General features: G+C 39.7%; 3 protein-coding genes across 12 annotated transcripts in view; 2 read left to right on the top strand and 1 right to left on the bottom strand.

Annotated features, from left to right (window-relative positions):
* Positions 1–3,275: 3,275 nt before the first annotated feature.
* On the bottom strand, positions 3,276–46,689 carry pdgfc (platelet derived growth factor c). Its single transcript, XM_056383479.1, has 6 exons — positions 45,852–46,689; positions 19,059–19,251; positions 14,344–14,524; positions 5,796–6,003; positions 5,427–5,647; positions 3,276–4,455 (listed from the first exon to the last, which is right to left on the bottom strand). Exons 1-6 carry the CDS (start codon positions 46,027–46,029, stop codon positions 4,342–4,344), a joined length of 1,095 nt encoding a protein of 364 aa, XP_056239454.1. The 5' UTR covers positions 46,030–46,689; the 3' UTR covers positions 3,276–4,341.
* Positions 46,690–55,120: 8,431 nt separating this feature from the next.
* glrbb (glycine receptor, beta b) lies at positions 55,121–82,326 on the top strand. Of its 2 annotated transcripts, XM_056383481.1 has the most exons (11): positions 55,121–55,239; positions 55,398–55,540; positions 57,849–57,986; positions 60,212–60,318; positions 61,771–61,838; positions 68,075–68,301; positions 69,216–69,298; positions 69,847–69,987; positions 72,641–72,793; positions 76,665–76,957; positions 81,261–82,326. In XM_056383481.1, exons 3-11 carry the CDS (start codon positions 57,865–57,867, stop codon positions 81,555–81,557), a joined length of 1,491 nt encoding a protein of 496 aa, XP_056239456.1. In that variant the 5' UTR covers positions 55,121–55,239; positions 55,398–55,540; positions 57,849–57,864; the 3' UTR covers positions 81,558–82,326. The 2 variants fall into 2 exon arrangements, with proteins under 2 accessions (XP_056239456.1, XP_056239455.1); XM_056383480.1 differs by lacking the exon at positions 55,121–55,239 and having other exon boundaries at positions 55,246–55,539; positions 57,854–57,986.
* Positions 82,327–90,034: 7,708 nt separating this feature from the next.
* Positions 90,035–122,955, top strand: part of gria2b (glutamate receptor, ionotropic, AMPA 2b) — a 49,738-nt gene continuing 16,817 nt past the window's right edge. For 4 of the 9 annotated variants that reach the window (XR_008828425.1, XR_008828424.1, XM_056382797.1 and 1 more), the window contains exons 1-4: positions 90,036–90,421; positions 90,569–90,709; positions 113,334–113,573; positions 122,744–122,940. Coding sequence is in view for 7 of the 9 variants with exons in the window: in XM_056382797.1 (XP_056238772.1) it covers positions 90,337–90,421; positions 90,569–90,709; positions 113,334–113,573; positions 122,744–122,940 (663 nt within the window). In the remaining 2 variants the exon portion in view is untranslated. Of the gene's footprint in view, positions 90,422–90,568; positions 90,710–113,333; positions 113,574–116,996; positions 117,112–122,743; positions 122,941–122,955 lie in introns of those variants that run through there. The other 5 variants (XM_056382800.1, XM_056382798.1, XM_056382796.1 and 2 more) reach the window with 4 other exon arrangements.

Here is a 122,955-nt window from a genome sequence, read left to right as displayed (position 1 = left end):
GATGCAACAATAATAAGACTTGATGGAAAAAGGAGCAGGACTGTAACACTTCCTTTTCTGGATCACTTTTTTTTTCTGCAGCAGAGGTGATGAAGTTTCAGAGTTTTGTTTGCAGGGCTACTCTGACATTTTCAAACGTAGGTGTTCATATCTTGCCCAGAAATCTGTCCCACTGGGGGAAAGAAAAGCTTCTGTGTCTTATTGTTGTTGAAGGTGGATTGTTGATCATTTGCATTCTACAGGCACAGCTAACAACGTGCTTGCAGCAAGGTATGACCCATGCTTTTATTGGGGGCATGCTAACAGCAGTTGTGAGCTACTTCAGGGAAACCACAGAGAGCAGATCCAAAAATGTAAAAATGTCACAGTATCCCCTGATTGTTTGGTGAGTTAGAATCAAAATGTCAGTTTTCCTTTGGGAGGTAAGTTGAGATTCATATATTTGAAAGTACTGCTTATACACTTAGCAACAGTGCAGAGTAGTAACAGTCATGAGTGATCGGAAACGACAGAGATAAGTGAGACGTCAAGACCACTGTTGTTGCTGCTATCGGCTAAAGTGCTGGTGGTTGAATACACATATACACTAGCACATACACTAAATGTGTAGCCATAGCCAGCAGCCTGTTAGCTTAAACATAAGGTAGCATAAAGAATGAGAGAGAGAAGGAGAGAGAGAGAGGGGGAAACAGCTAGATTGGGTCTGTCAGAAAGAAACAAAAGTCCAGCTATAAAATGAGATAATTTAAAAAAACAACAACAAAAAGCAAAAGCAAATATAGAGCATAGATCTCTGCCAAGGCGAGTGTCAAACAACATACACCGGACTTCAGAGAGAAAAATTCAAATTCATAGTAAATGATCCAGATTTACCCCAGAATTTAGTGGGTTCTTCCCTGGCTCATGCCCCATCGCTCCGACAACTTCGGTGCAAATCGGTTCAGTATTTTTTGCGTAGTTCAGCTGTCAAACAGACACAGGTGAAAACATAACCTCCTTGATGCAAGAAAACCAAAATCAAAGGAAAAGGAAAAAAAAAACAGCATACAGCCCCCACACTTTCCACTGACGAAAAAATGTCAGGGACAAATGTGAATCTCTGCACTGAGTTTTGATTTATTATTTTTTATGATTAGGTGTATGGAGGTGTCTGATACTTCATCTTTTCAGCTATTCAGATATACAGAGGTAAGGTCAAACTTGCAATTTATTAGAGGTTAGCCCGGTTATTTCATTAGACGAGGAGGAGATGTTGGGGCTGAGTGAGCTGTGACTATTATAAAGATGATTCATGTGTAGAGGAGGCAGACAGAGATTGTCATTGTGCCTCAGCCTTTGGCCTGAGCAAGAATCAAACTCCAAAAGTATTAAAACACTTCAGCCCACAGCGGCTCTCAGTATTTATGCTAATTACTCTGTTGGGCTTTTTGTAAGTACGTCATAACTGGTTATAACTCTAAAACGTCTTCGTTGGATGATGTTTAGGAGTTTTTCCTCAGACAAAATGAATTAAATTTTGGTTTCTTGCATTAAATAGACACTTAAATTGCAGTATGGCGCTGCGGTGTAGCCCAACTGAGGCTTCTTTGGTTTCACAGCGAAGGAGGCAATGAGCAGAGGGGCATGTGGCTGAAGGGTGGAGGCGTCAAGTGCTGTGGACTGTAGTCACTCACATCTTCATACACACTCACGTATACACAAACACACCAAGGACCAGACCAACTGCCCATGCTGTGTCACATCTTGTGCCAGTGCAGTGAGGTTTCCTCTGCAGAGTAACACTGCACCGACTGAGGAGGGCAGTCTGTTTAATATCATAAAAACCACGCTGGGAGCCGGTGTGTATATGCAGTAGCATCTGGCGTCACCGCAGATGCCTGCCAGGGCGCACATTAGATCAGAATAATTGGCCAGGACAGCAGCGTGAGATGGACAAATGAGAACCTCCTCCTGGGTGACCTGATGGCTGAGGGGGAGAATGAACAACGCTGCTCAGTGTCTGATAAGGAGCTTGTGGAATAAAAAAAAAAAGATAAGGCTTAAGGGAGAAGTGCTTTCTATTTAGCTTTTAAGGTAATGCTTCTAATATTAGGTTAAAAAGAGATTATAAAGAAAAATTTGAGTAACTCTCACATACAAAATCCTGAGGACACAGTTACAAATATAGAAAGGGATGTTCTCTAAATCATTTCCACTCATACGCCATCTCCCTCCCTCACACACATACTTTAACTTACTGGCTCAGTCATTCATGCACAAAGCCAAAAGACTCTGTGAGCCATGTTCCAGCATCTTCACCAATACACCAAGGATGAAAAAACACTTGGGCAAACTAAAGTTCCCCTGATTCTTTAATTAGCACTTCCTGATGGTTACCATCACCGAGTGTGATTGATGAGCTGAAGTTTCAACTGTGTACATATGTGCAAAATCAGAAGCAAGTTTTTCAAAGTTCGCATTTGGGATAATAATATATAAGGTCACACAAGAAAGGCACTTGGACAACTCACTTGCCCCTCTGATATGATATTAGTGTAGGGACAAAGCTGGAATAATACAAGGTTCAAGTGAGATGCAACAACCTGGTAACATCATCCAATTTCTTCACATTTCTATGCAAATAACATGTTGAAAATCTGGTGGTCCAAACTCCATATTGTCAATACTAATACTTGGATGGCTCAGACCTTACAACAAATTTGAAAATAAATAATTTAACAAATGATATTCATAATAATAATGGTGTTAGGCCCTTCTAGCTCATTTGGTTTTTACAGCGAGCTAACACATCGAACATTATTTCACATATGAGAAGTTTACTCACTTTGTTTGTCCTTCAGTTTTTCTTTTTTTGGAAAGTTTTCTGTGAGGGACTTGTAAACTGCATTTACGGAAATCACTGCTATAAAAAGAGAAATGAAGAAAGAGAAAATCTAACCGTTTGATTTTGTTGCACTGAAAAGATTTTTTGTTGCACAGAGGAATGTATTGTGCTCAAAGGTTAGGGCATTTCTGCACTGCTTTTCACCTTATTTGAATAGAGGAGTAATGTACATTGTGCTTCTATACGTCATGAAGAACCTCACAGTCTACTTTATTTACCAATGGTCCAGGTTTCTCGCTCTGATTTGTATTGATATCATATAGAAAATATCTTTTCCAAGTATGACCATAATTTCTGCCTTTTCTTTGGTAAATGCAACCATTTGGAAATACACTTACACTATCTTATTTTTTGAGTTTGTTCATTATTCCCAATACTGTACCTCCGCCAGTTAGACAAAGAAGAATTTATTTTTGATGTTCAGTACAATGAAATACACAAACAATTGTTGCAAAAGTAGAGATAAATAACTGACTTACAGAAAATGGAAAACATCCATGACACAATGAAAATGTAAAAATGACTAACAATGAAAATGCAGGCTAATACTACTGCACACTGACAAATGTTGCAAACAAGACATTTTGGACCAGAATTTCCCTTTCATTAAACAAATAAATATCTAATATGAACAAATTCAAATGTGGCCAGAATTGCTTGACACTAGGCGTTCCTGAAGCAACCAGGTTCGACACTGGTATTGCCAAGATGGGTCGAATGAAGAGTTGCCATGAAGAACACCAAGCTGTTTCAACATGTGCAACTTTTATCTTCTCCTTGAGAATCTTTGGTAGAAAAGGCACAACAGTACAGGAAAGAAAATGCAAATGAAATATTTACACATAATACAGTCTCATTAGAGAGGCATTTCAGCGATATTGTTGCGGTGTTTTACTGCTGAATAAATCTGTGGTAAAACAAGAGGAGAGCAAGGGAAAACTGCTCATAAAAAAGCACCTTCCTTTTTCTTGATGGTAATAATAGAGGAGCAGAGGGAACAAGGCAGCTGGAACCAGCTCACTTATAGAAAAGAAAAAAGTACTTAAACAAAGAAGCTCCCATTTTCCATGAAAATATCAGCCAACGCTGGCTGAGCTTTAAAAAAGAAGAAGAGGCAAAAAATGCCTCAATGCTCTTATCTCCGAGGAGCTGAGGAAGCTGGTCTTCAGAGCACATAGGTAATAGTCCAGATCTGCTCCAGTGAATTTTTGTCTCTCTAAAATGCACTCAGAGCACACCATTGGTATTCCACAGCAGTCAAATCCATTCAGAAGTTTTATTAGATTCCAGTCTGTTCTGCTCCATCCAATTAGCGGAAGGACAAAGGGATGAAGGGAGAATCTTGTTAGCTCCTGGCGGAAGAGGATGAGATACAGAACGTTGGTTGCAACAGTGGCAGAGGTTCGTTTTTAACATCCCGTGTGATTCCAGTGGCAGCGATTACACATGTTTTGAGGTCAGTCCCAGTCATCTTTACACACACAGGCACACTCCTCATGGTGCTCCAAGGGCACATCAGTCATTGACTTCTGCAGGCCTCTCCCACCGCTCCGATGCTTCAACAGCAGAACCTGCCCAAAACAAAGATGCTTGAATGCACATCTGGACATCAGATACTTGATGTAAAGTATGCTCAGTGACGAGGTTATTCGGAAGTGAAACCTGATAGTGGCACTACAGAATAATTGAACCCCCAAACTGAAGTACACTGCATGGCAAATGTCATGGCAGTCTAATAACTTTGTGTGCGATTGAAAATATTGACTTAAGAGAAGGAAATGCCACATGACCAAAGGTTATGCAATATAAACTTAATGTTTTTTCAAAAATAGCTAACGTGTATATAAAATTGATATTTTGGCCTGAAGGTGGTGCAAGAGAAAATTCATCAGAGGGTCATCAAAAGTCATTAGAGGGGTCTATGAACACTGCCATTAATTCTTTGCTGCTAGTGAGAAAAAAGTTTTAGATTCACTCTAAAACGTGTTCCTATCACCCTGGTCTAAGCATCCTCACACTGGCTGCCTGTTTATTTTAGGACTGATTTTTAAATTCTTTATAATTACTTTTAAAGCCAGGTTTGAGCTGCCCACTCCCTGTGTTTCTGAGCTTTTATCCCCCTATGAGCCGGGATGCAGTTTGTCACTTGTATTATAGAGTCTTATAAAGATTTCTTTGAACAGTGGATGCTGAAATATCCTCATGTTTCCTTATTTTGGTGATATCCACAAACTGCCCTGTGATTTTGTTGCACCAAATTTTATAAGATATGTTTGTAATCAAACACTATTATAATTGGATATTTTGTTATTGTTTTTCTGACTGGGTTTCTCTAAGCATCACTTTTCCCAGTGTTGTCACAGAAAGACACAGTTATTACCACATTCTTTACAAATTTGTCTCAGAACTATAAGTTAATTTGAAATATAATGTAGTAAAATTGCAGTAATTCATAAGCAGAGTCTTTCATGGCACTTTGTGGTCAAATATGAAATTATGTAGAAGGTGAATATCACTTTTTTGATGATTTTTTGATAATTACCTCGTGGTATTTCTTTGTGACTCTGGCGGGAACACACTGACAGTCGTAGCAGCGGTGAGAGCAGCAGGCACAGTTTCCACCACAGCGCTTCACCAGGAGGCAGCTGGGCCAGAAAATGGCATCTGTCCTCTTCAGCTCTTCACGCAAGGACACAGAGAAGTTGCGTGGAGTGCAGCTGTACAGGCGAACTTCCTCCCTCAACAGATTGAGATCGGCCCCTCCTCCAAGACAAAGAGAAGACATGGTCACTTCACTTCCTACCTGCCATACCTGACTATTTTCTTAAATTGTAAATAGTTATAGAACTTTCTTGACTGTTGGTATAAGCTTAAGTAAACTGGTTGTTGAACAAGGTAAAAAACGTCCTACCTTTGGCTTTCTTGTTCTGGATGAAGGATTTCCCCAGCACATGCCATGTAGGTTTGTACAACTCTTCCATATCCACCTGCCATCGCTCCGGCTCCAGGTACTTCATGACCTCCTCCACAGTGGTCAGCCCTGCCACAGCCTCTGACAGCTCCTCAATACCATGCAGGGCTGGAGGGAGAACCACAGGAACTTCGGGTTCTGACACACTCTGCAGGAAAACCAACAAATGATGAAGAAAGTTGTAACAAAAAGGTCATTTGTACAATGAATGCAGTGAACAATGTATTGGATGTAGGGTTCTGCCTTTATAGGCTTCTCCATTTGATGGACTTGATGATGGGCTTTTCTCTGCCAGAAGATGTGCTTATGTGTCATGTCAATCTCCTATTTTATATCCCTCCACATCATGAAGTTTGACATAGAGACAATAGACATGCAGTTTCCATACCCAGAAACCGCCTCATTGCACCAACTGCCTCAAGATACTCACATCCTCACCTCTGTCAGTGACATTTAAGAGCTTGTAAGCTTGCTCTAGGTTACGAATACTAAAACAGGAAAATTACACAGGAGGAACAACTTTGTCAACAGTGACAAGATGTGTTTTTATTTCTACAATGTGAAAAACCATTAAGGTATAAAAAGAAGGGAAGTTTGACTCTGCAATGGTACATTTTATGTCATGACAGTAAAACAGGTTTAAATTGGGTTCAGGCTCATTAAATGCTACAGTGGTTTGGATCTGAGTTGAGTTAAACAGAAACCATGACGGCCCAGCCCAGCTGGGGCCCATTTAAGCTCTATGTGTTAGACCTGGTAATGTGTGGCAGCACTGTGACTAAAGACAGACTTCCCATGTTGGTCAATATGTTGGATAAACAGTTTGCCACTTTATTCTGAGAGCTGAAGAAGACGTTGAGAACACACTCCTTCACATACAAATTCATATTTTGATAAAATATTACATCTGGCAGCTCAGTCTTGCCGATCAATAAGCATGTTGGAGTCTGCATGTAGTAATGGGACATCATTTATAAGCTCTGGCTGTGAAGATATAGCAGTCATTGTGAAGTGGGGCTCCAACAAGGTTCATATTGTACTGACTATTTATGAACTGGTTCCATGCGAGTGAGGCCATGTGAACTAATGGCGTCATTTTTAAGTTGTCAAATGTGATCACATCTCTGTCAGCTCCTCTGCCCACTCTGCATAATGACATTTGTCCCTGAAACTCTCGTAGGCAGCAGCTTTATTTGTTTCAAGCTCCCAACTCTCCAGGCTAGAGCGTGCAGTCACAGAAAAGATTGATACCTGGGGTGTTGGTCTTCCCATGAGAGAAGAGGCTAATCTGTTAAACCTTTCAGTCCTGTGACGCTGCGTTTGTCCAACATGTCAGCTCGCTGGTCTCTCTAATCTTTTGTGACTGACAGGTAGAAGGCAACATTGTGACACTTACAAAAAATGCAGCTTGTGAAGCATTGAAAACATTGGCTGCTGGCAGCTGGGGCTTAAAGCTTTTGGGGAGGCAGACATGTTTGAAAAGAAAAAAAAGAAAAAATCATTCCAGGAATCTGTATCTTCCCTTTGATGACTTATAGGGGAGAATTAGAAAGGAATCCGGTGAGAAATGGGGGTTAGAAGAGGAAAGGTTTTCCTTTCACCAGAGGCCATGGCACTGACATAGCAAGGATTTGTGGTTGGATTCCTATTTACTACTTATGCTAAAAATGTTCGTATTCGTGGCACTGTTAAACCTCAAACGTTATCAATCAAGAGGCTTACATGATTTTATTTCAAAGTACTTTTTTTTTATAACAAGAACACAGATATGACAGTATATACTATTTCCATATAGACACCATTAACAAACTCAAGAGTAAATATAGTGTACTTCAGCTGGGCACCAGCAGAGACAGCAGAGATATGCGGGATAGATGTAGTCCTTTTTCAAACTGGGCAGACATAAGTGAACAGATCAGCATGTGTATTGGCATTTTCACAATGAATGATAGGGGTAACACAGGAAACACCCCAAAGTCTTATTGACAGCATGAGTCCATATAAAATACTCAGAACCCAAGCCATTTTGGCACAGACTTTGAAATAAGATGCCGGTGGTTTGACATGGCTGCACCACAGGCTACAAAAATACAGCTGATGTGCAGCTGTGCTCATGCCACAGATTTGACTCATTCTAATGCCTTTACAACCACTGAGCATATCTTTGGTTTATTTGGCACCTACTGAGATAAACAGACACAAATGTGAAAGAAATATTAAATCCAGAAAGGACTCATCATATAGGACCATAAGAGCGTATGCAAGAGTGAAATGAACAGCCCTTCCTCCGAGCAGCAGTCATTAACAGCTTGTGAATGTCGACGGTGCAGCATTCCCCCAATTAGTGGCGCTCTGCAGGCTCAGCTTCAGAGAGGAAAGCCAAGCAATCCTTCAGTGACACATCAATATGGTGTGAATAAAGCTGTAAGGAACAGATGAGAGCTCCAATATAAGAAATTCAGGAACAAGGTTCTTTAATGGACCAGCAATTTTAACTGGCATGAAATTAGAGGAGTGTCTATGTGTGAAGTTTGACATATAAAGACTTGATATATGAACACACATAATGGAATGAGTTAAGAAAAACATTGCTAGGTTCAGAAAGAGTACAAAAGGTTTTCAAACTAGGCTTGGCTCCATAAATGACTTCTAGATGATTGATGATCTATGAGTTTAAATAGTGAATATTTGGAAATCTGTTTCTAATTCCCATAACTGTCGCAACCTCTTCATTTGTTGTCATTTCTGTGTTAATATGGCAATGTCAGAAACACAGAAACATAATAGATTGAAATATAATGAGTGGAATGACCTTCAATAAAGGCTGGGTATAGATCCAAAAACAGGACGCAGCACAGAATGCAGAGATGACAGATGCACCTTGGCCCACCGAGCCCCCAGGTCAGTCCAGGTCCTTGTGCAGTCTGCTGTGTCTATAGGTGTCTCACAGTATGAAAACAACGGCTGAAGCATACATTGCACTGCTTATTTCCTTTAACCAAAAGCTCACACTGGCAAGTATACAGCTTTCACAGGGAGATGAATGTCCTGAATCCAAGAGTCCCCTGCATAAATACAAGCCACTGTGTGGTGGCAGTGAAGCAAGGACTTGGGTCAAATTTAGCTTTTCGTATGCAAGAGGTTCGTAATAGCACAACATGATATTTAAAATGTATTTTTACATATGATTACAACCTTTTTCAGGCAGTTATTTTGACATGCTCAAGAAAATACAGCATTCTGATGATTAATATTGAAATGTCTATGACTTGTAGCTCAGGTGGCAGAGTGGGCCGAGTTAGAAATTGAAGGGTTTAATTTTTGACTGAAGTGCCCTCAAGAAAAACACGGCAAACCCTAAATTGCCCTGACTTGGGTGGATATGTGGGGCAATAACGGAAGTCATTTGAGCCAAAAGAGTTGTCAAATGACTGCAATGTAATGACTAAACTATAATCTTTATTTGCATAGCAATCCTCCAAAATTACACGAAGGATTTACTCTTTGAAGTGGTGCTTAGTCTTTAACCTTATAGGGACACCTTCATCTTCCTGTTTTCCTTAATAAAAAGGAGTTTCCTGTTGGATGCTGCTTATGTCAATCTTTTATGAAAAAATAGCTGAGCCAGCAGCCCGAGGCAAGCAGAGAGATTCAGAGTAGAGACACACTGGAGCGTTCTGTCCGCAAACCAATTTTCTCAAATATGTTCAATTGTGAGATTACTACAGTAGGAGATGCTGCACATTGTATATACAGGCAGCTTCATAGAATGAAGCTGGGTCAATGAATGTATGTTTTGAAAAGGTGCTTGCTTTTTAAATGGTGAAAGGCTGAGTGTGTATCTCTTTTTTTTTCTATTTCTAAGTGTGAAATCTTGTAATGTACCTCTTCTCACTACCAAACTCTCTGATCCCCCTGACCCTCAAGAAATAACCTTGTTTTCAAACTGTGATTACCTCGTTTCCAGCTCTCTTTGCTCTTATAAAGCACAACCACATGATTTTATTTCTGGTAACTAAAATGACAGGTTCAGCTAACTATGTTGAGATGACAATTCTGAAATAGCATCTTGGGAGAGCTCTGGAAAACAATATCTTCTCTTTCACATGAAGCTGCAAACCACTTCCTTGCTCAAGAGAGCTTTGAGTAAGCAACAAAGTCTGTTGTGCGTGAAAAAAGTGTTTTTGTCTCTCACTATACGCCACATGCTGCAATTGAGGTTGGCGTAAAAACAGACCTCAGTTTCATCATGCCAGCGGTGAGACTCCTGCATGGCTTTGCCAGTCATTACCATCTGCTTTAACTAAGATTTCAGTCTCTACTTCCTTTGTCCTATCTCCCTCTTCGCAAGTCTTTCTATTTAAATAGCAGAGTGTAGCGTGTGCTGTTATCCAGGCAAACATAACATGAATTATTTACATCCGGAGAAACTAAAACTCTCTTCAATCCATTAAAAACAAACAAAGCTGGTAGAGCCATCTTCATGCCAACTGGTGCAGGTTAATTCTGGGCCGAGACCTCACAGAGACAATGATGTATGTTTTGTTTGCTTCTTTAACCCACAACGCCGGCCACTCAACGCCCCTCACACTCTATTCAACAGACTCTTTCTCTTCTGTGTTTTAACAACCTCTTTGCCTCGGCCCTTTCACTTTCCCTAAAATCGCTTCCTCTGAGTTACAGACCGGGTCTTATCCCCCTCCCCCCCTTCCATTCCATGGAAGTGGTGGGGAGGAATTATTGCTTGTTTAAATATAAACTAAAGTGCTGGCCCCTGCGTGGCATGAGGTTTCAGTAGCTGCTGGTTGACCACAGAGGAAACAGAGTGCTGCTGTTCTAGCGTGCTCCTCCTCTGTCAGAGGAAGGTTCAAAGAGAAGCCAGACTGAACGTGCAGAGGCCAAAGCTTCCTTTTTTCCCCCTCATGGTTTCCGCACCTTCCAGAGTTGGGATATGAAACACAAACTCGGCTTCTTGTTCCAACAGTTAGAGGCCGACATTTGAGCACCACAACAAAATACTTTCATCCTAATACTCTGACATCATCTATCTTTGTTGTAAAACATTTTAGAACATATTGTCAAATTATAAGATGTTGTTTTCCTTCAGTTTTCCTGAGGTATAAAATCAGCCTCATCATTAGAGACATTTAGCTAATCGTCATTTTTTTTTTAAATTATTTAAGCAGTGGTCAAGTTTTCTCAACCCGGAAGGGAACAATCCTGTTTAACATCAACACTGCTTTTCATCTGACCTTGCAACCAATCCCAACACTAACTCTCACATTATTACTCAAGTAATAATCCACTATATTCTCATATACTTTTTTTGTTACCAACTGAAATGTGTCAAAAGTGTCAGTAACTTTATCAAGAGCTATTATTCAGTTTTCTTTACTTTTATGTTACATTTATGATCATATTATTCCTAAATTAGTTGAACAAATAAATGCAAATTTTAGACTTAACTTAGATTTAATTTTACTTAGGCCTCTTTTGTTGAATAAAAATGGTTACAGAACCCATCTTGCACTTCTTGATGTTTTTCACATTTAAAAGGTTTATTTGGGAGTTTCCCTTCATCCAAACTGATGGTAAAAACCAAAGTATAGTATAGATGATTCATGCAAACGAGGACTGTACATGGTACCATTTGAAGACTTGATCATTATATGACAATTCTCTCCTCTTCTGGGATTTTGGAATTGAGTAACTCCTTATTGGATTAATGTCTAATTGATAAAGCAAGGCCTCACTTATGCTACAAGTCACTACAGTAAACATGTGGTACAGTTTGATACAACTGATTACCAAATAGAAATTGTCAGTACTTGAGACTGACTGAGAAACCTTCTTTACAGAAACTTAGCATCTGCAAGCTGCTATTTACGTTAATTCAACAATATTTATTGACTCTATCACATGTACTAGTTGTATTTTCACTTTTAAGACATCTGTATTTATTGTGAAATACATCTTTGATGCTCAGCGTGACATGTTTTCAGTGTGTCAGCAAATCCTCTGTCAGTTAGTTCTGCTATCAACAATGTTGTTTGGGATTTTAAGGATGAAGAAAGAATGCAATAATAATGTGTATGAGGAATAAAAGAGCAAAAAAGCCTTTGAAGTGGAGAAAGAAATGTTACAGAGGGAATTCAAATCACCATCAGTGACCTAAGTTGCCTATTTGTGCTTGTCAGATTTCACAGTGCTGCAGGCCATTAGGGATTAATGAGGAGTAGAGCTGTTTACTTAAAGCAAGTGAACAGAACTAAAACATGACAGGTTAAAACATGGCAGTCGTCTCTTCAGTTTATCTCCGGGCTTTTGTCAGTGAGGTTCGTAGGGACGAAGGGATTCTGTGTGTGTGTGGTCTGAAGATCAGGACAGAAAAAAAAGTGAAGGAGTGAAAGGGAATGAAGAATGGGAAGAAGATGGATCCAGACAAAGATAGTTAGATGTGCACAGGCAAAGTCTTTTATCCATATATCTGAATTTTACAGTAGTTATGCAAGCACATGTTTAGAAGCTGAACAACTATGGAGGTAAAATATGACCTCACTGGTTCTGTTAAAATTCAGTGAGTGGAGCCAAAGACATGTGGCATTTCTGGTAAGGTGATGTCAAGCTAGCCCAGTTCTTAGTTTTTGACCGCTGAATCATCGACCACATTACACATTTCACATAATTCTGGTGTTGTACTTATTGATGGCTGTTGGCTGGAGAAGCAATTAACTAATCACAGCTTTGTAGACAGGATGTTAGAATGGAAACAGAGATAGCTGACCACAAACACAGCAATTAGCATGGATGTAAATTATTTAGCTGTACAATTTATCGTAAGGTGACTTAAAGACAACAAATTTTCTCAGATGCTGAACTTTAATACACACAAGAGTAGACTAACTCCAAAATGCTTTTGTCTGTTATTTCTAAGATTGTCATGAAAAATGTAAACTGCTCTCATGTCAGTGGGAAATTACATCAGAGAGATATCATGAGGTTACATGAAAAGAAACAGCAATTTATTATCAAGCCAATGTCCGACTAAAATCAAGTACAGGGTAAAGGAGCATGAAAGCAGGACACCGACAAGAGCTTCTTTCTTTTTCATTCACTCTTTGTAACCAACTTACAGAATGCTTTGACAAATATTTTGGCTCCACCCACTGATATTTAGCTCATAACTTTTTTTCTTTTTTTTTACCATACATGATCACACTTGTGACACAACCCTCATGACTACAGCTGTTGCTTGTGTCTTGTGCTATGCGATGGTCTTTAGCGTAACTGCTGATTTTAGACTGTACCAAAAGTCTAAAAGGTGAACGGAAACAAAGTTAAATGAGGGATGGAACTAGTGATCATAGTCTCTATTATATGCAAAGACAAGTGAAAGGGAGACATAACAGGAAAGAGCAGAAAGACAGACCAGTTACATTATGTTGTCTGAAGTATAGAGTCAAATAACAGCGGTATCTTTGTGAAGTGGGCTATTGTAGAAACACATAACAAAGGGTATTACTTTTGAGCTGCTGTATGTGATGATAAAATGTGAACAGAAAATGAAACAGACAGACAGCGGCCTGACAATTTCCCACACAAAAAGCACTTCTATCTCTTAATTCCTTCTTTCATTTCAGGGGCATGAATGAATCCCCCCGGAGGTCAGAGTACCTCTTTGTGAATGTGAAACCGCTTATTTTCTCCATTTCGGTCTCAGGCAACACCAACAGTGACACTGAGACACCTCATCTGTCAGACTCCTCTGACTGTATCTATAGATACAGTACAAGTTCAGAGGGTATATGGCTTTATATAGAGCTATAATGGAGAATGTAACAGGAATTTAAAAGTGGAAACCATAGTACCTCTGGAAAATGAGAAAATTACAGTTTGAAACCATTTGAAGGGAATATTGACTCACTCAGAATCTGTAACTCAAGGAGGCAGTATATGAGTAAATGTACTTTAGATCTTTGTTGCTTTCTAAGGTATCAGAACTATTCTAGTGTCCATTACAGAAAAATCCTATTTTAACTCTTGAGGGAATACTCTATTAATAATATATAATATTGCTCTAATTTTGGCTGCTATAACCACATGTTGGCAACTTCGAATGAATAATCACACTCACCACTGTCATTGCACAGACTATGGACATTTTGTCCTGGCTTTTGCATATCTTCATAATAAATAAAATAAATGATAATACAGTTTCCAGATTGTCCAAAGACCTTAAACATAATTTCTCCCCAACGATGCTTAAAACCTCGGGAGCACTAAGGCAGAAATGGATGATTGCAAATTAAGAGAGCATGTTATGCAATAAGCAAATTATTTTAATTGTGTTTACATGAAGAGGCTTTGCTTACTCCTATGTGAACTTTCTGCAGTTGGAGATAGAAGCAGAGAAATGCTATGACAGCTATGTGCCCAACTTCTCTAAATGCAGACTTTTCAATATCTTGAGCGCTGATACTGTACTTACCTCAGCCAGGAGGGAGTAGTGGATACAGAATCCTGGCTCAGAGGGAAAGTACTCATCAGAGACAAAGCGGATCCTGATCTGACTGCCCTTGGATGTGTGACTAGTTGGTGCCGACTGTGACCCGCACCAACGACCCAGGACGGTCTTCTCAGTCAGATCCTCTACCTCCACAAAGTCGTACCTGTTAAGAGTTTGACAGAGAAAGTTCAGGAGGAGATTACACTGGTCTCTGAGACATCACTCTTTACTGGACCCATTATTATGAAACTTCCTGCTTCTAGAGTCCTTGTTTGAGCTTTCACATGCATGCTAGTTTTTGCAGTTTTAATTGTATCTTTATTTCTTAGGTCTGTCAGCACCTTTAAAGTTTGCCATGTAGCTGTCTCCTCAGATCTGCCTTGCCCTTCTGAAGGTGAGACTGTTAATATCAATAGAGACGCCGTGGGAAATAAAGGTTTAACCTCATTTAAAAAAAGAAAATGAAAATAAATATCTTCAACAGCAGGTTATAGTTTCTCAGCGGTGAGATGAAATTTGTCTCTGTTATTTACTGCCTGAATTAAATGAGTAAAAATGAACTGAAGATTGCCAGTGTATTGAGGACAAATCTCTGTTTGGTTGACAATGGAGCATGAACAGCTGTTCTTATTGTTTAGTGGTTAATGTCTGCTGATGCAGCCTTCTGCCAGGAGTATTACACTGATGCTACATGCTCTCATTGAAATAGAAAAAAAACAAAAAAATAACAAAACAGTATGAGTAGATCTCTTTTTCAAAACAATTTTGTTTTATTTCTCAACTTTGACAGTATTATATAGAATATTCAGAATTGTATTTCCATTTTCACTGACAGCAACTGCTCTTCAGCAACCACAGAAATAATCCATGTAATTGGACTGCAACACAGTTTAAATTATACAGTAGTTTTCTGGCTATAAACATAATCACTGAAAGTTGCAGAAGCTGTTGGTGGCTAAAAACCAAACACTGTATCTTAAAAAATCTCATGCATTTTTTAAATGATACTCAGCTTTAACATAATGAATTTTACAGTTTTTAATTATTTAGTGTTGTAAATTTCTGATAATTTAAATTTCATTTGAGCAAAATATAAATAAAAGCACCATTTTGCTTGTTGTGGAGATCAAACTTTACGACCCTGTAATTACGTGACAGTCTCTCTCTCCACTGACCACCCTGCCAACCCATAATACCAGTAAACATTATGAAGTGCAGCGGCATATGGCCGCGCTCCAGAGTCCTCTGGTGTGCCAAGGCTAACATCGACCAACCTCAGCACTTAAGACACACAGTTCAGGAGTTCAGCCTTTATTATTTATACCTGTGTGTGTAACCAGTGGCTGCACTGCATTCAATACAGCCTTGTTTCTCTGACTCTTCACAGTCTGGGATTAATCACTTTGCCATTTGCGTCAACAGGCACACTAACCTCTCATTCAGTGCTGCCAATTCGGATATTTGGATTTCAAGGACATTGTTTACATTTTGCACAAGCTTGACAGATTCAGTTCAAGCTGGTTTCAATAAAACAACATGGAGGGACATGAACAAGACTAAAAATGGATTTTCTCTGATGTTAAATAAACTGAAGGGGGGGTGGTGGTGGGGTCGATAGATTTACTGACTCTGCTGCCTTTGATTTGGAAAATTTATACAGGAAGTTTGTAATCTGCACAAACAGACTTATTGGGAAAGGTAAAACGGAAAGTGTTCCTTTACAAAACCATACATTCACATTTTACATATACACATGATGGAAAACTGCATGACCTGTAAAACATTCATTTATATTAATCGATAGCAGACTGGTTTTGGAAAAGGATAAAATATCACTTTAGCTTCTCTCTGCTTTCTAAATGGAGGTCAGTGAAGAGAGAAGCTTTCCTCTCTAAAAATCAGCCCTCAGACAGCTCCAGAGCTTTGACAGATGGCTCATCAATAATGCAGGACGCCCTGATCATTACACATCGCCATGTGTTCAGAATCACCATGTCGAACAGCGGTTTTGCAGATTTACAAATGCACTGACATACATACCAAACTGTATGTACAGTCACAGTGAACAGGATCAGAACAGCAAAGGAATGTTATATACGCTTCCACCAGAAAGGATCCCCTTCCTGCACTCTGCAAGCAAACTGTATTTAATATTCACAAAGCTTTCTTTTACATAGTTTTCTCCTTGTACATTATTAATAGATACAATATCTACCACGGAGATGACGCAGATTAGCAACACAAATACTGTTTTCCAGTCCTCTCCTTTCAGACTGAAGACGGAGAGCACAAATGCCTCTCTGAGAACAGTCCTATCTGTGAGCCGTCAAGCACGACTCTGCTGCCATGCCAACAGCAGCAAGACCAATCCCTCTCCAATATGCCTCTCCTCCAGTGGATTTGGTAAGAATGCTTTTCATCGTGCCACAGACAAACAGAATAGCAGATGAGCATCTCAACTACACAGCCTCCCTCTCATCTTAGCAAAGACTTCTCGCTCCAGGCTTGCTACCAGAGCCAAACACATCTCCCACTGTTGTTTGTTTTATCCCTGGCCATTGCTATGAATCACTGGACAGGAGATTACAGTCTTGTTTATTTGCATCGTATTGTGCAGTGACACAAGGGTAAGAGGAGCATTTTAATAACATTGTGTGTGAATGTCTTTTGCTGTAACACCACAGCAATGAAGGTCTAAGGGGAAATTTTGGGAATACATTTTTAAACACATGAAAGATAAAGTAGATATGCAGACTAAGCCAAAGGCTTATGGATGTGAGTGTGTATGTGGGACGGAGAAAGTGAGTGTGTGTTTAAATGAGAAAAGAAAAAGACAAGTAGTTAGACTTATGAATGTGTGTCTGTTTCTGCTTGTGATTGCATGCTGCGCTCGTTTGTCTGCCAACCCTGCCAGAGTGTGTATCTTGAGTTCTGATCAAAACCTGTTGGGCCTCGGTGGTGGGGGTAGCGAGGAGAATGAAAAATGCGAGAGCTGGAGCGGTAGACACGGCGGTGACTTTCATGACCCTGGAAAAGGATGTTGTTATTGTCTCTCGCCCTTCTCCCTGAGGACGCTGACTAGTGCAGTCTTGTGAAGGCAGGACGGCACAAAAGTTGTCAATCTGCACCCTGCCCCACTGTGGAACTTTCCCCTCACAGGGTTTTGACAGCAACAATAACCTCATTCGTCAACGGGAACCCAGCCCACCTCAGACGTGTGCTGGAGGGCTCGAATTACATGCATTCACATACGGATTTTTAGTTTCACTGACAACGACCAGACATGATATGGAAAGAATAATGTGGAAGAGGCATGAATCCTGGATGGCAGCACATTACAGCACTTTAGACAATTGAATCAGCTGCAACCCATCTCTAACAGACCAGAATCAGAGTCAGAATTGCAAACACTTCACTGATCAGTGTAATTGAATGCACAACAACTGACACTGGAACAGAGGCATACTGACTCATGGCCACATATTCCTTTAATTTCCTATTTTCAGTTCACTTCTCATCCTGTGCTGCCACGTCCCTCATCTAAACCTGGTCAGCTCTGTAGAAAACTGCTGCTGTTATTCACCTTGCCATCCATTAGGGGGCTCTCCAGGAATGAATAGTGAGGTCACCCTCCCCCAGCTCTTCTCCACCTTCCCCTGATTGGGCTCCTCCATGCTAACCAGTCAGTTGTGATATAGTGATGGCAGGGCACTGAGCGTAATGCACAGAGGGTAAATCGATTGTTGAGGCTTGGAATCCCCATTTAGATTGAATGGAAACAGAGGCAAACTCAAGCAGTAATTGAAAGGGAGCTCCTCAGTAAAGTAAAGGATGTAGTATGTAGTGTGTATGTATATGTGTTTATGTATTGCCGGGCACACAGTGACGCATGTGTCTTTCGAACAATCACGTGAGCAGCTAAAAATATTGACTGCATCAAATAAAATACGCCGGCCTGAACTACGTCATCGCGGTGTCTTGGGCGAAACAAATCACTCTGCTGCTGGGTTTTCAATATTCACGAGCTGCCACCGTAGACCAAAGGTAATTTCACAAATGGCCACACTCTGACTCTAAATCTTTAAAGATGGGCTCCAACACAGGCAGGACACATCTTTTTTCTCAGACCAACACGTATCTGGCATGCCAACTGGGGAACACCACATCTGATGAGAGCTGGCCTAGCAAGCACACTGCACATTACTATGTCTGACTGCTGGAGGAGGTTATCCTTCATTCATTCAAGACAACATTTTCATTTAGACAGAAAAAAGTTTTCTTATCCTTCCAAATGAATTGTATAGACCATTTAAAGACTACACTCAGTTTTCTGGAGGTTGGCACATAAGTCAAGAGGAAAAATTATGTGTCCTGATATCGTTTGTGTATGCTAATCCTTTAGCACAAATTATATTGAACCAGAAAGCCAGCCAGGAGGACAGGATCATACAAAATAATGGAATATGTTATATTATAATACTCTATACCATATTTTGTTTTGTCCAATTACCAAGTATCACCAGTCTACTGCTATCAGCCTGTATCTTCGTGTAGTCTGTCAGAACAACTGATTACCAACTGACCATTGTCCCCAAATCAAGTTTAATCTTCCTTCATGAGGAAAAATGAATGTATTTTGAGCTGCTTGTATTTATTTGACTGAGATACTAGTGTCAAAGTACTATCTATGGTCTTACTTGCATAAGCCATCTTCAGGGTCCTCCAGACCAAACCTCTCATCAAAGGTGAGCTGGATCTTCATGTTGCTGGGTGCCACTAGTCTCCAGGCCAACGCAGTATTCCTGGGATAAGTGTGTGGGAAGTCTGGGCTGTGGACCATGCCCTCTCCGGACACTGTTATGATCTTCTCCTGATGGGAATCTTGCACTCCTAAAATAAAGGCCAAAAAGAACAAATAAATCAAGTAATTAAATTGACTGGATCAAATATATTCAGATAGCAGAGGATTAATCAATAAGCATAATTTGAGTAAAGATGGCTTGGTTGAGACACACTACACACTAAGCTTGTAATTTAGATCATAACCAACCTGGGACATGGTGCTCAGTTAAAAAAAGAAGGAAATCATGATTACTTCTGGCTTTTATCTTTGAACGCCTTTTGGTTATAAATTTATGCAACATACTGTACAAACTTACACATAACTAATGCAAGTTGTATGCTGTCTTTTTATCTACAGTCTTGTGTTTAACTGTGCGTTGTTATCATGACTCCATGAATCAAAAACATAAGGGAACACAGCCTGATGAGTTTTACAAGGCTCCTCTCATAAAGCCATTAATGCCCGTTGGGAGCAGCGACTGCAGGGTTTTAATCACTATGATGAAGCTTGTCATTCAGTCCCTCAGGGCTCCATCAGGCCCTGTCACCTTCAGGAGAAAAATTGCCAGGCTACTTCCACCTGAGCCTCACGATTATTGCAATGACAACACCCTGAAGTCTTTCTGATTACAGCACCATTTTCAGTACAATAATGGATCAAATGTAAGTACATGAGAAGACAGATTTATACCATTTTCAATTTTTAAGCAATCAAAATCAATTTACAGTAGCTTTCAGAGGCTACATGTAGCATCAATATATCATTTTCAAAATAACTAATAATACCTCAGTAGAACTGTCATGAACAGTCACCTTATTCATCACCACGGCCACACAGTCTAAAATGATTGATTGTTACAGAATAAGGCTATACTACTATAATATATACTATATGTGCTATAATACTCATTTTGTCAAGCCTAGCTTAGCACAAATACTGGATGTATAAGGAAACAGACTGAGTGATAGATAAAAAAAGTTATGCCTTCCATAAACACATTTAGATTTACATTTTGTATCTTGTTAGCTTGCATGCTAGTACCAGCTCGTTTTTTGTTTCGTGTGCAGAAACAATCAAATTTCTGTGATTTGTGAAGAAATAGTTTTAAGATGTGAGATAACTACACACTACAAATCTTTTTTTTGTTTTCCATGTGCAATGCACATACATTAGAAATCTCTCAAGTTGTTGGAATGGACTTGTTCATGAAGCTAGGCTAGCTACCAAGGAGCTATGTACTGAGGCTGAAACTGATATAGATCTTTTCATGTGACTCTTGATATGACAAAATAAGGACATTTCATAAAATGTTGTACTGCTGAAGCTACATTTTAAGCAAGAAAAATGTCTTTCTGGTTTGTCTCTAGGACCATTAAGAAATGTAGAGTGAGCTTATTTGAAAACCCTGCAATTGCACCACAGCATTTTTATATGATTAGATATTAAAATTCAACATTTAGCAGTTGTAAACACACAGTTTGTTTGACATAACAAAAATTGTCAGTTCAACGATATGCTAACACTGGCTCAGCATGCTGTTATTAGTATCAACAGGCTGTGTTGAAATTTGGATGACTTTCTCAGAGATTACACATATAAATTTACTCTGTCCCCTGCCTGCCCTCAATTTGTTTGTACGGTATTTATTTTTGTACCAATGATGATTATTCAATATTCATAAACCAATCCAATATGTCTCGCCGTCAGAGGAACCAGCAGCAGGGGCTTAATGTGCTCAGAGAAGGAGTGTGCTGCTGCAAGTTTGTTGCTGCATTAAACGGATGAGTAACCGTTTCCCTAATGCAACTTGTATAGTCAAATTTATATTTGAAACACATTCTGAGCTTGATTACTCTTTATTTTGCCATAAATTTGATTTAAGGATGTGATTCATACCCAGCGGTGTGATTCATTCTGAGGTTATTTGCTTGCAATAGAAACAAAAACACTGGGAGGTTAAGTTTGTGCCATGTGCTCACCCTGTATAATGTCAAATAACAGTTCCACAGGAACTCTGAGTTTCTCAGGATGGTTCCAAGGACAACACATCTGTCTACAGGAGTGGTCACAGAAAATAAGAAACCAATTTCAGCTGGGCACTGTCTGTTTTTCTCTAGCAGTACTAATTCTGATCATTTAAAGTCAGAAACAAGAAAATTGACAGTTCACCTTTCTGTTTCTTAGCCTGTCATGCTTTCTGTTCTCACATGGCACATATGGTGGTTTACAATGATGAACAGTGACAGATCTAGCTTTTTAAACTATGTGTCCTTGATTTCAGATGGTGGTAGACAAAAGCAAGCTGAAATTCCAACTGTCGCTGGCAGATTTGATCCACTAGCTAGCTAATTTACTTAATGTTATTATCATCAGTCAGCTGATATCTCCAGCTGATTAGTTTTAAAACACGAAACTTGTAAAATGGGTCTTCTATAATACACACTTGGCAACATTAATGATAGGCAGATGTTATTTGCACCCAGGTGTCTGTAGCCAACAAAACTATTTGCACCAAGGATGGATATCTAGTGTGGCTATTTATTTACACATTTATTTTGGCTGCTTAGATTACATATTGTACTTGGACAAGCAACAGAGAGTTTAGATTTATGCTTTATTGTTCATGTTTTCAAATGATTATATGTTTTTATTGTTAACATTACAGGAGAAAAGGACTAACTTGTGTGTTTGGTGAATGTAAGAAACAGGACAGCCACTAGAGCCATAGTTTCAGGTTTTGAAAAGGTGAGTAAAAAAAGAAATGGCCCTCCAAACTCTTTACATGTAGAATATAATTCTTTCTACAGCCCCATACACACCAGTTGCTGTAGATATATTTGTTCACATTTACTTCTCAGAGCACAATAATCATTTTCTAACATCCGGTAATATCTACCTATATCAAAAATTGATATGGCATCACTGCGTTTTCTTTTTTAGTTTTCCTTTTGATTTAGTTTTTTGTTGTGAACAGGGAGGCATCCAACTCTTCACTGATTCAATTATAACCAGTATTTTTGTCAAGATGTACCTTGATGTCATCCGCACTTTCTCTCCTGGCATCCTGACTGATGCTGTCTATCAGCAGATAAAACATCACTGACACTTTTTGAAAGAACAATTACTTGAGATTGCAGATTCACTTTGATGTTTTCATTTGGATTTGGTGGCGAGCCAGGTGGGAACAGACTGAATGACATTGTGCCAGATGCAAAGAAAAACAAAGCCCAGGCATGACTTCTCAATGAACAGGCTCTTTCATAACTGTGCGAAGAGTTTGGCCTCAAGTACAAACTGTCTTACCAAATAAGGGCCATTTTCTCCTGGCAAATCACACTTTTTGCAAAATCATACATGCACTCCTTGCAGACAGAAAATACACTATAAAGCAGTGGATTAAAGAAAAGCCGTATTTTGTGGTTCAGGACTACACCTTTCTCAAGGGTTACTATTCAAAGAAAATGAACCAAACTTTTTCTACCTGCAGACAATATTTCTTTGATGTCTTTACAGAAATTACTGAAAAAAAGCGGCTGATCGCTCTTTTAATCTGTGGTGCAAGTAGCTGCAACAGACCAGATTTGATTGACTGTTTTTATATCCATTTGCTCAGCTCAGGAGGAAACAAGCCGATAGCTTTCATGCTATTAAAGCTTGGCCCTCCATCACAATGACATGTTTTTAATTACATCCCCATTAGTGTGGGCTCTAACATACAGGCTCATAAAGTACATAATGAATAATGTGAACAAAATATGTGATTCTTCAATATATGACTCAAAATGTACTGTATTGAATGTGCGACAGTGCATGTACATATGGTATTAATAAAAGTGGCCAAACAAAAAAAATCGACAAAAATCTACTTGCACAATTATAAATAGATGCCTGCTTTTCTCTGGCACACTCCGTACATAATTGCATGGGAAAATCTGTTAAATATCAACTGAAATGCATCTTTATTATGACTGTAATTAAAGGGAGAATCTGAAAGGAAAATGTGAGCTGGATGTTGTAGAGAAAGATGAAAAGGAAGACAAAAAGGCCTGAATAAGAGCATTAGGTCCTGATGAAAAGGTAGTCCAGAGTACTGCATGGATGAAATCATACTTAATCCAAAAAGTCTGCAAATATCCTGCTTAAACCTTACACACTCTTCACAAGTAATTTCAGTAGGTGGGGGAACAATGTGTTTGCATTCCTCATTTGTTCAGGTCTTTGCGCAAGAAACTCAAGAATGAACTATCCAAGTGATTCTTCGCTGTGGATCTTTTGTTCACTTGCATCAAAGCAGAAACTCCTTCAGAGTGAGCTCCTTCAGAGCACATCATCTGAAAACCAATATTTGATTAAAGCAGAATCCACAAGGTCAAAAAAACAGAAAAACAGAAAAAAAAAAAACAGCTTCCGTCCTTTTTTCCTGAAGCTTTCCTTTATCTTTTTTTTAATAAACAATACTGTCTTTTCATGCTTCTCTCTTTTCAACCTTCCCACTGATATCCTCCCTCTCAGATTTACCCTCTGTGTACTGTAAAATGCACAGACACGCTACCACTCAAGCCGGATTCTGGGCGTAACTTTGACTTGAAAATGACCTCACTCTTGGGGTTAACCAATGTCATCTAATGATCAGAGAAGCGGTCCCCTAGAGTGAATTACCTCAAACATGACTTTTCCTTGACCTACTTTTTTCCTCTGTGAGGAAAGTAGAGCTGACTATTAAGGGAGGAAGTGACTCTGAATAAATAGGAGCCTATACAGTGCAGCCATTGTGCTTTGTTCACACGTTAGTTGGTGAAACATTCACGCTGTTAAACATTAACCTTTCCAGTGCCAAAACAATTATGGAGCATGCATGCAGAGAGCCATGGACATAGCACTGAATAGCTATATCAATTCTACTGCTACTACTAGTGATGATAATAACAAATATTATAACAGTATTAAAAGAGTAATATGTATAGTAACATACACAGAAGACTACACAATGATCATACAGTAGAGTGGATTCGGTACCCCCCCACCCCCATACACAGACTTATGTGCATATACATACCCAGATGCATTAATAAATGTTAGATGCCTTCAAGCAAAGATTAACTAATAAGAGCAGCCCCTTTGTCCAGACGGCTGCATGTTTCTCATATTAAAGCAATGGGAGGAATGAAAACCATCCGCTCTGGCTTCTGTTAGGCTCACTAAATTCATCTTTCTTCACATGATATCATTACAGTGCCTCACTGATCTTACTACATGTGTCTTAGCTGTGGAGTTTATCATCAGGTGGACATAGCTCTGGCTTTCTTCTGGAGAATGAGGAACATTTAGGCCACATTACTCATAACCAGTATATTCTCTTTCAATTGGTTCTGACTAAAACTTGAAACAAACAAAAAAAATGAATTCCCAAATGAAATCAAATGGGTATAGATTACACTGCCACAGGGTTGTATTTGCTCAGTAAGTTGGTGAAATGATTATTTTCACACATTATGGGCTAAAGATCGGTCCAGTACTACACTGTGTTCTCCCAGCAGCCTTATGCATCACAGGTAACCATTCACGACAGCTATTTCCTGTCTGGTAATCGACAGCCGAGTCACTGTGACACTTAATCCAAATTGTTTTTAATTTCAGCCGTGTTACCTGCTGATCAAAATGAATGTGAGCCCCTTAGCAACAGAGTTGAAGCAGCCTTGGCCAGGTGATGAAACTGTGCCTAACAAAGAATTCCCTTTTTTCAGTGCATGCGTTTCAGGTTCGATGCAATCACTCCAACATCTGTTGCTTATTAAGACGGTGTAGTGGTTACTACAGGTGCAGTAAATTCCCGACCCTGCTTAGGATATTTATTGCTTTTGGGTTTACAGTCAGTCGGGCAAAAAGAGGGCTGAAACACGCCATGGGAATCTTCCATACCATTAAAAAATAATTTGGCTGCGTGGGAGCCTTCTGCAGCGATTTAATCTGCCAGGCATATGCTCCTGTGTGTTGGGCTGAAGAGGAAGCAGAACAGGTTTGACACCCAAATTCTCTGCAGAGGTGGCTTACATAAGGGAGGAAAGGAAGCAAGATTTGATTCATATATGTGACTGATGAATGAATGTATGCATGTTTAAATACATAAAGTAGATCAAAATATATCAATATATCCATTTCCACTCTATGTTCAGTCTCTGTAAAGGATCATTTATTCATTGTAGGTATTTAGCGTGATCCAATGTGAGCTGTGCATACCAATATCTTTATCATATGCATGTAGTGTCTTTGGCAGTTTATGCATTTGAAAACAAAATGTGTGCACAACGTGTGTATATTGATTGTAAGTGTTAATGATATTCTCTCTATACATTTGAAGATTTTTCTTTAAATCCAGTACAGTTGATTGACAGCATGGACAAAGCTGCAAAGCCTTTGCTTATCTCCACATAAGACTGGCCCAGAGATTAGACACTATCTTATGGCAGAATGTCACAGATAATATTGATCAATGTGTCCATCCAATGCTGCCAATGCTGTATGACCAGCTGAAGAGCCCTTGAGCAAAACAACAGAGCTGTACTCACAAATAAAATACATGATGATGGTAATGACGTGTAATTAAGAGTCATGATTGGCCAGCTTGGAGAGAAACCCAAGTCACTGTCCTGCATCTATGGCTGGAAAGAAAATATCCATGATCTATACTCAGCGTTCTTTTCTTGAGGCATTTTTAGTCAAGACATCTGTTTTAAATCATATTCTGGTGTTTTATATTATGCCAATGGTGTCAAGAAATCTACACTAACACAGCTAGACATAGGGAGTGAAAATACACTTGGTCCCCGATCCTCTAGGGGGCTCACCAGTACTTACTGTACTGTGACGGACAACTGCAAGCAGAGCTCTCAGACAAACTGTTTTGTCTCTGACAGAAAGAAGGAAAATACTAATGTGAATTATTCAACAGAGTACAGTACTTCTGTCGACATTCCTTCTCTTACATTTTAAGCGCTGTCATCAACAGGTGGACAATTATGACCCGTGAAAGCTTTTTAAGTCGAGGGGTCAAAGGACACAGGAAGTCTCAAGAAATTTAATCAGTCACCAGCACTAAAAGGACTGAACACCTTGGATTGCTGTGTTGCAACATAATAATGTGATAGTTTATTGATCCATGTAATTAAATGCTCCATTTTCATGCTGCTCCATCTACAGGGAGGCCACACCAGTGACCCCCTGAGGGGGCAGGGTGGGAATGACCTGCTCAGGGACACTTCAGCTGAGCAGATCATTTCCACGCGGATTGCTGTTGCACCCAGAGGTCGCCCGACTGAGGGGCAGTCTCTCTACATGAGGTCAATCTGGCCAAGTACGAAGGAGGGACATCTGTTGACACCTGCTGCAGTGGCAAAACAAAACATCTGCGGATCATATCAGATGGCCCAACCTGATACCACAAGTTTGAGTTTGAGTGTGTATGTGTGTGTGTGAGAGAGAGTGTGTGAGTGTGTGTACTCACTTTTTTAAAAATGCGGTGGATGTCCAACATAGGTTTTTGGGAAAATACACAGACTACACCTGTATATGAACTGCTAAATCAGTATACAATGATGCAGCAAGAACCACATCAACATCTGGAGATGTAGGATCTTAAAATCTTGTATTTATGTATGTAATATGTGAAAATACATTAAAGACCAAATATAATGAGCCTTAAACTTAGCTCACAGTTGCCAGAAAATAATTAAAATACAAACCAACATCCAGTTAATTCTTCCATAAAAATAACCTGTGTTGACTAACATAAGAAGCCCTCGAGTCCATGAAGGATTTAACTCCCATAACTGCTATGAAATGTATCCTTAATGCAATGTACAAAGGGTTATCAGAGAAATTATTACAAATTGTGATAAGGTTTTGTAGCCACAGCTGCAGGTTGTTAATGATAGTAAAAGCATGGTGACGTGGAAAGACATGTGAAGTTGTGTGAAAAAGCCGACACACCAAAGCTAAACTGAAATCTTTCAACCCCTCAGGCTTTGGCTGCATCCAGCACAGCGAATGAAACTCGTCACCACACAACAGCTTCTCCTCAGGTTACGATGGTTCCCCGCCCCTCAATGATTTCTTAGAGCCTCTAATTAGTGCCCACACTTGTGTTTGGCATCCAGAAGAAGGAAGATTGAGTGTCAGTCTTTTCACTACAGCCGTCCATCTGTATTGACCCTCTGGAATTCTGTGTCTGAGCCCCTGAGCCTGGATTTAGACATGATATCAGCACCAAAATCAGTCATAAAGTGAGAAATAAACCATCCAGGCTCACTTTCACTCTCTTTCACTTATGAATTTAACTGCACCAACAATTACAATCAATTCTAGTTCAAGTCTCTCTTATTTAAGGTGATAATCTATTGAGATGATCACCGACTCTAGTAAATTAAAAAATTGTTACTCATTATTAGCAAAACATCTGGTGGCATTGGCATTGATTTGTTGGGATTCAAAACAAACAAAAAAAAACAGCTTGACAGATGGCAATAGAGTGATGGCCATCGTAATGTAAAGACAAGAGAGGTGCCAATTGACAATCTTAAGTACAAAGACATCACAGCACTACTGACCTTAATTGAAAAATGACCTGTGGGACAGCAATAACCAAGAAAAGTGCTTGGTAATAACCAAGAACCAGAACAGTTGCCAAGGGCTTCAATAAAGAGAACCTCAAATGCACAAATATATTTCATTTTTGTTTGCCTGCAGGGCCGTACAACAAATTACAACTGTGTATAGGCCTTTGAGTCTCTCTGTTCCTCTCTTCAAATCACAATCAAGCCCTGTTCCTTCATTAATGCAGAGTTCCCATATCAACCTCAATTTCCTTGTCAGCTGTCAAACTCAGAATCAGTATCAAAGTTAATTACTGTTAAATGGATGGACTGATAGTTTAGCAGAAAAAAGAAAGTAAAATGGCTGTGAAATGTTTCTCACAAACATTAGGAGACGGGCCTAACCTCCCCTTCTGGCTAGAAACCAGGCGTTGACAGATGAACCACGTCTTTTTTAAACCTCTCTCCACAGCTGTGGACGACAGCTCCAGGCTGCTTTGTAGTCACATCTGTGAGCCGGACAGCTGGATGTTTGGAGAAAATTACAGTTTGATCTGTGGCGAGCCAGATTGGAGGACAGTTTTGCCGTACCAGACCTAGACACTACTATTAAGACTGATCAAAGATTCAGGTTTTGCAATGAATGTAGCTGAGAGGATTGATAGCTGATCAAAATCCACTTTGTAGCTCCCTGGCTCCAAGACAGAAACTCTCAAGCCTGCAATGAACAGCTTGGAAGAGGTCAATAATGTTTTCAACTAATGATTTCTAAATTGATCTGGGAGTGCACATATCTGTGCTAGAATCTCAGTAAAGCTTAGGTTGCAACTTGGATAAATGCCAAATTCACACACTGGGAGAAGTTTGTCTTAACACATCTTCCTCCACTTGTCCTATTACTTTAATCTTATCTTAAATCATGGAAATCCAAGTAACATAGACCTCCCAGTGCTCAAAGTTAAACCATTGTAGCCACTGAGTAATATTCATCTAAACACAACAGCTGTCTACAGTTCCAAAAAATTATACAATTTACACAGCAAACATAACCTTCCAACAACCCTTTAAGGAGCTTGGAGCAATGCAAGCAAATCTGAGTAAAGCCTTTAGAGGTCTGATTAGATTTTCAGCTGTGGCAAATTGAATGATAAATCCAAATCTGCAGACAAGGAGGCAAGTAAAAGAAAATTTTAATTGTGGCAGTTTAAGAATGAAATTCTCTAGTCTCTGGCTGTGCTTCCAGATACAGATCGATTTCTTTAAGCGGGTTGCCCTGGATCTCTAATTACTGCCACCCCACCAAGCCTTCCTAACCTTTTGGCCCAGCTGTCTAGAGAAGAGGAGCTGCAGTGCAGAACCCCGGGTAATGAAAGTGTGTTCCTTTCAACCTCTACGTATTTACCAAGGGAGGGTTTGCTGAGCACAACTGCTCTTTTCTTGTAACATCGTACACTCATGCAGATACAAGCCTGTTACTATCCACTACAGCCATGGTTTCTTGCTTTGGTCAAAAGCACTGTGACGGCAGAAAGTTGTTGAAAGAGGTCAAGAGTGTGTCTAATTCACTGTCCGGAAATTCTCACAGGACTCAAACTGACAGCCCCCTGGTCACAAGTTTGCTTCCAAAACAATTCGGCTACCAACAACCACCCACCCAGGCCACTGTTTACCACCATCAATGCCAAAGCCAAATGCATGTCCTCCAAACCCCAGGGAACAATATCTGAGCATACATGCCAGCATCACGACTTGCCAAATGGCTGTCTTTGCTAAACCAAGCAAGTTTGTATGTGGATCTTCATAGTTGACATGAGTAGCAATTTGAGGATTAGAAAATGGGAAAATTGATGTTTCTGAGGGGAAACGTCTGTAGACGGGGGCAGTGTCTTAGTGTCTGCAGGTTAATTCCCATAAGAGGGGAATTCAGTTATTGTATAATTGCAATGTTCCTCACAGAGCAGCTCTCTATGGATCCATTCATTCAAGGGTTTCCACAGGATTTGTATTTCAATCATTATGGCAGCACTGTTAAAAGAAATACAAAGGGGTGTAGTGTACACCGTCTTTGAAAGCAAAACTCTGAAACTCTAAATCTTTTGATGAATTGCCTCATTTCATTCTCTCCCTCTACCTTTCTTACTGCTCTTAGTTGTGTTATCAAATGTGAACGTATGAGCCTAGCTAAAATGATGCAAAATATCCACAGTAAAATGACAAGGCTGAGTAAGATCACCACAGCTGTGCGAGTTGTTATACGTTCACACACAGACATTTTTTTTGATTAATGGGATAAACATTAGCTGCTCATGATAACCTTTCATGGCAGCTTTTGTGACTAGTGATTGGTAAGGACAAAAAAGTAAAAAAAAATTGAGTGAATGAATGAAGCGAATGGTTCACTCATTGAACACCAGATGAGGCTGTGGATTTCATTTCACCTTAGCTGGACCTCTGACACAAACATTGTTTTTGCAGGCTAATTGCATGTGAATTATCAATGCAAGCTATAGCAATTCTCGTATGAAAACAAATCAGCTTCATATAAACAAATCCAGCAAATAAATGAAAATCCTGCTGCTGTAGTTGAAGAGAAGGAAGAAGAATGTGATTATGATTTACTCACATCTAGTAAACTCACTGCTGTTTTATTTAATCAGTTGCTCTCTAGATGTAATCGCAGTTTATCAAATGGTCAGTCCCTCATTGCACAGGGTGAGTTTTATTAATTGTCTTCAGGCACTTAAACTACGAGCAATCCTTGTTTGACCTTCAATCGCCTTTGCATCGTACCACATGCACGCTTCACCATGACTAACATCTTCTAGCTGTGATGTCACCAGACTCAGTGGGTCTCATTTTTATGTGCTTGTTTGCGGCATGTTTTCAGCAATGACAAATAAATGGAGATGCTAAGCACTTAGCACCCAGTTTTCCTTTTTAATTGTTGACACAGGTCATTAAGCCTCTGACTGTCCGCCGTTTGACGAAAGGCCTCCCAGCGCTCCTCTCTGAATGCTCATAAAAAGGCCTTTCAATCATCCGAGTCCATTTGCCTCTAAACATAACCCCGCTGCTGGATGCAATCCTTATCACAGACATATAAACAAGAAATGGAAGTACACCGCCCGCCACTAAAAGCTTTATTTTATCTTTGGAAACAATGAATATTCATGAAGCTGCATTTAAGGAACAATAGCCGTGTAATTACCTCCTGAGATAAATGGTTACAAAACAGATGCCTTTCTCTCTCCAGTGCTTGTAGAAAGTATAGATCTGGGTAAATACTTCTCACTAAAACTTCACAATTCAATCCCTGAGCCAAGCAATCACTAGATGTTGCCTAAACAGCAACCTGTAATTAGCATGGCTATGAGGAACTGCAGTTAGTTTCTGAGAAATCACTAATGCTCTGCTGATTAGCCAACTGTTGGGTGAAATATAAAGTAAAACTTATGAACAGTGATAAACCAGGGTAATGACTAATAATGTGTCTTTTATTCATGCATTTTTTTTGGCTACAATACCTATTTGTTAGGTTGTTGTTGTTATAACAATCCATGATGTATTATATGTAGCCATATTTGTCAGTTATAATTAATATTAGTATTATGTCTTGTTATTACAGCCACAGCTGTGAAAGAATAACAGTCATAGTTTCATTAACTCACACCCAACTAACAATAAGCCAGATTTGGCAGTAAATGAGGACAATCCCCTTTTTCATGTTCCCAAAAATCTCTCATAAATTATGTTTATATGGTGGGCTTCATCATTTGTTCGATTCTTTCCACTATCAATTATTTTTGAGGGCATGTTAAAATGGTAGGTACAATTTGAAAGATGATGTTTTAATGATGTAAGACCATGTTATTGTGAATTCAAGTTGGACAATAGTGTCATTATTCTAATCTGTCTTTTTGGAAAAAACATTTAGCTGCACAATGCTTGTGTTTTGGAATTTCCTAATATGTTCCAATGCACTCTTTGAAATGTAATGGCATATAAAACAAAATGTAGGATACGTGGAACAAATGTGGATTTTAAATGCACTGTTTTCATCTGTATCTGTAAAGAAAAATGCTTTACAAGAGCAGAGTGCTGAACTATCTCTGTTCAACATAATAGATATCCTGGCAGCGACAGAGTGGTGAAAAATGTTTCATGTCCACAGCATGCATGGAAACGTGTCAACAATGTGCCTGAGAAAATCCATCAACATGAGCATCCGATGCTGCAAACGACGCCAAAAACATCCAACTCACAGACCCACTTTAAAATCTCAGCTAACGCCTGTCAACAGGTGTGAAGGGAGACAAAGTGTTGAACAAACTTGGCTGTCAAAGCAGAAAATGAAAGATAGATTTTGACAAACGTTGTTGTGCATGAAAGATCTGCCTTGTCAATGGCATCTCATTAGCTGGCGTGGTTCCAGGATATTTTAATGCTGTTGTCTGTAAAAGCCCTAATTAGAGGCTGTTGAACAGATGTAAAATGTGGGGGGAGAAGGACGAGAAGGAGGATGTGGGGAGTTTAACACCTTCTCTACTAACTGGTTGGTAACCTGTCATACTTTTCTTACAGAGTCTCTCAGGATTACTCATTCAGAAGGCATCCTTTAAGCTATTATCACACAATTTCGCTGTGAAGAAGAAAGGGGAGTGAAAAAAGAGAGCTATGAAGACTGGCAGTAAAAGATGTTTAAGTGTTAAAGTTAAGGTGTTAAAGTGGTATTATGTGGGAGAACCTACATGTCTCGGATCAGTTATTACATGTTTGTAAACACACTGTGAATGGGACATTTGTCTGATCTGCTTTTGTGTTTCAGTATCTGTAGATGGCACTCAAAAAGTCAGCAGCTGTTGTTTACTGTGTACACTGATGCATTAATACAGACAGAAATGTTATGTGTGTGATTTAGGCTTTATACACTACAATGCTAGACCATCAATTTTAGACTGATCCACTCTGGATATCATTTTTACAAAGCACCCCTGTCAAATGTGAAAAATTGTTTTATTTATTTTGATTGTGAGCCCAAAACAAAGTGGAGTACATATGTTTTTCTATTTCGACAGCTTTGAGTGGGCCTGGCGTAAATTATATTACAAAACCAGAATTTAGGAATACTACAACACAACTGAGCAGCACGTCAGAAAAAGCGAAACTGTACGACAGGACCAGTGTGTTCAATGTACACATTAACATACAGAAAATGTGCCAAGGTGGGAAAGACTGTGAAAACACCAATAATTAATGCTTTCCTTTTCCTAATGCCCATTACTGACTTGTGTGGCGGGCTGCCCAGTTTATGTCAAGTTAATTATCTCCTGGACGGAAATACAAATTCACTCCACCCTCATTCCAGACTAAAAACACTATCTTTAACTATATTCAAGACCAAAGGTCTTTAATTTACACGTGATTTTAGACACTTTAAGACTTTTCTAGGGTTTACAGACACTTGTCTTTACCTGTGCATTTTCACTTGTCAATCACAGGTCTAACTAATGACAAAAATAGAGGCTGCACTGCATTTAGTTGTGCCAATTCAAGGGCCTTTGTGTTGCGCATTCTGGCCTGTTGGCACAGCTTACTGACACACCTAAATGGAGTAGAGCCATAATTAAGGTTATTAGTTACACCTGTGATTTCCTGCTACGACAAGTCAAAATGTCTGCTGCAAGAAATGCCAAGCAACTAACCAAACCCTCCAGGATTAAGATTCTCCATTTACTATTATTTATTTGTGAGCAGTATGGTCAAAAAGGAACCTAACTTGTGGTAAATTACAGTATACCCAATACTTCCTACTAGAATACAACATACTACCCTGGGCTTCCATGGTGCTTTGGCACAACCATGGAAAAAAACAACGCAACCAATTGGAATACATCACATTACTTCCACTTCTAAGCTTGTTTGACATCCTTTGATTACACCATCTAGTCCTTGTGTGTAATTCCAGATCCTCTATAAACTTGCCTATGTTTTCACCACATGACTGAATTTGTCATATGCTGTATGCCTCAAGTGGTACTGAACCACGTAACATCTGGGCATTAAGCCCTTTCCTCTCCACACCTCTGCACCAACTGCCTAACCACAACCAGAATCAGATTCCCTTTTAATCATCAAGTATGCATTGCAGCGTGTGCAGAGACAAATCAGCTACTCACACTGGCACAGTGTTGCTGCTTCAGCAGTCAACTAGATGTCCAAGTAACAAGAGAACCAAATGTGAAAAGTAACTGGGCATCTCTAACTGACTTACTGGAAGAGTCTGTGTTTCAGCTCAGGGCTGTTGATCGAATGAAGTGCACTTTTCCAGTAAGTCGGTCAGTATTGGTGCCAAGTTATTTTTTTACATCGTACAGGACAAGGACAGATCCTCCTGCAACAAAGTTAAAGATTGCACAATGTATCACATTCACATTCTTTACTACAGTTTCCTCAGTCAACAACACTGAATGGAACAAAAAAGGCCATGTCCAGTGTCACAATATTATGTACACCCCAGCTAATCTAAGAAAATAATTGAATGGGTTTTGACATGTCCTCTGTAACCTTGGTATCAGCCATCCTTTTTTAGTGAGTGTTACAGCACAGAAAAATGGCAGATCACCAAACGTAGAAACTATTAGAGTGACAGGGTTTGAACCTGTATCTCCAAGACACGGCATTTTCTAATACTGCAGAACTATAATGTATTACCAAGGAGCTGGTCTGACAAAGGGGTACTTTCACTCTTATTTTATTAAATGGAGATTGCTGCAAGATGGTGTTTGGTGTGCAGACAGCTACACACAAACATGCACACACACAGTTGGTGAAATCATTCCAGCCAGTCATAAGACCTAATAGCTAATGTGCATTTTCATTCCATTTGGGCCGTAGAAATGGATACCCTCCCATGGGGATCCAAGTGTAAGCACGCCGTGGCAGAGCGTATCCAGTCTGCGCCGAAAACCTATTTGTGGTTTGGGAAAAGCCATACATTCTCAAAATAGTATGTGTGATTGGGTTACAGTCTCTGTATGCCACTGGCATAGCGTCGTATATCACATCTCACCATGTGCTAGGTGACATAATCCAGCCAGCATGGCACGCCGCTGCACCGATGATTACTGAGACAGGTGTGTTTTTTACACCCCCCCCCCCAAAAAAATGCATTAGAGCTGGGATATTTCACATCTCTATTTAATAGCTTCTGGTTCTTTTCTCACATAAAGAAGACATAGTGGTAGTTTGATTTCCAGGGGCATGTATGACGAATTAAATAGTATTGTAGATAGTAAGTATTTCAGGTGATGGGAACTGAAAGCAAGAAAAATCTGTCCATATAAACTTTGGAGGGATGAATATTTGAGCATCTTTAGGATCCACATGCACATGAGCAATACATGGAGAGGAAAAAGCAATTTTGTTAAGATGTACATCAGTTCAGCTAGGCATAATGCGCTCTAGCAAGGAAAGCCAGCCAGCCTGATGTCCCAATGGTGTCTATGACATGAAGCACATGAGATCACACTGAATAAAAAGTATAAAAGAGCAAAACAATGCAATCAGCTGTGGCCAATGTAAAGATCTCATTTTAAACACATAGATTAACGGTGGATAGTCAAGACCTTATGGTATAATGTACAATAACTAAAAGTTAATAAACCTGAGTGCACTAGTTACTTTTTCTGACATTTACTTGCATTTTTTTTCTATTGCAACCTTTCATTTATTAAGTGTCAAATCACACATAAGGTGTGCAATTTCAACAAGGACTAAAACTGCAATTCCAAAACAATGTTTGACAATATACGTAGTGAGACATAATCCAACATGTCACCTGACAAACAAGTCGCCATCTTTACCGCCTTGTAAATCCTTGGCATAAGATCTGATGGAGAAAAAAAACCTTAGCAGTGACACACTGTAAGTCCATTCAGTAACATAAAAAACACAAGTAGCTTTCATATGTTTTGGCTTTCTTTGTGTTATTGATAAAGCTAATTATCTGGGCTTAAAATATTTAATCTTCCCATAAATTCTGTAAGTACAGCACACACTTTTTATTTGCGCAATAATGTTTAGCAATCATTAAAAAGCTGTAACTATATATTTAATTCTCCTTTCAACCCCTAAAACTAGGGATTCACATAATTTCTGTGCTGAGGTGTCCAATGTGTCTTCAAAACTGTATGAGGCTGTTCACACATCAGTAACCTCCATTGCTGCTTTCTAAAATTAGCATGCTTAATGATGGTGCTTGATAACCATGAAATGTCTCTGCTGTATCAGATGAATCTAGTAGCTCGGTTTCACACGCGCGAGACAGACTTCATATCATAATGAAGAGGAAGGGAGACAAAGTGAAACCAGTTGGGATTGTTTCTGCCACAGTGCTGTGTCTGCACATAGTGACCTCTGAGGCAGGGCGGTTGTTGCTATCAAGCAACGTGGCTACATTGTCTACAGAGTGGAATTCTGGGACAAAAATATTGGAGGAATGCAGCATAAACACATTATTCTATTAGGACAACAGACAACAGACTTAAATAAGTTTGGGTAATTTCTTGGTTACAATAATCGATATATCAAATAAATGTTTTGTGTGTTGCTATGATGTAGATTCATGATTAATGAATAAATTATTTATTTAGTTACTGCCATTCATGCACTAATGTTGTCGTACCATTTAAAACTTCACAAATAGGGAACACAAATAGTGAGAAATATGCACAGAATGAGGAGGTAATGATTGGCTATTGATTATGTTACATTTAACACCTGATTTAGAGCAAACTGGGGATTATTCATTAAGAACATGGCCAGAGACATGGGTTCATTAGTGCAGCAGTCTGTTCTCAGTTAACTTGTATAGTGGAGTCACTCAGAAACTTTTTGCTAATCAATTAGAATTTAGTTCCTGATTTGTTTCTTACATCTTACTTGGTAACTACTCAGTGTTTCATATCGACAGAAAACTGTGTTACCAACTGTTTAAGTGTTACCAAGAAAACTCTTATTCTATCATAAAAGACACAGCTGTGGGATTCTTCAGCACTTGTTCTGGGTCAGGCTCCCTGTCAATCAACTGCAAGGTGATGCCCATGACACCCAGTGAATTGAAGAGTAGAGTCATTAGAGGACACTTTGAAATACCTCTCTGATGGGAGGTGATGACATCTGCCAAGCTATGCAGACATGCCCTCCAGAGACGGTTACCAAGGTCAACTCATCTCACTGCCAAGATTTTAAGTCCGACTGGAATTCCAGTTGCCATAAGACAACCAATACTCACAGGACATCTGAGGTCTGTATGAAAACAGTGTTGTACTGGCAATGTTCCAAAACCTTGCAGCCTCAAGCTGATCCAAATGTTTTATCAATGGAGGCTTCTGCATTAGAGGGAATTGGTTTTGCAACAAAAAGAATGAATTACTTTTGCCAGCATTTACAGTAGATCAAACAACCTTTCACAGCTTCATACTATTATGCTACATAGCTGAGGAGATACATCGGCTACATTTGCTTGCCTTGACATGCTCAGTTTTCAATGCAAAATGTAGATAAATTACCACTGTGCTACTCAACCTCTGATGAACCCCTAACATTTATTTTTCATGCACCAGTCAATTTTGAAATTTCGGGCTATTTTGCTTCATATCATTTCCTCTTTCAGACTAGGAAAGGTCCAGAATACACATTTAGGTGTTTATTTTACTACACTGTCTATTTGCATCTGTAGATTTCTCCTAAACTTACCAGCATTGAACATGCAGTAGCATGATCGCTGTCTGCAGCCTGTCATCATAGGTATCGTTGTGAACCTCGCTCTATCCTCCACTATATCGGATCCAAACATGGTCATTTCACTATTGTGTCTGTACATAGTGGTTTCAAATAGAAATGTATGGAATTTTACAAAACATTAAGTGTCTTTAAAGGCTGTTTTCTTAAAATGAGTTTTTTCTTACACTCCGAGCCGGAGGGGATTTTACTATTCATAGCCTGATTTATATAACATTTTATCCACAAAAACATGGTGAAAATGGATTTTTACTGTATTTTCTTATTTATGGAGCGATAAAAAGGGATATCCAAAATTCCCCTTGTAAAAATCTTTGACTCTAATATGTCAACAAAATCAAACAAAATTTTTGAACCTAGCTTTATCCAATGTTTAGATTTCTTCTAAACATTAATTTATACAAATTAGCACAGATTTAATTAGATAAAAATAAAATATTGTCTTAATGTAAGTAGTCAACTGTGGAAGTTTTGTGGTGTTATCTATTTTTTTCAACTTATTCACCTGTAGTGTTTTAATTTACTTCTATACAAAACCATGGAAAAGTAATATGTTATGCAGAATCTGCATTTAAGGAATTGGTTGGGTCAGGGTGACTACTTTATAAATTTTCTGTTTTTGAATGGAAATGGCATGTCTTTTATGTTTTTGAAAAAGACCCTCAAGTTCTTCAGAGCTGCAATAAATGTGAGCCCACCTGTCTTTGTGGATGTGTTTTGACCCAGAGCATCAATATGTAGTAGGTCAGGACAACAATCAGCCAAGTAAAAAACAAAGGGAGCTAAGGAAACGAAGCTGCCTCAGTGAATGACAGGTATTTGCTCGGACAAGTAATCTTGACTTAAGGCAGACATACTCCAACCTTCATGTTTAGACTGCACCAGGCAGACTCTTTCCTCTGCCTGCCAGAATCAATGTTAGCATTGGGACTATTTACAGCGCCTTGTTTTAGAAGTCTAAATTTATAAACTGTACATTTTTCTGCTCTGGGACTCTCAGAGGTATGCGCTTCACTCACAATTGCTCCATCTTTTTTGCTTTGTTTTATTCAGACAGCTTCATGTGGAGCTACTTTGCTCTGTGCCAGCTGGTCAGACTGTAGCTACTTGAGTCATTGTGCAGAGGCAGCTGATAACATTCTCCAAGTCTATCCGCTAAGGAAGCCTAATTGCTTTTCGATTTGAGTAATTCCTTTACGCAGATAAGGAAAAAAAACAAGATAGAAATGTTATCTGTATTTATTTTGCTTGTGAGGAAGAGTGGTAATCTTTACAACTGCCAATGAAATGTTGGCTTTCACAAAAAGCATTTGCAACGAAACGTTGACAAAGCCAAACATTTGATGGTGATATTGCCTAGCTGATGGTGTAACCGGCTGACAGTCCTTATCTGCAAACTGGTAATATTACTGATAGGGTGCTTCTTATTGGAGGGCAGCAGATGGAGGCCAGACAATGAGACCACTACAGATGCTGAACTGATAAGAAACTGAAAGACGAAAAACACACTGCCACATCAAGGACATTATTCAAGATATTATTTATTCAGAAATGTTTGCTGAGCATGAATGTGTTTTCTCACCAACACCCTGATTTCTACCGAGACAGTTTCAGACACACCTGGTAGCTGCAAGTACACTCAATGAACTTCTGATACTGGCCACTCAGAAGCTTAAGGTTAAGTATCTTGTTTTATGGAACTTCAGTGGAAGCTAGAATAAGGATGTGACTTATTCCCAGGGGCATGTATGACGTCTCAGTTTCTTGCAAGCTTACTTGCTTCATAATTGAACCCTGTGACCTTTCTGTTGCTACTACATCAGCAGTTTAACATTTTGTCAAATATGTGACCAAGAAAATATTGACAGACATCTTTACTAACTATACAGTATGTCCTTACATGGGGGACGATGTAACTACTCTTGACAGCCAGTCTATATACTTTTGTGGACCTAGTTTTCTTGTCACTGTACCAATTCGTTTTTACTTGTTTATAGTTTTCCACCGTTTTATGATTTTGCAATCAGTGAATTTTTGTCCAATACTTTTCACCATTTCACAATTGCTTCCAGTAAAAACCTCAAAGATCAAATGATGCCATCAGCCTTTACTGTAGGCCTAACTGTGTTTCATCTTGCAGCATAGCTGTGCATGTATGTTACAAAGGGCAGAGGAGTTTATATATTCTAATTAAATTTCTATGAGCACAGGCACATAGAAATAGATTTAATAGGGTTGTATGGATTTAGCCTTAAATTGTTGGAGATCCACACTCAGTATTTGCATGATTACTTGACAGAGTAGGAAAAAACAAGAATATCTCATGGTTGCGCCCCCTGATGTGATACCATGAAACTGCACATCTAATTCAGAGCCTGTGGATCATATGGATGTGTTTCTTGGACATGTGATATTTTTTTTCCATCATAACATATTGTCACCATTGAAATCCATTTAAACTAATGTGAGTCCAAGCTGACAACAGACATCAAAAAATAGAAATGGTTGATCTGGGTGGAATGTCTATAACTATATTATAGTTATAATGGATCCTGACTATGTGTATGAAAGTGGTTGTTTGGAGGTGGTTGTTTCAGTGAAAAAGCCCTGATAAATTCACCGTATTTATCAGGGCTTCGCACCAGACAGTGGAAAGACCCTGTTCGCGACTAGCTGGGTAACATAGTGGAGCATTTAGCAGCCAAATACCAAAATGTTTCCCGAAGATTGCGGAGCCCAAAATAGAGTTTAAAGGAAACTTAAAACTATCAAGTGAGCAACGACTCTAAATAAATGCAAATGTTGCTGCCGGATGTGTAACTACTCTTTGCTAACATGTTCACCATATCAAATTTATAGGGTTATAATTATGTCCCTATGAATGCACACCTTGTTGTGCTGCCCCCAAGTGGCCAAACAAATCTATTATTGCAGGTTTTAGTGCATCATGCTCATCCACTTTTTGGAGACCAAGGCATTACTACTTTTTTGACCTCATTAGAACCATCACCTGCAAAGGCGTTATCTGCAAGTAAACTTCACTCACATTGATTGAGACGACTGGGTTTTTAGAGAGCATTTTCTCTTCAGCAAAACGTAAACCTGTGACCCAGATCCCTTGAAAAGTCCCTTGGCCGTTTGAGGTGGTGTGGGAGACGGTGCTCTTGCTGCCCGAAATGACAAACAGCAGGCAGGCGGTGGCATGCTTTGCTTGCCAAATACAGCACTCCATGTTCAAATAGTGCTGACAGGGAAAACATAGACACTGTTATCCAGGGTCCCCCCACTCTGGAGTGAGATGTTGAGGGGAAAAACTCCTCCTGCCAGGAGACATAGACATGCCTGTATTCAGTGGATGAGGGGTTGTACTGCTGCTATCGTGGAAAAAAATCACTTAACTGCAGATTTTCATTTTTCTTACTTACACTGAATGTTCACATGGTAGCCGTTAGAAATCTATTGTTCAAATGAAAAACTATATTGACTCCATTGAGATAATAAGAAATCATCTTAACCATCCTGACAAACCTCTCTTTATACATGTGGTTTTCATCTGACAATAGTGATATACTCAGTGTAACTGTTGCCCTCTTTGAGTTCATTGAACATTCGAGTCATCCATTTTCTTTGATGGTTTTAATTCAGCCAAGCATACCGGCTGCTATTGCACTGCCCACTACAATGATTAACTGCATAGTGCTACATTCATTCATTCAAGCATATCCATCAAAGCACAGCTTCTCCTAAGTGGAAACAAGCTTTCCCAGGGAGGCAGGCTCAGGAAACATCTGACCTGTATTAAAGAATGAATGGAGATTCCAAGACCAGCTAGTTTTGTTTCACCGGTTTAAGAGCCGTATCGTAATTTCAAATTAAAACACAGAGTTAAGCACTATGGAAACCACTTAAAATAACATAGTGGAAACTTGAATGCCAGCTGGCCACACTTGTAGCTGCCAGTACAAGAGGCTTGAACCAATATAAACCAATACGTTTGGTCTAGTCAGGACAGATTTGGTAACAATTGGCAGAGAAGGAGAAAAGGGATTGTGATGCTTCTTAAATGGTATATAATTTGAGGCAACATAATGTTACTTAACCTTGTATGTGAGGCCATTTTTTTTCAGACTCAAAGTTTTCTTTTAATTACAACAGAGACAAAGTAATTCAATAATACAATAGGTTTATGTTATGGCTCTAAATACTAAAATACCTATCAGCTTCAGCTGAGAACTGGTGGATGTATCATCAGGCGTCTGTGAACTAGAATATTTAGCTTCAACTCGCCATCAGTGAATTACTCAACAGAAATTTAAACTGTGATTGTAGATTGTTCTCACCAGAACGCTTCTTGAGAGTTGTAGTCGATTCCTACCTTCAAGCTTTTATCTATACAGGCTTTTACCTTTGGCTTTTTATCAAGGAACCAGATAATTTCTAATCCAGTTGCTAATGTTCAATCATTCAAACAGGAAGACCTCAAGCCAAAACAAGCCTTAGAAATGCTTCACCTGTCAGTCACCTAAAATTGACTGAAAATGAATAGGACTTTTACTTGCGGAGCCCTCAATGACCAAAATAACCCCTCCTACTTCACTACCCTATAAGTGTGCTATTAACAACTGTTCTCAGTCATCTGTGAATGAATGGGTGATGTACACTTCACATTACACCTGGAACAGGCATGATTCCTAACGAGGCCACCCAGTCTCTTTCCTGTTTTTAAATCCCCGCTCTAAACTGCTTATTTGTCTACATCATAATCTAATGAATGCACAATGCAACCCTGTATCTTCAGTCCTCCATGTATGTATGCTATACGTAGAAAAACTGCACATGTTCCCCCCTTGGGCCTATGACCCTTATAACCCCAGTTCTCCCCCTAATCTCGTAATCTTTAGCGGAACAGCAGCCTCTGTGATCATTGGCAGGTCTAGCCCAGTGCATACCTTCCTCTAGTGGCGCTCGGGGGGTAGGGGGGTGTGTGGGAATATCTGCAGGTAATCCACGTCTCCTTCAAATATCTGCAGCCGGATTTTTCTAATAAGACCTGGGCCTGTGCACATGGGTGGGCTAGGTGGGGGTGAAAACATGGCCTTCTACGGGAAAGTGAAGCCAGACCACTTAACTCAGAGAAGTGATATGAAGAGGCGTCCCCTGAGATGACCTGTGTGATTGGGAGGCTGAGCTACATCTTCAGTTGGATATGCAGTGTTATACAACTGGCAGCTCTGCCAGCAAATTACAGCCTAATGGAAAAAGGCATTGTAAACGCTGTAGCATGAACAAAGGCCATCTCAGTGTAATGAAACAAGCTCATTTAGGCTGTTATTTAATAGGCTCGAAGACAAGGCCGTGTAGTTTTATTGTCATATGCCCGAGTCTGTTTGCCTAGACTTGCAACAACATGCATTCAACTTTCTCTAAAAAATACCTCTATCAAATGCACAGACTACAAATCCTGTGGTTTTATGACAAATCATGGTCCTATTGCTTTCTGGATTATATTTACTGGCCAGAATGGATAGGCTAGAAAGCTCAGGACCTTCACACTGTCTGTCTGTGATCCATGCCCTGCACCACACATGTTGTCAGGTTTAGGCAACGAAAATCTTAGAGAGAGAGAGAGAGACGGGAGTTTTAGTTAAATATCGAAAGAGTCAATGCTATTGAGTCAGCACTGACTTTTTAACTCGGACCAAACCAAAATGCTTTGAGTTCTCAAAACATAAAAGGATACTTTCAATATAAAAGTTTACTTATGTTAATAAACAAAAAGTAATCTAGGCAGCATTACGTCTCTTGTAAAACATATTTGCTAGTGCTAATTTGTTGTGTACAAATGTGGTTTTTAGGTAGCAGTGATATAAATTATGACCTTTTGGACTTTAAAGGGCTTATTGTTTTCTATGTTGTCTCTGCAGCTGAACATAGTTGTAGTTGTAGATGTCATTTGACGACAACTTTGCCCATCGTTGCGGTTACAAGACAAGAGGTTATAACATGCGCTCTGGCAGATTGGGGTCTACAGCAAGTCACTATTGGAAAGTGAAAGTAGAAGATGTGATAGAGACAGTTGGACACAGTTTTTGTTGAGTAAAGGAATGAAGTTTGATGCTGAGCTCACAAAGTTTCTTTTAGACTGGTAAGTAAACAGCTGTTAATGCTAATGCTGGCTATTTAGCAATAACAAAACTTACTAACAGATACTTTAACCAATCATCAAGAGAAAATGAGCTAAATTACATCATCTATGAAACAACAGTGAGAGGCAGATTTTTCTAACAGATGAATAACTTGAGGACACAACCGGAGGTTGTGGTGGTGGTCATGGTGGATGGGTACATGCATTTTCCTTCAATCCTATTTCAATTCTGAAACTGTATAAAGCATTTTTGTTGGTGCAACTGCAGATGTCATTTTTAGCATTGGTTTTTATTAATAACCACGAAACCTTATAGCCATGTGGTGAACACATGAAAATGACATGTGCAATTCATGTTATTGTAACAAAATCTTCAGTGGCGGAGGAAGGAAATGTTCACATTATTTATGACCGCAGCACGCAAAATTTATTTTTGGGAGTTCATGCCCACTCTGTTAGCGTTCTGGAGACGTTTCAGACAAAGTCAGTTATTGTGACAGATAGTTGCTCTGCATAGCACTGGCCCTCAATGGGAGACAGCCCCTTCTGATATGTTATGGAGTCATCATCGGCCGATTGCTAAGTTTAATATCACTGGGGACTGTAACTCTCCAGGCAACTACTATTAAACATGCCAGACGGGTCTGGCTCTCTCTCATCCCCCGGATCGATATCAAATTGTCTCACAGAGCATCAGCAATCAAGCGTGCCAGAACGGTGAGCACTCAGACACTCCAGTCAAAGGTCACAGACAGCTTGGCCAGCTTCGCCCTCAGCCAACGTGTGACCGCTGTTTTAAAGAGTTCTTTGACAGTTTAACATCTCTCCCCCTACACCCCCCCTCCCCCTCCTCCTTCTCCTCCTCCTCACCCACCTACTTCATCCCTCTCCCTCCACTCTCCTCCTCCCTGTTGTTTTCCTTTCTCAGCCGTCCTGATTAAACTTGGAGATCCCGGCGGGAGGCTCTGATTTCCCAGCCCTGACTGTTACTGTAGTGAAGTCAGCGCTGCATGTCCTCACACAAGGCCAGTCAAACCCAGCGGCTACAGAAGACTGAGTAATGAATGAAGTTTGACCACTGCAGCATCTGAAGGGTACTGGCATGTTGGTACTTTGAACTGCTCCCTGTGAGGTCTGTTTTCTCTTCATGTTGGTCTTTAAAAATCTTACAATATGTCAGTCCAAACATACAAAACACATTTTGCTACTCCAATTCTTTGGTTTTCTTTAACTGCAGAGTTAGCTGCAGCTGGAGCTTGAATATGCATCTATATTCAAACCTCATATCTCACTTGCCTCAGAAGCCCATGGTCAAAGGCCAATTAAGGATGGACTCATTTTGGCAAAACAGTCTTTGTGGTCTTCCTTTTGTAGTAATATGTCCTGGCTTGGTAGTGTTGTACTTCCCTGCCTTCTTGATTTATATGCAGGCTACATAAAAAGCTAATTGGGAAGATAGTAATGTTATGAGGGTTAAAAAATAAACGAGCAATGCATAAACAAAATTTCAGCAGGATGGGAGAAAATAATCGACACAAATCAGTGGGAAAGAGTAAATTGATTCTGGGTTTGAAAGATGGCCTCCAACTACACACTCCCTGCCACCACTTGATTGCCAAAAATTCATGATGGAAAGAAATCACTGGAGGGTCATTACTGACTGAAATAGACACAGACCATCAACTTCAGCCTTACCTGGACGTGTCATTAAACATTGACAAAACGGCATTTCTGAATTTGATAGTGCAGCTCAGTGCAGTTCAGAGGGTAACCAAATTACACTGCCCGGAGTGACTGCCGCATGAATGGAGCCTTTTTTTTATGATCACAGGGAAAACTTCTCCCCGGGGACCTGAAATTTCAGAGGGTTTTCCCCGTTAAACATACACAGCTACACTTTAAAGGTAAAAGGTAATTTTGCACTTCCTATCCTGGATAATGCTGTTTGAACTGAATGAAACGCTCTCATTCATTGCAGTTTAAACTCAAGCAAGATGTTCCTTCTTTTTTTCTTTTTTTTTTAAGAATGGCTTTAAGCACAGTCAGAATGAGCATTTTGTGATGTGTGTCACAAACTCCAGAGTTCATGAAACAAAACGCACTGAAAACTCACCGTTTTGCTCCTTTACACTTGGAAGGTGAAATTTGCTGACAGGACTTGATTCAGCTTCCGATCCATATTGTTGGAGAAGCGATGCAAGAAGGAATAATAATGGAAGGATCATTTGGATGAGTGGTGGTTGGCGATCACAAAACGCTGGAGACGGGATGGTTTGTATCACCACACACATGCGTCGTTTACAGGGCACCAGTGCTGCTTTGGACACATTTGGAGAGGGTAAAAGCAGAGTAGAATCCACATAATCTTAATCATCAGTCCCGGAGAAAGTGAAATTTTTTTACTTTCTAAATCAAGACTAATCCTCTTCCAAAGCTTCCTGACCTGCCGCTGCTGCGTAATGCAAGAGCGCACCTGTTGGTTCTGTGGAAAGTTGGATACTGAGTTGGACAAAGTTTGACTTTTAAGTATTTATAATCCTGGAGTTAGTTGTAAAAACGTCCTTACGCACGCACATCATCTATGGTACGAGATCATTTGAAATGCGCAGATGCATTTTTGCTGAAGCGCGCGTCCACGGTGCTGTCTTGACTCCGTCTGAATAAATCCTCGCAGATCTTTACGCATTACAGCAAAAGCTCACACACAGAGAACGACAGCGAGAGAGCAACCTGATACAGTCTGTACCCAGAAATCATTCGCAGAACCGAGACGAGCTCTGTTGTCTGGCGAGGTCTTGAGTCATAACTTGGTGGAGACTGAGATAAAATATCGCTGCGCGACTGGGGTTGGGTTTTTGGAGACTGCCAACTGACGGCACAACAGGTGCTATACATAAAGTACAACTTCCCAGCCGAGGAAACTCCCCGGGATGTTAACTATTCAGTTGCTGCCTGGTCCAAGGAGGTGTTTCACCCAAGTTGCCTCACAAATTGGCAAATACAGCTCCACTTGTTGCAAACAGTTTCACATGTTTCCTGTAGTTTCCAAGAAAAGTCTCCAGATAACAGAGAGTGAAGCAGCTCAGTACAGCCTGTTATCAAGGAGATAGAATTAATAATGATAATAATAATAAGAATTTAAAGACTGTTTCCTGCACAATAGAAAATGATATTTAACACCAAATGAATGACTAATGAAAGTCGAGTTATCTGTCTCAGTTTGCATTTATGGAACAACTTTGCAACAGTGGCTGAGACTTGCTGCTGAATTCGTCCCTCCCAATAAAAGTCGAGTTTTAAAACTAAATCTAAGAAGAGATGGTTTTTTTGTTTTTTTTAATTCATATTAATTAAAACAGTGTTTCTATAACTTTTTCACATCACAGTTTAGACCACGGTCCTGCATCTGATAAGATTTTTGCTTTAAGATGTTTTATTACAGAAAGTGTTTGAAAGCTATGACCAAAATATTCTGTCATTGTGTTACGTAAGGATGGAATTATAGTAAAAATAAATGATTCCCCTTTTTGCTGGGAAACCACAGGAACCCTCTCAAGGACCCCTTGGGGTCCCTGGACCTCACTTTGAGAACCACTGATTTAAATCACTTATGTCCTTTTTTGTTCATCACTGTGAATTTTACAGAACTGAAAACTTTTTCCAGGTAGTTTTGGCTGATGTGACAATTGGGCCTGAAGACAATTATATACGACACAGTTCTCTTGCTACAGTTTGTACACCAATTATTCCCACTGTGTTTTTCTGACTCATAATATTGGGCTACAACGTTGTGGCCTTTGTGGCTTGCTTACATGTTTTTCTTTGCCCAGTGCATCATGGTCCATCAAATTTATAACATATACTTGAAGTCCACAATGCATGTTCACATCAGGACCTTTATGATTCAAAAGGAAAGTTTCCATAAGAAAATATGCCTAAGTAAGCTTGTTTTAACCATGGAGTGATTGTTTAAACCCTGGATTCATTCTCCAAATACAGAAATGAAAGATTAATGTGAACCCACACTAGACTTTTTAACACGCTGTTGTGCATTCTGCCTAAATGTTTTTGTGGAAGGAAATGTTTAAGGGCTTCTCAATTTGTCATATCAAAGCAGAGACACCGCTTGGAACAATATTCCCTCCTGTTCCCAATTTCCTTTCTTGCCCGGCACACTGTTGTAGCTCATCAACTGCGTTTCATGTGGTTCCTCCCACCCTATTGTTGGCAAAATCCACCAGTGTATCCCCCTGCTATATGGTAAGTCTGGTGCAGCACAGACACAACAATCAAAGGAGCGCTGGAGACATATTGAACCCATTGAGCTAGACACATGATGCAATGCTGTAGCAATTTACCCCCAGTTTCACATAGCTCAGAAACTACCACCTCAAAGAAAGTGCAGAGCAGCCATCTCTCCAGCATCAAGGTATGAAGGGAGGTTTTTTTGTGGTTTTAATCAAAGTAAATGGCTGAGAAAAGAAGTCATGGGGCACTGATACAGTCATTTCATACGTGTGTTGCCCCAGTGGAGAGGGGCATATAGAGGTCTTCTTATGCCTGCTGCAAGGGCCAAGGTCCTTTGTGTAAAGGAGTGTATCACATTCCATCCCTGCAAGGGCCTGCAGCAGATGTCAGCACTTCACACTGTGGAATCCCTCTCTCTTTCACACACACACACACACACACACACACACACACACACACACACACACACACACACACACACACACATGCACATGCGCACACATTCACACACTCATTCACCCCTTGAGGTTTTGTCTGTAAAAGCTGGGTATTTTGTCTCGTTGTCCACATTTGATTGCCGCTACCACGGTGGTCTTGTGAAACGTGGAGGCTTTGATACAAAGGAATATAATAAACAGAGGAAATTAGAAACAAGGCAGACCTTTTGGGTCACAGCTAACATACAGAGACGTGCCAGCCTGGAGGACTCTGTGTCCACTGGAGATGGAAATGTATACAATAGAGAATTCACAAATGGCAAAATCCCATTAGACTTGCTTGCCTTTTAGGACAGATACTGTCAAACAAACAAATGCCCTCTCCCAGTCAGTCTGTATTACACGACACATCGCTCACAGTGTCTGCGAAACACCCAGTTTTGTTCCAGGTGAAATGAAATGAAACACAGGGGAGCAGACATCTTTTCTAAATCCAGATTGCACTTCATTATTGCACCTTGAGGAAAAAGGCCTTTGAGATGACTTCATTTATATGGTAAAACCTCCTGTAGGAGCAGCAGCAGTGTTTCCCTGTGTGGTCCTGTGAAGAGTTGTCTGTGGTTTTCATTGTAGGTGGGAAATGTTCCAACACAGGAATTCAGAAAGAAATGACTCACACTTTCTCAGAATTTATAACAAATTGAAGTCTTTTATTTTGGTTGTTACATCTGATGAGTTCTTATTATTGATTGCAGATTTAAGGTCATGCTATAGGCTGTTTGCTCTAAGGGTGTTGGGTCCTTCAGTATGTGCAGTGAGATCCTGATGTTTTGTTGATGTTGAGGTCTTATGCTGAAGTTTGAGATTTGGAAAGTGTGGCATCAGTGATTCAGTTGCCCCTGGCTGCATTTGGCTTTGAAACCAGAGCCCCCTGGTGGTGCCCCTCAGGGCTACAGCCAGGTTTGTGCCCCCTGAAGATTTTTTGATGCCACTCAAAGTACTATGGAAAATGTCCTCTGTAACAAACCACACGTTTTGATTCTAGTCTGTTGTGAAAGGAAACATATTTCATCATGTGATTCAAATTAATCCCAGATTAAAACAATAACATGTTGTGTTCTAATGGAAACATCCATCCATCCAGCCATTATCTAATCTGCTTATCCTGTTCAGGGTCGCAGGGGGTCCGTCTTCACGCACATTCGATCTCAATCTCTAAAACCACCCATCATTACCACAGTGTAGAGAGGTGTACTGTTGTTTTTCAATGCCTGAATTGTTCTCACCGTTCAGATTGTATGGCTCACAGCTATAACTGACAATCCTGCTACTCCTCAGATTGGGCTTTACACCAAAGGGCTTTACATTCATTCATTAAATAACCTGGCAGTGATTTTATTGGATTCTGTAAATCTGGAAAGTGAGATTTTGTTCTGCTATGGCACTGTTGTACTCACCTGTAAATCAGGAAACCTGTCACCTTACTTGATTGTTATAGGGTGGAATAATAGTCACATGAACAGCTATATGATATAATGTAATGAAATACATCAAAACGCTAACAACAATCTCAAAATTTTTCATAGAGTTGAATCAAAGTAGCAGTACTCCTGCATTCATTGATTTACTCAGGCGGAGCAGGTTGAGCTGGAGCCAACTGTAATTACTTTACATACTCTTGGGCTATTTAATCAGGAACTTTTCATCATGTTTTATCGTTTATCATATATTTTGCATCTAAAAATCACAATCTGCACAATAAGTAGCTGTCAAATAGATCTAGTAGAGTAAAAAGTACAATATATCTTTCTGAAATGGTGTACTACAAGTATAAAGTGGCTTAAAATAGAGATACTCAAGTAAAATATATTTCAGTACAGGACTGAGGAAATTTACACTGCTCGCCTGACACGCTCTCAACAGACACAGAACATTATAAAGCTCACAAAATAGTTTTTACAGGACCAAAGAACATACTGCACAAACACTAATGTGCTAACATCTTGTACAATTCAGGTAAGTGAGAGGGTTAAAGCTAACTCCCACTTCACATCTTGAATCCTTTACTACTGATTTTAACCCACGAGGTTGATCTCACAAATCAAATCATTCATAGAAAAGCACGTTTTATTTGAAAGAGCTTTTATCCAAGGCCATGTGGGACAACACTGTACGTGTGGCCCCAGTTGGCCCGTAGAGACTGAAGCATGTTAGTGTTGTGCTGTGCCCATCAGTTACATAAAAACACAGCGATACTCTTGTCCCGTACATTTATTCAGTGCATTTGTCTGCAGCCAGTGTTTCACAACAGAACCTGAAGTGAATTCAATTGGATTTCACTTGTTACCTTTGTGATGCTGCTCGACTCTATTTGTTAACACTGCTCTGAAAACGAGACAGGAGGAAAGAAAAACTAATCTCAAGTGGTGTTAATGTTTGCAAGCAAAACACGGTCACTGTACAATAAATTACAACAAAAACCTGTCGTCATTTCGTTCGGTGTAGAATGCTGGATGTGACATTTTGAAAAGAGCCTCTTTGCTCCTTGAGGATTTCCCTCGGAGTAGAGAGAAGTCCAGAAACACTGGGAGGGAGCTCTCCTGCTGAACAGCTCTCTGGCTCGATGCCTTCATCATAACCTTGGTTGGTGTTGCATTTACTAAACATCTGCTGACGGGGAAGACTCAGTTTCCATTATGGCAATCTGCTTATTTAATGATCCATGGGTCAAATCTACTACAGTGCTGCGCTTCATCAATACAGTATTGTACTTGAGCCAAGCACTGTTAGATGATGGATTGTATGAGGGTGGACATGCTACTCTGTGCATATGTCTACTCTTACCGATTGATATTACAAAGTATGCATACTGAATATGTGCAATTTGGAAAGTACATGTTGGTAAAAGATAAGTAAGTAAGCAAGTATGCCTGACATTAAAGTGTTTCTAACATGTATGATACAGGTTCATTTAGGTCCACACATGTTTTGTTTACAGGTCAGAGGAAGCACCATAAAGACCTTGGAGAGACCTTGATCAATAACCAAAGCAGCACTCAGCAACCAGGAGGAAACCAATGATTGAACATGTCAACGTTGTGCCTGTTTACTGTGCTGCTTTAATGAGGGAACTGATCCATAAAATAAAGGACTTTTCCTCTCAAGCCAGCAGAATGAATTATTTTACAAATTATGTTTGATTTTTTATTTACATATTTAACATAGGAAAGGAAAAAATCAAACAGGTTAAAATCCCTTAAGAAGCTGTGGCCCAAATACAGGCTGGTGCTGTTGTTTGTCCTGCATCCAGCTGAATCCTCACTCAACTCTGACAAACTGCAAAACGCTTCAACGTGTCTGTCAGTCTAAGCCATTTCCAGACCATCCCAGAATCACTGTGACAACAGCTGCTTATTTTGTAAAAAGAGTGAAAACTATGAAGATTTTCATCCATTTTTAGGGTGGGTGAACAAAATATGATTTTACTATTCATCACAATTGCTATGAATCCAGCATCAAATTCACTTTGCACATGTTGAAAATATATCAAATACACTTTTTGCAAATCCGACCAGTCTGGCTGCCCTCAGTTCATCCTTCGTGATTTACATGAAAGTGTCATTCAGTCTGGCAGCTTCTTGTGCCTCTTCCTCTTCCAGGTAATTTATCTTGTCACTGCTCTGAAGTTACGCCCATGAAGCTTCTCTGGATTCAGCAAAACAACCGCCCATCACTTCTGCATTGAAAACAAACACGTTACTTTAGCGGCACATAGTGAAAAACAAGATGTTTAGCAGCGACACTTGTGCAAGTCTCCATCTGTCAAAAGCTTCATTTTCATTTTAATAAGAATGAGACAACAGATGTAACTCTTCTCAGCAGTAGGAGAAATGTGGTTTGCATGCCAGGTATAAAACCACTATAGATTGGTTCAGTACATGGGCCTGACATATTTTTGGTATGGCACATAGTTGTCACTCACACACATGGCTTGCAGCCAGCCACTGAACATTTTTCTGAACAACACAAAAGGATCCTTGTGCTCGATTGCTTGCCTCTTGACTGTAACACCAGAGAGCCATGCCCTGTGACATAAATCATTAATCTCTACGCATATGGTGGCGATTAATTTGTGTATGCAAATGGAACGCCATGTCAGTCAAAATTATACTACGGGAAGGCCGCCCAAGTTGTTTGACATAAAGTGATGAATGAGATATGGATCAAAATTGTGGGAAAGAAAAATCGGTTTCACTTGCTTCATCTGTGGATTTTATTTTCACTGGAAGAACAAAAGATCAGGCTTCCTGTTCAGTTCTTTTAATGTGTTTCAACCAATCTCACAGAATGAAGGAAAAGTGACACAATCAGTTCTGACATTTGTGAAAAAGTTATGACCACAACCAAATCCAAGCACATATTGTAGCTTTTAGAAATGAATGCAAAATCTCTGGAGGGAATTCTTTGAAATGTTAAAAGTAATTTCTATCATCACTCACATAATCTATTCTATTTTTAAAGACTGACTCAGCTTTTATTATGATCCACAATATTTTTTACGAGCCATTTTGACGTCCATATTTAATACTGCAGAGCTACATTTCATACACGAGGTCAACTGGATAATAGATTTGACATTCTTTATTGAAGAAGTGATTATTCAACTGATAAAACATTGGTAGTGAGTGACTGATAGCTAATAGTGTATGTTATGCTATCTGTTTTCATCCAGAATATGTTGCATATGGTGTTCAGTGTTTCTACAATAAAGGATTGGATTCCCCTGACTTTTATGGCGCTACGTTGCAAAAGTGAATCCCACTTCATAGACTTAATTTACAGTATGTGAATGCACCACAGTACGGGCACTTCTTTATATGTGCGTAGCGTTACTTTTACTTGCGTACCGACGCTTCTCACTAGCTGCCAGTAGGCGACTCTTCTGTCCTCTCCATTTCAGGATCTGGGCGATTTGGTTTTGTAAAAAACTTGTCGGAGATCAGACAGTAAACTCAACTAACGTGTGTCGCGGTGTCCCGCCCACATCACCATCTGATTAGTTACACGTCACTATTAATAGCATGAAGGCTGCTGTGTACACAGACGGTCACAGGCTCCTGAGCGGAAGTGTGTGTCGAAGGTAAGATTGCAGACTTTACTGAAGATGTAATAAACATCACAATCCTCTACACTGAAGTTACAACAACACCACACTCTGATGAACAAGTTCATCTGTTGGTTCAAGACGCAACGAGCAATAGAGAGAGGGCGAGAGAAGCTAGTGCTAACTGCTAAGCTAAAGTAACTAGCTTATCTGAATAGCATGTAAACAACTGTTGAATTAGTGAAAGTCTCTAAAAGGAACGGAGAGCTCCGGGTACTGGAGCAGAAATAGTGTAAGTTTAAATGAGCAGCAGGTAGTTAGTCACTCTAATGAAGAAAACAGCAACATTAACTGTGTTTAAACAGAGCAGCAATAAATACTACAAGCGATAGAAACTCCAGAGACGAGATGAGACACTGACTGCAGGACGTGAACAGTCACTTACTAAAGTTACTGAAAAGACATTTAACGACAGTAGAAGTAAAGTCACTGTGTAAAAATGTTCTCAGATAAAAGTACAAAGTAAGTCAGTTAAAATGTCAGTAAACGTGTTACTTTTTAAAAGGGGAGGGGTAAAGCATTTGGCGATAATAATAATATACTATATGATTGACCTTTTACCTCATACCTATACCTTTATACAGCATGGCCCATAATGGCCACATAAATCATTGCTGTGTCCATAGAAAGTGATTATATTTGATGAGTTCGTAACTGTTTCGACCAAAGCTTTATTCACACTTATATAAGTCATACATTCAATCACTTACTCATCTGTTCTTCAGTTCATTCATCCAAAGATACAATCTCACTGTAAACTAAAGGGCCATGATGAAAAGCACAATGCAACCTGCTCTGACTCCCACAGTGATGGCTATGTGATTTAATACACCAACTCACAGCTAAGATATTGATCTTGGAAACAGCAACTGAGAAAACAGTCTGTGCACCATGCACAGAGTCCAATTGGCAGTTGTTCTGGAGCTTTTGATCACATGACATTATCTTCATCATGCGCAGTTGTCATGGAAATGCAGTTGTTCAAGATTCCTTTTTTTCTTAAAGCACTTAAGGGACCTTCATCTCTATATTATTCATAGTTCCTGTAACAGCTTCAAAATGGACCTTGTGGTGAGTTTTTCCATTTTCTTAATCCGTTAAGGGTTTGTTTAGATGAATAATATTTCCCTCTCTATATATAGGCCTACTGTACATGTACTGTATATACATTTTTACTTTACACAATTACTTTATTATTTTGAAAAAAAAATATTTCATAAAAAAAAAAATCATAAAAATGTATATAAGTCATGTAAATTCATATGAATTCAGATTAATATAAATGACATATAGACCGCCTGTGCAAAGCCAGGTCTGGTCTTTGAGTACATTAATACCAGTGGAAGCCCTGAACTGTATGGCATCCATAATTTCTGCTTTATGGTCTCTACAGCCCTGTTCACTGTTCACGTCCATCTGCCGTTAAATACCATACAGACACTTCCATAAATAGTGAGGCGTTTACTTCCATCACGTGAATGAGAGCATTTTTTTTTTTTTTTTTTTTTTTTTCTGCCGCCACGTCACGTCTCAGCGTTTAGCAGCAGCTGTGGATGTGGACGTGGAGGCGGGGAGCGGCTGTCCGTGGTGCTGATGGGAGGACTGATGCTCTCCGGCTCCATGCAGCCGCTTCTGCGCATGTTGCATGACAGGTACACGCAAGCCTCCATCTTGGGCATTCCTAGCTGAGGCGAAAGGGCAGCAGCCTTATACACACTGATTCCAAAATAACAACAAACAAAGCGCGGAAATAAAAAAAAATTGGCACTTTGCCGAGATGTAACTTTTTTTTTTCTAAAACCCATTCAAGAAATCGCTTCAGTGAAGACAGCGGGAGCAGAATGGAAAAGAAAGACGGCGACTGGTCTGGAAGGCTGTGTTAACCACTGTTTTCACTCTCAGCTTTACTGGGTCCAGTTTACTGAAGAACTGACAGGTGACAAAGAAAAACGGTAAGTGGGACCGTGTGACTTGATGTGCCATAAAAACGACTTTCGTGTTATTTATGTTCGTAGCGTGCGCTCATGTGAAGCGCGCTCGCGTTCATATGTGCTGGCATCTTCTTCCTGCATCTCCCTCCATCCCCCGTCATGGTGGTCGCTGTTTTTCTATGTTGTTCTCACTCAATCTGCTCTGCTCTTCTGATGCTCAGGCTCTGGGCAAGTGTCAGCCTCTGCTACTTACTTTTCTGTTGTTACACAGAGACCCAAAAGCGACGTGCAGCCACAGGTTGTGAGTGCCCCGGTAGTAGCCAATGTGTATACTGGTTGTTTTGAGTTGGATGCATCTCATTATTTTTGATGAGCATAGCACAGGCCTTTCCTCGTGGGTTAATGCATTTTGCAGTTAGAGAAGAATATCAAATAGTCAACTGGAGTGTATTGTATTATGTGGAATCTACTTACAATTAAATGTAGTATATAAAAGTATATAATATTATTTATACAAAATCAAAATTTTACCATAACCATTAATAGCTTAAAAACAGTCTAATGATCTCTCATGTACCTGAATGTTCTTCTATCTGTCACATGTTTATGGACCAGAATCTAAAAAGTGCACAACCTGAAGAAGTAATGTGGGCAGAGCAGAATTGCTTATTGACCTTGGACCCATGGGGCAGACCATATAAGGCTTCTTAAGTCACTGTCAACAGCTCTCTAACCATGCCTCTGCAGTTTCAACATTGCCAGTAGTAAAACACAGAAAGGGAAATGTTCCTCAGTGGTGGCACAGAGTTGACTCAGGCAGTGCCAAGGTCAATTTACGGACCAGGTCTCAGCTGAACCCTCATTTCTCTGCACAGGAATCAGTTGTAGCATGGCTGTGAAAGATGTCCTGGTTATCTCTCTTATTATTTTATTTTTTATTTTTGTGAATATACACACAGCAAGGCGCAGACTAGTGTGACTGGAACGTCCCTCAAGGGGTTGATGAGGCATGGCTTGATGACTAAGGGTCACAAACCAAAAAGGTTGGGAGCTAGTGCCATAATGTGCTGTCAGGAAAACTGGATCAGGGGGTCAGAGATGGGAGTCATCATCTAGTGAAATGCCACAGGGGAAGATGGGACATACAAATTGTAGGTCAGATGAGAAATGATTTCCAAGAAATGTGCCATCGGGTACGTGTGGGTCAGCGTTGATGTATGCTGGTTGTTTTTCTCCTACAGAACGAGGACACCTTCCAACCTCCCAATTCTGCAGGAATCTTCCAAATCGATAAAGTGATGCCAACTTAGGCAAAGTCAGGTGTTTGCCTGGAGACGAAAAAAAATAAGGCGCCGAACTGAGCGGTGGAAACGATCTCTGCTGGAGAACATGATGATCAATGTGCAGGCGAGAAGCAGACAGGGAGTTACTGGGCCAAGGCAATGAAAAAGAGAGGGAGAGAGTGTCTGTGTCTAGACAATAAACTGCTTCAGTTAATATACAGTCTTGCTGGCAGGATGGGGGGGGGTGGGGGGGGGGATTGTTGGCTTTGCTCTTGGTCTCAATATCCCTATGCATCGAAAGGGCACCGCTTTCCTAGATGGGGTGGGGGGAGATTCACACAGGTACTAAGGCTGCTAGCTGATAAATGGCCCCTATCAAGAAATGCAAAAATGCACTGCCTCTGAGTATAAAGTGTGCATTTGTATATGTATGGCCGTATTCTGGTATTTGCGATGTGAGGTAGGACTGAACCACAGCTATCATAGATCACACCTAACGATACAGTTTATAAACATCATGATTAAGAGAAAGCACAGTTGCAGAAAACAGCATTATTAAACATTCTCTGTGCAGCTTCCGAAAACTGAAGTCGAGGATATTTTAGGTAATATTTATTTCAGCCACCCTTTAGAGGTCACATTCACCTGACAAGTCCTGAATGACCATCGTTATTCAGGCGCATTACTCCACTGATTGGATTTATGCTTGAACTTGCTCTACTTGATTAAACCATGTCAGATTGATTAATTTACATTTCAGACATTGACTGTATGCAGAGAAAATGGGAATGCATCATATCAGGAAAGGGTCAAAGTCACAGTGTTCACAGGAAGTACAATAAAATACTCTTGAGCTTTGTTCTCCCACCAAGGGTACATCTTAAGCAGCCGCTGTCTTCTGTCACGTGTAAATGAAGATTTGTTGAATGTGATGAGAAAAATATTCTCTTTTTTTTTGGTTATTAAATTGCACGCTATTAAGCCTGAGTAATTTAAATTCATTGGCTTCTTCCCTTTATTTAATCAGTTTGTTTGCTTTTCTACAAGCTCAGCGCGCACCAGAATGGGCATTAAGAAGCTCGTCATCTTTCTCCTGGTTCTCTCTCTTTGTCTGGAGGGAGGGTCCGCCAAAGAAAAAGGAACAAAGAAGGGAAAGAAGAAAGGGAAGCAGGTCTACTGTCCTTCGTAAGTATGGAAGAAACAACACCAGTGTTGTCATACATTACAGAAGACATACATCACATATCTACTTCATGTTGCATTTATTGCAAATACTACATAACATTACAGTTTCAGGGTGTTTAGTTTATTTAATATTCATTATAACTGATTTTCCAACCCTGAACGATATCACCAGGGTTGTTTTCTCAGACTCAACAAAGTTCAAGCCACACAAGATACTGTCAAACCGTTCTTACTGGCTGAGTGGCACGACGCATGACTAGTGAATTGACCTTTATCTGTAAAAGTCCCACTTTAATGTCCATTGTAGGTGCCCGTGAAACTTTGTCTGTTTTACACCCGATGGATCTTACTACCAGTCTTCATCCACCTGTCACGTTTGAGCAGATCTCGTCAGATGCTATACTGTCCAGCTACTCAAGTTCTCGTATGCACTCCAGTACAGCCCAATAGGATAAATGGACTTTACAGAAATCTGTGTCAAACCCACCAAAAGCAGGGTATGTTCAAAAACACTGAATACTTGTAATGTGACGTGTATAATAAGTCACATCTTTCTTGTACGAGCCTGATGTTATTCTGGCCTTTGCTTCAGCATGTCCATATTTAGTCTTTGGTAAGTGGCTGCAGCTGATTTTTACACACTGTAAAGAATAATAAATAAATATGGAGTCAATAAATAAGTAAAATAAGTAAATACGTACCTCCTAACAGAAAGAACATCAGTATGTCCTTACATGCCTTCAGAGTATCCATTGTCTCTGTGTATTGGAGAGCTGCACCCTCAACTAAAGTGTAACGAATGGCTCGACAATCAAACTGTTTAACATGAGGGAGAAACTGTTTGATGTAGTCCCAGTATTGGCAAGTGTAAGCTGTATGACATATTTCGTGTTCGTGGATCAAGGAACCACTTGGTTCCGGTTTAACTGTTGTGCTTGAGATTGTCAGAAAGGTCTGTTAAAAGAGAGAAAAAAAAGAGGTTTAGTGGATGGGAATTATGTTTTTCACTTTGATCAGGGGAACCGCAGACCATACGCACACTGCGCAGCATTCCTGTGGAGCACTTTAGCTCATCCTCAGTGCATGATAAGGTTTACATAATGATATATAAAGTGCTTTGAGGAGGGGAAATTCTTTGGCAGGAGAATTCATTGCCACCCACAAGGAGGCTTTCTGTTTCTCCTTTCTTCCCTTTCCTGCCAGATCCCCCCCCCCCCCCCTTCTCCCCATTTCCCTCTCTGTCCCATTGTTTTTCCATCAGTCAACCTCAGAAAACAAATTATGTTTGGCTGAACTTTTTTTAAAACCACCACTGTATGTTATGGTAAATTTAAAAAAAAAAAATTTTCCCGCTCTTTTGCAGGATGGTTCAAAGGTCTCCATAAAAAGTAGAAATATGCGCACAAAATATATATTGTTTGTCTTGACGTGTCATTTATACTCTTTGCCACCTGCATGTCTAATTCATTGACTCAATTCTAAACTAAAAATAAATGTAGAAAAATTGTCCAATAAAGAATGAAGTGCCATTTTTAAAGGTGTTGTGTGGAGCATTTGTTCCCTGTGGCCTATTTTCAAGTTTCCTTCAACAAATCAGAGTGAAACAAACATTTTACGCTGCACTAGAAATTTTTTAACTTGGCCAGTACTTTTGTTTATAACCATGTGTCTCCAAATGTAAATTTACTTCCACCAGCCGCCTACTTTGTCTGCAAATGTTAGCATCATAACAGGCTAAACAGCATTGTTATTGTAGCTTAAAGCACCTTGTGTCTTGCAGAGATGCTAGCATGGGTGAAAACTCCTAGTTTTGTAAGAAATATGATGTTTAATGACTTTATACTTTTGTACATTCTATTTTGTACATATCTAGAGAATTTCTTTTGAGTAATAATTTATGTAATTGTCCTAGAAAATTGAAAAACTGTCCTCTGTCAACCCTTGGGTGCATGTCAACCTCCCCAGTCGTGATCTTGAAACAGCTCAGAATAGCACCACATTACATTTCTAAACATTCTTTTGCTCTAACATTGCCTGGGTGGTCTGAATCTTAAAAGCTAATTTAATCCCCAACTGGTAGCTCTCTCAGGTTATAGTTTAATCAGAGAGTATACAGAGTAGAAGTTAGTGTACTATGCATCTGCACTGTTCATCTGTCAGGAATTTGACCTGCTAATGTAATCGTGCCTACAGTTGCCTCTCCGTATTTTTTTTTTTGTTTGCAGACAGCTGTCATCTGAGGATCTGGCCCGAGTCCCTGCAAATTCAACCAGTAACATCTTGAACAGGTTACTGATCAGCTATGATCCCAGAATAAGGCCCAACTTCAAAGGCAAGTCTCTTTCCCTCTTCATCTGTCTCTGTCTATTTTTAATTTACATTTTTTGCTGCAGTGCCGTCATGGTAATTAAAAAAACGTGTATACTATGAATATCTACCTCCAGATTCCTCCTCAGAATTTAGTGCTGGAACAAATATCTGCATAATATAAATGGTGCTTGGGACATTAATGAAAATGAATTTCCTCCTCTGCATATACTTGCATATATAAACTGTACTACAGCACTGTAGCAGTAAGCTGCTGTTTTCAGTTTGTCTTTCCTCAGAGACAGTTTGATATGGCGTTGATTGACACACACAGCAGGCTGTTCTGGGAATGAACTCTGTTGGTTTAAACAGTCTCCAAGAAAACAGCAAACACTGTGAATTTTGTATATTGTATCTGACTTTTCGTTGCTGGAAATAACTATAGTTTCATGTTCCATTAACCACTTCAGATTAATTATAAACACTTAAAATCTACAGTACATTGTTTTTTCCTTTCTTTACTGCCAGTTAAGCATCTATCTTTACAGTGTGCTGTAAACATCACACTGTAGGGAGTACTCGGCTTACGTCTCGCAGAAACAGCCATAAAAATAACAAAGAGGTGACTGGCCGGCCTCTCCATCTAACTGATGGGTTGGTTTTCAGGTGGATCTTTAGATAGTTTCCATCCTCAGGCACTTGGCAGCAGGAGCTGTATCTGGGACTCGGTGTTTGATGTGTTGTGAGCAGAATCAGCTCCCTCCCTGACTGCCTGCGACTGGTCCAGTGGCCAAACATCTGCTCTTGATTTCAGGGTGGGCTGAAAGCTCCCCGTCCATTAACATCCATGTCATAATCTCCCAAATTACATCCTAAACTGCGCCTGGTGCATTACTTTGCCCAGGCCTATAAAATAGTGAGCTGCTTTTATAGACCATATAGAGAATTTCTAAGGTAACGCCACAAGGTTTTTTCTTGAAAATGAATTAGTATTCCAGGTTGCAATAATGCATTGGAGGTGTGAGCTATATGCCACCTCCATATTATTTGCATTAATGTTGTAAACTGCTTGATGAAATTTATCCCGTGAAACTCCTGAGCCTCCAGTAAACACGTCAAAGGAAATCATTTATTCAAAGCAGTCTGAACGGCCTTCATTCGTCAAGGATTTTATTAGTTTATGCAAAAGGCAGAGTGGAGAGAGATGCCTGTATAAATGTTTACAGCGTTAGCTTAGCAGAGGAACAGGATGCTCTTCAGAGGGTATTTTTTTATTAATTTGCAAAGTTGATAAAGTCTCGCACAAATCCTGATCAGTAAGAGTAAGTAAGTGTTTGCGCCAATTTAATCACCAGAAAAATCTACAAATGTAGAAATAAAGACATACATGGTTTCATGAAACATACTGACACTTGCTATGAGCTACAACACAGTCGACTCATTACCACAATCACTTCTTTCCTCCTCTTCAATCCAGGAATTCCTGTGGAAGACAGAGTTAACATATTCATCAACAGCTTTGGCTCCATCCAAGAAACGACCATGGTAAGAAATCACTTCAATTCCACTATTCCTGACAGAATTGATAATCAATACTTCTGCCAATCAGAAGCAGTGGTTCAGAACTAAAAACTGCTGTATCCTACAAAGTTTAGGAAGAATGCCTGAGCATGTTTTCTAGACGGTATCAGGCCATTTAGCAGTGAATCATTATGAAGACTGGGGTTTTCATGCCTCATTTATCTGATGGCTTAATTGCTGATAAAGAAGTGCAGTTTTAATGCTAATGAACAGATTAAACTCAAGGACGGCGCTGGGTCGACTCTCGATCACTTAAGAAACAATAAAAGGGAACAATCCTGAAGGTTTCTAATCAGCCTGGCTTACCGGTGTGTTTTAATTTAAAGCTGCTGGGAGGGGCCAATGAGCTTTCACAGTCTCTCAGTAAATATATTCAATCATGTGACAAGTTAATTGTAATTAATGCAGTGCGGAGTGACAGAATCCAAAGTTTGACTTTATTCTGTCTCTGTAGCACAGATTTATAGTCTGCAATCTGGAGAGTTTTGGTTAAGATCAACGTTTAGATTTAGGACCCATCAGTAGAACTCAAACACAGAGCCAGAGTTAAAGTTCAAACAACGGCAATTTATGGTAGAAAAAAAAGTCTTTGAAGCCGTTTCGATCAGAGGAGCAGGGCAACCAGGAGTTCAGGTATCTGAGCCACAGCCACTGGATAGAAACAAGCAGAGGTTTAATCTTCAACAAACATAACTGACAGGCGGGGGACTGAACGAGGCAGGAAAACCAGGAAGACAGGGGAGATGAACCTGAAACACAGGTACACAGGGTATTAGCCAGCATCAAATAATATGGTACCACTTTACGATAAGACTACCCTTATGAAGGATTTATGAATGGTTTTTAACTAGTTTATTAATTAGCTTGGTAACACACATTTATAAGCTGTTATAACACATTAGATAAAAAAAAGCAGCAGTGACCTGTTGCTTGCCAAATAGTGAGCCCACATTTATCTGTACTGTTAAGCCTTATTCCTGAGCTTTCAGTTATATAAACAAACTGCAGGTCAGCATATGGACTGTGTGGCAACTGAGGTACAATACTATTTATACACAATACACAATACTACTTCCAAACTGCCATTTTTCGGTGTAAACAAATCAATTTTAGTTATGGAATACCTCAGTCCTCATAGGAACAGAGAGTATTAGATTTTAGACCTTTGCCCACATGCAGACTATTTGCAGATGCTAAAGTTTAGAGATGCCCCTTAAATGTCTCACATGCAGGCAATGGGTAGACGCTAACTACAGCACACATCATCAGAGGCCCCTCTTATAGGGGTTTTAGGGCAACAGCATAGCACTGTATAGTGTCATCGCTAAATGTGCCGATACAACCGGCCATCGAGGGCCCCATTTCCCCTTGGGGGCCACAAGCATTTGCCTGGTTTGCCTCTCCTGATGGTGCGCCTCTGCCAACTTCATTTCATGAGGAGTCACACTCTGAGCAAAGCTTTAGATCCTACATCCTGGGATTGGAACTGCATGAAAATCTACTCTGGAAATATTTCCTTTGGCTGCAGATCAGTAAAGTGTGTTCACCTCTAAAATCCTCCACTGGAGAGTTTCACACCAGGAACAGTTAGAGACAATTAAGGTGTTACATGCTGAAAGTGGAAAATGCAAGGTATAGAAGTGCAGTAGAGAAGTGCAGTAGAAAAAGAGAAAGAAAGAAAAAAGCAAAAAAGAGAAAAGAAGAAATAAATCGAGGGCAATGACGAGATTGAAGGAAGAAAATACAGGAAAAAAGAAGGTGAAAGGGAATGAGGAAGAAAAAGAAGATAGGACAGTAAGAAGGAAGGGAGAGAGAGTGAGAGGTGTGATAAAGATGAGAAAAGGGAAAATAAGAGACAGGAATGAGGAAACTGAGCACAGGGAATTTGGAGGAAGAAGAATCAGACCAAGCAGGGAAAAGAAATTAGAAAGAGTGGAAGAGGAAGAGGAGGAGAGAGAAAAAGTATAGAGAGCAAGAGAGGGAAGAACTTAAAGCCAGGAAAAGGAAAGGGACAGGATCGAGAAGGCACAAGTAAGAGCCAAGACTGAGACAGAGACAGAGAGATGAGAGACTCCCAGATGGCAACTTCTGTCCTCCCTCTTCTCCCTGGACACCAAAAAGATAGAAAGAGACTGAAAGTGAGGAAGTTTCAAAACAAACCCAGGAGGAGAACGGAGAGACAGCTGGTCACCTCTCCCCCTCAATTTATCACTTTGTGGGGTATCTGATCCCAGGAAACCCTCTCTCATCATTTACACCTCCCTCGGCCAAACAACCGCCACGCGTCCACTGTAGTTAACACATCTGTTTTCACTCTATGACTGTATTCACCAGGAGAGGATGACTAATTTGATGTTGTGAAATGAAATAAATTGTGGCTGTGTGTATGCGTAGGTTCTTTTTTTTTTTTTTTTCTTTTCTTTTTTTAACTGCTTCTCAGTTTGAGTTTTCCTGGTTGATTACAGCGAGCGGTTGTGTTAAATCTCTCTGGAATCGAATGCAGCGCTGGCAGCTTGATAGCGAGCCAAGAGGAGGATATATTTCCTTGTCTGGTTTTCAGAAAGGCGAAGGTGTGGGAATTGGCCTGCGTCTCTGGCAGACAGTGGAGAGCCGGCAGGAGCTGTTCGTGCTGTCGCTTGAGGACCAGTTGGATGTCGGAAGTCTGAAATTAGGTTGTACAGAAATGACAGCTCGCCTTCCAAAAGTTAGACATCAACAAATCTGACCAGTACTCTCACAAACAAATGTTTACTGGCATTGAAATAAAGCATATTCTGGGTTACTGCTGAATTTATAAACCCTCCTGAGACCTCTGTGTGTAAAATGTTATGAGTTTTTGGAATAGCTCCTTCCTGTGAGGATGGAAACCTTTCGTTTTGGTTTCTTGTCTTGTTGTAGACATGAGCTGTGTCCCAGTTCAGTGGTCTATTGCGGCTGCAAAGCGCCACACCTTCGTAGACCGCCGTAGCCAAATCAAAATGAGACGGTCTGGCCTACAGAGAAGTTTTGCTTTGCATCACCGGCTGTGCTTTTGCATTGCAAAAAAGCGGCACCTGTTGCCTAGCAACCTTGACGACACATAACTTTTTTTTCACAAAAACTTGAGGTTTAAAGGCCCTTGGTTAAACTGAGCTTAAACCCAGTACTTACATTTATAAGTGTAATCCTCTGGCTCTCTGTCAGCGTTGTTTGCTGCAATATTATTTTCATTACTGGTGCGCAGTGAATCTTGGGATAGGTTGGCCAACGAAGGATCCACCCGTCAGATTCTTCGTTGCCCAGGAAAAGACGGCTGCATTTCTCAGTTGCATTTGAAGGAGCCTTCAAAATGGGACAACCTAGTCGTGCAGCTCAATCATACATCATATCTTTTCTATATTTTTGCCAGGAAAGTGATCTTGTGAATGTATATAGTTTGATATTTAGATTTGTATGAGAATTACATAATCAACATTTGCATAATCTTGGATCTAACATCTTGAATGAAGGGTGAAATGTCTTTGAGAATTGAAAGAATGCCTCCCTTTTTATTTAGATATATAAATGGCACAAATATCTGTATGAAACTAAGTGTATAATGTATTAATTAAGTGTGTTGCTTTGGTCCTGAGGAAGGGTTTTAGTGTTGAAAGTGTCCCTTCTGGCCTAGTAGAGAGGAAGAACGACAGAAGGAGTATAACTCTTGTTAGTAGCATTACCGTGTATCTGAATATACACACAGACAGTCCAGCTCAATGTGCACTGGGCTACTTGACTGCAGATAAAGTTGCCATGGTGCTGAAACAAAATAATCACACAACTAATGTACTTTCATGAATAACAGATGTACTACAAACCCAGATTCAGGTCAGTTGGCTGTCTCTCACGATCAAACTTGGCTGTGACTGAAATAGTTTCCAGTAGGTAAAATCTTTTTCCAGAATACAAGCTAACATATATTTACAGTACAGATCGTATAGGACTGAGAGAAAGTGAATGAAATGCCAAAATCTGCAGTGTTTACTCAGTGGAGCTCTGACTGACATATGAGGTAATAATAATGTTGGCAAAAACATTCGTTTTGATGGATGGATTAGCCTGTGCAGTTGTAAAATAACAGTCAGTAAGCAGAGATCCCTGAGGGGAGTTTTTGTGATTTTGCTTTATTAGATATGTTATAGCAAAGATACTGACAGGAAACAAAGAGGAGGAGAGAAACATGCAACAAACAAGGATCACTGAGTTTAAAGCAACAGAAAACACAGTGGTGATTTTTGTCATTGCGGCCAAAGACAGAACTGCAGGTCAAACGACCGCCTCGGGCTCAAACGCGTCCGTGACAGAAGAAGCAGCTGTAAAATTTCCTGCGTATCACCATTTCAAAGACCACTGGCAAACGAATAACAGTTTGAATCATTATTTTCGTACCATTCATGTGAGCCAGCAGTCAGCCGGAGACAATGACACACATAATGGGCATGGAAGCAATGAGATGTGTGGACACCTTATCCAGTGTTTAATACGTCTGTGGTTTGGTGGGATGAGTTTTGTTGTGGGGTTTGACTCATTGACCTGAATTTGACTCAAGCTAATTTTCTTGCCAAAAGAAAAAAAAAATACAGTCTTACATATGTTTATTTCAGTTCCATTATTTCCATTCTGGTAGTTTAACATTACATCCTCTGTGTATATGCACTTTCTCTGACTGTGCCGTGGTTGGGGAGAGGATGGGTGGTCTTTTTGCCACAGCTGTTGTAAATTTCTTCCACCAGTATCTAACCAAAGAGTTCACCAGCAACAGAGCCACTTTTTTTCTCATTTAATGCTGGTGGAATTATTTTAAGTTGTCAAATATTGACACTTTTCTTTATTTGAGAGAAAGATTGAGCCCCTTTTAATCTGAAAAGTGAGTGCAGAGCACGAAACAATGACAAATGTTGGCATTCAGAAGACTTTAAACAAGCTGCTGCATCAAAAAAAAAAGAAAAGTCATACAAGTGGGAATAATGAAGGGATGGAAGATGGAAGTTAATTTCTTGACCAGGATTCACACACACACACACACACACACACACACACACACACACACACACACACACACACACACACATATACAGATGGTATTTTGGTGGCTTTATTTGACATGCCATCCATCTTCACACTCAGCATTAATAGCCGTTCCTAGCACCTGGTCCCAGAACAGCTTGAGGCACGCCATCAAAGCAGGCACAAAAAAAATAAAAAATCCCATAGCCTCACTGAGTGATACTTTCCTACCAGCAAGCATGTGGAAATTTCACTAATAAGCTCACTAATGAGATATTTGCTGTATCACATGTTGCTGTATTGATAACATTTGACCCTTGGACTGCACAGTTTCCTGTATGTTGACTGCTTTAAAAAGGAGACGTCATGAGTGTTTTCGTTGCAGCTGTGGAATTTCACTCAGCACTTTAAAGTGGTCTGTTGAAGTGATTTTTCTTTTCACTGAGATAGAAAAAAGTACAACATGTTATCCTCTTAACAGGGTAGAGCTGCTGTATCTTGGTAAAGGTGACATGCAACAGTGTAGGAAAGGTGGTATCTGGCAAGAAAACAAACTTCTTCACATCAAAGCATTAGTATCACAAAAGTGTCTTGAGTGTGTTTAAAAGCTACTTGTAAGATTTACTATTGCTACACAGCCAGCATTAGCATTAACAGCTGTTTAGACCTAGAAGAAACATTGCGAGTTCAGCATCAAACTTCCTTTACTCACCAAGAGCTGCCTCCAGCAGTGGAAAGCAATGTCCATGTAAACTCTTGCTCCTACCACATCTTTCCTTCTACTGAAGTTAGCACGCTAACCAGCTAGCCCTGGCCCATCTCGTCACTTTCTGGTAGCGACTCACTGTAGCCTCGAATCTGCCCCCTTGTCATGTAAACGCAATGATAGCCGAAGCTCTTGTCAAGCGACTATCACCGCCACCCGCTCCTGGCAAGAAACCACATTTGGTGGCAGAGGAAACTTACAAATCATCCCCTTTAAAAAGATTAAAATGCTTCTATTGCCCTTTCAAGACATCTATTGCTATATCATGAATGTAACCACAGCACAAAGGCCATGGAAATAAAATGTAATTTACTGGAAAACAAACATTATTCATTAGCTACTGATCACTTTGAAAGGTATTGTTCAGACATTAACCATGTTTGTGTGTGTCTGGTCTTGAACCTAACAGGACTACAGAGTCAACATCTTCCTGCGGCAGCGCTGGAACGACCCCAGGCTGAAGCTACCGCAGGACTTCAAGTCTGATTCTCTCACTGTCGATCCCAAGATGTTTAAATGTCTCTGGAAACCCGACCTGTTCTTCGCGAATGAAAAGAGTGCCAACTTTCATGATGTTACCCAGGAGAACATTCTCCTCTTCATCTTTCGTAACGGAGATGTCCTCATCAGTATGAGGTAATGAATTTTCATTTTTATATTTTATCACTGTCTTCTATTGCAGGGAGTATTTAATTTGCATCCAATCCAAAGATAACATTGGTACATTTTCCAGCTCCGAGGGAATGTCTGGAATGTTGATGTACCCCGCAGTTGATTAAAAGCCTAATCAGATATCCTCCAATCCTCAAATTTACATATTTCTTCAATGAATGGAGTGCCAAGTGAAAATGACAACTCAGTGTTGTTATCAGGCAATATAAATGTGCAGTTTGCCCAGTGTAGCTTTAGATATGTGTGTAAACAAGACTAAACAAACAAATCATATGATTTAAGGGCACACTACAAAGGACAATTACTTGGGGACACTGAAGTGATAATATAATAATTGTTCATTTTTGTTCTTAATACCCTTCTAATCAGTGCCAATGATTATAGGCCTGTGTGCTTTGTTTCAGTCAGTCAGGGTAAGATTTTTCCATGTTGTCACGGATTCCATGGTTTTATTTGTTTTGTAACTGGGTCAGTAATGATTGTGGCTGTAGGCTCCAAGAGTGAAATCTCTAAAGATAATGAGACTGTTGACATGCATAGCATATGGTGAAAAATATTTAATCTTCCAAGGGGCACAATGTAAACTAGCTGGGCCTACAGCTACAGTCTGTTATGTTAGCTTTCAATCATCTCCAGAGATAATCATTGAAATTTGTATGTAATTCTGACTGCAACATATTCTGATTATATCCCTTGCAAAACCACAACTCAAAAAATAAAGACATTTGAATAAACGTCTAAATCCTGTGATATCTCGACATAATACTGGTGTCACGCACACAAGGCTTGTGTGGGAGTTTCAGTGGATATGAGAAACACTAAAGCAGAGCATGAATTTAAAAAAAACGAAAACTGTTTTTTTTTCCTTCCTCCTCCAGGTTGTCCGTCACCCTGTCTTGTCCGCTCGACCTGACGTTGTTCCCTATGGACACACAGAGGTGTAAAATGCAACTTGAAAGCTGTGAGTTTTCCAGAAATAATATCACCTAAAACCAACTCATCAGTTAACACATCTGCTGGATGGTATTTGGGAGATACAGTATTTATGAGTTGGGAATATATTTGTTGTTTTTATAAAATAGTTGTTTAGGGGTAAATGAGAGCTTTTTGCTTGTGTTTTTAGAAGCTGATTTCAATGGCAAGCACTTAGAGAAGTGGAATAAATCATCATATTTTAAGGCTGTTGTGAAAGTCTCATAGCTAATTGAGCTTGACTGTGGTTATTGCATCTTGTTTACAAAGCAGTTTAGACTTAAATAAGCAAAATAACTTCAAGCCATTTCCATCTAATTCCAAACCCGACTGCTAGACTTATAGCATCCTATGTCTGTGTGCATACACATTATATTTTATCCTGTGATTATGTTTCTGTAAGTGTGTAACACACAAACATGTATTATGCAAATATAATGTGTGTATATATGCATTTGTGTATGCACTAATGTGTGTTTAATAATTTATGTATCTGCATGTTGACTTTTTGTGTGCCTTTTTACCTCTTTCATGAAGTTGGCTACACTACGGACGACCTGCAGTTCATGTGGCAGACAGGAGACCCAGTGCAAATGGACGCCATCGCTCTGCCACAGTTTGATATCAGACAAGAGGATATTGATTATGGGAACTGCACCAAATACTACGCAGGAACAGGTACTGCCCTTGTCATGAAACCCATCAAGTTACAAAAATGGAAATAGAAAATGTTCTTCTTTTCGCTTGAGCTAGGCTGGTTTCCTGTGTTAATTTGGCGTTACTCACTCAATAGAAAGTAAAAAAATGTACAGCAGAGTGAAATATTGTGAACCATTGTTTCCATTAACCACAATGCCTTAAAGCTAAACAACGTTTTGATTCAGTGCTGTTCATCTTTGGGCTTTTCTTTCATCCATTCATTAATTATTCTCTCTGAATTGAAAATAGGTTGTTCTGGGTAGGCTCAAAGCTATGGTGTCCTTGTTATACTTAGGCTCCAAAATGTTCATATGTCTGGCAGGTCCCCTGATATATTTCTGCTCCTTGATGTTCATTTTGGTTGTCATAACAACTCAGGAATTGCTCTACAAGTGTTTTTTGGGCACGACAACAACTGATTATTTCATTGTGATCTTGGTCGGGGATTTACTGTACATGAGTTGGTAGTTGTGTAGTGGTGGGTTGTTTTCCTCCTTGCTGCATTCATTGTGTAAGTGGTGTTATAGATTCCCAGTCAAAGAAATCTGCAGAGGATGATGGGTCTTTTTGTTAAGGGAAGATTAGTCGGACTCCGTTGATTGAAAGATGAAATTGGAGCAGATCAGATCTTGGACAGCAGCTGGCAGGCTTCAAATGCATGTTCTTATCTGATCGAAGCTAAGCTATATGACTTCTTTCTTACCCTGCAGTATTGTAAAGATAGATTTTTTTTTATCACAGAGAGCAGGGATGGATTTGTTCTGTTGTACAATCATACAACAGCAAATAAAATACATTAAGTGACTTTAGTCAAGTCCATTTTGCTCATGGTTAAATAAAAACATAAAAACAAGAAGCAACCCATGAAATAAAAATTTTGCTCTTTGAAGACTTTTTAATCATTTTTGCATAAGTTGAGAAAATTCTGAAATGAAATATGTCCTGTGGATTTTATTATAAACAATCAAAGTTATGTTTACATTTCGTGTTACTCAACAAAATGCGTTGCGTGTATCCTGGAAGTCTGAAAGAACGTATTGAGCAACTTTCCTTCTTCACAGAACATTGTTTTAAGCCATGCATTGCTTACATCCACGATTGCTTGCTCCCATTCTTCATCTTGCCTTCCTATCAATGCATACAATGTGTTGCTGCCACCATCTGCCTGAAACCAACAGCAGTGTCAATCGAGCCGTACACGTGTGAGCACATCCTTCTGCGTGTGCGCGATACAAACAACAGGGAGCTTCTGGTAAAGACATTGTTCAAAAGGTCAGAAACTCCACATGGTACCTTTAAGTCTGACCCTTCAAGTTGAGGTCAAATGTATGCGCCTCTCCCTCCCGACCCTTTAGGTACTTCTCTAGCGTGTCTTGCTCTTCGACTGTCAGGACATATCATTTCTTCGCTTTGCATGGAAAATGATATTTCTTTTGTCAAATTGTACAGATTTTTGTGTGGCCACATAGGTAATTCCAGAATGATGGTTGGAGGTAGTAAGGATCGACTGTAGCATACGCAGACTAATGGACAATGACCATTTTTCCCGGGAATGCCAGCATGGCTAAAAACACTAAATATTCCTCTAATAAAGGAGAAAAATGACTAAAAACGGTCTTGGTGCTGTGCCATACTCACATTCAGACCGCTGAGAGTCCAAAACAACATTTGCAATGAAATAGACAATCTCTATCAGGAATAGAGCTGGTGTGACCTCAGTGCTCTCGCACTTGGGACGCACACTGCTGGCAATGAGTCAGCCTTTTAACAGGTTACCATGACAACCTGGCCAGACACAAAGATCACCTCTGTGTACGACTGGTTCGAGCCTGCTCTGCGACACAGGCAGCCCTTATAAGCTGTATAAAGCTCACCCAGAATTCCCTGGGCCAGTTAAATATTACTTTAGCCCATCCGCTCTACCATCCCATTGGACCTCAAAGAGCAAAAAACACAACACGGCCATAGGAGGTCTGAAGTGTATGGATGCTTATTCCATGCTGGTTTAAGCCCAACTAATGGAAGCCATACTTCTGCAGAGATGGATTAGTTAAAGTGGTATTATGAGTTTCAGTAGAAATTTATGCTGTTCTGTTGGGAAAAATAATCTGTTCTGTGCCTCTTTGACAGGTCTGCTACGTAATTGGCATGTTATCAATTGGAAGCAGAGGTTTTTGGGGTGCTGCCCTGAATGCTCAAACAGGTCTCAGCTTTAACAAAGTTAGCTGAAATGATGTTTAAGCCCTTATGCCCATTGACCTTCTTTCTTTCTCCTCTCTTTTGCTTTCTCTGGTACTAATGGTGCACACAGCTGTGCTTTCCTTTGTGCCCGGGCTAAATGGAGGCAGATCAGATACAGGACTTGACCTAGCCTATACCTTCCCTCTAAATGCTTAATGGGGATTTAATAGACCAAGTCAGGATAGGGCAATTTCTCTCACCTGCTGCGTTTCACTTCAGGGTCTGAATACTCACATTTCAGGTTCACATTTCTACACTGAATAAGGTTATAACGTGATGACATGTTTGAACTGATAAAAATGGTGTGATGCTGCGTTGAATTTCAAGGCAAACTGTGTTTCTCGCAGAAGTTATTTTATCATATTTGACCATTGTTTCTTTCCTCATGCAGGGTACTACACATGTGTAGAGGTCATCTTCACCCTAAGGCGACAGGTTGGCTTCTACATGATGGGTGTTTATGCCCCCACGCTGCTCATCGTAGTTCTCTCCTGGTTGTCCTTCTGGATAAACCCTGATGCAAGTGCTGCCAGGGTCCCCTTGGGTATGGATTGTTTAAAGTCTAATGATCAGTTTAACCATCTTCACATCTTCACCATCACTGACATTTGCCAATACATTCGATCTGTAAATAATCCCTGCACTGGTTAACCAGGGCATGGTTGCATCTTAGCTTAGTTTAGCTTAGAAGGGGAGTGGGTGAGGGTTTGTATGTTGTTGAGGTAATTAGATGTGAAAACAAAAAAAGCAGTGGGGAAAAGACTGCAGTCGATCAAATAAAAACCTCTGTGTAGGATTCATATGTTTTTAGGGATCACTGACATTATGGCCATCTCCGTCATGGTATCATCAGTCACTTTGACACCATGAAGGACTTTATCCATCAAGCATGCCACCATGTCCAGTGTTGGTCTGTATGTGATAAATCACTGAATATAGCTGTAATTGACAGATGGGACCCACGGCAGTAGTAATTTAGGTGCAATCGGCACTTATCTAATGTAGGTCCTAATACACGGAAGTATGAGTCAGGAATTTGAGCCCATGTTTATGTGCAACAATTTTTTCAGTTTGGTCCATGAAAGAGTTGGAGGTTTTTAGTCAGTGGAGAGACCAAGATTCAACCCAAGGCTAATTTTACTTTCCATGTCTATCGTTGATCTGCAAACTCACTCAGTCCCATCAAATGTACCTACATGTCTGAAATCTAAAATATTACTCCAGTGGATTCAGTTTTCTTATCTTTATACATCTGGCCTTTTTAAACATTTTGTACCAGAATTGAACAACATTTGGTAAATTTTGCTGCCCAGTTGAACTGAAGTTTAAAATATGCAGGTACAAGGCTCAGTTGATGGTGGGGAACAAGTATAGACTTGAGTTTCTTGTTAATCTTTGCTCATGAGTGTGGGCAACAAGGGTTGTTAAGGAGACAGAGAGAACCTGGAGACACTCAGCTGGCCAACGAGGCACACCTGATCCCTATTAACCCAATTAAGGAAGGGGTGTGCTGAGCCGCATGAGGAGCAGTGCTGTTTTTTCCAAACCAGGGAGCACAGAATGTCTATGGCCTGAGGAAAGTCCAGCTACATTACTAGACTGTTTGTCTGAGCCCCGAGGGGGACGCAAGAATGGTTCAGTACTGGTAGTGCTTAAATTATGTTTGTGTTTTTGTATGCACTGAATAAATCCCAGGCAAGAACCAGATGTGTCCCTCGTGCTTACAGTGCTGGTTGTTGGCACAGTCCTGCTTTCACCTTCCCCTGCATGATGGAAAAGGGAGAAAAACTCTTAAAACTTAAATTAGGTTCATTTCTGCACCTCATAAAGGAACGCTCTTCTCATCGCATCTTCATTGTTCCAACATTTTCTTAATTTCTTTGTGTGGCCCTGAATATTTTCATTTGTTATAAGTCACCAAATTAAGTATAAAATGTATGAATAAGCTGGATAAGCTATGTCCTAAAATTAGATACTTGACACCTGCTCATGGAATTATAATTAAAAATTTATTTATTCAATTATTTATTTAATTTTTTTTTTTTTTACAGAGAACACAGTGTGAACGAGTTGACAGACCTTAGCTGATGCTCAAACTGTACCTGTGTACCATTCGCTGAGCCCAACCACCCATTAAATAGTTTCTAACACGGCAGACATACAGTTTACAGTGATAATGGTGGCAGTTACCATTCAAAATTTGTAAAAAAAAATAGATGAAACAATGGGTTTTTATTATCACATAGAGGTAAACAAGAGCAGGCTTCTAATTTCTAGCTGACAGCTATTGATTTTGTCAGCTGAAATGATGACTGTTGCTAGCATTTTTTTTTAGCTGTAGCTTGCTAATTTTAGCTATAGCTGTCAGTTTTTTGGGAAGGGTTTTTGCGAAAAGTCAGTTATTTGTACAGTTTACATATTTTAAGTATGTGCTAAATACTATGCACTTTTGAAATACAAAAACAGAGCAAAATTAAAAATGTGCTATTAAATTGTCAAAGCCTGCAACAGGCCCCAGTCTGTAATTGTCCATCATATTCTTTAGAAAGAACAATATTTTATGGGAATGACAGATATTTTGTGGCCATGGTCTCAATTCTGAACATATTTGTTTATGCTTCATACATATTAATAACTTTCCCATGCATACAGGCTGTGGTATGTATGGGAAAGATAACTTTGCACATGACAGAATTGACACACACAGTATTAACATTTGTGTTTGTTGGAAAAATTTCCATTCTACTTCTCACTTTTTACTCCTCCTCCATAATTCAACCTGTGTGTAATATGTCAGTGTCACCCATACACAGTATCACACAGGCACCTCTGTGTGTGCTGGGCTACATGGATAAGATAATCCATTCTTATCCCACTCCAGTCATCCACTGCCTCCTTTTCTCCATACTCCCTCTAGTTATTTATCACCACTTTCATCCCATCATCACTCCAACTCCACCTGGAAGCTTCTTCTGACTTCTTTTAAATGGGATCAGTCCAGGTCAGTCAACACCCAGGTGTGGGACTACTCTCATTTATTGCTCTGTGCTGTGTGTGTGTGTGTGTGTGTGTGTGTGTGTGTGTGTGTGTGTGTGTGCGCGTGCGTGTGTGTGTGCATGCGTGTGTGCGCGTGTGTGCGCGTGTGTTAGCATTTACGTGTGTTTAGTGTGTCCATATGCACCTGTGTATGCGTCAATATGTGCATTTGACTGAACGCATTTTCATGCTTACACCACATGTTTTCTTTCCACATAGGGAATATGAAAACATATTAGAATAAAAAAACTGTTATATATATATATATGAACAACTTATATATATATATATATATATATATATATATATATATATATATATATATAAGTTGTTCATCTGTTTCTGTCTGATATAAACACCTGATTTATATTTGCAGACACGGCTAAATGTGTCAGAGACTAAAAAGGCAAACTATGAGGAGAAGTTTGATTAGAAATCTTGAACCTTGTGCGAACCGGTCTTTGACGAGCGACCATACCAGAGGCAAAACCCATCGGCCATTCTAATGTATTTATTTTCTCTCTGAAGTAGCATTACTGTGAGAAAAAGGGGAGTGAAGCCCCTTTATTGGTGGCTAGAATACACTCTTCAGAGTCGCTGTAGTTATTTCTGCTGTAGTCTGAGACAAGTGCTGCTGTGCAGGGGGAGAGTCTCTAACCTGTAATCCCGTTGGCTATCAGAGATAAAAAACAATTTAAAATTACTCTGTCATTAGAGGCTGCCTGAGCTCTTGGAAATGTCCTAATAAAAGGGGTAAAAGAACGGTCATGCATCCGAATTGCAGTCATCTTTTCAGAAGCCTTGTGTTGATGTGAGCATTTTATAACAGCTTTTGTGCAAATTAGGAGATTAATTTGTTCAGTATTTTGTGCACTGAAGAGGAAATACATAATTTTTTCTCTCAGAATTAGGTGGATCATATGTTTTTCCCTAGTGGAAGCAGATTTCGTATGTCAGTGATGCATTTTGATCATAATTACTCCCACACATCACATTATTAACTGAGCAGGGAAACAATCCTCAATACTTTTTTGGCACTTACCAAAATGTGTCTACAGAAACAAATTCTTAAAACTGGTAATAAAAGATGCCATTTATTTAGGCAAAGCCCTTATATGGCTACATGTGTTTAAAAATTTACATTTGAGCTTTTTTAGTAAATGAAAGAGGCATTTTGTAAGAAAAGCTGTAGTGCTATGTAGTTGTTATAGTATGAAAAATAATACCGGGATTGCACAGTATAGAATGGAATGACAGGAAGTGCATAAGTGAGAAAAATTCGTCATTCACAGTTGAAAGATACAGTTGTGATGCTCATAGATTCAACTTTCTCTCACTTTGCTGATTGACAAGGTCACCTGTCTTGCCTCTCTTTCTAGGAATCCTCTCGGTGCTCTCTCTGTCCTCTGAGTGCACCTCGTTGGCTTCGGAGCTTCCCAAGGTGTCCTACGTCAAGGCCATCGACATCTGGCTCATTGCTTGCCTGCTGTTTGGTTTCGCCTCGCTGGTGGAGTACGCTGTGGTTCAAGTGATGCTCAACAGCCCGAAGCGCATCGAGGCCGAGAAGGCCAAGATGGCATCTAAGGAGAAGGCTGCGGGAAAGAGCCCCGCTGCCAAAAACAACACGGTCAACGGCACCGGAGGGACGCCGCTTCATGTCAGCACCTTGCACGTCAGTGGATCTGATTTGACAACTTGTGTGTGTGTGTGTGTGTGTGTGTGTCATCATTCATTACAAAAGATTACAAAAGTTATTTTATATCTTTACTCAGTCAAATTACAATGTGCAGGCTTCAGACACACACTGCTGGAATCAGGAAAATGTATTTTTTCTAGTGATAGTAGTATCTCTGATATCCACTGATAGTAAAAATCCAGATCAGATCTACTGATCATCAACAATTTAGAAATTTTAGTGGTTTCCTGTTGGCCTATTGGTTAAGATGCATACTATATAACTGCAATTTGATGTTAGGATTCTACCCTAGTAACTTTCTTGCATGCTATACCCCACTTGCACAAAGCATGACTTAGTGCAACAGACAAACTATGGGGATCAGGTTGACCAGCAGCTATTACAGCTTATTATATACACCCAAAACATGATGGTGTTGTGGTGCCAAAACCCAGAACATATTAATCCCAAATTCAAATAATTCAAATGAAAACACATTTTTGTTGCAAACTATCATATATTTTTTAACAGTATAATGTCACGTCAACATGGCTCCCTGGGACAATGACACTCTCCCCTATCCATTCATATACAAATATTTACTTTGTGTTGAAAATCTGTGGACACACAGGTAAAAACTCAAATAATTTCAAACTGTGGGAATCTAAACCCAAGAAAAAACAGCAAAGAGCTCATACAGTGGGGATAGATGACCGTACATTATCCATGGAGACAAGATCAAGGGTAGTTTATGTGATCAGGTTTCTGCTTCTCACTTATCTTGATGATACGAAATCTTGCCTGATATTCCTGCTTGTATTTCTGACTTGACTTCAACTGCATTTTTCCTAGTGGGAACATTGAGTCTTGTGTATGCATATGATTTGAATAGGCTATCTAATTGATAACAATCCTATTCATTAACCAAGTATAAATAATGTCCCCTTGGGTATTGATGCTGTAGTGAATCACCAAAACATTGGAATCGTGGTGCATGTGGTTGCTATAAGTCCGGGTGTGTTTATGTTTCTGATTCTATGCAGTCCTACAGTAACAAATGGTGCAATGTCACAGTGCATATTCCAGATCCAATCCAACATCCTCAGGCGGGTTTGTAACAGTGAGGCATAGAGATCTAATCTAAATGCAAAACGGGGAATTCAAATCATTAGAAATTGGCAATGTTTCTAACACACAGCTCAGTCAGGACTCAAGTCTGACAGTCACATGCACATCAGGCATGCGGTATGCGGTACGGGTCTTCCAATTGTACGCCTAATTGAAATTAATTTACCTCTGTGTCTCCGTTAGTCCTGACCACATTTGGTTTGAGAGGATTACATTATTCCATTGAGGTTTAATAGGTTTTCTTGTCAAAACCAAATCAAAATAATGAAGCTTTAATGAGCTTAATGACTTCAGTGAGTAAGCATCCATAGTCTGATTAGATCCTGTTCACCCCGCAGGCCTTCAGGGAAGTTGATGAAAGGGATTTTTTTGGATGACATTAAACTACATCCTATTGCACAATGTTTTTTATAAGCACCGGTTGTTCGCTGAGATGGCATGTAGAGGGTGTATTGGGGTTACAAAACCCCAGATGGGAGAGCAACCATATTAGGCAATGTTTGAGAGCACAAAGTGAATCTAATTTTGGCTGTAAAGATCTTTTTCTTTTCTTTTCTTTTTTTCTTAAAATAACAGTAGTTGTGATTTATCAGCATGAGTCTGTCCAAGCTTCAGGATCAAACAGCTCCCTCACTTGGTTTTCAAAGTCTAGTCTGTTTTCAAACGAGTCCAGCAATCCTAAACAACCTCATTTAAACCTTCCTCTCAGCTTAGATGAAACCTACCTGCAGCATGGATGTGACGTCCAAGAGACATCATTGCTACTGTGTGTGTGCTCACAACAGTTTTTATGTGTCAAACAATAGTCAGTGGAGCTTTGCCTCAGATTTAGTCAAGAAATATGTCTACATGATGATTTGTGCAGTTTGGTCTGCAGGCAAAGGATCTATAAAGATGGACATGGATGTTAAAAAAGGACAAACTAGGCCACATTTTGTATTGTGATGGATGGGAAGTCTGATAAAATACTATTTATCTTGTCAGATAAACTAACAGTTTATGTTGTTTACAAGGTAGTTTTGTGCTTTTTACAGCACATTTTAAATGTGTATTTGACAAAAAGATTGAAAAATTGATTAATAGTAAATAAGTAGATGGACATACAGACTGTCGGCCAGATGGTTGTGGGTAAGAAAGAGCTCAGTCAGCAATGGCTGCCTGTGCCATCTGTTGCGGTGGTTCGTATCTATGTGTCTATACATCTCTGCATCCAGTACGTACATACAGTACAGTACAGTACACACACAGTAGATACAGTATTCAGACCCCTTTACTTTTTCGCCTACTGTATTGTGTTGTAGATTTAATTTTAAAAGGATTAAAATAGCCATTTTTGCCCATCAATCTACACTCAATAAGTAGTGGTCGGATGGTCCTTTTTGCTGAAATTATACTTGAGATGTGTCTAGGACTTCATTGTCCACCTGTGGCAAATTGAATTGATTGGACTTAGAAAGGCACACACCTGTGTATAGAAGGTCCCACAATTCTCACTGTAATGTCAGGACAAAAACCAAGCCACGCAGTCCAAGAAATCTCTGCAGACCTCTCGGTCAGGGCAAAGGCACAAAGCCATTTCTAAAGCTTTGAGTGTTTACAGAAGCACAGTGGATTTGATAACTGTGAAATGGAAGAAGTTTGGAACCACCAGGACTCTTCCTAGAGTTGGCTGTCCAGCCACTCAGAGTAACTGGGAAAGAAGGGCCTTGTTCATGGCGGCGTCACTCTAACAGAGCTTCAGACATCCTCTGAAGTCATCTGATGGTAGCTCTCCATCAATCGTACCTTTTATCTTAGAAGGGGTAGACAAAAGCCACTTTGAGTAAAAGACAAACGACCAGTTTGGAGTTTGTCATACAGGAATTTATGGACTCTGTGAGCATGAGGAAGAAATATTTCTCAGCAGCAGGGACAGGGAGACTGGTCAGAATAGAGGGAAGGATGAATGCAGCCAAATACAGAGATATCCTTGAAGAAAAAAAGTTCACATGACCAGAGACCTGGGCGACGGTTCACCTTTCAGCACGACAATGACCTGAAGCCCACAGCTTGTCTTCAGGACAAGTCTCTGACTGTTGTTAAGTGGCCCAGTTTAAGTTCCCCACACGATATCTGTGGAGGGGCCTGAAGCTCACAGATGCTTCTCATCCAATCTGACGGAGCCTGAGAGGATCTACCAGGGATAAACTGCTCAAATCCAGGTGTGCAAAGCTTGTAGAGACTTCCCCAAGAAGACTTGAAGCTGTGATTGCTGCCAAAGGAGCTTCTACAAAGTACTGAATTAAGGCTCTTAATGCTTTTTGTAAATGAGAGATTTCAGTTTTAGATTTTTGCTACATTTGCAAAGATTTCTAAAAACATGTTTTCACTTCGTTATTATGGAACATGGAGAATAGATTGATGAGCAGAAAATGCAGTTTTATCCTTTTTAAAATTAAATATACAACACAATAAAATGTGCAGGGACGGGGTCTGAATGCTTTCTGAAGCCAGTGTAGACACACAAATAAACCTGTGGAAGAGACAGATAGATAAAAGTAAATGGGTGTGATGTGAGTTCCAGAAATAAATGCCAACTTTTCTATTCTGAGATGCAGGATGGTGGTCAGCTTATTTAAAGAAGCGGCTCTCAGGTCCCATCGACAGTTTGAATGCACTAACTGGAATGATTGATTGATCGATTGACTTTTTCATTGTGTGTGTTACATATTTTATGTAAGAAAAAACCTTGCATGCATTGGTGGTGTGCCATGCCTCTTTCCATTGTTTGAAGTTTGCATCTACCAATTTTATTTTACATAATTCTTCCTGTAGTCACACACAGTACTGTATGTCAGTTTACAGCAGCAATGAGTAACGACAAAGTGAAGACCCACTTTATTTAATGACTGTGATTCTTTAAAGAATATCATGTTTAAAGGATGGGAGGATTTTTGTAGTACCTCTGTGAGAGTGTAACCACAGCCTGTGTAGTAGTCTATTGCTCAGTCAGTTTTAAAGCACTTTGGTCTAGCTACGCTGCCTCAGGGGCTGCCAGCAGCACTTTCAGATTGTTGGTATAAATGTTGTCTTTGCTCGTAGGTTTCTCACAGATAAATGTATTTAGGAATGAAATGATGTGGAATTGAATAATCAATCCTATTTTCACCTCATGTTGTTTTCTTTCACGCAGGTGGCAGAGACGCGCTGCAAGAAGGTGTGCACCTCCAAATCAGATCTGCGCACCAATGACTTCAGCATCGTGGGCTCGCTCCCGCGGGACTTTGAGCTGTCGAACTTTGACTGCTACGGGAAGCCCATTGATACCGGCGCCGCTCTTGGCAAATCCCAGGCCAAGAACAACAAGAAACCTCCACCTCCGAAACCCGTCATCCCCTCTGCTGCAAAAAGGGTCGACCTGTATGCCAGAGCCCTCTTCCCCTTCTCTTTCCTCTTCTTTAATGTAATTTACTGGTCCATATACTTGTGATTACCTTGAAATCATCTTGTATTATTAACCCCCCACCTCGAATCCACTTCACTCCCACAAGTTCTTTATTGATCAGCTTACATTCAAAGCGTTTGATTCCAAAGCGAACATTTAAAAATGTGAATCTTGCCCACACAAAAAGAGAAGAAAGTAAAACTATGTATTATTATTATTACATTTATCTTCACATAAAATTTTTTCATCATTTGTGTATGAGACAATTTTAATTGAATCTTTCTTCACATAGAATGGATAAATAGCATCTTGTATTGAAATATTTAATTTATTGATAATGGCACTTGAGAGACTAATACAGGATTGCAGATGTAACTGTTGTGATCAATGATGTGTAAACAAATCCACAAAGACTGATTGCATAACGACCAAGCAGAAGATGCACAGATCTATAAAAGAGCATTTGTAAATATCAATTTGATTATTTGCATGTTAAAAAAAATTTGCATGTATATGAAGATAGAATATAAATATATATATAAAGTATTTATTAGATTTCAATCTTATGATTTGCTCTTGAGAAGATAAGTGGATATGTGAAACACTCCTGTTCCTGTCCAGATGGTCATGTGACACTGCCACTCCTCCCACAAATTTTAATGTTTCACATCTCCCGACTGTAGCGTGTGTAAATGGGTCACTTGTGATGTGACCGTGTGTCTATGAAATTTACAAGCAAAGAAAAATAAATGATCAAATGATTTTTCACCATTTGATGTGATTAAAAATGAATACACTTATTTGAATCCCTGAACATTGTAAGTTCTTTCATTTTGCCTGCAGCTTCATTGCATGTATCTGTGTTTTTACAGTGACACACAACAACACAGCTGTTTCTCCCACTCAGGCGTGACCTCTCCAAATGTGCCAAACCAGCCATTTATTATTCATACAAACCTGCTTGGAAAATGACCCCTGACTATCATTGCGAGACTTCTCATATGAAATCTGTCTCTGGCTTAATGAAGCAAGATAGATGCTGACCTTATGTCACGACAACAGGGTCATATTAATGAAGTGTGAGGCAAAGTGGCTCAGTATTTGCTCTTGTAAAGGAGAGCAAAATAATTGTCATTGCTGGATTTTTCTTTTCTTTTTTTTTTTTGTTAGTACAAAATCAGAAAACGAGGCTTTTTATTTCTCTTTGGCTGCCATAGTTACAGACATAGTTTTTCTGTCACCACAAAAACCAGCATGAGACACACAAACTGAAATGAGACTCAAATAGAAAAGCCTCCAAAAATCCCAGATGAGTCTTACGTCATCAAGAGGAACACGTTTTTTTTTTAGTCATGGAAAATATATTGATTTGCAGTTAATATTGACTGATAAGTAGATTCGTTTCAGCTGAGCCTGAATCTCAAATGAGAGAGATTCTGCATTGCAGTGCCCTCCAATGGCCAAATCTATATTTGTTTAATGTAATAAGCAGATAAAACGCTCTCCTGGGGGGAGAACAGATGTAGTGTCAGGTTGTGTGTAACGCATGATCATGGCGATGAGGAAAGAGGGCCGGTTCCCACTTCATGCTGAAATACAGGTACAGTATATACATGCAAAGGTTTTAAGTTTAGTACATAAAACATAATTATTAGACATTTTCAGTGGTGAACCTCTATTTATTATTGATGTCAAGATCCTTCAGAAGATCTGAAGTGATGCAGGCGACTTCAGCTAATGATGCAAGGAAACTAATAAAATGTGTCATGATTAAATTTATGCACTACAGTTCTGTCACTGGTGTGACTTGAGTCTGTGTGTGCGTGTGCGTGTGTGTGTGTGTGTGTGTTTGTGTGCACGCACACTCCACCCCCACACCCCAGCACCCTGCGAGTAGCACAGTGCAGTAACCTATATCACACAGGGTGCTTTCTAATCCAACCTGACCTCTCACCAGGCAGCCGCGCGGGCCACCAAGAAAACCACCATGACAGTCAGGCAATGATTAGTGGAGGAACAGTGGGGGAGGAGAGGCCACAGGGCTTATTGGAAGCTCATTTACTGTGAACAAGGATTTCACACAACACTGTTGTGCTTTTACAACCTTTTCCTCACCGAAAAAACACCAAACGAAATACATTTTTTTATCAAAAGAAAACGTATTTCTACCACCATCAAATGTAATCCACGTCATTTAAAGTCATATCCCATCAAACTGTGATATCATAGACACAGCGCCATATTTTTATAGCATGGTGACTAATGTAAAGCCAAATCACACCTGCCATCAGTAACTCCCCACACTTACAGTCCAGTGACTTCTGCAGTCTGTGTGTATATGTACTTGCTGGTTTGTTTGTTTACTCCCTGTCATTTTTCTACAGTGTCATGAGGCAATTTTCAAGGTTTTATCCGAAACCTGAGACATAATAGGTTATTATCCGGATGCCACAGTGGATTTAAAGTCAGGCACAATTTTCCACTCCCTCACTGGGCCGCTGGCTGTTTGGTGGCAGATTTTTTGGCAGAGCTTGAAATGTGGAGTGTAGAAAGTATGGAGGATGTCATTTCCCTGTCAGAGGTCAAGGTGGAGAGGAGCTCAGTTCCAGCTGCTCTGAACCAATCTGTAAAGTAGCCATGACCATAGGTCCCATCGCCCAAACCAGAGAAAAGATAGAGTAAATGGAGCGAAGGGGTGATGAAGGTGAAATGTTATCAGATCTGAAAAGCCTGATAGCAGAGGAAAAAGATGAGAGCGGAGGGTAAAAGCAGAAAAATGGAAAATTGACCGGAAGAACAACAATGTGCTCATTTCAAATTAAAATGTTGTGTCTTCAATTCTGATCAAAGTTTCATGAGCTGAAAGACGTTTTACAATTTTTTCTATATATTTTACTAGTTTGAAGCTGATATTTTGAATGGCTGTGCATCAGCTCAGCTGGAAACATGAAAACCATCAAGCAGCTAGGGGTTCAGGAGGGTGCATCATTAGTAGGAGAGAGGGGAATAAAAATAGATGCAGAAATGAAATAGAAACTGGATGTACAATAGCACTTACTGGTCACGAATAGATGATGTTAACCATCGCCAACCTCATTCAACCCCAATTACTTTCCTTCTGGTACAGATCTCTTCCTCTTTAAGATTTAAAATGTGCAGCTTGAACCAGAAGATCAAAACAAGGAATATGAATGATGGTAACAATGTTCTTAACTGAAAATTCTCAACAACTTCTGGATGGATTGCCATGAAATTTTGTCCAGACATTCATGGTCCACAGATGATGAATCCTAATGACTTTACTGATCCTCATACTCATCTATCACCACCAAGAGGTTTCAACAACTATTGTTGCCATTTAACTTTGGTGAACTTTTCATCTGGTGCCATCATGAGATCAAAATAATTTGGTTTATGACCAAATACATAACAATCCCATCATCAGCCTCAGCTGTACTTTGTGTTTACCACTAATATGCAACTATTAGCATGCTAACATGCTAAACGAAAATGGTAAACATTATACCATACTTAACATGTTTGCATGTTAGTACTGTCATAATAGGCCAAGTGTGTTAACATGCTGGTGTTAGCATTTAGCTCAAATCACCACTATGCTAACATGGCTGTAGAATTGTCTTTAATTTATCACATGTGATTAAGTTTATGCTATTTTGTAAGTAAATGTACCAAAACAGTTAAACAACAAAAATACATTTCAATTTATGAATCTGTTTGAACATGACTTTGTAATTTTTGGGATATGTTTTTCAATGTTAGGCTATAGCAAAATGTATCTTTCTTCAATAAGTCAGATTATTATACATACATACTTGTAATGTTTTTTTTTGTTTGTTTGTTTGTTTTTTGTAAAAAATAAAAAAAAATGTTATTAGGTACATAATGTTGGATCAAATGGGTTTTAAGGTATTAGTTTGGAACCTCTCATCTGATCCAAGGCTGAAACAGTATTTTAGAGGTCAAACATAGAAGGAGCTCTGTGCGATATTGGTATAGATACTGATGCAAGCCAACGCAGTCAAAGTGTCCAGTCTCAGCACTCTTTCTGACCTTGGGACAGATCCCTTCAGGTTTCACTCCCCAGAACTGTTCTAATGGCAGTATATGCTTGGCTTAGCAACTTCTGTCTGTCCAAAGACCTTGTTATGTATTCACATCACCTCTTTACTGTATGCTGAAACAGCCCCTAAGTCACTGTCACGTCAGCAGCCACTTTAAGTCACTGCTGTTTGCAATTTTCTGATCAACTGGCATGACAGAGAGAAGTGTCAAAGCCTTGTCAAAATAGGGGAAAATCATTTGTTTTAATGTGGTTTTAGTGTTAGTCCTGCATTTGTATCTCTACAATTTTAATCATAACTTCTAATTGCAATACCCAGAATTAGCTATAAATGTCTGAATAACATTTCTTCTTAAAAAAAATGCTTTGCTGATGTTCCTTGTCCTCATCCAGGCATAATATGCTCCTATAAATGCACCTTGTTTGTGGGTGTGCTCGTGATCAGCTGTTCAATAGCCTGGTGCAGTTGGCATCAGTGGTTGGCCTGAGGTAATAAAAATGTTCCATATATAAAGAACTGCTGGGGATGCTCTGTTTACCAGGGGCAGAATTATTGTGAAGTTATGTAGTAGATCAAAATGTTACACTCCACAGTCAAATTGCATACAGCAATATGCAAATGTATTAATCACTAAATACGTAATGTGAAATGTAGTGTCTCCCCTGTTTCCTGCTCAGTGCATGCTGGGACAGTGTCCAGACTTCTGGAACTTCCTGAAAAGGAAACTGATAACAACCATTTATGATTTTTGTGTGGAGCAGGTCTGGAGGAAGAGTTTCCTGAGGAGGAGAAGGAAGGAGGAGGAGCCTGGCTTCATCACAGCTTATATACAGGATTGAGTTCAGGTGTGAACACTGTCTCTCTCCTTGAAACACTTTAGCTGAGTTTAAGTTGTTGGAGTATTTTTGCTTGAGATGCTACATTATTGAACTAGAATTATGGTAGTTGTTGTACATTGTGTTACACTAAATAACCTTAGATATTTTTTAATCATTGTATTAAGTTTAATGTATAGTGAGTTAACAAATGGTTTATTTTTTCAATTCAAATTTAAAAAAACAGCTTCAATTGTTGTCATCCTCCATTACAGCTACCACCTGTACATATTAGCCCTATCACACAAAGACTACAATAAACCACAGTTGGTTTGGGTTTGATTGGATTTCTCTTGGTGTTCCATTGTACTTGACCACACACCCACAGTGTTCAGCACATTACCTGGAAGTCAGCATCCCTCCATACAGTCCTTAATATCAAGTATTTTTACAGACATGGAAAGTATAAATTTGTATGTCATGGTGTAGTGTCTCCTGGCCTTTTATTTTCATGTATATCTACCCAAGTTTTCATTTAATATCATCTTATTTTTGATCAAAGATGTAGGGTAGCAGATCTCTCGAGAGTCTCTACAAACCCATTTTTGAAGGTCAGTCCAAACATGGAAGATAATTTCACTGTGTAGTGTAAAAAAAAATAACAGAGCAGAGCAGAAAGTAATTTAGAAAACAGGCTTCCTGTTTTCCCAGTGGACATCAGAGGACATACGCAGAAACATTTATCCATTGTTTCTGTGCACTGCAGCTAATGACAGCAAGTGAATCATTAAAATATGCATTCTGTTACTGAAAGGTCACGTGTCAGATCCCCACAACAGCCAGTGTTTGTCCATCACAAGCTGAGTGTCTTGTTGAAGTGCCCTTGAGTGAGACGCTAAAATGTTACTCATTGTAAGTCACTCTAGATAAGAGCACCGGCTAAATGCCAGAAACATAAATGCTTTCTAGGAATCAGTCACACTTTCAGGGACATACAAATCTGAGCGGTGAAACATTTTTCAATAGGTCAGTAACTTGGTTGTACTTGTTTTTTTGCTTCACAGGGCATAAAGTGGATTCACCAGGAAGGCCAAATGTTTTCATAAGTGTGCAAAATTTCCATCTCATTCTTGTGGTTTATTTATGTAAACTGGCTCAAAGGTAAACATTGTTACATAGCCAGCAGGTTCATGATTTGATTATGAGTCACCCTCTTCTCACTCCCAAAAACCCATTAGAATGCACTTCAGTGTTGTGACAGTTAAATTATCTAGCGTGCGGCAAATTCAGTATATTGTGGAATGTGCTGTAAGATAATCAAACTGAAATTACAGAGTGAATCCATGCATGGCACCACCGCCAGACAAGGTCAGACAGATGAACACATAGAGCTGGTGAAACACTAGCAGTTGGGCATTCAATTTAGGGAGAGGATTTTCATCGACAATGGCGTTAGAAAGGAACGGTTTTGGTGTCCAGTCCATGTAGAGGGCAACAGGTACAGTTTTGCACAACAACTCCAATGATCTCTGGTGTCATTGCCACAAAACTTCTTCTGCTGAATCAAACATCACAGACTTTCTTTTTCACCTTTTACCTGCTGCTTTGCTTACAAACTGTCTGATCACCCAAGCACTTGTACTTCTTGCCCTTCATAATTAGCAAAGTAGCCCTGTTCCTTGATTTTACTGGTTACTTTGAGTTTAGCATACCGGGTACAGAATAGCAAAGATGGCCACAGCCAAGGAAAGAGGACGCACATTTTACTAAACCAGAATTTCCTTTAAATGTGCATGCAGCCAGTGTTAGGTGTGATGTGCTGTCCATGGTGCTGAAATCTGGCTCGCTGTGTTGCTTCTTACTGCTGCCACCCTCCACTCCCCCTCACTCTCAGCCTCATTAGTTTGCTTCCAGACTGCTATGTCACATGGTTCAATGATTAATATACATCTGTCTGTGCGGGCTGAGATATGCATATCATAAAAAAGGGCGACAAGATTGCCATTTACTTCCTGTTGGCTGTGAGGCAGCTCCTCTCCATTTAACCCTCTTCAAAATGACACCTACAGTCAGCCATAGATTTGCACTGCAGAAGGTGGGAAATAAGTGCTGGATGAAACTTAAAGAGGAGATTGATTTGATTGTTATCCCTTAAGGACATGAGTGATGGCCTCCATCTGATGCACTTGATAGATTTTGTTGGCTGTTAACATGGTTTAGGGGAGACTTGTTATTTAAGTGATCAAAAAGCATTTCAAGATCTCAATCAAAAATGCCATTTGTCGCTTGTCTGATATTTAACAATTATATAAAATGTTTCGTAAGGTTGGAACCTCCCTCAGGAATATTCAGAGAGAGAAAGGATTACTTCTTCCAGATGGTTAAAATCTGTTTTGAATTAAGCTGTGGACTTTACAATCACAGGCAATGGCATTCAGCACATTGAGTCACATAGGAATTAAGATTAATGCAAGTAAATCTTCAATGTAACGGTGGAAATGATACTTATTTGCGCTCCTCTTTAATCTCATACATTTGAAATACAAATGTCAGGGCCACATTTTCATGTGGCTCTGATAAACAGCTGCTGCTGCTATGTGGCTCCCATGGCAGCAGAATGGTTAAGGACATCATCTCCCTATCACATTCATGAAATGATCTTGAGTGAGTTTTGCTCTTCCTGCTCACAAATTATAAACTCTAGAGCTAAAACAGTTCCTAATTAGTTGATTTACAGAAAATTATTTTGAAATTGTTTCAGGAAACACAAACACAGCCTGCTGCATTCTCTGGTTTCAGGTTCTCCATTTGCTGCTTTTATCACTTCAACTGTTAAAGAATAAAACCAATTCCAAAGGCATCACTTTGTGCTCTGTGTAATTACAGTTGTCATATTATTCTGTTCTCTGACATTTTGTGGACAAAGAATTTATCAAGATAATCGCCTGAAAATTGATAATTAAAACTGGACTCAGTAAACTCTGTGCAGGAGTATCAGTGCAGTGCATGAAATGTAGGAACTGTTTACAAATGTTTATTTTTGAGTTATAATAAAATAAAATTTGTGTGACTGATCAGATGTGCTGCTGTGTTGCTTGCCTGTAAGGTGTGTGTATACCTATAACAGTCTACTCACATTTAAGACTTTTGATTGAAATATTGTGTTTAAGGGATTAGAGTGGAATGAAGGTTGAGTTAATCTGATGCTGGAGGAGAGGATGACAAATCAGCCCAAATGAGGATCTGTTGTTTCACAGCTGAGCTTTAACAAAAAAAAAAGTAGACTGACCTTTTCAAAAACTGGGACTATGGTGGGTGTTTTCTACTTCCTATTGGCAATCATCGAAGATATGAATTATCCCTAACGATCCCATATGAATCAACAGTGTTTACTTCACGTCCTAATGTTGCTCATTAAAAGCTTGTAAAACAAACCAAAAGACAAAATATCCCTTTGGACCGAAGGTTATTGCCGCCTTAGCTGAGAGTGTGTATTACGCACTCTTGTCACCAAGCGGTTGCGCGCTCGGCTCTTTCCGTATCTTTTCGCCTTCTCATTAACATTCCTCACTTGTGGGTGTGATGCTGAAAGGATCTCCGGCGCGCCGAGCGGAGACGCGCAGTGTCCCTGTGCGTTCAGAGGAGGTATCAGCTGCTGGCAGGAGGAGAGAGCGACGAGGAGGAGCGGAAGAAGAGACAGCAGACCTACAGTGCAGGCGACCATTCCTTCACTGCTGGTGTCATTTTCACTGCCAGCCACCTGCAGAAAAAACGGTCCTTTTGCTGCTGATTATTATCTTTTTTTTTTTTTTTTTGAATTATTTCTCCCCAAGAAGGTGTCCAATATGTGTCGGATCTAACATCTCCGGCGAGGAGAACTAGGAATATCAGACTCCTTTGGTGGATGTGGACACTTAAACTGTGGACATGGAAAAGATAGTGAATTTATCCCTCTCAGTTCTGCTGGTTTTATGGGGATGCGCGCTTGGAGGCTCGCCCAGCGTTCAGATTGGTAGGTATACATTAGTTCAAACGATAAACAATTAGGGCGAAAAGCCACGACTTTGTGCGTCAAACGTTGAGAAAAATTGGTTTGAAAATGTGTCTCATCATTAGGACATCGTGCAGGTATAACTGGTATTTTTTTTCCCGGTTTCAGGGGGACTCTTTCCAAGGGGCGCGGATCAAGAGTACAGCGCATTTCGGATAGGGATGGTTCAGTTTGGCACTTCGGAATTCAGACTGACGCCTCACATTGACAACCTGGAAGTGGCGAACAGTTTTGCTGTAACAAATTGTTGTAAGTGACAAAACATATTCTTCTTCTCGTTGAAATGAATGAAGCTTTCCCACAAGTGTGCACGTCATCCAGTGTTACACGGGTGCTCGTGCTGTGCTGTTTTCATGACGCGAGTTTGGACAAATGTGATCAAATGTGAAAGTGTGATGGAGATTGGAGATCATCTGAGCTGTCTAATCTATATTCTGTCAGCAAACATATCGAGGCTGTGAGCTGGGTATAGTTGAGGATGAAAGAGCATCGTGTAGGCAGGGGAAAGTTGGTTTCCACAGTAACAGTCAAATCACATCCATCCCATTTTCATTCCATCAGATTCAGAGATTAAACAAGACGACAATGCAACAATATCGACCCCTTTTTGTTCTTTTCATCCATCAGTCGTAACGATTTTTTTATACAGTGAGTGGGAAAAGAAATGGGGGGTGAGATAATCCCAATAAACATCAACGTGTTTCTTGACTCTAATGTCATCGCTATAGGCTACAGATTCAGAGATTAGACTTTTTTCCTACTTGTTTATTAAAAAAATTGCAACATTGATTTGGATTATCTCTCGTGTTTCGAGAAGAAAGAAGATAGAGATAGGACTTGCTGAGATAGACTTTTTTTTTCTTGCTGTGTGCACCGATGTCACGTCTTTTCTTTTCTCGGCTCAGAAGGAGCGGTGTTCATCCTTTGTTGGCTCCTTTAAGACAGCCTCTATATAGATTTACACTGAGCCTCACACACACACACACACACACACACACACACACACACACACACACACACACGCGCGCACGCACGCACGCACGCACGCACGCACACACACTGGCTTTAACATTGAGCATTGAGGATTAATTATGATTATGAATTAACAGCCGAGGCCCTAAAATGATTGGCACTTCCTTGGGAAAATACACTAGATAATGAGCTTTTGACCAAGCTAAGTAACTGCTCTCCAGTCAAATGACAGCCACTTCCAGCCCCATCACTTCCTATAGGCTTTGTCCATCAGCCAGTGGAGACTTTTCAGTGAGAACCAGATTTAGGCTAATCGTTCATTTGTGTCATCCAAAAAGAACCAAAAAATGCGGATTGTTGTCTTTGAAACAGCCGCAACAAGAGGCAACACGCGCAAACAGGTTATGATAAGGTCGCTATTTTTAATAGTCGAGGTTCGCTCATTTTCATAAGGCTGTTGCCAAGCGACTACTCCTCTCAACAGTCCCTTAAACATAAATCAAACGCTTCTGATTGGTGCGCGCATCGGCCCCCAATCGATTTTATTACCATATAAAAGCTTCCTGCTTGGGCAGCCTCAGCGCGTCACAGCCAGAGTCATGTCGATGCTCAACATACACATATTACTGCCGCCGGAAGCACAACATTGTGTTCATCGTACTGATAAAGACCTCTGTTTGCTGAGAGTGAAGAATTTGCTGGGGGAATCTGATGTCGCCGATAATGTGGTGGCCTATGTGTCAGCTGTTTGACCATTGTTTGACTTTTTAAAATTATACAGCCTAGGTCCAAACCTTTCCAAAAAGATGCTTGTAAACACCTGACTTGGTTATCTCCTAATCATCCTAATTTATTTTTAGTAGGCTACCTGGGGTTTTAGGGCAGTCTGTCAGATTATCCATGGCGTGTCATTAATTAGTCAGGTTTCTTTAGGTGTTTTGATTGTGAAGATGTTCCAGAAAGATCAGGGAGTGGACCTGAGTAAACAAACAGCAGCAGGAGGCAGCGGATAAAAAAATAAATAAACAGCATCAAAGTCATTTTTATTTTCCTTCTTTTAATTTATGAGTCAAATATGACTGCTGGCCATTACGTATCCTCCTGTTGCTGTTGTTGTTGGTTTTTTTTTTTAACAAATCAAATCTTTTAAAGTCAGAGTTCTGGTCAAATCAGTGTATTGCTATTGTTATGCTTGGAGCTATTTTTCTGGTTAAATGAGGTATTTAATTTGCATGTAATTGACTGAATGGTTTATGCTAAGCAGCTGACACTTCAGACAATCTGTGAGGCTGCTTCACCTCAACTTTTAACAGCAAATGACTAAGATCTGCATACAGTTACCTGTGACCCTGAATGGGGAACAGGTGGATATAGAAAAGGAAAAAAAAAAGAATGGATGGATGGATTTGAGTTGTGATGTTGAGCTAAGTGAATGAGCGTCGTGCTAAATGTCTAAAATGGTTGTTTGGTTTTTTTTTTTGTCCATGACACAGCACCCGGGCCGAATGTTTCCAAAAATGTGTGTGTGTGAACTCTATCTACTTCCTCTAACTGACTGCTTGAGTGGGAGTTAGAAATAGAAGGGAGGGGTGAGGGGGCGGCTGGGGTGATATGAGGTGGTGGTGGGGGGTTTGCTTTTAAGCCGGTAGATGGCAGCCTGCCTCACAATCCACCTCCATCTGTAATTATAGTGCATTAACACCACCACTCTGTCTTTTGTTCACCGCAGCGCGCAGTGGAGAATAAAAGGAGAAATACTGAAGCTGACGCGGAGCTTTGAAAGATTAAACTATAGCTTCTTATGAAATACTCTGTTGAGCTCCAAGGACTCCTCACACACTCCATCACCAGGGAGCCGCTGCTTACTGTGGAGGCGGTGTATCAGGTGTGGGGGCCCCCATTTTGGATCCAGTAATAAGAGATTTGTCTTTAATAAAGAGGGAAACACGAGGGAAAATGTGGAACTAAATACACTTTGACTGAAGTAGACTACAGAAACTGAGCGGCACATTTGATTCCCAAAATAGGGAAAGAACGGATATTTTTATGAACAGGGCTGCTGCGTCCCAACTAAACCGTGTCTGTAGCACAGAGTACTGGAAACTTTTAAGTACTGAAAGTTGGCACAGATCTTTGTTTACTCATTTTATTATTTTTATTAGATATTTGCTGTCTTCTGGCATATTGTACCCAGTATTTTATTTACTTTAATTGCTCTGATTTAGTCTTTTATTTATTTATTTGTTGCTAGGCCAATAGTATAGACATAAGACTCAGAGCATATGGATCTATGCCCCACAGGCACACAGTATCACACTCTAGTTGTACTTGTCCTGTGCGGCAGCATACTTCATCAGTGCAGTGTGTCAGAGACAGTGGGAGGGAGGATGATACATTCCTCCATCAATAACAGCTCATCTGGACAGGCCTGCATCAGCTGCCAGGACCGAGAGAGTCATTGTGACTCTGTGTGTGTGTGTGTGTGTGTGTGTGTGTGTGTGTGTGTGTGTGTGTGTGCGCAGTTATATCAGTGTGCTGTCCACCCAAAGCAATACATTTAAAAGAATCTTGTTCAAAGTTCCTACAATAGAGACACCTCAGAGACCCCACATGGTTAAATGACTAATGCACCCTGCACCTCATCATTTATGATATAAGATGAATTTCTTGGGCTACTGCTTGTTAAATAATTCATTAATATGCTTTACAGGTTAGTAATAATCTGTTAATAAGGACAGCATTCAAATCACCAGGTTATAATCTATAATGCACTGATAAATCATGGGTCATAGTTACATTAGATACACTGTGACACACACTGTGATATTTCCTGCACGGCTACATTGAAAATTAAAGGGGCATTCCCCTAATTTACATGTCATGAGGAGTCCTATTAAAATAACCCTTAATGATGTCATCAGGGTTATCTCAGGTTAGGCTTGAACAGACCAGTCAAGGAGGGTCTAATGAAAGATTATATGGAGTTGCATTGTGGAAAATGTAGGGTCGAGTGTTTTAAGAGCTTATAAATCAGGATATTACAGCCTCTGTTGTTTTTTGACCATTTTGACCATGCTTTTAAAAAAAATTGTCTCTTACAAGAGAAAAGAAAATTAATTGAATTTCATACAACTAACAGACATGCACCCATTGATGAAGGGTCATGAGGAGACGTTACACCATATTGAGGGTTGGGAACCTCTCTAACGTTTTTAGCATTGACATCCAATTATCAGTCTGCAGAATGCAGTGCAGCTCCAGCTTACACCTTAGTCATCATTGACGCAAAATCTGACACCTCCTTTGACAACGTTTGTGTTACTTGAAAAACTGAGACACACACCACGGCATCATCCTCCCCTACACTTTCACTTTCCCTAATTGGACAAACCACCTACACAACCGTAGCAACGGATTACCGAAAGGCATGGTGGGTAACATGGCAAATTGTTAAATGATTTACGCCAAAATGGACTTAACCAGCAGTTTAAGCTTATCTAGGGAGGGACCTTTCCTTTAATATAGTGATAAGTGTCTGTGCGTGTGTCTGGCTGCCAACTTAAACTTAATATTCTGCTTCAGTTTGCTCCCATGCTTTTATTTCTGACACCCACCTCTTTCAAAGCAAACCACTCTTCCTTCTCCGCGACCAAAAGAGTGTTTTGAGGTCACTGACACCCGTCCGGCGATTTAACACTTCAAAGTTCTAGTTTGTCATGGTCAAATCACGTCATACTTTAATTTCATGCATTTACATGCACACAGCATCTCAGGGCCACATGCATTCAGAGACCTTGCTGAATGATCAAAAGCCTAAACCGACACGCGGTGGAGCATTGGTTATAGCCAATTTATTGTTCACACTTAATTAAGTGCATTCTCCTCCTTTTCAGTGGGAGCTGTGAAATATTAAGTAGGCCTGGGAGCTGGCCGGTCAGAAAATGAGGCTAAAGAACCCTCTGTGGATCTTTGCTTGCCCTGAATACAGCCCCCAACCAAGCCCTTATCACTGTGTCCTCAAAAAACACAAGACTGAGATAGCATCAGTTACAGCACGATTCAAAGTCTCTCAGATGGAAGTTGCACTCTGTCTTGCATCCCATGTCTTAGTTTGCTCAGTGTCTCCCAGGCAGGTTGCTTAAATGCATTTTTGTCATAAGCTGGTAGGGAAACAAACTTTGTTTGCCCTCTGGCAAAAGTGGCTGGTGCATCTCAAAATCCATGATATGGACTGCAGTTTTAAGGCAGGATATGACCTTTAAACGATGATTTATTTAGTAGAAAGACTGATGAGACGAAGCTATACTTCAGTTTTTTACTGGCAGCTTTTGTTTGTTTTCCTCCTTGCTTTAAGAAAATCACCAAAACATTCCCTAAAATTACCAAAACTGAGGGCCTAAGTGATTTAATTTTGATTTTTCATACAAATATATACAAGAAATATGTGTTAGACAAGCTGAACATTTTTAACATAATAATATTAACTCAGGGTCCACCTACTTGCTGTTTTCCAGAGCTTTCAACTTCATCTGACAGTGTTTATCAGTGAAAAGAGTCCATCGGTTGTCATAGAGGACCCAGCAATTTATCTGGCCACATCTCATGGTTTTCGTCAGTAGATTTTGAATAAAAGCTCAAATTAGAAAACTAATTAATGAAAACTTGTAAACACTTGTGAAACAAAACAAGGACAAAATTTCATCAATTATTTTTTTAATTGACTTACAAATTTTAGTTTTTAAACAAGAATATAAAAGTAACATGATATGAAAAAGCTGTTTTATAGGAGTTTAAGAACTCCTTTTTAGAGGTCTTTATGAATCTGACTTTCAAATATTTATCTAGTCAACTTGAAGTTCAATTAACTGAGAATGAGTGGAATTTTCTTTAATTCAGCGAATAACCTTTTCTGCTTAAGAGAGATGCTCATTGGCATGCACACGGGAGAATCTGTCCTTCCCATCATCGCGGTGATTAAGATTTGATCCGGTTGCCTTGTCTGGTCCTACAGGGTGTTCTTGTCAAACTTATTAGGATTTGAGTGTGTGTGTGTGCGTGTGCGTGTGTGTGTGTGTGTGTGTGTGTGTGTGTGTGTGTGTGTGCGCGCGTGTGTGGTGCATGTCAAGAGCGAGAGAGAGAGAGAGAGAGGGACAAAGGGAGAGATAAAGAAATAGAAAATGATGAATTAAAATAAGAGAACAGAGTCAGGGCCTTTACAGTGTGATGAGTGTGATGAGCAGAGCAAGGGAGCAGACAGACACGTCCTTGTGCTGTCTGTTGTTGTAATGTCTCACTGAGCAAAATGTAAATGTAATGTAAATGTAAGAACCAGTGTGTCCTTTAAAAAGGGCAGGATGACTCAGGCTAAAGGTGGATACAATCAGAGGAAAAACCTTGAAGTACCTGTTTGCCTTTTTTTAGGTGGTTAGCTGTTGTGTCGGCCACTAACCCACTGTGTTAATACGATACGTCTATGTAGACAGACAGTGACAAAACAAGTGAAATCCATTGCTTGTATAATGTCTCATTCTCTGTAACGGTGACTCACATAAACTGTTTTCTCACTTGCTCCAGTCTCAACCTTTAGTTAAAGAAAGTATCTCAGTGTAATCCCTCCAAACAGCCCAGTAAATCAACATGGAGGCCTGATGGGTTCATTCCCTCCCAGGTTCTGCTCTTTTTCATTCACCCGAGCTCACTGCGTCCTCTTCACTTACAGCTTTGATCCACTTGAAACATTTCTTTACATTATCAGCCATGCTGTGAAGCGCTGTCTGCTTTGCAGACAGAGCTATTGTACTCTTGTACGAACTTGTTCCCTGATGGTGTGCCTGCCTAAACAAAAGGCCTCATCTGGACCGGAGCCAGCGCATCTCAGCAGCTGTTGGCTTGTCAGTTGCGTCTTCTATAATTGTACTGGAATTTTTTTTTTTTCCATGCAGCAGAGGGTGCAATCTGATATTACACTGTCCAAACTGCCGGCCAATTCGGGAAATATTAAAGATGCTATTTAGATGTTTCTACATTGTTACATGTGAACATTGTGTGATGTTTTTTTTTTTATTGTGTTAAAATGACTATTTGTTAGAAGCACATTCTCTCAGCCTGCTTGGTCTACTAATTTCACAGAATGACGCTCAGCATTCAACCTCAACGTTTTGCCTTCAGCTGTTAGTCACACATGTGGGTGGAGAGCATGATAGTGAATGCAATGGCAAAAAACTAAAATGCATTTGTTAATTGAGAAGAAATTTTCTTTTTTAAATGAATGCGAATGCAGCATGCTTCGTGGCCTCTTGGCATTGTGGTCTATTAACCTGATCGCTCTGATCAATAGATGTCTAATTGATATAGACTGGCACAGAAGTCGAGAGAACAATGTTTTGGTTCTTGAATTTTAGTTGTCGAAATGTTTCACAGAGTTTACTGACTCACCTCACTGTGTTATGTGAACAGTGCGGATCTTCACTGATACAGCACATTCAAACCAACCAGGAATAGATAATGATTCGATACCGATACACACTACACAAAAAAAGACACAAAAAAAGACACAAAAAAAGACACAAAAAAAGACACAAAAAAAGACACAAAAAAAGACACAAAAAAGACACATGTGAACTTGTGTGGGGGGCCTTATTGTATTTTTATTGTGTATTGTCAATTTTTGTGTTCTGTGTTTTCCCTGGCCGCAAGACAGAATTTCTCTCCTTGGCAACGATAAAGTCAAAGTTGAAAAAGCTTCAACTTCATCATAAATGAGTGAAGTTTGGAGCATTTATGAGAGATGACTTGGGTTTCAACCATGTGCCGGTCCTGCTCCCCCACTGCCTGGCTCTGTGATGATGTTTGTCCCCACTGAAGGAACTGTGGGTGTTTCACCACGTGAAGCCGTGTGAGGTCACAGTGTGTGGGAGGTTTCTTTGATCTGCCCATCTCATAAGTCAGTGATGGAAGGATTCAGTAGAGTCTAGAAGGAGTTCAGAGGTTGGAAACTAGACGTTTTCTGTTTTCTAGAGTGGCTTGGGATGTTTTTATGTTCTTTTGTGTTAATGTTTTTTTTTAACCTACTGCTCTGTTCAGATTTGAAAAGGAAAGACAACATTAAAAAATAACAATAGCAATAACTAAAATATATTGACAATGTTTTTTATTTTATTTTAGCAATGCAGATAATTTTGCTTTTGCTTGCATACTTACACCTATACTCTGGAAACTGTTGACAGGGTGTTTTGTGAATCATCCAGACTAACAGACAGGGAAATGGCTGTACGCATGTATGTATATTAGTGATGCGTGGATCACAGTTATGGCCGCGGATCATCATTGATTAACAGTGGATGGGTTGTGGAAAAAAAAAATTTAAAAAAACAATGTATGAAGAAAATACTGATTACATCCTCTAAAATGTGAACATATTTATAATTTTCATTTTGATCAGGCACGAATTATACTTTGGGTTTGGACTGCTGAATGATTTATATTTTGGGCGGCAGCCAAATGTTATTATGAGCTTTTAAATTGTTTGTGTTGGGGAAGTAGCGGTGACATTCAGAATTTTAGTTTGAATAGATTAAAAATGACAGACTGTGTTCAGGCTATTGTGGAAATACCTGTTGCCATTTTTCATTTTAGCAAAAAATGAGAACTTTTAGTGTATTCATTTTAAAACAGCTTACTTAATATGTTACCAAGTCATCACGCGTGATATGCCACTGAGAAATAATGATAATGTGTGATCGGGTGTGGGTCTCTAAATCGGGGGAAAGTCATTTGTTTGTGGATGATTGGTGCATACATACAGATTTAGATCATTTATTTATATATATTTATTTATATATATGTGTGTGTGTTGTGGGTGAACTGACCCTTTAATAGGGCATTTAGTAATTTTGGATCTTTGTGGATCTCCCTCACTGGTCGTGATAGTCAGCAAGAAATTGCAGCAATGCTGAGAGGAACTTAATCCCCAGGTTTTTTTGTGAGAGCAGATGAATCAATGACAAAGCAATATGATACAGTGCTTTGTGTGAAGGACAAAAAGATAAATATTATTGAATAGCTTATGACAAGCCCTAATGTTGAAGTGAATGTAGCGTACTCAGCAACATCAGCCCTACACGCTTGGATAAGATCAGGTCAAATTCCCAACAATAAAACCAATTCAAAGAAGGATTGACCACAAGGACAGCCAAGTGTGTAATAGCTGGCAGGACAAAACCATTAAATAGACGATGACATGGACAATTAGAAGCAGATAAGAAAATAAATATGAGAGAAACATGATGAGTCGGAGACGGAGAGAGAGAGAGAGAGAGAGAGAGAGAGAAAGAGAGAGACAGAGAGATAGGACTTTGGCCAGCGGCTGCTTCCCCCCGGCAGGTGAGATCTTTGTGTGTGACAGGTTTCTGAAAGAGAGGCCAAACAAACAGACACATACATACACACACTCAGAGCACACATATTCGGCTGTGTACACACACAGGCAATAGACAGGCAGAGAGTGTAATGATGTATAGCAGGCAAGAGGCAACTCGAGACTGTTCCCCGCTGTCTGCTCTTATTTTAACACTGTCAAACTAAACTTAGAGAACAGGCTGCTGGTCCTGAGGTGGACAGGAGTAAGGTTGCTCATATACAGGTAGGTTTAGAGCTTGGACCATGTGGGTTTGGTGTGGCGATCTACAGTTTTACTGTGGCAATCAAGTCCTGCATAAACATTTCAAAATTGCACAAGCTGGAAAAAAAAAAAGAAAGGCCTTGCATCTCTGAGCAGCTCCACATCCCCCCTTCCATGATAAAAGAGCAGGAGAAACACTGGGAAAAGGGGGCAGCTGCATAAATTATCTGACATTTTCTGATTTCACCATTCGTTCGCCAGAAGGAAGTCATAATGACAGCGCTACATCCGATCAAATACCTCCAAATGCAGAGCTTTAATTCTCTCTCAGTTTTGCTCTTGTGAACAGAAATGAACACTGGAGATTTTCAGATTTTTATCATGTTGTTTCTGCTTGTTATCAGGGACATCAGCTTATACAAATGCACTTTAGGGAAGATGTAGGTATAATGTTTTTCCATGTCCATTGCTAATTAGCACATGATGAACAGTCAGGAGATTATGAAAGTAGTTACAATAAATTCACTTGGTGTGAAGTGTCTGAACCACATTTCATGGCAATTAGTTGAGAGCTGCAGGACATTTCACTAAAGAAACACAAATGCAAACCCCGTGCCTCAGGAAAAGTAAAGGGATCACCAAAATCAGAGCGATTAATCCTCTGGGCACAATGAATGTCTGCTCAAATTTTCATGACAATGCATCTAATACTTATCCGGATCAAAGCGGTGGACTGATTAAAGATCGTGGTTAGTATTGTCACGTTAGCATTAACAGCTGTTTACTTACCAGTCTACAAGATCAGTATCAAACTTCATTCCTTGGTGGAAAGCAACGCAAATGTTAACTCTTGTCTCTAGCACGTCTTAGCACGCTAACCAGCTAGCTCCGGCCCGTCTCATCACTTCCTGATAGTGACTCACTGTAGCCTGTAATCTCCTCGTCTTGTAAACAAAACGATGGCCGAAGCTCTTGGCACACGACAATCACCACAACCCACTCCCGGCAAGAAACAATGGTTATGTAATGGTTGTAGTAACCATGCGGATACAACAATAAACACACAATTAATGCTCACTATCGGTTTCACATAGAAAATGAACAGCAGTCGAGCTCTGTGTTTACTCAAGCCATCCATCCACCAAACCTCCTCCTAATGTGGACTTTGTCTCATTATATACTATGTCACCTATACCTTCCTTGGCTCCCGTCATAATTACTAAGGCTGCGTAACAGAGAGATGTAACTAAGTTGTAATAACCTGCTTGCACAGAGAACCTATGGGCTTTTTTCTACAGAATGACAGTCTCCTTTGTCCAAAGTCATCATGAAGCCAATTCATTTCCCAGACTTGATTGCAGATACTGATGGCTCAGTTTATTACCAGCTCACCCACATTCAGCTGCACTTGTTCAGTCAAGAAAAGTTTGACTTGAAAATACCTACTGTGAGTAAAACCATTCGAATCCTATCCTAATTGCATTTAATACCTTAATACGCTGCTATAGTCTCCATGGTATTTACTTTTCAGCCAAGCAAGCGCATTACTTCTGAGCAAATATCAGTACGTCACGGTTCAGTGTTCTATCAACATAACAAGTTCTGTTTTGTGTTGTGACTGCACAGCGAAACACATTTCAGTGTAAGAAGGGTGTTTTGTCAAAAATAGTCAGATTTGCATGAAAATCCCCCACAGAAAGGGAGGCATCAAATCCCATGAAAGGACTGCAGCTGCAACCTCAATCTTACTTTTTAAAGCTTCACTTTATTGCAGGAAACTGAGGCCTCCAGAAGGTCATAACTCTGTTTGCTTTTCTTTAAAAAGGTATGGTTTTGTGTAATCTACATCTTTTTCTACGAGACTTTTCACTGGCACCAATTCAAAGTGTGTAAGCTCTGACAAAGACACAATGTCAAAACTGTTTTAAATAGTGCAGAGGAGCACTGTGTATGAAAATTAAGCCGATCTCAGGAGATGCTGACTTTCTCCCTGCAGGATTTTGTCATGCTAATGACAGTGTGCATCCCATCTTCTGCTTTTTTGACATTCATATATGTTTAATTATGTTGTATCCTCAATTAAATTCTCAATTAGTGGCCATGGCCTTAATTGACCTCAACTGCAGAGACAGTGAAGGCCTTTATTTGAGACTTATTTATGCGTACTTGTTTTGTCAGTACATCTGTTGTTAGAAGCTTCTCTGTTTCCTGGTCTGACCTTGTTTAAATATGCAGTCATTTCTATATAATGTACTAGAACCTAAATGCCTTTTATACAAGAACAGTGTCCTGTCATACTCATCAAGCTTCTGAGTTTTCTTCAACCAAGAAATATTATTTTCATCACTAGTTTTTTCCATTTGCCTCTCATTTTGCCACTTTTCAAGTGCTGTGAAGTTACCGTCACTGAGACTGAACACGTCTTGCACTGATGTCTCATAACAAAGCCTTTCACTAGCTCAAAGGGCATTATCGCTCCTTTTCCTTCAGCTTTCAATTTTACACAAAAAGACAGACTCAAGTGTCACAAAAGCAACAGGACTCAGAAGGGTTTTAAATGTTTTCATTGTTATGCCTTTAACTTGAAACATCTGCAGGAAATGTTGAGTTTATTGATTGAGACTTAATGGCAGTCAATAAATTTCAGAGGCTTTTGTAATTAATCAGAGAATGTAAACGGCATTTCTGTAAAGAGAAATGTAGAGCAGCAGCAGAGCTGTAACATAACTCTGCTGTTGTGCAGATGGATTAGTTCTCTGGAAATGTAAATTATCCTGAGTTTGCTCAGCCTTAATTAGTGACTGACATTTATTTTTCATGCTGGCCATGTCTGTGGTTTGTATTATGTTTTTTTAATTAGAGAATTATGGTAGTGTAGCATAATGTAGAATCAAAATCTAAACTTAATTTGCTGTGAAACCCCTCTAGCAAGGGTAGTTTTTGGACCTCTGTACTTCTAAAACCCTGAGTACAGCTGTGGTCATCCCCCTACTGTGGTTCCTCTAATGAGAGAGAGAATAGTGTGAAAGAAAACAAGAAGGGGTTTTGGGAAGAACAGGTGATAATGGGATTCAGTACACCTCCTAAAATATTAAGATTCAGTTTACTTGCGATACACAAGTGTTTGAACAGAAGCTATCAAACACAGGATCATCTGTATTAATGTCTCTTTACTTTCCTCCACCTCTTCGAGTCGATCCCTATTCATCTTCAGCAACCGCTGACTGTCTGGTTGCTATGGCAGCTGCTCCCTCAGATGCTGGATGGAGCTGTGTTTTTATAGATGTAACTAATTCTGCTCTGGCAGGTTCCAAGATCATTAGAACACAGAACAGCAGATCCAAGGTCTGCTTTGGTATTTCCACAAAAGGTCAGTGGACACACGGTATGTTTTATTACAGGAGGCAGATGAAATTCGAACAAAGTAGCCATGTGTGATGTATGAGCCGGCTTTTGCAGAATCAATATGGCTGAAGAATTCTGTATTGTGCTGAGTGGGTTGAATTGATGTGCCTGTGCATAGCAACACAACACAGTGCTTCCCTTTGTTCAGATCTGAGACTCAGGCCGCATTGTACAGAAAATACTTTAAAAACATTATCAGACTGCTGCATAATTATTGTGAAATTAGAAATTAGACACACACGCTGATGCGGGTTAGAATTTTGTTCAATCTGTTTGCAAGATAAGGTTTTACTCAATCAAATATTTGAGTATCTCATTTCGGGCTTGTCTTTTTAAGGAAGTGCATGTGTCCCACAGAAATGCTGATTGTTAAAACCTCCAATCCATCTTTCTATGCGAATTGGTTGTAGAGGAAATTGTGGAGGATTCTGTGGGCTCCACGCTGAGATAACCTTGGTGATGTCACTTGGGTAATTTTTTTTCAAACTTGAAAAAGCTCCTCCAGGGTCATGTCTTTTCACCACCTGAGTAGCACTAACCATGACTCTTTATCTAAGTTTGAAATATACATTTGGTCGATTTTTAAATGTTTGACTTTATTGGTTTTATTGATTAAAAGTTCACTGGAGAAATGGTGGCGAGCACAGTTGGTTAGTGGTAAGTGATGGAGCTACAGTAGTCAGCAAAAATACTTTGTCAATAACTGGCATAGATGAGGTTTCCACACACACAGTCGCTCCTCATCTTCTCCTTTCAGCCACTGCTTTCACAGTGCAAAGAAAACAAAAAAAGCAGAGCTGAAATGACTATTGGGACATTGTGGGTGTCGTACAACGATCACACGCTGGGTCTTCAGTATACAGAGTATTCATCAGATTCTGTTCTTGTGAAACCTACATCCTCCATCCACGGCCGTCAGAAAGCCTCCAGGAAACAGGTCAGTGAACAAAAGGAGAGAAGGGGAGAAAGAGAGGAGGAGACAGAGAGAAATAGGATGGGAGATGGGAGGAGGGAGGAGAAGGGGGGGTCAGAAGTTGATAAGAACTGAGCTGTACTGTTCTTCTAGAGACCAGCTGCCGGAAGAGCTGCTCAAAGGCAGACAAAAACCCTTCCCAGTGCGCCTCACTGGCCCACAGTGACACCTCCCAGAAGTCTTCCTATCGGCCACTCAAGAGCATGACTGAGGGCTGTCACCCAGGCAACAGCCTGCGGTGCTGCGATGCATGTATTTCCAATGAAAGAATTTCATTATGATGAGATTTTCAGGAGTAAGTTTGTTTGGTTATATGGGATACTTGATTTAGTATGGAACCCTTTTAAATATAAGAACAATTTCTGCATGTAGTATTTATGTTTACATAAATACTGATAACAGCTGGTGTAGAAATCGAACCCATTTGGCTGATTTCTTCTGTTGCTTTCAGAAAAATGGCATTTAAAGCCTCAGCACTAAATGAAATGATGTGCGGAGGTGAATATTTCTGGAGTGTAGAGAGAACATGGCTGAAATATGTTTCCCTGGCAACCGTCTGCAGAGGGAATGAAACCAGATCATGCTTTTAGGGGCTGCAGACAAAGCTGTTAGAAGTTATAAAACACTGCCTACACTCCATACATTTAATAGTGATAAATATTTAGCTTTACTTATGAGTTTTAGGTTCCAGCCTGGTTGAGCATATTAAGTCTTTCATAATCCTATAACCTTAAGAAATCCTCTGGGCATCATGTGAATAGGAATTCAGCTATGGGCTGAACAGTGTTTTAATTGAGACAGGAAGAAAAGATGAAAGTCTTAAAATGGTTCGTGTGTCTTGAGCCTTAAGTATGATCTGTCTATTTTCTACTTCTGAGGCGCAATGATAAGGATTCAAATACTGGAACATAGTCTGATATTACAAGAGCATTTGGGAAGACAGCAGAGATTTTGGTTTTGAAAGCAGGACTGTGAAAGGTGTTGAGATCTAACCTGGAGACAATGACCATTGCTCATGATAGACCAGACAAATTCCATAATTTGTCAAAAAAAAAACAATTTATGTTTAGGGTTAGTTAATTGCAAAAGTGGAAGGAGCATGTTATACTGCAAAAACACATGAAGAGAAGACAGGGGATGTTGGTTCAGGTTTAACTTTAGCACCGTGGACTGTGGTTTTCAATAGCCAACTTGTTTTCTTGAATACTGATAGCAGTTTTTTCTTGTTTCTTGTTTTCTTGTTAAAAAAAAACCCAAAATACTCAGTTTCTGAAACCGGACCCCAAAGTCAGTGGTGGCAGTTAGAAATACCTCCTATGAGTTGTTTTTGAGGGCACAGATAAACCATCTAGTCCAGTTTTGGAGGAGATATAGCCTACAAGGTGAAAATCTGCACCTGCAGCAACTACGTATATCAGTGACAAATGTGCTCAGGTTGGTCGGACGGAAGGGGTGGCGGCTTTAAGTCGCCTCGCTTACTGGTGACAGATCAGTTTTACACAAAAAGCCCCAAAGTCCTGAGGCCTTTTCTCAGTGGTGAGAACAGGCGCGTGGGAGAGGGTGAGATATCTAACAGTCAGTTCTGTTAGCTGCGACTGGACTGCTGATGATCATCACCACAGTGACGTGTGTGTGTGTGTGTGTGTGTGTGTGTATTAGACTGATTACTGGGCCGTCTTTCAAATACCAGATATTTGTTCAACTGCTGATTTAATTTAATTATTTTTTTTCTCCATTGTCTGGTGTTGTGGTTATTATAACTAGTTCTTCATTAAACAGACTAACACATGCCAGACCTTCCTCTATCATTACATCAGTGCACTGGGTCATTGGGTCTAAATGTTTCAGATGTTTATCATTATGATAATTAAAGTACTTTGCAATTATGTGTAAATAAGGCATGACGACTATCATATTTCAACATACTGAAAATATGAATAAATGATTGCCCTTTATTATAATTTAATGTTAAGTTATAAAATTGTTAAAAGAACAAACATTACCAGTATCCTTCACTCTCATGAAATTTCACATTGATGCAAGATATATTAGATGTCAGCTGAATCTGGACGTTTTATTATCAGTTAGTTTATGCAGGTTTAATCTTTGATCAGTCATGTAAACAGTGGCGGAGTGGTGGAGATGCCTTCAGTGCCACAGTGGTTGAAACGAGGTCAGTTAATTGGGACAGCTAAATATATTTCGCAGGGTACACCTTCTCCTTGGAAGGTGAAACACAGTACCAGAGTCACTGCTGCGACAGATTTAACATCCTCTTGATAATGAGCTGATTAGAAGCTCCTGATGACCACAGAGTGTCTGATGAGGGCCCATGCATATAGCCCATAAAAACATCCAGAAACCACAGGAACCACTCACACAGTTGTCACAAGGAAATTGAAAGGTTTTCCAGCAATTACCCAAACCCAAAGTCAAATTAGCATAACTGCAAACAATCCATGTTGTGTTTCTGTTTAGTGCTACTGTCCAGTTATTGTCACGCACTGTGCATATACCACAGGCCCATATGTATGGCGATTTTCAGTGAAGTCATTAATTTGAAAACCTTTTCATTCACTACAGTTCAGTACAGCAAACACTGTATTTGTTTCTTTTGACGATAGTTACTATTGTTAGTATAGAAAAATCATGAAGCATTTATTATACTCAATTATTTAAAATGTATGACTTTTTATATCAAATCAATCCAGCAAACAGTCTCAAATTACCACAGAGAGAAGAACGCAAGAAATTCAAAATTTTACCTTCTAATGTTGCTACTGATAACCCAATCAGTGATATGTTTAGCAAACTCAACAATCTTACAGATATTTTGATGAAAGTCCAAAAACTTCAGTATGGCAACTTGATTCCTTCACTAAATGTGAAGGTTGCAAGTTTCTCCTGCCTTGGTCCACACAGTGTTTAAATGAACCACACAAACAATTCAACTAAGGAGTAGAGAGCCAAGATATTGTTGACCTCTAATGCAGCCTAAGATCAGCAAACAACCAATGAAGGATCATAAATCTTTATGGCATGTGTTGTGTTGACAGCCTAAGTGTTTATCAAAGCACATTTGAATGTGGTGATTTGAAGCCAGAGAGGTGACAGAAACCAAGGTTCTGCTCAGTGAAGAGTGTGATTGTATTTATGCAATTCTCAAAGGAGATATGATAAAGACGTCATTTTCTTTGCAGCTATTCCAGTGTATTATAGAAAGCCATTCTCCCCACATTACAAATGCAACTCAATAAATCCAAAACACACAGTAATGGGCATAGTGATAGTTTCCCCTGCTTGTTCTTGTTACATATATCAAACATGTCTTATGTTTGACATTGGCCTCATCATTTCTTTCACACACCCACGACCAAACAGATAAACCAGACATGCACAAGCATACATACAGCACACATACAAACAGTGTTAGACACTGTGCACTATTGTCAGTAACTACAATGTAAGGATTACAAGTCCCCAAATCGACAGTGTGTTCATCTTACTTGAACATTCCCCAGATTAAGTGAGAATTGCATTTTTATTATTTATTTTATTTTATCTTTTAGAACAGAAATATAGATTGGGACGACTGAATCTATACCATGGTTTACAGACCCGGCAGTGAGCAATAATAAGATTTGTTTCAGCATTTTGCTTATGGTGCCTAATTGGGGTGACCTCGTCAACACTAGAAAAAAAACCCCAGTCTTTTCCTTCTGTTACGAGGCGGATTTCTGAGGGCGAATTCTCCCTGGTTTCATTGAAAAGCAGTCAGATGTGACAGAGGCTTAATGGCTTTTTCCACAATCCTCACTGTTTCTACTAGTTACTGTTTGCGGCTGGCTTTTCTTCCATAATTAAACATTTCTAAATTCCTTATTGAAGAAGCACATGTAGACGTCTCACCCATTTAAAAACCTCTTGCTCTTCTTTCTTCTGCTGTCACGTTCCAGAGCCAGAGAAATCCTCTATGAACAGTTGCTGCATGGAGGAAAAAAGCGGGTAGTGCATTGCTTCTGGATGTGAATTACCATATTTGGTAATAAAGTAACATGTTGTCAAACTGTTCGCTCTGGCATAAGCTGCAGCACAGTCATGGGGATATCCAGGCTCTAAGCATGAGCTCAGAGAGTTTTAATCCTGGGCAAACTCAGCAAACTCACCAGTGAGAGAGAGTGTCAGCAAAGAAAGCCTTTGAAACATGACAATGGACGGATGTGACACAGAAAAACTCTACAGCAGTGATGATGAATCATGGATATATTTATTCTGTTCCATGATGCCATGATGAGACAGGATGTTTTTTTTCATCTAAGAACAAATGTGAGCTAGGCATGGAGGGAGTTCCATTGTTCTCATGCTTCGCAGCACAAAATATGACATAAACTTACAAAGAAATGGCATCCAATTTCATCAGCTACAGTATATAATCTGCTTAATAAAGGAGTATGAGGAGTCCAATGTGACACAAAGGGTATGCATATGATTTCTCTTGGTAAGAGCAAGGCACCAGTTTCTACATTGTCCAAAAGTTTTGTCTAGACAGAACTGTACAGTATTGTCAGTATTTTCAGCTTTAACTAAAATATCATCTTAAAAAATAAAATCAGATGAGAAAATTACAATTTTTCTATCAATAACCAGTCAGAGCTGTGTTCTTGTCATTTACTGGTAATTATTGTGTCTGACTTCTTCTTGCAGCAGAAAACATTTGTCTGCATGAAGACAAAATATAATAAAATAAATAAAAATAAAATCTGGCTAATTAAGGATAAAAAAGGCACTTGTCATGTTGTTGTCGTGTTATATTTCATTATTGTGTATAGCCCAGTAGAGAATTGGTCCCCGTAAGATTATTTTTATTGCCAATATTTTTTTTTTTTATTAACTTCAGTCAGAATAATTTTGCTCAGACTTGGTTCTTATTGGCTATATCCGGCAATGCAGACTTCCGATTGGAGAAGGGAAATAAGTCCCACTTCCTCCAGGCAGACATTCGACAACTGCGAGTAACAGGAACGATGTACATCGACAAGTGTCGCCAGAATGAGAAAACTGTCAACTAGAAGAAGTGGCACTGATTAACTTTACTATGAATGCTAAGCATACCTCCAGACGACATTTTTGCGAAGTGACGGTGGTGATTCAAGGAGCTGTGCACCAGGAGTTGACCGCCTTTGGCAGCGTCTTGGTGAGTTTAGCTAAGCTAGGCTAGCGCGGGTAACCATAGCAGCCATGTTGTCTGTTGACGCCAGGCGCCACCACAGAAAGCTTCAGTTTTTCTCTTTGATATGTGAACTTTATTTTATATTTAATGCTTTGATATTGAGAGTTTTAAAGCTCTTGTGAAAGCAGGGCATTTCTGCATTGATAACCTGATATAGAATATGGGTCAAAGGTTAATTCTTTCACTAAAGAGAGAAACACCTGTCTGCAGAGTAACTAGTGACTACAACTGTATCAGACAAATGTGGTGCAGGGAAAAGAGCTATGTCCCTAACTCCTCCATGGATTCATTTACAAAAAATGCCCACAAACACAAATTTACAAAGTGATGTATAGTGAATGAAAAGTGTTTGTTTCTATTTATGTCTCTTCAATCATACATGTGTACAATTTCATATGCGTATTGACAATACAGGGACCCCAGGGATAACAGCACCTGCATGAAGAGCAGACACTGTAATCATCAATTATCTTTCCACTATGTGACCTTGTCCTCAGTTAAAGTGATAAATCTATCATGAAAATAAAAAGTGAAGGAGGTTGGATGGGGGTTGACCTAATACGTCCTTTCTCACCTACAGTCCTACAGATTGTTTTGGCCTTTTACTCAGTACATTTGCTGCTGGTTACCTGTTGGGGGCAAATCTGTCCCGAGTATAAAATTATGTTCCTGAAACCAAATTTTAAATCAACTTTTTTTTTTAATTTCAGTCAGCTTTTACCCATAAGTGCCACTTGTTTAACATTTAACCCATGTTTCATTCCTATTCACTGAATTGTACAAAATCCTTTTCCTGGGAGATTGTGACAGTTATCAGATGACACATTTTAGGGTCTATTAGCTGCGACTAAGACAAAAGTGAAATTAGATCAGTGAGATCTGATCTCTCTGTGGCCACATCTCTGGCTACTGTCATCTGATGAAAAGAGTAGGAACGTTGCCAGAGACTGATGAAGGGTGATCGGACCGCCGTTAACGGTTTGTCCCAGGCGGCTGTGATGAACATTTAATTGCTCAAGTTGACGGATTGGTTAAGATGTTGGAAGCACATGAATGCTGGCAGTGGATGAAAGCTGGCCCTGCCCCCACTTATTTTGGCTCGCTTTTGATATGCTCTGCATGCTTTGGAAGTCTGAAGGGTAAAAGGCAGCGGAGGTTGAAGGGTTAAGCCTCAAGGATGGAGAAGATGGCTTTTGTTTATGGGATGAATGGTTTGAGGACTCTAGACTTGGTAGAAAATCGGAGTTCGAAGTGAATGAGTTACTCTCACTGACTCAAGAAATATAACTTGGTGTATGTGAGTAAAGCGGTCAACATTTTGGGTCACATTTAGAAAAGTAGCTGCCAAGTATGTATTCAAAAGCCACAATTAATATGAATATTTGACAGTCATGTTTCTGCTGAAGTGTGCTCTACAGTCATTATGTTACATTTTTCTTTATCCAGTCCCTCCAATATTGTTCAGCACTACTTTATGTAAATTAGTGTTCAGTCAACCAGGAGCTGGCTGCTGCAAATTGTGGTTTGGTTGCTGAAGTGTTTTTACCCACTCTGAATTCCCCTTTTAATTTTTTCTTGTCACTGATATCCTCAGTGACTGAGGTTATGGCCACCAGTTGTAATTATTTTACCTTTGTTTCTAAGAAAAAATGTTTTTCCATCACTTTGGTGAGGCAAAAGAGTCTAAATACTGCAATACCCATGAGCCTCAGCAGTCATTGCTATTGAGGAAAGGCATGAATCAGAGCTGTAGCGAATTCAAAATGCTTTGTTACACCACATTTGACAAATTTATCCAAAATTTCCCTAGAATCTTAAAATTGAAGATATTATAATTTATCTACCCATGGTGTTCTTCAGTAATCAACCAGTGCTACACTTAACAGATTTTTCTTAACCAAAATGCACATTTGGAGTGGCAGTTAACCTCAGCCCTTACATATTTATACACACAGGCTTGTAGATGCAAATGTTTGTCTTTTGTATTGATGTTTAAACCAGAGTGTAAAGTCCCTCCAAGCCTGTGCAATGCTCCAACTGTCTGTCACGTGCCGTATCATTGTCCATGCAGAAAATAAGAGCGACTTTAACTTCAGGACCTGTGCGTGCTCAAAATAACTAATCGAAATAACTCCTCCAACTTCTCAACTCTGTGGGAGGCAGGAGAACTTAGTTTTAGTTTAATTAGAGTTCTTTATGGTCCAAGTGACTCGTTTGAGAATGGATGAAGGCTGAATATGGCAGGCTACTTTATTAATTTGCCAGACACAAATTTTATTCAGCTGCTGTTAAGCAATTTAGACCCAAGTTTCACTAATTAAGCTATTTGGTGCTTAACAGTACACAAAACTGGATGTTAAGAGTACTCACTGTGTACATATGTAAGCGATTAAAGCAGGAATTGAATAAACCTTTCCAAAACATCCCCTACTAACCTAAAGACTGAAGAGCAAAGTGTCTGTGTGAATCTGTTGATAGCATTTCCTCATCCCATCTTGCCAAGACCACAGCTGTGTTTTTTTTTGCTGCCCTTTATGTTTCCATTTTCATCATTTTACCACATTTTAAAACAGCCAGTGAAGAAGTGGCAGGATGCCTACAGCACTTACACCAAGCTAGCTAACATCTGATGTATGGACTCCAGTTCACTTTGTCAGCAAGTCATCCCTGTTATATTGTGGAAGAGGAAATAACTCATTAGATTAATTACTTTGGAGGACTAGTATGTCCAAGTCAATAAGACTGATTAACTTACATTTGATCAATACACATTTACAAGAAACATGCCAATCTGCTGACCCCAGTGCAATGTTTGAGAAACAGCCTGTAACCTTAGGATTACTTAGACATTCAGTATTCATACTTACCTTCAGTCCATAGTACCTTTTTCTGGTCCGTGCATAATGAATGTTAGAGGCCAGCAAAGGTACTGTATGTACCCGAGTAGGGGTCATGAATTATTGAAGAAAGGTGATTTTGCAAAGTCAACAGTATGAGGATGTAATACAAATAATCTGATGCAAGCACACCAAGGTATCATAAATGCTTGTTGCATAGGCTGAAAGGATCCTAACAAAGGTAATCATTCAAATTTAATGACATCCAAAGAAGATGTATTAAGGTTATTATATAATCTACAGTGGGTGCAACCAAGCAGTCTACTCTTAACATATGCCCTACTACATATTCTCTCAGGAGAAAGCTGAAATGGTTTCTGCCTGAGCAGAATTCAAACAGAAGAAATGAAGAAATGAGCACTGATGGATATCCCATATGAAGAATTAATGTACAGTTTTGGTGAATGCTTGACTCATACTCAACATCACTTATTCCCAGTGTATCAAAAAGTCATAGGGCAACTCATAAAAGTTTCACATAGTGACTGTTGTACAGTGGATCTTTTACTGTTTAATACAAGCAGTCCCCTGGCAGAGTTTATGGAAAGCTATCCATTAATCAGCCGAAAAAGAGACTTAAAGAGATGTCCCTTAATGGCTGTGTGCAGCCCTAATGTGCACTAAAGGTTTGGAATAAAGTTCTTAAATATGTACATTGCTATGGCAGAGAGTTGCAAAAGCATCACAAATCAATGAGAAATGAAAGAAATGTGATTGTTCTGCTAAAACAGTTCCTTGCACGGAAGAAAAATTCATACCTCTGCCCTCTGTTTCAGTCTGTTCGCAGTTCTCGAGAGGAGTGTACGCCATTTTCGGATTCTATGACAAGAAGTCTGTCAACACCATCACATCATTTTGCGGGACACTCCATGTCTCCTTCATCACGCCCAGCTTCCCTCTGGATGGGAATCAGCAGTTTATCATCCAGATGAGACCTGATATCAAGGGGCCCCTCCTCAGCCTTATCGAGTACTACAAGTGGGACAAGTTTGCCTACCTGTATGACAGCGATCGAGGTAAGACATGTACACTGTCATATTAGTTTTCAAAGCATGTTTCCAGTTTTGTTTCACCAAAAGTTATCCCCAATGTTGGCATCTTGAAGTGGCTTATTTTAAAAAGCTGAGGCTGGTGTCATGTGCTGATCTGTTGCCCTTTGAAGTTGGATTGGGGGAGCATGACAAACCCTCATTATTTTAACATGGCATCAACCACTGCCATTTGTTTAGAGAAAGGAATTATGTCTGTTCTGTTGTGACAGTTGGTTGAATTTATGCAAAGGCTGTGTCAAACCGTTTATTTCCCCCACAAACAGTGGTTATATGCAAAACACAATGTATGCATGTAGCACAGTACAGGTAAAGCGAGGTAAAGCGAGGTGAAGGGTAAACAGCTTGTCACATACAATCAACTATAGCACCTCCTGTGTTTGAGAGTCTGTTTTATGTAATATCAGGGGGAAGGGAGGTAGTCAGAGTCATTTTTGACACACAAGAGAGGTGATGTGCCCCGCAGCTGTGGACTTCACACTCACACTACAGAGGCGGAATTAGTTTGCATTTTGTGTTCATGATATGAGTCTACTGATCCAATGGAAAAGTTGCACTGGCTGCACAGCTAAAAACTCTGTACATCACAGTGAGAGAAATGTAAATTTCTGTCTGTGATTCTGCAGTTAGTTCTTGAAGATTTTACAACTGAACCAGATATTTATCTTTAAATGCTACAATTCTCCTAACCAACCCAAGTTATGACATTTGAATCTCTAAACTATACATGAACAATACTGATGTGGTGTCTACACAGAAGGCATATCAGCTGTATTTTTCAGTTGTCCGTCTCACATGTGTCTGACAGAGCACATATGCTCCTTTTTTTTTTTTAATCAATCCAGCACAAGGCATATGCCCGAAATGTGACCTGAAGTGTTAATATATCAGTTATACAACCTGAGGTGAGGCATAAGTGTTTTTATTGTCCTCCGTCTTCTTCCTTTCCTCTTACATAGAGTTGGTATAGAAAATGGGAAGATTTGTTGGTTTCCTTTTTTCAATCATTTATGTATTTAAAGAAGAATTTGTTTTTGTGTTTAGGAGGGCACAACAGTATGTGAACCAAACACCCCAAAGAGGCATTAAAGTCAATTTTGAGATTATAAGAATTACAATTTTAGATTTTTCTGTGAAAGATTTAGAGATTTGAGGTTGCCAGTTGTAACTGGCTTTGGGAGTATAACAAATAACGCATTTTGAGGCATTATTATGTGTGATTTGGGAATGGTATAACAAAATCAGAGAATGTATTTTAAAGTTAATATCCCATGTTTTTTTCAGTGTACTTTATTTTTTATTTCCAAAAGAATGAGACTTTAATAGAAAGTATTGTTTTAAATTTTTCCCCAAGTGATTTAAGCAGTACATTAATGAACAGGCTAATAAAATCCTGCCCCCCGAAAACACTTGACTTGCACCTGTAATGTACAAAACCTAAAATATTCAAAGCTCAGATTAAAACTTTTTACCTGCAGTTAAGCCATAATAGTATCCATGGAGACTGAAATGGTTTTTGCAGTATTTGTATTTTTGCTTCACATCAGACAGTGAGTTCACATTTGCACCAGGGGGCTTAGCTAGTCTTGCATTGTTGGCCTCTAGGTCAGTGGTGCTGAGTGGTGTTCACCAAAGATACGCACACATGCAAACACACACACCCAGGTGGTTAATGGATTCAAATTGGTGAATCTCTGGCCAAAACTCCACGTCAGTGTCAAGCACCACCAGCCTCCTGGTATCTATCAATCTGTCATACAAACCCTCCCCAAGATGATTTGGAGATTCTTCACAGGTGAAACACTGAAAATGAAAAGAGTGCATGCTGAAAGATGGCACTCATTTGTCACTTTGCTCGTTAAGTACACACAAATCATTAACACAGCAATAATGAAGTCCTCTCTCATGGAATTGTTGAAGTCTCTGTGATGAATCTGTGCACCTGTAATTGCAATCCTGGATAAGATCATGGAAGGAATTTATGCAAGGCAGTCAAAGATGAAAAATTATCCACCCTCAAACTGTAATACCCAGACTTACTTCATATTCAAATCTATTCTGTATCTACTCTTCGATCCCTTTCATCTGTGATTCTTTTCTGTTCAACACTGAGAGTGTCAAAGTCTGGAAATAAGATTAGATTTTTTGAGCAGATGTTTTTCTTCATTGTCTAAATGGTTCTACACATAAGACGTGGTTCATAAGCCTGAACATTTTAGCCTTTTTTTTTTCTTTTTTTTCAAAATGAGTGGGCAACATGGCGACTGTCTGAATATCACACAATGTGACTCTGTAAAATGGCGGACAGCCTAGTGCAGGAAACACACAATTGCTGTTTGCACATAAACTTGCTTTGCTTTGTCATGTAGCTCATGTCATAGTGTCATCTGCTAATTGTGATTCTCTGACTTGTACCCCTGAAGAATAATGCTGCCTCCCTCAGCACTGAGGGACCATCCAGGGTTGAAAAGAAGATCTCTTCTACACATAGAGTTCCTTTCTATTTTTCAACTGTTACTGCAATGAAAGAATAAAATTAAAACCTCAATATCATCCAGGTACAGTGGAACAACAGTATCACTTCCTTTTTTTCTGTCTTAATAAGGATGCTCGGCTTTCAGGTTACACTTCTTAAGCCCCTTTTGTACTTCTCATTATAGAACAAAAATCATTAATGATTTTTATTTTCCAGCATACTAACAACCAGGAGTTTTGGAATCACTTTCAAAAAGCACTGAGGAAGTTGAATGATACCTGATGAATGCCTAAAGATGGCTTACAACATTTAAATAATACACTGGCTTAAGGTAATAGGAAGTGAATCTGCTCAGAGAACTGGGATTGCTGCTGTCTATACAGTGGGGTTTAGGCTGAAGACAGTGTAGTGCCAATGGCTCAAAAGGGATTTAGTGCTTTTTTTTCCTTCAGTTACCTTTAACTCTCAGTCGTTTCATCACTTAAACTCTCCCGCTGCATCTTTTCCCCTCACACACACACACACACGCTCCCTCTCTTTTTCTCCTATGCTGTTCCCTCCATCACATGTCTTTCCACATGCTCTCCTTCATCTTCTCTTAGCATTCGTTGCTAAGTCTTTCCAGTCAGCTTTGCTCTAACTGACAGCAGAATCAAATACTGTTCCTCTCCAAAATCAGAGGGCAGGTTTCGACCAGCTGGTTTAGATTGTCCTCATACTGACCTGCTGTCCCTACTGTACATCTGCGATGGCACTAAAGAGCCTGTTGTGCATATTTCATCATTGCATGGCTGTCTAATTAGGTCAGTGTGATCCTCTCATTCCCATGGCAACCAAAGTGTGGAGAGAGAGCGATAGAGCGAGAGAGAGGGAGAGAGAGATTGTAAGTGACTGAGCAGGTTGTGATGCAAGGATGTGTGTGGGTGTCTCGGGGAGAGGAAGCGATAGAGTTGCCACTGGTTATGATGAATTTTATTGGCACGTTGAGACTAATGAATGAACCAACACCACCATTTTCAGCTGTTGTCAGTAAGTCAGTTCAGATAATGGATGTTTATATGTGGGTGGATAGTCAGTGCTGCTTCTTTGCATTCCTTTGACTCACTGTATGTTGTTATGGTCTCAGCGGCAGACCCATTCCCCTTTTCCCTAATCTCAAGTGTTTTGTTGCCGATTCTTAGCTAGGTTACAACCTGAAATCTGCTATAATCAGCACATGTTTCAGCACCTAATCTGCACCCATCCCACACATTCAAATGTAAAACAGCACATGTTCTCCTGAGGAGTTTGTGGAAAGCTAAAAGGAAATGAGTGAGTATTGGGCTTACATTCATCAAGTGGACAGAAAAAACACGAATGCTTATGTTGCCCTATCTGCTAAACCTGTAAATAAGCAATAGACTCAACCTAAAAGGTGATAATATATCAGTTTTGTTTTTTAGTTTGGTTCAGTTGCCCTCAAGTGGCAAAAAAACAAGATAAAGGTCAAAACCAAGTATAAGGCTGGACAGCTTATGGTCAATGTGCGAAATTGATGACATAGTTGAAAATTGTTGTGGAACTACGGTGAACAATTGATATTGTGGTCTGTTTGCCATTCAGCCTAGTGTCAGCTGGTTTCAGTCTTTATCTGTTTGCGTCGCTCATACTCTCTGTGCTCACATATACAGTAATTAAATACAACCGAATTTCCAATAAAGGTTTCCTTATATGCATGTTTTTTCTGTTTCTGTTGTCGGACAATGGAACAAGTATGAAATAGTTACTGAAATGTGGCCCATTAAGACTGCAGGCCCTACCTTACACCTGGCGCAAAGCACAACACAAGTGTCTTTGCTAGTTTCAGACTGACGCAGTTCTCATTTTTGTGAGCGGCGTCCACGTTCATAAATGGAAAATACACTTGCACTTATCTGTGCGCCTATGGGTGTGTTGGTTTTAAAATGAGGTGTGGTCAGGCACATTGCTATTTTGAGCCAGCGGAAAGTGATTTTGCGAGTGATCAGCACAAAAATTTGCTCTTAAATCAGTAGCGCGGTTTTTATTGTTACACACAAGCATAGTGAGCTGAAAATGTGCTTAGTTGTTGACATAAGTCAGGTGGAACATGACATAATATCAATACGCCAAGGTGCAAGTGCACCTGGCTTTTAAAGGGAATGGAAGATGGCACTGTGATTGGTTTAATGGAAGTTACACCCATAGCACTCCCATGAAAATTGAAAAAGTACAACTCTCTTGATCCATGCACCTGGCTCAGCAACTGTTTTTTCTGCAGTTAGAATAGACATGGACAAGCCCTAAATGCACTTGTGCCACACTCTTCAGACCAATGCGCTTTGGATCACAAAAATAGAGGCCTACATGTCCTACCAGCAGTCAAGCCATTTCCAAGCTGGTGCTCTACACTGCTAAAATCCAGATTTTTATAATCATAACATTGTCTGACAAAAAACCGACAAAGACATCAATTAAATTCAAAGACTACTTGGAAAATGATCACTCAGAGAGAAAGTCAGAAACAAGTATCTTTCTTATTTTGTCTCTCACACAGTGCACGCCTCCGTCTAGGTAGCAAACTGCTGCTCCGCCTCTCTGCCATCAACTGAACAGAGCCAACACAGAGAGAGGTGTGCCTCTCACTCGCTGGGCAGCACTGGCAACTCTCTTCTATGGAAAGCAGCTAAAGTTTGTCCAAAAAGTCGCTAGATTTGTCAGTAAGTGCTTTTTTGAAAAAAATAAAATAAGATTTGTGACACATGTGCTTAGTTGGCATCGCTGTGGGCTGTAAACACCACCCTAATAGAAACTGTTTCTACCAATTAATTTTGAAAGGGCAACTGCCAATGAGGACACTTAAACATTCGACTGGCCAACCAATGGTTTAACTTGATCACACAACTTCACACAGTCAGTAAGTCAGTCAGTCAGTCAGTAAGTCAGTCATCAACCCTGCTGTTGCGGACCAGCCCAAAAACACTTAACCATAACCAGACCTTAACCATATGGCATTAATCATTCTAAAAAAACATATGTAATCTAACTAATGTAATCTGTTCCTCTTTGGAGTCCAATGTCAACATTAGGTTGTATATAATCAATATAATAACATTTACTTATGAAAATAGGTTATTGCTGTGGTCATTACAAAACCCCAAATCAGGTTTTCTAATTTTTCTTGACCCTATATATTATATGCATTTAATTTGTGGGTTGTACAATATTTTGGCCCTTTTAGCTGTTGAAATTCCTTTCATGAGAACATAAGCACATTTTCCTTTATTCTTAAGGAAATTGCCATTTGCAAATTCAAGTTCATTCTGTAATGGGAGCAATGCTGGCAGTCATCAAATTCTGCTCTCTTATCACTCAAACAGAGCCTAAAACAACTTACCGGTTGATTTAAGCGGTGCTTCAATTTGTGTTATGCAGAAAGTGGACAGGTAAACCCCGGGGGAAGGATGTTGGACCTTAACCATGGTGGATGAGTTAGGAAACAATAGCTTGAAGCAAAGAGATTATACGTAATGTGAAGCTGCATTTGTAGGTATTGAACTGCTTTCCTCTATGCATTATTTATAAGCATTTTCTGGCCTCATTTGAATAATTTTGCATTTAATTATGCAAATGCTGATACGTTCACATACATCAACTCATTGAGATGTTTTTGATCAATGAACATGAAGTTAAGCTTTTACAGTCAAGGCTGCATGTGTGATCACTGAAAGAGAATGAATAATCCCTCTCTCTCACAAAACTTTTACTCCCACATTACAGCTGTGAATATTTCTTCGCTATGTCAAATGGGTGAATAACAAAATGTTACTTTGCACACCAATTCATGTCTCGTTATTCTCTCCAGACCTTGTAAATCCAGGGTAATTTAGGGATAAATGTTGGGTCACACAACATCTTCGCTCTCCAGTGTAGTTGTAGGTCTGTGCCTGTTTGAATGGCTGGCACAAAGTTGGCTGTAAGCCAAGACATAATATATTTTTCACTCTAAGCAGAAGTGATAATAAACCATTCTTATCCAAGGGGAATATGCATCATATGCATCGTAAAGCAATCTGTGAACTGCAGATCAAATCAGTGAGCCAAATCTCTGCATCAGTTCTGGATTTAGAGCAGAAACAAAGGTTTTTATTATATGGTTATCTCAAGGTTCACTGTAGAGATACACAGATAATGTCTTGATTGATGTGCAGCATGTTGGAGAAAGAATGCCATTGTCATTAGATTGTTGTAAGCAAAGGCTGTAATGCATCACTGAGTAATACCTGTGTCGTTGTGTTTTGGCTGCTCCTGTGAGAGCTCGCCACAGCCGATCACCATCCGCATATTTAATTTGGCATAAGTTTTACGCTGGATGCCCTTCCTGACATAACCCTGGGATCCAACCGCCACCACAGGAATCCGCAGCCAACCTGCTCCACCACCTTAGCCATGACCCCCCTGAGTAACACCTATGTGACTTAAATAATTTCCTTTGGCGAGTAATTAAGTAATTATGTTTTCATTGAGTAAATTGATAAAAGTAATTGATTAAATTGTTCAAATAACCTTACATTAAAGGCGTCTGACTGAACCACAGCCAAGTGTTCTAATCTTCATCTATTTTTTTAAAGTTTGCTTGTGGGTATTTTCACTCTAGGTTAGGTCGGTTTCACCAGTGAGATTTACTGGTCAAACTGCTGACTTGAACTACGTTTTAGATGTTATTAAATTTTAATGAACACTTTGTGATGATATAAGTGAGCTGGTTATCAAAAAATACCAAACAACACGAAGGCTGTGACCCCATTGAAGTGAAGAGGAGGGGGATTTGCCTCTGTGGACTTCATTTTGTTTTGTCTAACAGTGGATGTCATGGTCAGTTGACATATATACATAACATATATGATTTTCAATACACAGCTTTCTTTTTATGGAAACTGTGTTGGCATCATCTTTGTCAACCTTGGCTTACATGTCACTGTCGTACTGCAAGTAAAATAACAGACCAGCCATCCAGCATTAATGTAAAACGGGTGAGACTTTTCTAAAAATAATGCAAATAGGATTCAAAATATGTGAAAATAGTAAAATCACCCAGTATAATTAATCATATTACACTGACATGCGTGACACAACGACAGCCCCACCTCATATACAGTTCATACACTAATCATTTAAAATTATAATTCAACCTTGCACAATCAACATTCACCTTAACATCTGGCTTTTATCCTTGCATTATCTTCACTGTAGATCACTCTGAATTCCAATTATCTCATTTAATAAGCATTGATGAAACAGTCAAATTTAACCAAGACCATAATGACCTTACTGTAATTATGATGTATAGTTCACTCAGATAAAACTGCAAGCCTCCATTTTCCTCCCTACCATCATAAAACTACTGCAGTGTCACATGAAATTGATTACATCTGTAATTCATTTCACTGTAGCAAGGCGGAATGAAACACTCGACCCTTTTATCAAACTGCTCCCGAACTGCCCTCTGCAGACCAGGGATCAATATCAGCAGAGATTCAGTTGTGAAACTAGATAGAGAGGGTGATAGGAATATAAGTTCAAATGGAGACTGCAGTTTCTGCCTGTAGCAGACTGCAGTTCAGGCTGATGGACAGCTGCTATGTATAATTAAATTACTCAGATGTGACAGCTCTGTCTGTTCAACACTTTATCATCTTCTTTTACTGGTTTTGGGAGGATAAAGTCTAAACCAGCGATTCCTTTGGTTGATGTAAAGATTGGTTTATTTACACTCATCTACTTCCACAAAGAGCAGGGTTCAGTCGGTTTATGTGTGGCTGAGTTTGTCTAAATGTTTAGTAGTCATCACTGCTGGGAAACCAGTGAGGGATGGCGGAGCAAGGAATGGGATGAGCACTGTGCCATCTACAAAAACAGTCTTTAGTCAAGGTCCACTTACAGTAATTGCTTGTTTGGGACCTTTTGAGCGTATCACACAATCCCCCCTCAGGAAATAAAGTTTGGTTAATTGTCATAAATTTTTCTATTTCTTTTCTTCTAAGCACTTTTAGGACTTTTAGTCTGTGTTGGCCTTGAAACTGAGCTTTGAGGTTCCCTGACAAACAAGAAAACTTTATCTGCTGATGAAGGCCATATGATACAATTTAAATCTCCACAAGCGAGTTAGTGGACCTTCAGTAGTGACTGTTTTGTCACTAAATTGTTCAGAAAACTTGGAGGAAAAATACAATGTTGAGCTCAAAAATCCACACCAAGCAGCAATATGAATAATCTATTGTTGATGCAGACAAGTGTATCGTTAGACCCACTTCACTCCCACATGTTGGTCAGGTTCATGCCAGAACACCTGTGACTCATCTCGATAAGCTCTTTACATAAGGCACCGAGTTTCTGTAAAACCTCCACAGAGTTTGAATAAGCAGCCAGTGAATGCAGCCAATCTGCAATAAAAGAACCGTGTTCATCCATGTCTGTTTTATTCTCCTGTTTGTTGCTGCCTCTCCCATTATTGTTTTTGCTCTCTTGCTGTCACTACCCTTACCCAAGATGGTTAGATTTAGAGCAGGTTACAGTTCTCCAAGACTTCTGTGACAAAGAATACCATGGATAAATCAGTCAGCCAGAAAGTATGAATAAAATTTAAATTTTTGTCCATCCTCAGGCCTGACAACGCTGCAGGTTGTTCTGGACACAGCAGCAGAAAAGAAGTGGCAGGTGACAGCCATCAACGTGGGGAACCTGAAAGATGAGAGGAAGGATGAGGCCTACCGCTCGCTGTTCCAAGACCTGGAGAACAAGAAGGAGAGGAGAGTGATCCTGGACTGTGAACAGGACAAAGTAAAAGACATCATGGAGCAGGTACATTGGCGAGTT

The sequence above is a fragment of the Seriola aureovittata genome, chromosome 8, assembly GCF_021018895.1.
Source record: "Seriola aureovittata isolate HTS-2021-v1 ecotype China chromosome 8, ASM2101889v1, whole genome shotgun sequence".
NCBI classification, from domain to species: domain Eukaryota; kingdom Metazoa; phylum Chordata; class Actinopteri; order Carangiformes; family Carangidae; genus Seriola; species Seriola aureovittata.
Note: the sequence above shows the minus strand (reverse complement) of the source record. Positions and strands in the feature narration are given on the sequence as shown.

Excerpts from the sequence above, each read along its gene's own strand:
- pdgfc (XM_056383479.1), bottom strand. The coding sequence starts at position 46,029 with ATGTGTGTGGTGATACAAACCATCCCGTCTCCAGCGTTTTGTGATCGC. Across the intron at positions 14,525-19,058 it reads CCTGAAGATGGCTTATGCAA|GTACGACTTTGTGGAGGTAG; the intron begins GTAAGACCATAG and ends AACTCTTAACAG. Across the intron at positions 5,648-5,795 it reads CCAGAACAAGAAAGCCAAAG|GAGGGGCCGATCTCAATCTG; the intron begins GTAGGACGTTTT and ends TTTGTCTTGGAG.
- glrbb (XM_056383481.1), top strand. The coding sequence starts at position 57,865 with ATGGGCATTAAGAAGCTCGTCATCTTTCTCCTGGTTCTCTCTCTTTGT. Across the intron at positions 57,987-60,211 it reads AAGCAGGTCTACTGTCCTTC|ACAGCTGTCATCTGAGGATC; the intron begins GTAAGTATGGAA and ends TTTTGTTTGCAG. Across the intron at positions 69,988-72,640 it reads CAAATACTACGCAGGAACAG|GGTACTACACATGTGTAGAG; the intron begins GTACTGCCCTTG and ends TTCCTCATGCAG.